The sequence below is a fragment of the Schistocerca serialis genome, chromosome 8 (genome assembly GCF_023864345.2).
Source record: "Schistocerca serialis cubense isolate TAMUIC-IGC-003099 chromosome 8, iqSchSeri2.2, whole genome shotgun sequence".
Lineage (NCBI taxonomy): Eukaryota > Metazoa > Arthropoda > Insecta > Orthoptera > Acrididae > Schistocerca > Schistocerca serialis.
The window spans coordinates 499,471,364-499,615,542 of NC_064645.1; positions in this window are offsets into that span (position 1 = coordinate 499,471,364).

Below are 144,179 nucleotides of genomic sequence, written 5' to 3' on the forward strand. Positions count from 1 at the left end.
ACATCTGCCTGACAGATGTGCTATTTACAGAGTTATGGTGGCATGGCGTGTAATTTCACATGTCAGACGCTGCTACTATGTGTTTATCTGTTCCCTTGTAAGAGATATTCTCTGTTACTAACGATCATTACATATAGGACTGATGAGGGCATAGTACAATTTCTGAAACGTGATCGGGTGTGAACAGTGGACGCTATGCATATCTGAAAGCTATATTTTGCAAGTATCACACAGAGCCGATGTTTTAAGGAAGTAGGTTTTTCATTTTACAGTTTGTTACCATAGTTTATCTTTGAGAAACCTGCAAGAAGGATCTTTATCATGTGCTGGTAGGTCGGAAACTCAAGAGATCTTAACTTTATAGCCTGTTTTTAGGTGCAGAACCACGTAGCCTTACGAGTGCGTGTGTTTATGTTCTCTCTTACCAATACTCCCCTGGTACTGATACCAGATACTACAACAATACATTGAAATTGATAGCGTAGTTGATTTACATAAAATGCTTTGAACTCCATCCGTCTGGAGCTCCATCATGCATAAATATCACCCATTTCTTGTTCTTCTTAACCTGTCTGGTATTACATCACAACACTTTCAAATCTGTTACTATACATGAATAAGGAGTGAGAACCTCCTCGACTTGGGCGCATCTGAAGGAATCTCCTGCACTTGGATGGGCGAAGACTCGGCAAGCTCCATTCATTCACAAGACACGGAATGTAGCGGTCTACTTCTGGTCAGGTGCAGATTAAATCAGTAATGGTGCTGCAGAGTACGTTGGTAAGGACAGTGCGAAGGGGTCTTTCAGTCTCAAACTGGATGCTTACGTATGTGTCATCTGTCAGAGTCACATCTAGATGTGTCTCTCCAACTGCACACTAGACACACCATTACAGAGCCTTCACCACCTCGAACAGTCCCCTGCTGACATGCAGGGTCTGTGGATTCATGAAATTGTCTGCATACCCGTACATGTCTGTCCATCCGATACAATTTGAAACGAGACTCGTCTGATCAGACAACATGTTTCCAGTCATCAACAGTCCAGTGTCGGTGTTGCCGGTCCCAGGCGAGGTATAAAGCTCTTTTTGTCATGCAGTCATCAAGGGTACACGAGTGGGCCTTCAACTCTGAAAGCCCATATCGATGTTTTTTCGTTGAATGGTTCGCACGCTGACAGTTGTTGATGGCCCAGCATTGAAACCTGCAGCAGTTTAGGGAAGGGTTACACTTGCGTCACGCTGAACGATTCCCTTCAGTCGTCGTTGGTCCTGTTATTGCAGGATCTTTTTCTGGCCGCTACGAATTCGGAGATTTGATTTTTTACAGGATTCCTAATATTCACAGTGTTCTCGTGAAATGGTCGTACGGGAAAATCCCAACTTCATAGCTGCCTCGGAGATGCCATATCCCATCGCTCGTGTGCCGATTACAACACCACGTTCGAACTTACTTAAACTTGATAATCTGCCATTGTAGCAGCAGTAACCGAACTAACAACTGCACCAGACACTTGCTGTCTTATACAGGCGTTGCCGACAGCAGCACTGTATTTGCCTGTTTAGTTATCTCTGTACTTGAATACGCATGCCTATACCAGTTTCTTTGGCGCTTCAGTGTACATAAAAGTCTGAAAAAAGTTTTGTGCCATGAAATGGAAATTTCTCGGTACTTTTGTCCTCCTGCCTGCTCACCCGAAGCACCTGCACACATTAGGCACCCATTCTCTCTAGAGGATTCTTGTGGTAACGATAGGGACGAGGCAGCACCACACCGAGCTTCGCTGTGGCAGCACGATTCAGCGTTTACCAGTTGGAAGCACGGAACTCAAATGGGCAGGAAGCCCAGCACAAGGGCTGCAGTGTGAAAGGGCTGACGATTCAGCAGTGTGTTGCCAGTGGCCATTCTTAGGCTGATGGCCAAGGTTGTTTGAAATTAGCAGGCTGGCCCAGGATGGATGAAAGCGAGCTCACAGCATGGAGCAGAAGTGTAGAGTTCTAACTGATGCAGCGCCGGAGGCCACTGAGGGCAGTGGCCGACAAGTCGTGGGACGGTGACTAATAGGCCTTGTATGGAGCGCTGGCCGCACTTCAGTAACCTTAGTGCCGCTGGCACGCCAAGCTGAAGTAGTTCACTGTAGTGAGGAGCGGCCTGAGGGTGGCTGATGACCTCCAAGGAAAACACCACTTGTGAAGTCAGTGTTCCACGGAACCGACAAGGCGCTGAAGTATCAGCAACGGCCCGTGCTGGGCATGGCCGGCTGGAACGCGGACATCTTTCAGCTCTGGTACGGACGGTGTCTTCTTTCAAGTGTCCACAAGAATATTGTATTTCATAGAGAGGGAGGAAGGATTGTGGAGAGTTCCAATTCCGACGATATAGAGCACAAAGTCCCGAGTACGTTTTTGTGTGCCGTAATTGCTGTTGGAGGCCAGTGGTAGTTGCCAGAGTTTTGAGCAACCAAACTACAGTACGTCAGCGTATGGCGAGATTTGTAAAGCCGGCCTAGTATTATTTGTTATTATGAAGGAGTGTGACGAGACTATGGGGAATTAGACTGTGTCTTGTTGTTATTTTCTTTTGATGCCTTCTTGAAAAGCCATCCGCAGACCGACGCAATATTATTTTATATGTATGATTATAGCCGCGCGGGATTAGCCCAGCGGTCTTAGGAGCTGCAGTCATGGACTGTGCGGCTGGTTCCGGCGGAGGTTCGAGTCCTCCCTCAGGCATGGGTGTGTGTGCTTGTCCTTAGGATAATTTAGGTTAAGTAGGATGTAAAGCTTAGGGACTGATGACCTTAGCAGATAAGTCCCATAAGATTTCACACACTTTTTTTTACCTGATTATAAGTTGTTTTAATGTATATTATTGTTGCCCACTTCGGAGATAAGATTATTTTATTATTATGGGGCGAATAGGTGTTTTTTTTTTCCTTATCGCAATTGTTATCTGATTTTAATGATAGAAAAAGACTTATCGCAAGGATTCACTCTAATCGTATGCGCCCTTGTACTGTAAATTATTGTTTAACGAAACTAAGACTGACTAGAAGTCCACCCTTGACAATCACAAGCCAAACTGCACTCCCATAGAAGTTCTGCACCACCAATAGAACTAAAATATGAAACAGTAAACAGAAACGTCAGGCAAAAAGTGAGAATATGTGCAAACATTAAACTTTATAAACTTGTTGGTATACGGTCAGTGCCGGCCGGAGTGGCCGAGTAGTTCTAGGCGCTACAGTCTGGAACCGCGCCACCGCTACGGTAGCAGGTTCGGATCCTGCCTCGGGCATGGATGTGTGTGATGTCGTCAGGTTAGTCAGGTTTACGTAGTTCTAAGTTCTATGGGACTGATGACCTCAGAAGTTAAGTCCCATAGTGTTCAGAGCCATTTGAACAACTATACGGTCAGTGTCGGAATAGATGGGAGAAATAAGAGAAATTATAGGCCCAGACTTAAAATAGTAGGCACTTATCTCAACAGAATGCAGAAAGTATCATGTGTTACCCCAGTATATCACAGTATACAGAGTGAGCTAGCTGCCCCTACCGACATCGTTTTATGCACCCCGCAATGTTGCACCTGGCCTTCAAAAAACACACGCGAAGTTTTCGTATTCTCTCACTCGCTACATGCAGACTAGTATTCCTACAGAAAGGATTAACCGGGACTTTTTGTAGCAAATTAAATATAGTTGATTTTTGAACTGAGATACTTTTGCTAGAGGCCGTGGTTTTCATGTTATTCACGAAAAACGTATTAAAGTGGCCTTACCCACAACAACACACTCAGCTCCGACCGAGCTGAATTTCCAGTGTACTGCTTATGGCACTCCCTCCTACCACTGTTCAAATATTTGCGACTGCAGGAATTATTTCCCAAATTTGATCATTTTTGGTACACATTGACTGGACTTATTACGCCACCGGCTTAGCCAAGCACTTAATAATTGCTAAAATAACGTTTGTGTAAATTTTACCAAACAGTTTCGTAAATTTTAGTAGCATAAAATAAACTGTTACACTGTTGCATTCGTCAGACCTTCCGACTACGGAACTATTGTGTTAGCAACGGTTAAGTTTGGATTGAATTGTCAACGTATTTACTTTTAGCATAACATTTACAAAAGACGATTTTCTTTCGTTACCATCACAGGCATGTTGAAATTAATAATTTTAATGAAATAGCTAACTACTCTGATGAAATAATAGCCCAATCAATACGACCTGAAATAGGTCAAATATGGGGAATAGTTCATGTAGTCGGAAATTTTTGTGCAATGGTGGGAGGGAGTGCCACGAACAACATACTGGAAATCCTGACTGGTGAGGGATGAGTGTGTGGATGGAGGAGCGTTTGAAAGTCACTTTTTTACCTTCTTTTTTAATAACTCTGTAACTGTGATCTCCTGCGGAAACGTATCTCACGTGGAGAACACGTCAAATGCCATAACTCGATTTCCTGAAAACTTTACTCAGCTGAAGAGGGGCCAAAATAAAGCGAACACGTGCCTCAGCTTATCCGTAGATAGCCAGCCGTTTCACTAAAAACGACGGTCAAAGTTTTCGTATAATATATGGGCCTTTTAGCAGACGGTAAGTTCTACTGAAGCGGTGGCACTGTTACTAGCGTCACGGCCTAAGAGTTTTGCAAGCTGTGCTCGAAACCCGACTATTGTTTCTATTTTATGTGTTTTTACCTAGAAATCTTCTTAGAAGAGTACTACATGAATGTTTTCCAATTTACGCTGAAAGAACATTGTCCTTATTCGTCTACAAATTGTGTCTCTGGTGAAGGAATTTAAAAAATAAAAGAATGAGAAAATTATTTGAAATTCCTTAAATGTATCTTGTATGTATTGTATGTTAACCGGGGACCTAGAAACGATGGAGAGGCTCCGTCCCCGCCGCAGCCGCAGTGGTCCACAACTCCACGACGACTACCGCAGACCACTTCACCCCTCCGCCGCCCCACACCGAACCCAGGGTTATTGTGCGGTTCGGCCCCCGGTGGACCCCCCAGGAAACGTCTCACACCAGATAAGTGTAACCCCTATGTTTGCGTGGTAGAGTAATGGTGGTGTGCGCGTATGTGGAGAAATTGTTTGCGCAGCAATCGCCGACATAGTGTAACTGAGGCGGAATAAGTGGAACCAGCCCGCATTCACCGATCGGATAGAAAACCGCCTAAAATCCATCAACAGACTCGCCGGTTCACAGGACCTCGACAGAAACCCGCCGGGCGGATTCGTGCCGGGGACCAGGCGCTCCTTCCCGCCCGGAAAGCCGTGCGTTAGACCGCACGGCCAACCGGGTGCGCTTAGTGTATCTTATTCGTAATCAATTTCAAGCGCCAGTCTTCAGAAAAAAATTATGCGTTTTGCGTGATTTTCCGTGAAATCATTGTCAGTCTTATGCAGTGTTAACGACGTTTCTTTGCCAAGTGATATTTATACGAATAAATGTCACTGTGGAAAACCTGTCTTCGCATAACGCTCGTGGTGTTCGGCATTTCTATGTTTTGAATGTTTCTGCGATCATCCAGATGAATGTACCCAATATTCCTGAAGAATAAATATTTGAGTGAAATGTAAGAATTAATATAAGAACTGGTATAAGATTGAATCATAAGAGTACGAGAATTAAAAACGATTGTGATCCCTGAAAATACCATACACACATATGTTATATAAAAACTGTATGATGCTTATTGTGAACCACAATAGTAACTTTACAGTTAATATAACGCCGAACCTTATACGAACACAGTTATATAAATGAAATAAAATTAAATTAAAAAATGTCGAGTTACGAATATGGGGCTCAAATCTGTAAAGCTGCGGCCCTATCCACTGTGCCACCACTTTTGGGATCAACTTTCAGCCTAATAAAAGGCGCATAAATTATAGCGAAGACTTCAACCGCCGTTTTCTCACAAACGGTCAAGTATCTACTGAGAAGCCGAGACACGTTTTCGCTTATCTTGATTACCGTTCCAGTGCGCGAAGACACTGGGAAAACGGGCGATGGCACTTGCTGTGTGCTCCTCGTCAGTACCAAACTTAAGTACATTAAATTTCTTACAAAAAGGTCTTGTTGATTTTTTTCTGTAGGACTAATAGTTTGCGCGTAGCGAGAGAGAGAAAATGGAAATCTCGCGCGTGCTTCTAGAGGTCCAGACGTAACATTGCGCGCTGCATAAAACAACATTGGTAGGGTAGCTGAATCACGCTATTTACAAGCGCAATGCTAGACTCTTTATAGGTCTTAAAGGAACAGTCAAAATAAATAATTTAGTGAAGAAGAATAAATTTTTAATAAACGCTGAAGCTACGAGTTGTAATAGAGCAAAGTTCTTTGAATTTGTCTCTCCTTCAACATCTACAGGGCGTTACAAAAAGGTACGGCCAAAGTTTCAGGAAACATTCCTCAAACGCAAATAAAGAAAAGATGTTATCTGGACATGTGTCAGGAACCGCTTAATTTCCATGTTAGAGCTCATTTTAGTTTCGTCAGTATGTACTGCACTTCCTCGATTCACCGCCAGTTGGCCCAATTGAAGGAAGGTAATGTTGACTTCGGTGCTTGTGTTGACATGCGGCTCATTGCTCTACAGTAGTAGCATCAAGCACGTCAGTACGTAGCATCAACAGGTTAGCGTTCATCACGAACGTGGTTTTGCAGTCAGTGCAATGTTTAAAAATGCGGAGTTGGCAGATGCCCATTTGATGTATGGATTAGCACGGGGCAACAGCCGTGGCGCGGTACGTTTGTATCGAGACAGATTCCCTGAACGAAGGTGTCCCAACAGGAAGACGTTCGAAGCAACTGATCGGCGTCTTAGGGAGCACGGAACATTCCAGCCTATGACTCGCGACTGGGGAAGACCTAGAACGACGAGGACACCTGCAATGGACGAGGCAATTCTTCGTGCAGTTGACGATAACGCTAATGTCAGCGTCAGAGAGGTTGCTGCTGTACAAGGTAACGTTGACCACGTCACTGTATGGAGAGTGCTACGGGAGAACCAGTTGTTTCCGTACCATGTACAGCGTGTGCAGGCACTATCAGCAGCTGATTGGCCTCCACGGGTACACTTCTGCGAATGGTTCAACCAACAATGTGTCAATCCTCATTTCAGTGCAAATGTTCTCTTTACGGATGAGGCTTCATTCCAACGTGATCAAATTGTAAATTTTCACAATCAACACGTGTGGGCTGACGAGAATCCGCACGCAATTGTGCAATCACGTCATCAACACAGATTTTCTGTGAACGTTTGGGCAGGCATTGTTGGTGATGTCTTGATTGGGCCCCATGTTCTTCCACCCACGCTCAATGGAGCACGTTATCATGATTTCATACGGGATACTCTACCTGTGCTGCTAGAACATGTGCCTTTACAAGTACAACACAACATGTGGTTCATGCACGATGGAGCTCCTGCACATTTCAGTCGAAGTGTTCGTACGCTTCTCAACAACAGATTCGGTGACCGATGGATTGGTAGAGGCGGATCAATTCCATGGCCTCCACGCTCTCCTGACCTCAACCCTCTTGACTTTCATTTATGGGGGCATTTGAAAGCTCTTGTCTACGCAACCCCGGTACCAAATGTAGAGACTCTTCGTGCTCGTATTGTGGACGGCTGTGACACAATACGCCATTTTCCAGGGCTGCATCAGCGCTTCACGGATTCCATGCGACGGAGGGTGGATGCATGTATCCTCGCTAACGGAGGACATTTTGAACAGTTCCTGTAACAAAGTGTTTGAAGTCACGCTGGTACGTTCTGTTGCTGTGTGTTTCCATTCCATGGTTAATGTGATTTGAAGAGAAGTAATAAAATGAGCTATAACATGGAAAGTAAGCGTTTCCGGACACATGTCCACATAATATATTTTCTTTCTTTGTGTGTGAGGAATGTTTCTCGAAAGTTTGGCGGTACCTTTTTGTAACACCCTGTATATCTGTTGCATATTAGATTCCGATGTATACATATGTCATGTTAAAAACTTGCTAATTTAGAAATTTGTATCACGCTTTCGTCGTATGTCTATCACACGTATGTAAATGTAAGAGATAACAGTAAAAAAGCCAACGCGATACTTATCGATAACGGTTCTGTTATGCGTTCGTAGTGAAAGCAATTGGAACACACAAAGTGCAGAAAGGCCAAGTACTGACTGTGCCATTCTGGGTTAGCCGCGTTTTTGCTAATCCGGCGCCACATACCGGAGAGGCAGCCGATGTGGGAGTGTCCGGTGATGGATGCGACAGCGGAGCTGGTACGGTACTGCGCGCGGTGAACGCTCGCCCAATATGTTTTCCCCGGCGCTGTAATTCAAGCGCTTTTCGCGCGCTCGGTTACTCTGCTCCTCTCGCCGATGTGGGATTAGACCGAAGGTGATGGATGTACAACATACGCCGCTGCTGCATATGGATGAGTCCCACTCTGCGCACGTACTTCGTATGATTTATGGACTTACCCATACATGGTCCACGATTCGTAATTTCTTCCTCATTTCCATCTCAACGGTCTTGGCATGTGTCGCTTAGACCACCAATAGAGCCACTGCGGCACAGAATAAATGGAAACGGTCCAGAACGAGTTATGCTCCAGGAGGGGCTACAAAAACTGGAAGTTAGAACTGACACCTGTGCAGATCCCTGTGCAGTTTACTTCGCGATGGAAGTCACACCCGAAAAGTGAGAAGTAAAATATTTTTAGCTAAGGAATATAGTAGATTACCTGTCTGAAGTCATTAAATATCTGCTGTCGTCCTCAGTTGTGTGTAGTATTATTTTAATAGTTATTACTTTAGATCCGGCTATCACAACTGAATAAAACAATTTTTTTTTGCTATGCGTGTTTCGTCTTTATTATCTACAGGGAGTCTTCAGTGGCCTGGAATACATTCACATTTTTAATTAAACTATTTAGCACTACATTTTGGAAATAATGTCTTGTGGAATTTTAAAACGTGGGACAAAGAACACAGTAAGCGTTGGAAATATGAAGCAATCGTTCCACTTCTGGACAACACTTAAAACACCATAACAATCGTCCTACAAGCATAGCACAAGACATGAAACCGGGTTCCCGGGTTCGATTCCCGGCGGGGTCAGGGATTTTCTCTGCCTCGTGATGACTGGGTGTTGTGTGATGTCCTTAGGTTAGTTAGGTTTAAGTAGTTCTAAGTTCTAGGGGACTGATGACCATAGATGTTAAGTCCCACAGTGCTCAGAGCCATTTTTTTAGACATGAAAATGAGTAGGACAAACAACTACGACAATGCCTTATGCCAGTGCAGGAGAACTATCACATCCAGAAAGCGATAGCAGAGAACAAACGGACCCAACTCTCAGCTAAACCTAACAAAATAAATGAAAGAGTACCATCCAGAACAGTGCTTTATGTAAACAAAAGTTCATTTCCTAGTGCTGTCGAAACGACATGTGGTCTGACAGAAAGAAGAAGAATGGTACAGCAGGAAATGAACGCATGTAGATCAACGTCTACGAAATTTGTAAGCACAAATTTACACCATCACTACATCGTAGATAAGCAGAAAGTGCCACAGCTGTTTGCAACCTGAGCACAGCATGTCCAAAATGTAAAGGAAAATAGTTTAATCATAAATACGAATATATTCCAACCCAGTGAATATGCATTGCAAATAATAAAGGCGAACGCATATGGCAAGAAAAAAAATTATTCACTTGAGACACGTAGGTCTAACATATTAATTACAGGGTGTTAAAAGACTCGCACTCGTTCAACACGTTTTTCGGTCACTCTGTGTCATTACATACACTTCCCCTTGCGCAAAGGTATGCAAAAAGTACTATTTGAGTTGATCTTTCATTTGGATTCTCTCGATAGAGAGAAAATCTCGCTTACCAAGTACAGAACATTTTAGACCTTAAGGCTTGCACTGATCGTACTCAGTTGTGTTCAATGACTCCTGACCCAACGTGAAAATTATGTTGATACAGTCACGTGTTTTGTAACATATATTCTGACATCTGAAAAAGCGCGTGCAGTTCCGCGTGAAGACCTTTCAGGTGAAAGAATACTTTTTCAGCAGTGGCTCTAAAGACATTATTGGATCAATTGAAGCTTGCACTGAGGCAAGTAATCAATCATTTATAGCTCTGTCTGAGAATTACGCAGTAAACAAACAGAGTACATAGCAAAATCTATAGTATAATACACGACGTAGCAGTGAGTGTATGATATTCCTAAAACTATTAATTTCCTGTCCCACTTGTTCACTTAGCCCTTATTTACTTGTAACCTCATATTTCGAGCTGCATCTGCTAAATGAATATCATTACCTTATTTCAGAGACCCTTAGTTCGTCCTAGGACACATGGAGCAAACCTGAGGTAAAAACAGTTTATCAGTACTCAACCCTAGAGCACTTACAGGCAGCTTCGTAGACCACCTCGGAAACTAGGCCAGATAGATCAACCAATGAAAGAAGACATTCAGCATTAGTTAACAATGCACACGGTGAAAGTTGCATTGGCACTAGAATGAATGTGGGCACTAGAATGAATGTGGGCACTAGAATGAATGTGGGCCCTAGGTTCAGGATGACCAGCATTACGCACCGTCGGACCCAAGTTACAGCAGTTCCTCTACCATGTCGCACGATCCTCAGAACACTTACACTAGAGTACGGGTGTTGCCGAGATTGCTGCCACAATGTTTGATGAATCACCGAGGACAATTGCACCTCGTCTTTTCAGTGCATTTACACTGACATTTTCACCCATTACTCTCTTATGGGGAAGGGGCGGGGGGAAATGTGTAGTTTAGAGACATCTCAAGGGATAAACCTCATGCAGTCATTCCACAAGCTTTTTCGTGTCTCAGGAGGTCTCTAATATACCAGTGACTTAGACAGACCTTGGCTCGACACCTCTAATGACAGCTCCAGCGTGCACCCTAAATTACATCTACATCTACATCTACATGACTAATCTGCAATTCACACTTAAATATCTGGCAGAGGGTTCATCGAACCATTTTCATACTACTTCTCTACCATTCCACTCTCGAATGGCGCGTGGGAAAAAGTAACACCTAAATCTTTCCGTTCGAGCTCTGATTTCTCTTATTTTATTATGATGATCATTTCTCTCTACGTAGGTGGATGTCAACAAAATACTTTCGCATTCGGAAGAGAAAGTTGGTGATTGAAATTTCGTGAGCAGATCTCGACGAAAGAAAACCGCCTTTGTTTCAGTGACTGCCACCGCAACTCGCGTATCATATCAGTGACACTCTCGCCCCTGTTCGGTGATAACACGAAACGAGATGCCCTTCTTTGCACTTTTTCGATGTCCTCCGTCAATCCTACCTGGTAAGGATCCCACTCTGCGCAGCAACATTGCAGCAGAGGACTGACAAGTGTAATGTAGGCTGTCTCTTTAGTGGGTTTGTCGCAGATTCTAAGTGCCCTCCCAACAAAGCGCAGCCTTTGTTTCGCCTTCCCCACAGTATTATCTATGTGGTCTTTCAAATTTAAGTTGCTCGTAATTGTAATTCCCAGGTATTTAGTCGAATTGACAGCCCTTAGATTTGTGCGATTTATCGTATACCCAAAATTTATCGAATTTCTTTTAGTCGCCATGTGGATGACCTCGCACTTTTTTTTGTTTAGTGCCAATTGCCACTTTTCACACCACACAGAAATTCACTCAAGATCATTTTGTAATTGGAATTGATCGTCTGATGATTTTATTACACGGTAAATTACAGCGTCATGTGCAAACGATCTAAGGGGGGTGCTCAGATTATCACCTAGATCATTGATGTAAATCAGGAACAGCAGAGGACCTATGACACTACCTTGCGGAACGCCAGATATCGCTTCTGTTCTACTCGTTCATTTACCGTCTATCACTACGAACTGTGACATCTCTGAGAGGAAATCACGAATCCAGTCACACAACTAAGACGATACTCCATATGCACGCAATTTAATAGTCGCTTGTGAGGAATGGTATCAAAAGCCTTCTGGAAATTTGGGAATGTAGAATCGATCTAAGATCCCTTGTCGACGGCACTCATGGGAATAAAGAGCTAGCTATGTTGCACAAGAACGATATTTTCTGAATCCGTGTTGGTTATGTATCAATAAGTCATTTTCTTCAAGGTGATTCATAGTGTTGGAGCGCAGAATATGCTCCAAAATCCTACTGCAAATTGAGGTCGGTGATATGGGTCTGTAATTCAATGGGCTACTCCTATTTCCTTTCTTGAATATTGGTGTAACCTGTGCTACTTTCCAGTCTTTAGGAACAGACCTTCCGTCAAGTGAGCGGTTGTATATGACTGCTAAGGAAGGCACTATTGTGTCTGCATACTCTGAAAGGAACCTGATTTGTATATCATCTGGACCGAAAGGCTTGCCATTCTTGAGTGATTTGAGTTGTTTCGCAACACCTAAGATATCTACTTTTATGTCATTCATGCTAACAGCTATTCTGGTTTCGAATTCTGGAATATTTACTTACACGGAAATGGAAATCTCAGATAGAAGTACATGCCACGTCCCGCGGGTCTTGGCCTCGAAGAAACTGCATCGAAGTTTCTTCGTGCCTTGTGCAAAGAGAAGTGCAGCGCACCCAGACGATAGGCAGAGGAACACCGACAGTTTATTGCAGCTCAGAACGGAATGACGCGTGACGTGACTGCAAGTATTCGTCATACGGCTGTCCGCTTATGGCGAACATCTGCAGGCGGCTTCCTGTGTTGCACATGGACTTCGGATGGCATCATTGCGGGCCTGCCGGCAAATTACAGTGACTACAAGAATAGTGGAACTCTAGTCCTGGATGGATTCCTAAACTGTGGTCTCCGGGAACATCAAAGAATTTTGTGGTATGCATCACACTTTTTGAAAGACAACGTAAATTGTACGGCACATCGTAACTTTCATTTCATCTGTTGTCAAACATACTTCCAGCACCACTGCTCTGCTGAGCCTCTGGCGTTGCGATTTGCTTAAATTTCTGTTTCGATGCGTGCAAGAGAGACGTGTTATTGATTTTCTACAAAATGAGACACCCAAAATTAGGTAAATAATATTACGTTCATATGTCCCAGTATCCGTCAGTCACGTAACTTCAATAACAATAAACCTTTCGTGAGGTTGGATTGTCGTAAAATTTTTGTTACTGTTCAGGTGCCCTCGCACAGCAATCATCGCACCTCAGTGCTCAGATAGTAAATAAAGAGAGATGACGCTTGATAATGGGGCGTGTATAGTGGGCACAATTAAAACGAGATAGATTAAAAAATATAAATACACTGTTTATTATTTCAAAAGTAATCACCATAACTGTTAATACATTTATCTAACTTCATGTTTTAACGGTACAGGTCTTAAAGAATAACTGTTGATTCTGTTGGTAATCTTTGTTGCACTTTTCAGTTTTTTAAGGTGATCGCTCTTATTAAATATTGGATAAAATACTATTATGAAAAAAAATATTATGTGTAAATTTCTTGCTGCCTTGCACTAGTGAAGTGAGTGTACTATCCTCGGCAATTTTGAGGTTGCTCACATGTTGTCTGAGTGAGTTTGAGCTCATCAAACTAGAGCATAATTTCTGTATATTATGTTGTTCTGGATATACCAAGCATATAATATCATATTAAAGGAAACATCGTTATACTGTGTCGCGTCATAATACAAAAAATTAGGAGTGTATCGTTTTAAGTTAGAAAAAGTGTGTACTGTGCATTGTTCTTGCCTTCTGTGGCATAGGTTTGAGGACGCTTGGGCAACGGCAGCTAACTTGTTGCTACAAGGTACGGCGTCTTTGATAGCTTGACAGCACATGCTCGAAGCAGTCGACCGTGCAAAGCTGAAACACGTCGTCGTTGGCACAGTGGCCTTTATTATTAAAAAAGATTTCTTGTATTGTACTGTAGAAAGAAAAAAAAGATGAAAAGGTTTTTATGATGTTAATTCGTGTATCAGTTGTTGCGTGGATGTATTCACAACATTAAGTCACAGTCATACACGTGAGCGAGAAGTGTTTCTGTTAGTACATTGACGATACAAATATATTATAAAGAATGAATAAAAACAGAAGAAGTTAGTAACGGAAATTTAAAACTTGTAATGAGAAGATATTTGTTGCAAGAGGGTTTATGCTAGACGCTGATAGTGCTAAATCTCATCCAGATTATGTTATTGAACAGAAGCCGAACCATTAATTGAATGAGGTGAAGAAAAAGGCAAGTGGACTACTTTCGATACTGATGATTTTCGGTGAAGTGACTTGAGGTGCTGGAGGCACTATTAACATCCACGCTCAATTTTGAAAGATTTTACATGCTCTTTAAGTGATCTAGAGCTTTAAGAAGTGAAAAGGTGTCATAATGTTTGACACAGACGTAACGTTAGCTCATAGATGCCGCTGATTGTCCCAGTCGCTACGGTCGCATGTTCGAATCATGCCTCGGGCTTGGGTGTGTGTGATGTACTTAGGTTAGTTAGGTTTAAGTAGTTCTAAGTTCTAGGGGACTGATGACCTCAGGAGTTAAGTCCCGTAGTGCTCAGATCCATTTGAACCATTTTTTGATTGTCTCAGTAACATACGACAACTATATGTTGAGAGGCGAAAAATACGTAATTGCTTTAGATTATGAAGAGATTTATTCATTACATTTACGCAGTTAATGCCCGCAAGTCTTATTAAACAAGAACCTCCTAGAATAAAATTCTTTTTCGGAGTAGCTGATAACGACTCAGTTAGTATTGGTGGAATAGTTAGATGTTAAGAGCACTGAAACACCGAACCAGTCAATATATAGCATCAGAGTTGCTAATATCGTTGGAAAAGTGTTATCAATTAATTACACGGTCAGGGTGATTGACGGACACGGTGAAGAGATAGTACACTACAGGCCATTAAAATTGCTACACCAAGAAGAAATGCAGATGATAACGGGGTTTTCATTGGACAAATATATTATACTAGAACTGACATGTGATTACATTTTCACGCAATTTGGGTGCATAGACCCTGAGAAATCAGTACCCAGAACAACCAACTCTGGCCGTATTATTGGCCTTGATACGCCTGGGCATTGAGTCAAACCGAGCTTGGATGGAGTGTACAGTTACAGCTGCCCAAGCAGCTTCAACACGATACCACAGTTCATCAAGAGTAGTGACTGGCGTATTGTGACGAGCCAGTTGCTCGGCCACCATTGACCAGATGTTTTGAATTGGTGAGAGATCTTATGTGTTTGCCAGGGCAGCAGTCGAACATTTTCTGTATCCAGAAAGGCCCGTACGGGACCTGCAACATGCGGTCGTGCATTATCCTACTGAAATGTAGGGTTTCGCAGGGATAGAATGAAGGACAGTGCCACGGATCGTAACACATCTGAAATGTAGCATCCACTGTTCAAAGTGCCGTCATTGCGAACAAGAGGTGACCGAGACGAGTAACCAATTGCACCCCATAACATCACGCCAGGTGACACGCCAGTATGGCGATGACGAATACACGCTTCCAATGTGCGTTCACCGCGATGTCACCAAACACGGATGCAACCATCATGATGCTGTAAACAAAACCTGGATTCATCCGAAAAAATTACGTTTTGCCATTCGTGCATCCAGGTTCGTCCTTGAGTACACCATCGCAGACTCTCCTGTCTGTGATGCAGCGTCAAGGGTAACCGCAGCCATGGTCTCCGAGCTGATAGTCCATGCTGCTGCAAACGTCGTCGAACTGTTGGTGCAGATGGTTGTTGTCTTGCAAACGTCCCCATCTGTTGACTCAGGGATCGAGACGTGGCTGCACGGTCCGTTACAGCCATGCGGGTCATCTCGACTGCTAGTGATACGAGGCCGTTGGGATCCAGCACGGCGTTCCGTATTACCCTCCTGAACCCACCGATTCCATATTCTGCTAACAGTCTTTGGATCGCGACCAATGCGAGCAGCAATGTCGCGATACGATAAACCGCAATTGCGATAGGTTACAATCCGACCTTTATAAAAGTTGGAACATGATGGTACGTATTTCTCCTCCTTAGACGAGGCATCACAACAACGTTTCATCAGGCAACGCCGTTCAACTGCTGTTTGTGTGTGAGAGATCGGTTGGAAACGTTCCTCATGTCGGCACGTTGTAGGTGTCGCCAACGGAGCCAACCTTGTGTGAATGCTCTGAAATGCTAATCATTTGCATATCACAGCATCTTCTTCCTGTCGGTTAAATTTCGCGTTTGTAGCACATCATGCTCGTGGTGTAGCACGTCGACCCGCCGCACCTTTCAGACGTCAAATTTGGTTCTATTCATTGTGTATTTTAATTACTTTTGTGTTATGATAGACACTGACGTTCCTTAACCATAAAATTTGTTATAGTTATTCTGGATTTATTTGGCAAAGAATTTACACTGATACGACAAATAATGAGGTTTTCACTATGCAGCGGAGTGAGCGTTGATACGTCCGGCACAAAGTTGTAATCTGCCAAGAAGTTTCAATACAAAGCATTATGACCACTGCCGACGGCGACGTCGAATGCCGCTTGGTGGTGTTCTGGGCGCGTGATCCGGTAGCAAAAGTGTGTAAGCAGAACCGACATGGACGGGTGATCACCCTAGCGAAGATATCGGCTGCAAACGGGGAATTACATTGAGGTAAGCGTCTTTATTACGCACAGCCTGTGAACGAGTATCTCGAAGACGGCGAAGCTCGGCGAATGTTCACTTGCTGCTGTCGTGAGCATCTACGGAAAGAGGTAGGAGGATAGTGGAACTACCACTAGGAGCTAAATGATTGGACGTAAACGACTCTTTACAGAAGATGTGCTTCGGAGGCTTGCCTGCTCTTTAAAGCAGATGGTGGTCTGTGGCACCACTGTCGAAAGAGCGCAATGCTGGTGCACGCACAAGCGTTTCAGGGCACACTGTTCGTCATACCCTTTTGAACATGGAACTCCATAGACGATTGCAGTGTGCACGGGATCATCGGAATTCGACCGTCACGACCGTCAATCAATGGAAACCCGTCCGCACTTCGGGTGAATCACATTTTAGCTGCACTAGGTCGACGGTCGTCGCACACGATCCCCGTCAACGAAGTGAACGGCGGCTCGAAACGTGCAGCGCGCCATGGACGCAGGCTGGCGGGAGCAGTATTATGCTATGAGAGTTAGTCTCCTGCGCTTGCGTGGTGTCTGTGGTAGTAATCGAACCATCTGCATCCATTCATGCTTGATGTCGCCAATCCCAATGGTGATATCATCTTTCAGCAGTATAATTGACCGTGTTTCGTATATCCGTGCTACTGTGTTTTAAATAGCACAATGGAGAAATCGCTTTGATGTCTCGGCGAAAAAATTCGCCTGATGTAAATCCCGGGTAACCCATCTTTTCGCTACCGGGCGCCATAGCCACATGCGCAAATCAGCGGCCCATCATTTACGCGGATTACATGAGCTGTGCGTAGACATCTAATGGCACATGCCTCCACAAACCTGCCAACAAATTGTCGGATCCTTGATACGCAGAATCACTGATGTATTTCGTTCCAAACACGGACAAACAAACCAGTAAACTTGTTGTTATAATGTTTTGTCTCATCATGTAAGTGGTGTTCTTCAATATTAGCCGTAACCTTTTCTTTAATTATGAACTCTTCTATATTCATTGTATATTATTATCTAGTTCAGTTATATCATTTCTGTACATTTTTAATAGAAGATTTTTCTTTCATGCATGGAATTTCTTCTTTGATAAAATACCGACAGTTTTGAATTGCCAATAGCTACGAGAATAGTAACACGTAAGAAGCGTTTTTGCCGACAACTGGTAATCATGCATCTACATATTTGTCGCAGAGCGTGGAACCAAACTGCTGAGGACATCGACCCCTACACTTATACACTAATTAGTCTAACTTAAACTAACTTACGCTAAGGACAACACACACACCCATGCCCGAGGGAGGACTCGAACCTCCGACGGGAGGAGTCGTGCAGAGCGTATGTTTTGCCTGTGACGTTATCGTACCAATGTAGACGTATGCGAGTGATGGTTGTGAAATAGTCATTTGTAAAACTGTAACATAGTGTAGCGTGTAACTGTATTTAGTAGGGCATTACTTTGGGTGTCATTGTGAAGATCTTGCGGAGCACTACTAAGACCCAAATGGAGACAATAAAAGTATTGGGCGGTGTATAAGTTAAAATAAATATTAAAATTACAAAATAATGAAGGAGGTCTTACATGACTCGTAAATATGCTGGTACTTATATATAAAAAAAAACAAGTTATAATAAAACTCGTGTCATAAGGAATCCAAAAAGCCTAAAACGGTTAGGTCCAAGTAAATGCAAGAACCATGGGAGCATTGTCGAAAAGGAAATAACGAAACGGCGCTATGCGATTACGTAGCTGCCCCATTGGGCATACAGCGGTCAGTGATAATCAGACTTGTGACTCATCTATTCTATAATCATTATACATTGAGGAGACAAAAATCTGTAATCATTATATACTGAGGCGAAAAAAGTCATTGGATAGCTTCTAATAACCGTATCGGACCTCCTTTTGCAGGATGAATTGCAGCAACTAGACGTGCATGGACTTGTTGTTGTTGTTGTTGTTGTTTTTGTACAAACAATTAAGGCTCGATGACATGGCGCATCGTCTTACATAAAAATTCCATCGCTGAATAGCTGCAAGTGGTGTACAAGCAGCCGAAAATAACCATTTCCAGTGAATGGTCGGTTCATTTGGACCAGAGGACCCAGTGCAGTACACGTAAACGCAGCCCACACCATTCTTGAGTGCTGTGTCTTGTTGACAAGTTGGATTCATGGCTTCGTGGAGGTTGCATCGTACTCGAACCCTACTATCAGTTCTTACAAGCCGAAATAGAGACTCATCCGATCTGGCCACAGTTTCCAGTGGTCTAGGGTCCAATTAATTTGAGGAAGAAATTTTTTGGGAATGTACGTTTGGAGCACAGCACTGTATGGCAGTGAAATATGGACTGTGGGAAAACCGGAACGGAAGAGAATCGAAGCATTTGAAATGTGGTGTTACTGACTAATGTTGAATATTAGGTGGACTGATAAGGTAAGGAAATGGCTCTGAGCACTATGGGACTTAACATCAGTCCCCTAGAAGTTAGAACTACTTAAACCTAACTAACCTAAGGACACCACACACATCCATGCCCGAGGTACGATTCGAACATGCGAACGTAGCGGTCGCGCGGTTCCAGACTGAAGCGCCTAGAACCGCTCGGCCACACTGGCTGGCAAGGAAAGGAACGAGGAGGTTCTGCGCAGAATCAGAGAGGAAAGGAACCTGTGCAAAACACTCACGAGGAGAAGGGACAGGATGATGTGACATCGAGTAAGAGATCAAGGAATGACTTCCATGGTACTAGAGGGTGCTGCAGAGGGAAAAAACCTGTGGAGGAAGACAGAGATTGGAATACATCCAGCAAGTAACTAAGGACGTAGGTTGCAAGTGCTACCCTAAGATGAAAATTTCACCGCGCTGTCCAAACGGGTACTTACGTTGATTTCTGCTGTTATTCCACACAGTGTTCGTGTCTTTCATCACTGGCAACAATACGCAAATGCAGAGGCTCTCGATCGTTAAGGCCGTCGGCCACTGCATTTTTCGTGGTGGGAGGTGATGCCTAAAATGTGGTATTCTGTGTACACTCTTGGCACTTTGGATTTCAGAATATTGAATTCCCTGAAGTTTTTCGAAATGGAATGTCCCATGCCTCTAACACCAGCTTCGATTCCTCGTTCAAAATCTGTTAATTCCTTCGCGCGACTGCAATCACGTTGGTCGGAAATCTTTTCAAATGAATGTTCGCCAGAGTACGAATGACGGCCTCGCCATTCCACTGCCGTTTTATATCTTGTATACGCGATACTACGTCCATCTGCATTTGTGCATATAGCTGTCCCAAGACTTACGTCACTTCACTGTACTAGTCTGTCCAACCATTGTATAAAAGAGGTTGATTATTAAGTTACATACTAATACGAAACACTGTTTTATACCGTAGTTTTCACGAAGAAACTACAGCGCGGACACGTTTTGCGCACACATAAATTTTTTTGATGGTTACGTTATCAGTAAACTTGTGTTAGTAGTAAACTGAGTGTTCTTATAGGAAATATATACGCACCCACAAACTGAAGTCACCTCCACTCCTCAGAATCCTCTGCTGATGAAGCTAACGTACTAGGATGATGTGCTGAAAAGTAATCGCTCACAACTTTTTATGCAAAGACAAATAAAACAAATGTTTTAGTCTTCATGTCAACATACTTATTTCACAATAGAGTAGCCCTGGCGACGAACATATCCCCCCCCCCCCCCCCCCAGCGAGAATTAATTTGTCGGTACAGTCATCGTACAATGTTTGACGTTGTTGATGGAGCCTCTACCTCACCTCTGCTTACACCGCTTCGTATCGAATAGTCAGAAAAGTTCTTCGAGTTTTGGAAACAAATCAAAATCGAATGGAGCCAAGTCGGGACTATACAGAGGACCAGCGGAGAAATTCGGCGTCGCCCAGGCATTTATTTATAGCTGTGCGTACACGCCCTTACGAAGCAACGTTTGGCACTTTGCTTAATCTTTACGACGTCATATCTTCTGAAGTATGAGTTGTACAATGACACCATTTTTTAGGTACATTCAGCGGCATATGTGGATACTAACTGCAAAATGTGTTGCGACACGATTTAGTAACAAAGAAGTAATAAATTTGAACGTCATGCACGATGCAGCAGTTTTTCACGCATCTCACTTTTTATGACGTCATATCTTCTGAACTACTTGTCGTACTATGATATAACATTGTAGGTATATCCAGCGACATAGTGGATACGTCTGAGAAATTTATTGTGAATAGAGTTAGTAGCAAAGAAGTAATAAATTTAAACGTCATGCATGATGCAGCAGTTTTTCACGCATCTCATTGTTTATGACGTCATATCTGCTGCTCTATGTGTCGTACAATGATATAATTTTGTACTTACATTTGGTTGTATATTTTCACACTGCTGTAAAATGTAGCCGGCCGCTGTGACCGAGCGGTTCTAGGCGCTTCAGTCCAGAAGCGCGCGACTGCTACGGTCGCTGATTCGAATCCTGCCTCGGGCATGGGTGTGTAGTTCTATGTTCTAGGCGACTGATGACCTCAGATGTTAAGTCCCATAGTGCTCAGAGCCATTTGAACAATTTGTAAAATGTATTGTGAATTTAGTTACTGATAAAGAAGTAGTAAATTGTAACGTCATGCGGTAATTTTATGAATAACAGCGGAAAAGTAATAAGCGATAAATATTTTTCCTTTTATTATTTTTTAGCATTTGTCAGCGAGAAAAATTTCGTAAAAGTTTTAAAATAAGCTTGTTGCAATTCGCTAGTGGTAACATTCTCAAATAGTGGATGAATGAAGTCTGGGATTTCACGAGTCTTTGATACTTTTCCACCCTCAGCCCCCATCCCTTTGACAGAGAGTTGATTCTTACCCCAACAGTGACTGTCACCTGGAAATAAGATATAAGTGTACCAAGTTTGATTAAAATCGGTCGAGTGGTTTAAGAGAAGATATAGAACAAGGGCTGTTGATAAAATACCGATATGTCTACAAATCGATACCTTCTAAGAACAATATCGATTTACACGAGACGATTGTCTCACGATATATCAATATATCGACAAGAAATAGCACTACCTGGTGTCGATAGTTTTATTTTTATATTGTATTTTTCTCACAGTTCTTCAGTAAATATTTGTAGTTGTTCTTTTGAAATTCTCGTGAAACATAATTTTACATTCACTGAATGAAGGAGTGTTACTACTTTTTGAGCTTTCATCACGTCCAATCTTTTTCTTTGACTATGTGGAACGAGTATATGTGGCACAAAAGTAGTAGTTCGATTGCATTGGGAGCTGATGGTGTGAATGGAATAACAAGATTTTCGATGTGAAGAAATAGTACACCAGTTGCGTTAAAAAACTATTTTTGACGCAACTACTGTACTATTTCATCACATCAGCATGCTTCAAAAACCGTTGCCGAAAGTGAATAACAAAAATCTAAATGACAAGATTGGTCTTTATGGTAGACGGAGACTTGTGAGGGGAAATACTGACGTAACGCTTATCGTTACCAACAGGAACTGCAACGGTTATCTTCACCTCGCAATTTTGACACTACAACTTCTAGGTCGCTGGCGTTGAAGCAAAGAAAAAAAGGGAATGGAACGATGGGCCCAAAGGACACCTTTTATTGTACCAGTTACATGCATTTACCATTGTTATCAAAGTGGTTATCGCCAAGCGTAAACGTGCATCGTTTTCCTTTTTATTGAACGGTAAATCGATTATTTTTCTTCGATATATCAAAATCTTCGATATATCGGGAACTGGCAATGACTTCTTTTTTTTAAAAAAATCAATATGTCGGATGCCTGATGGTTTTAAAAATATCAACAGTCCTATGTAAAACACACACGCGTGTGCACGCGCGCGCTGGCATTCGTTTTTGTAGTATGTATGGATGATCGATAACACTGAAGCCAAGACGCCGACTATTGCAGACGTCGCAGCATTCGAGTGTGGTTGCCATTGCCGTGCTGAAGAAGAGGATGCTCCATTGCTGTTGACAGTTAGGAACTGGATTCTTTCTCAAGCAACGACATAATTGTTTTACATATCGTCATGTTGGACGCTGCAATTCGGAGCCCTCTTTTTGCGGACGTGAAAATTAAGAATAAAGATGTATGATGTTAATAATATTTGTCTTATTTGCAAAGCTTTAAGAGTTTTGACATCTCCAAAGGCATTACTTTTCAGCGTGCCCTTGTTCATGGTACAATGGTCCAAATCATACAACTTGACGCTGTGCGATGTAAACATTACATGTCAATAAACCAAAGTTCAGATTTTGTTCATAGATATCATCAAACTGCTCGCTATATTTAAAGTCTTAAACTTCAGATAATGCTAATCCATACTACTTGGGGCATAGACGCCCGTGTAGCTATCAAAGCCTAGATACATAAAAAAGCGTAGTGAGGAATCCTGCTCATGTTCCGAAATGGTCAATAGTTTAAACGAAGTGCGTCAGAAATGTCGGTAAAACATAGTGGTTCTAGCATTCAGTTACCTCATCTGTCAAATTTTCTGGGTGTAATAATCGGTGTAAAAGAGTTTCAGGCTTTCTTTATAATTGACGTGGTTGCTCTTTACTTTAGTATGGAGTATACCGAGTTTCTTATCTATTTTATGCATTGTGTGACATATGTCACTGAAGCAGCGTAGTATAAAAATATCAAGATGTTCTTTGAAACCGTTTCTGGAAATATCATATCAGTGCATGGTTCTCGGATCTGCAGTCGTCTCACGTTTTGTATATCCAACAATATTGCTTCGAGGTTACTCCTCGACATCGTCTGGTGATCGTTGCTGGCTAGCGCCGCGGGATGCACCGCTGCTGCCCTGCTTACTTCAGGGCGAGGCTTCAGACACGGCCAACCCATTCGGCCCATTTTTGGCAGGTCGCTTTTGTACAACCGAGAATGAAAGATTTCAAGATATTTTGGCTCAAAACCTTCCCGTTTCTCAGCAAACCACTCCTAGGATTCAATACACGAAATTGACTCAAAATTACTGGACCGACAGATCTGAAAACTGAGCATTTTTCATTTGTATATATTGGATCTGCAATGCATATTTTCCTGAAAATCAAGAAAAGAAACTGCTACTACGATTGCCTCTTACGTATCCATAAGGTAGACGCTGGCGTAGCGACCAATGCATGAATTATATCACAAATAATAATCGCATCCACGCAGTAGGGAAATTCCCGCTGGGTCCCTGAAAAACATTGCAGTTTTGAAGCCTCAGAATAAAATTCGCTCTACGATGAAATGAAATAAATTCTGGCATCCGTCTCACTTGGCCATTGAAATGAATTCAGTCGCGACAAGTGAAAATTTGTTCTGGATCGGGACTCGAAGCCGATTTGCCCTTTACAGGAGCGGTCGCCATAGCGCCTTTATTTTTTTCTTCTTACCACAATTCGAATCCCGAATCTCCTGCTTACTGTTTTTTTTTTTTTTTGCCCCACCACTTTTTTTTTCGCCCCTGGACAGGAAAGGGAAAGGACAAAAAAATCTACTTGCCACCTTCATTTGTGTCCTAACAAAAAAAAAAAAATACACCCCTTCAGGCGTTGGTGCCTGTCTACGCCTATCCCAAAACAACTAACCTATTACTAAAAGGGTGTAGGAGAGGAAGAAAGTAGGGGGGAAGAACATATAGAGTAGCGCTGACAAGGAAAGTAGTTGTGTACAGGCATTTGTTTTCTTAGTTTATTTTATTGCACTTTTGTTTTTGCTTTTTTGTATGTATATTTTATTCTTTGGTCTATTTATTTTTTGTTTTTTATATTTTTTATGAAATTAGTCTAAGTGCCACAATTCCAGGAGTTGCTAGTGCCTTCCGATTGGCGGAACATGCAAACATGTGTTCTCGGATCAGCATCTCATGGCCTGGACGTTCCTGCTGGAAGGCGGATCAAGAAAGGCGCTCCGTAGAAAATTGGAAAAGAGCTGCTTGTATCTGGGCTTCCGAACAATTGCACTGTGTCGATCGTTAAGGTACGTCCAATAACCTAGTTCCGATTTCTCATCGGGGCCAAAAAGGAAGCGGACCGTATGACCGCGTATCCAATTCACAGCGTTAGTTTTTGCTGCAGGGTGATGAATCACACCTGGGAATAAAAGCGTCAGGTAAGGAAAGCCTAAGGAAAGCCAAGATACGCTGAGCAAGCCTCCAGACGTCAGAAGACGGATCGCATGAGAATCGATGAGCGTCCGTGTCCCCTACAGCACAGTGAACACAGAGGGGCGTGTCAGCGAGGCGGATGCGGTGCAAACAAAACTGGTTCGCCTGTTTCCCACTGACGGTGGTAGACCAGGGGGACTGATCGCTGGTATCGACATAACCGGAATGCACCCCTTTCCACACACGATGCCAAATGATCCGAGGAAACTTGTGTTCAATGGGGCTGGGGGTTCGACGCATATGTAATGTGCCGTGTACAATCTTTGCCTGGAGTGTACGTGGAAGGGGTAAGGAGCGCAGGATGTAACCTATTTCAAGTAAGGAATACCGAAAATGATAAAAGGGGAGGGGGTGGAATGTTTGATAACATGGCTGGGGCTGACACGGAGAATGGCGCGTATTCATGCAAAAGCAGTCCGGTCAGGCTCGGCGGGCAGCGACGCCAGACTTTCAGTTGGGTGCTAACAAGAAGTGCCGTAACTCTGTCTGGCACATGGAATAAGCCCACTCCACCACGCTCCCGCAGGAGGGCAAGGGAGGAATATTGAACTGTAAATAACATTCTGGTACAGGCAAAGGATCCCATCGCCTTCAACATCCGACTTGCGAGGGTAATCGGAACCGGGAACACTTGTGCCACATGGGGGATGCGTTAGGCATGGTAAACATTCACGTATTGTGCACGCTATACAATATCGAGGATCTAAGCCAGTGGTCCACAAGGCCAGTCCTGGTCGTCTGGAGGAGATGTCTGCTGTTGGTAGCCACTGAACGACGGAGGTCATTCACAAAATCAATGCCCATACAGCGGAAGCTGGTGGCCACAAAGGAGCGACATATGTCTGAGGTAGACCCTCACTAAAGAGCAGAACCTTCGATTTGGAAATGTTAAGAGAACAGCCCGATGCCTTCCCATATGTCGCCACCCAAGTCAGAGCGGGGTCTTCATCGTGGAGGTAGAGAAATCGTCAGCACAGGCTGTACAATAGAAGCGGTGCCCATGCAATGTCAGGCCCACCAGGTGTTGGCGAAGCCCCTGAAGTAGGGACTCTAATGCCAAAGCACACAGTATCGTGGAAAGTGGGAAACTCTGTCGGACAGAGCGCTCGATCACTACAGGCGCGGTGAGGCGACTATTACAGAGTATTCTTGAAGTCGCGTCGCTCAAGAGCATTACCACTGTTAACTATACCTGCCGGAAAACCCATGTGTTGGAGTACCAGTTTAAGAAAGGTATGGTCGACACGGAAGAATGCCTGACTGAAGTCAACCGATGCTAATGGGCCAGGTGAATGTTGCGACCGCACGAGCGCGATTGTCTCCTTGTAACGGCAAAGGGCCGGATTAATGTTGTTGTCACCGCCCAGCAAAGTCTGATCAAGAGAGGTGACGTATCTTGCTGCCTTCTTGAATCGTGAGGTCAACAAATGGGTAAAAATTTTCATGTCACTGTGGTAAGTGATGGGCCAGTAATCACAGATCCATGATCGCCCATGTTACTTAGGGATCAGGATGAACTCATCAAGGATGGCGGCTGGAATCGTCGTTGTGGGTGACATCAGTTCACGATACATAGACGTCCAAGTAGGACCAAAAGATAGCTAAACTACTTGTAAAATTCGAGGTGGAGGCCGTCAAGTCTAGGGGACTTGTTGGTAGCTCCCACCTTGATAGCATCAAAGACCATATCAGAGGTCACTTATTCCAGAAGTTCTTGAGCCACATCTTCTGGCATGGCGTTGGCAGTGTGCTGCTTCCTCGTCAATTCAAGTCGGGGAATGCAGGACGGCAGCGTTCAGCCGGCCGAAATGAGAATATAAAGCGTGACCAATGGCGCATTGCGTAGTGTATCGTCGTCCTTCTGTATCAGTGAGGTCGTGGATGAGAGCTCGACAACCACGTTGGCGTTCTGTGAGGAGGTTGTACATAGATGGCGATATGTGGGGCATATGGTCAGGGATGCAAGATCTGACAAGGGTCCCTTCCAAGCATCGTCGGATGAATGAAGTGATCTGCCCTTTAGCACAATGCACTATCGAAAGAACTTGCCCCCCTTCTAACAGCCGTGTACCGCAAGTCTCTAGAGGAACGGAAGCTTCCAAATGATTGGAAAAGAGCACAGGTAATCCCAGTCTTCAAGAAGGGTCGTCGAGCAGATGCGCAAAACTATAGACCTATATCTCTGACGTCGATCAGTTGTAGAATTTTAGAACATGTTTTTTGCTCGCGTATCACGTCGTTTTTGGAAACCCAGAATCTACTCTGTAAGAATCAACATGGATGCCGGAAACAGCGATCGTGTGGGACCCAACTCGCTTTATTTGTTCATGAGACCCAGAAAATATTAGATACAGGCTCCCAGGTAGATGCTATTTTCCTTGACTTCCGGAAGGCGTTCGATACAGTTCCGCACTGTAGCCTGATAAACAAAGTAAGAGCCTACGGAATATCAGACCAGCTGTGTGGCTGGATTGAAGAGTTTTTAGCAAACAGAACACAGCATGTTGTTATCAATGGAGAGACGTCTACAGACGTTAAAGTAACCTCTGGTGTGCCACAGGGGAGTGTTATGGGACCATTGCTTTTCACAATATATATATATAAATGACCTATTAGATAGTGTTGGAAGTTCGATGCGGCTTTACACGGATGATGCTGTAGTATACAGAGAAGTTGCAGCATTAGAAAATTGTAGCGAAATGCAGGAAGATCTGCAGCGGATAGGCACTTGGTGCAGGGAGTGGCAACTGACGCTTAACATAGAAAAATGTAATGTATTGCGAATACAAAGAAAGAAGGATCCTTTATTGTATGATTATATGGAAGCGGAACAAACACTGGTAGCAGTTACTTCTGTAAAATATCTGGGAGTATGCGTGCGGAACGATTTGAAGTGGAGTGGTCACATAAAATTAATTGTTGGTAAGGCGGGTACCAGGTTGAGATTCATTGGGAGAGTCCTTAGAAAATGTAGTCCATCAACAAAGGAGGTGGCTTACAAAACACTTGTTCGACCTATACTTGAGTATTGCTCATCAGTGTGGGATCCGTACCAGATCGGGTTGACGGAGGAGATAGAGAAGATCCAAAGAAGAGCGGCGCGTTTCGTCACAGGGTTATTTGGTAACCGTGATAGCGTTACGGAGATGTTTAGCAAACTCAAGTGGCAGACTCTGCAACAGAGGCGCTCTGCATCGCGGTGTAGTTTGCTCGCCAGGTTTCGAGAGGGTGCGTTTCTGGATGAGGTATCGAATATATTGCTTCCCTCCCGAGGAGATAAGAAATGTAAAATTAGAGAGATTCGAGCGCGCACGGAGGCTTTCAGACAGTCGTTCTTCCCGCGAACCATACGCGACTGGAACAGAAAAGGGAGGTAATGACAGTAGCACGTAAAGTGCCCTCCGCCACACACCGTTGGGTGGCTTGCGGAGTATAAATGTAGATGTAGATGTATCGTCTGACGGACAGGAGAGAATGCCATCGAAGTGCAGTCACGAAGCACCGCATAATAAAAGTCCATGGTGCTCGCTTGCCAAGCATTGAAGTCTTATCCATATCCCATCAGTGCCCTGCGTAGAGCTGGTTTCGCTCAGGATAACCTCCAGGATAAGGTGGATGCGTATACGGGGCGACGTCGATGACAGAGGGCCCACGCATCCTCAACGATCCGTCGACAATCAGGAACAGTCAGGTTCAAAATGGTTCAAATGGCTCTGAGCACTATGGGACTTAACATCTGAGGTCATCAGTCCTATAGAATTAGAACTACTTAATCCTAACTAACCTTAGGACATCACACACATTCATACCCGAGGCAGGATTCGAACCTGCGATCGTACCAGATGCACGGTTCCGGACTGAAGCACTAGAACAGTCAGGTGGGAAACTTTTAATTTCCACAGGCCGCAGCAGTGCCACAAATGTTGGCAGGCGAGGACGACATTCGAGATTTAGGTGTCGTGGTCAGAGGAAGCCTGAGGCCATACTTCGGCATAACGAATTTCGGTAGCAAGGGAACGTGTGAGGTATATACGGTCCAGGCGACTGGATGAATGCGCCATATAGTATGTGAAACCTGCACGGGTGCCATGCAACATTGTCCATGTGTCAACAAGCTGAAGTCTGTTGATGATGACGGAGAGGGCCGCACACGGGGAATGACGAGGAAGTTTATCATCAGGCCCTTGTGTGGGGTTAAAATCGCCACCGAGGCTCATTTCATCCAGGGGGCCCTCAAAAAGCGGGGTTATCTAGTCAGCAATGTATGTGTGTCGATCACGACGTCGACTGGAACCGGACGGCACACAATTCATTGAGGATGCGGATGCCGAAGTACGTGAGTGCCATACCTCTAGCATTAGGAAGGTTACTACATCTTCAGCAGGGAGTCAAAAACGGAGGTTGATGGCGACTGCACTACCGTTGTCAGAAACATGGGAGATGTGTGCCGTGTAGCCAGTGTGGGTCCAGAAATCTACATCTTCATCTATATGAGCCGGCTGCTGTAGCCGAGCGGTTCTAGGCGCTTCAGTCCGGAACCACGCTGCTGCCACGGTCCCATGTTCGAATCCTTCCTGGGGCATGGATGTGTGTGATGTCCTTAGGTTAGTTACTTTTAAGTAGTTCTAAGTTCTAGGGGACAGATGACATCAGATGTTAAGTCCCATGTTCTTAGAGCCATTTGAACCATTTTACATCTATATAGTTACTCTGCAATTCACACTTAAGTGCCTGGCAGAGGGTTCATCGAACCTTTTTCATATTACTTCTCTACCATTCCACTCTCGAATGGCGCATGGGAAAAAGTAACACCTAAATCTTTCCGTTCAAGCTCTGATTTCTCTCATTTTATTATGATTTCTTCCTACGTAGGTGGGTGTGAATAGAATATTTTCACATGCGGAAGAAAAAGTTGGTGATTGAAATTTCGTAAATAGATCTCGCCGCTAAGAAAACCGCCGTTGTTTCAGTGACTGCCACCGCAACTCGCGTATCGTATCAGTGACACGCTCACCCCTATTGCGCAATAACACGAAACGAGCTGCCCTTCTTTGCAATTTTTTCGATTTCCTCAGTCAATCCTACCTGGTAAAGATCCCACACCGCGCACCAATATTCCAACAGAGGACGGACAAGTGTAATGTAGGCTGTCTCTTTAGTGGGTTTGTCGCATCTTCTAAGTGTTCTGCCAACAAAGCGCAGTCTTTGTTTCGCCTTCCCCAGAATATTATCTATGTGGTCTTTCCAATTTAAGTTGCTCGTTGTTCTAATTCCTAGGTATTTTGTCGAATTGACAGCTCTTAGATTTGGGCGATTTATCGTATACCTAAAATTTATCGGATTTCTTTTAGTACCCATGTGGACGACCTCGCACTTTTCTTTGTTTAGTGCCAATTTCCACTTTTCGCACTATACAGAAATTGTCTCTAGATCATTTTGTAATTGGAATTGATCGTCTGGTGATTTTACTACACGGTAAATTACAGCGTCATGTGCAAACGATCTAAGGGGGCTACTCAGATTATCACCTAGATCTTTTATGTAAATCAGGAACAGCAGAGGGTCTATGACACTACCTTGCGGAAAGCCAGATATCACTTCTGTTCTACTCGATGATTTACCGTCTATCAATACGAACTGTGACCTTTCTGAGAGGAAATCACGAATCCAGTCACATAACTGAGACGATACTCCATATGCACGCAATTTGATTAATAGTCGCTTGTGAGGAACGGTATCAAAAGCCTTCTGGAAATCTAGGAATATGGAATCGATCTGAGATCCCTTTTCGACAGCACTCATTACTTCATGGGAATAAAGAGCTAGCTGTGTTGCACAAGAACGATATTTTCTGAATCGGTGTTGGTTATGTATCAATAAGTTATTTTCTGCGAGGTGATTCGTAATGTTCGAGTACAGTATATGCTCCAAAATCCTACTGCAAATTGAGGTCAGTGATATGGGTCTGTAATTTAATGGGTTACTCCTATTTCCTTTCTTGAATACTGGTGTGACCTGTGCTACTTTCCAGTCTGTAGGAACAGACCTTTCGTGAAGTGAGCGGTTGTATATGATTGCTAAGAAAAGCGCTATTGTGTCTGTATACTCTGAAAGGAACCTGATTGGTATGCCGTCTGTACCGCCTTGCCTTTCTTAAGTGATTTGAGTTGTTTCGCAACACCTAAGATATCTACTTTTACGTCATTCATGCTAACAGCCGTTCTGGTTTCTAATTCTGGAATATTTACTTCGTCTTCTTTCGTGAAGGAATTACGGAAAACTGTACTTAGTAACTCCGCTTTAGTGGCATCATCATCGATAACATTTCCATTGCTATGGCGCAGTGACGGTATTGACTGTTTTTTTGCCACTGGTGTACTTTACATTCGACCAGAATCTCTTTGGGTTTTCTACAATATTTTGCCACAATATTTCGTGGTGGAAACTTTTAAAGCATCTCGCATTGACGTCCGCACTAAATTTCGTGCTTCCGTGAAACTTAGCCAGTATTGGGGATTTTACGTTCTTCTGAATTTGGAATGCTTTTTTCGTTGCTTCTGCAACAGTCTTCTGACGTGTTTTGTGTACCATGGTGGATCAGTCCTGTCTCTTATTATCTTATGCGGTATGAATCTGTCTATTGCTGTCGATATTGTAGCTTTGAATCTGAGCCATATCTGGTCTACACTTACATAATTAGCTTGGAAGGAATGGAGGCTCTCTCTTAGGAAGGCATCAAGTGAATTTCTATGTGCTGTTCTAAATAGATATATGTTGTGTTTATTTTTAGTGGTTTTAGTTGGTAATTCTCAGAGAAAGCATTTAATACAATTTCGGAAGATGTTTTCTGTCTACCACCGGCTTTTAACATGTCTTTTCGCCAGCAAATCGAGGGTAGATTATACCTGTATGAGTGGGGTACCTTTTCTTATGAGATTCAAGTTTTCTTTGGACCGTTCAGCTATTATATCATCGGAGTCGGGGGGGGGGGGGGGGGGTCGGTAGAAGGAGCCAATTATTTTTTGGTACGGCTGTGGAGTATAACCTCTACCCGTAGTCATTCGCAGCAACTATCTATTTCAAATTCACTACAAGATAAACTACTAGCAACAGACACAAACACACCACCACCTACGTTATTTGATCTATCCTTTGTGAACACTGTTTGCGCCTCTGTAAAAATTTCGGCAGAATTTATCTCCAGCTTTAGCCAGCTTTGTGTTCGTATTACGATTTCAGCTTCAGTGCTTTCTATCAGCACTTGAAGCTCTGTACTTTTCCAACACAGCTACGACAATTTACAAGTACAATACCGACTGTTGCTTGGTCGATTCTTGTCGTTTCTTTGCCCTGTACCCTTTGAGCCTGGAGCCCTTATTGATCTGTCCCGAGACTGACTAACCTAAAAACCGCCCAGCCCACGCCACACAGCTCCTGCTACCCGTGTAGCCGCCTCCTGTGTGTAGTGGGCACCTGACCTGTTTAGCGGAACCCGAAACCCCACAAGCCTATGGCACAAGTCGAGGAAATTAGCGACAATCACTTTTTGGAGGAGTGCAATGTCGACATCAGCAGCATGAATGGTCTCTCGGAACATTGCCAGTTTGTGGGAAGCTCGAATGGTGGCCAGATTCACCGTCGCGATGCGGCAGTGTTGTGGGTGTGCCCCCACCATTGACACAGATGTTCAGAAGAGACGTCCGCCTGGCGTGTAACATCCGATGTTGTCACTGTAGCCTCAAACACTGGGTGGAAGATGGGTCAGGCACCTCTAAGGGGCACTGCCTGACGGGAGGGCCACCATCTCGATCTGCTCCATAGTCGGCATGATCAGCCCAGGAGACTAGGACAGACGGCAAGTGTCTGTCGCACTCATCGAGGGCGAGTTGTGGTGACGCTGCTGTAGTGGGGTCCAGGGACTCTTCCTCCATGGAATCCATCGTTGTCGGGTGGGATCATTCCTCAGACGGGACCTCAGGAGCGGCCACTCCTGTCGTCAGGGCGCTCGAAGTGAGATCTCTGTGTTGTATCCGCTCCACTGCCTGTGATACCACATGAAAAAGTGTGTCGTCGGATAGTGTCTGACTTCTCCCGTTTTGGGGACGACCGCTGCTTTCACAGGTGGTGTTCTGTATCAGAATGTGGACTTTAGTGTCCGAGGTCGAGCCCGTCCGAAGAAAAGCCGAAGTAGGCACCACACTCACATCGATGTCCACGCAGCGGGCGGGCTGGTCATCGGGCTCTGGAGAGTTGGTGGTGTCGTAGCCGTCGGAAGAAATGGTGCACCGTGGGGAGTGCCGGGGGGAGAACAGGCGCTTCCTGAAGTGACGCATCGGGGATGCGTACGGTTGTGGCGTAGCTGTCTGTTAAAGGAGCGGCCGTCGCTTTGGGAGCTGAATCACTGGTTCAAATGGCTCTGAGCACTATGCGACTTAACTTCTGAGGTCATCAGTCGTCTAGAACTAACTAACCTAAGGACATCACACACATCCATTCCCGAGTCAGCATTCGAACCTGCGACCGTAGTGGTCGCTCGGTTCCAGACTGTAGCGCCCAGAACCGCACGGCCACTCCGGCCGGCCTGAATCACTGGTCGGGACCTAGAGGGAACGGCGGCGGAGACAGTCTGACCGAACATGGCCCTATTGTCCGCAACCGGAACACTTCTGCTGCTGGCCATCATACATATCGATGGCCCGCACGCCACGTATCAGCAGATAGGATGCTACGTGTATGGAGAGTTCCATTTTGATTTGTCGGACACCATTCACCACGTGGTATGTCGTGTCATTTTTCCGCTATGTGCCCCACAACATTGCCGCAGGTTCGTAAAGCTTCGACGACCACTCTTGTGGCACTTGGAAAGGAAGCTCAATAACAAGAATTGTTCGAAGACCGAAACCAGCGTGATCTACCGTTACCTCTCTAATATTCCCCTGAGAATGCATGAACTTGAGTCCGTGTGCGTGTTGTCGAACTACCTCAGCACATGCTTTCTCCGTCGTCATCTTAATATAGACGATACCGCCAGTGATAGAGAAGTGAATATCTATCACTTCCTGGGGATCCAGACGAAGCTCTTCACGAATGAATTGTTCAGTTTGATAAGTGCGTGGTCGTGCATGTTCGGCTTGGAATGTTGCTTTAAGTGTCGCGCCATGAGATGTAGTAGTAATGGACGCTGCCCAACACGCGGGAAAAACAACTACGGTGCGGTGTCCGGCGCGCTGAGCCGGCCCGCACGCGGCCACGGCCGAAAGCCGACTGCTTCGGCTATTCGAGCACGCTTTCCGACCGACCGAAATTCCTGTCGCACACTACTTACGTAACGCCCCCTGTCCGCCATACTCACTGCTCGCCGCGTTATGCTGGGTTCCCGCAAGAGTTCAGGAGAAATAGTGCATTAGCACCGAAATCGGTATACATGCGTGCGTACCTAATATGATCCTAAACGCTGCGCATAAAAACAGGGGTTCCTGTTGCTCATACTTCGGCTTCTGTTGGTGATAAAAATGTAGGGTTGAGTGTTTTGGGTAACCCTTGGGCTAGGGACGATGTGTATACTCAACAGAAGGCCGTATTAGTGTCACTAGGGTCAAAGAGTGACTATTACACATTTGGTCCTCCTTAGGCAAAAGGGAGCAAATCAGTTTTTTGCGTTTCTTGCGGTCAACGGTGGCCTTCATGTGATTTTTGGAGCACAATCAGTTCATGGGCGATTTCTCGGAAAACCTCAATTTTGGTTTTCTTACCATATTTGACCAGGGGACCAAAACCCAGCCGAGGATTCCCAGACGGCTACACACAGCAAATAGCTGAAATGTTTGCGACTTATTCCTAAGATCCGGACTTCGAAAACTTTGCAAATATTCTTCATATTTTGATCCGATTCCGAGACGGAGAGGTTCAAAGATACCCCACTTGTACATGTAAAATACTTACGTTAAATCCAGTGGGAGGCGCAAACGTAGTTTATAAAGTGACGTAACGCGGAGAAATGTGCTACAAAGTGTCTCCGTTATCATCTGAGGACTCCATAATGTAATACTGAAGCTTATGCAAATTCTTTTGCATCTAAAATCTGGTGTGACGTAGATTTGCGTTATGTCAATTTCACTTACTGACCAACAAATTTCTTTTCATATTAGTTACATGTCCAGTTAAAGCTGGGAAAAGAAGCGAACCAGCGGAAAAATGCTTCGATCGGAGCACAAAAACAAATGACTTAACTTTTAATTTGAAATCTGTATGTCGAAATGTTCGGGGTTAAGATGCGCACCTGTGCTTAAAGGTTAAACAGATTAGCAAACAATATAACAATGATAAGGCTTACTTCAAAGCAACCAACCTCTTAATTTCAATCGGCAACCAAGGTTCGACTGGATACCAACCCGTCCCTTCTGACAATTTTATTTTCACTAAAGCCCTGGTGACAGTTGGCTGTTAATATTTTCAAAGTTAAAATGATTGTCAGTTATTAAGACCGCTCTAAAGGAACGTCTTAAAACATTACTTGTGAACACCTATTACAAGAGAACCCACTCGGCTGAACCACAAGATCCAGCTAAAATACACCAATAATGACCCGGACTTTCAAACACAGAAACGAACAGCTTAGTACAACAGGTTGTTCATATTATAACAAATGACTGAAAAATGCAATTACAATCAAAGAATTGAACCGGTTAACAGCTAAATCTAACCTCTTTTGTTTAACGGAAATCTGTGCCCAGCACAATTTTTCCGGCTGTATTTACGACCACGAGCTGATTAATAGAACATGAATGATCGGGTACAAACCAAAACGGAAAGGTAATACACTCCTGGAAATTGAAATAAGAACACCGTGAATTCATTGTCCCAGGAAGGGGAAACTTTATTGAAACATTCCTGGGGTCAGATACATCACATGATCACACTGACAAAACCACAGGCACATAGACACAGGCAACAGAGCATGCACAATGTCGGCACTAGTACAGTGTATATCCACCTTTCGCAGCAATGCAGGCTGCTATTCTTCCATGGAGACGATCGTAGAGATGCTGGATGTAGTCCTGTGGAACGGCTTGCCATGCCATTTCCACCTGGCGCCTCAGTTGGACCAGCGTTCGTGCTGGACGTGCAGACCGCGTGAGACGACGCTTCATCCAGTCCCAAACATGCTCAATGGGGGACAGATCCGGAGATCTTGCTGGCCAGGGTAGTTGACTTACACCTTCTAGAGCACGTTGGGTGGCACGGGATACATGCGGACGTGCATTGTCCTGTTGGAACAGCAAGTTCCCTTGCCGGTCTTGGAATGGTAGAACGATGGGTTCGATGACGGTTTGGATGTACCGTGCACTATTCAGTGTCCCCTCGACGATCACCAGTGGTGTACGGCCAGTGTAGGAGATCGCTCCCCACACCATGATGCCGGGTGTTGGCCCTGTGTGCCTCGGCCGTATGCAGTCCTGATTGTGGCGCTCACCTGCACGGCGCCAAACACGCATACGACCATCATTGGCACCAAGGCAGAAGCGACTCTCATCGCTGAAGACGACACGTCTCCATTTGTCCCTCCATTCACGCCTGTCGCGACACCACTGGAGGCGGGCTGCACGATGTTGGGGCGTGAGCGGAAGACGGCCTAACGGTGTGCGGGACCGTAGCCCAGCTTCATGGAGACGGTTGCGAATGGTCCTCGCCGATACCCCATGAGCAACAGTGTCCCTAATTTGCTGGGAAGTGGCGGTGCGGTCCCCTACGGCACTGCGTAGGATCCTACGGTCTTGGCGTGCATCCGTGCGTCGCTGCGGTCCGGTCCCAGGTCGACGGGCACGTGCACCTTCCGCCGACCACTGGCGACAACATCGATGTATTGTGGAGACCTCACGCCCCACGTGTTGAGCAATTCGGCGGTACGTCCACCCGGCCTCCCGCATGCCCACTATATGCCCTGGCTCAAAGTCCGTCAACTGCACATACGGTTCACGTCCACGCTGTCGCGGCATGCTACCAGTGTTAAAGACTGCGATGGAGCTCCGTATGCCACGGCAAACTGGCTGACACTGACGGCGGCGGTGCACAAATGCTGCGCAGCTAGCGCCATTCGACAGCCAACACCGCGGTTCCTGGTGTGTCCGCTGTGCCTTGCGTGTGATCATTGCTTGTACAGCCCTCTCGTAGTGTCCGGAGCAAGTATGGTGGGTGTGACACACCGGTGTCAATGTGTTCTTTTTTCCATTTCCAGGAGTGTATAATAGCGGGACAAATTTTCAAACGAGAACTAGTGTGACAAACTGCCTATTGGCTTCTGTCTCGGGTTTTTTGGCCGACGTTCATCTAATGATTTTTCTGACGTTTCGCCAGCACGAGTGGCTGGCATTGTCAAAGTTTCACCCTCCATTGCCGCTGGTGAACTGGAGCCGAGCTCGCGGCCGCAGACTATATGTACCTAGCGCGCCAACGTCCGAGGGCTTCTCCGCGGTCATTTCCGGTGCGGTTCTCCTCTTCCTACCTGCGACGGTCGTTCGCTGCAGTACCGGAAGCCAGGATCCGTTTACCTTAAGGCTTTCCTTTTTCTTATTGAAACTGTTCACGTGTTTTTGTATTTCTACAGCTTCTCTGAACAAGCGCGTGTGATAGTGCTTCTCTACAGCCAGAACTTCCGTGTCGGAGAATTTTATTACGTGGTCGGTTTCATTCAGTGCGTGCTCTGCCACGGCCGATTTCTCCACCTGCCCCAACCTGCAATGTCGCTTATGCTCTTTGATCCTGGTGTTAATTGACCGTCCAGTCATTCCGACATAAACTTTTCCGCATGTGCATGGTATACGGTATTGCAAGTGGGTCTCTTTTCTCCTTCGCCGATCTAAGACACTCTTTGATCTTCCTTGTCGGTTTGAAAATCGTCCTTACGCCATGTTTGCGCAATATACGGCCGATTCTGTCCGTCACTCTGGGAATGTATGGCAGAAAGGGCGTACCCGACATTTCTTTTTCTGGTTCCTTACTACGCCGGACAGAATCGGCCGTATATTGCGCAAACATGGCGTAAAGACGTGCTGGCGAAACGTCAGAAAAATCATTAGATGAACGTCGGCCGAAGAACCCGAGACAGAAGGCAATAGACAGTTTGTCATCAAATGGCCACGAAAGCCTTAACAATTTGGAGAACCAGTGTCTTAGTACAATACTACTGCCTACATTTACGATCAAAGAGCCGACCGAGTAAAACTCTGAGGGTCGACCTCAAACCAGAAAATAATGATGAGGGCAGATAGACAAAGAAACAAATCACCACGAGGATTACAGAATGTTACTCCCCTTTATCAGGAAGCAGTTCCATGGAACCACGGTGCGTTGCAGCGGTTACTGTGTGGTGCCGATGAAAGCCAGGTAGAAGAGGACAGCCAGCTCACGAGCGGTCGTCCGACACGTATGTTGCCAACCAACCGACGGAATGTCAGCCTGCTGCTTGTAGTCGACGCTGACCCCGGTGAAGTACTCCGGTACCTTCGCTCTGCACTGGCCCTCCTTGCGCAGCTCGTGACCATCTGTTGTCCCGACGCTACCGCCAATACCCAAACTTCGTGCTTCCCTGTCAGGCTTTTTTTTTTTCCTTTATTGATTTTCAATTCCCCCCGAAGGGGTTGGGCTGGCAGCAGCTTAGTTCGCTGCTCTACAGCCTACAGACTTTTATTTTAAAAACGGAAGAAGAAAGAAACAATAAAAACAGGCGATAAAACGGTGACGTAAAGTGTAAAATGGCGGAAAAATGCGGAAAGTTAAAACAGAAAGCAAAAGGGGTTGGCAATGTTAATAAAAGACACAGGAATCAGACGAGTAACATGGTACACACACAATTAAAAAACACGGCGACAGTCTGGTTTCTGTTCGCAAGAGATAAAAAGAGCACACCCAGCGACAGTATGATGGCCGTTTGCAACACTACCCAAAAAGCACAACACAGAACACTCACTGTAAAACACTCACTATAAAACACTGCACGAAAAGGGCGACACAAAGATGACACTCCCGAGACAAAGGCAGATGGGGGGGGGGGATCTGGAGGAGGGGGAAGAACAAGGAGGGAGGAAGGAAGAAAAAACGAAAAGGGGGGAAACCAAGGAGGGAGAGGGGCAGAGCAGACGCGAGAGGGAATGAGAGGACGCAGAGGAGAGAAATGCAAAAGGACTCGGGGAAGAGAAGGGGGCAGAGAGGGGGGAGGTGGGGAAAAAAGAGGATGGAAGGGGGGGAGAGGGAGCCCGGGAAAAGGACAGAGGAAAGGAGGGGGAGTGAGATCAGAGTTGACAGGAGGGATAAATGGAGGGAGAGAGGGCATCATCCGGGAGGGGGAGTTGATGGAAGCCACCTTGGGAAAGGAGATGAAGGGTGTAGAGATGGAGGGTAAGGGGGACACAACAGTGAAGATGTGGCAGGGGGATCAAGGCAGCGGGAGGTGTAGAGGATGCGGATATGTTCGAAGAATAGGAGCAGATGAGGGAAAGGAATGAGATCATAGAGGATCCGCGTGGGGGACAGGAGGCGTATACGGAAGGTGAGGTGCAGTGCATGACACTCAAGGATCTCGAGGGACTTATAGAATTTGGGGGGGGGGGGCAGATATCCAGGCAGGACTGGCATAACAGAGGATGGGATGGATTAAGGATTTGTAGGTGTGGAGGATGGTAGAGGGGTGCAACCCCTATGTCCGGTCAGAGAGGAGTTTGAGGAGTCGGAGGCAGTTGTGGGCTTTGGATTGGATGGAGTGGAGATGAGGGATCCAGGTGAGGTGACAGTCAATGGTGAGGCCAAGGTAGGTGAGGGTGGGGGTGAGGCAGACAGGACGGGCGCAGACAGTAAGGGAGAAATCCAGGAGCTGGAAGGAGTGAGTGGTACGACCTACGATGATTGCCTGGGTCTTGGAAGGATTGAATTTCAGGAGCCACTGGTTACACCATGCAGCAAAAAGGTCAAGGTGATTCTGGAGAAGGCGTTGGGACCGTTGGAGGGTAGGAGCGAGGACGAGGAATGCGGTGTCATCAGCATATTGCAAGAGGTGTACTGGAGGGGGGTGGGGGGGGGGGTTGGGGCATATCTGCCGTGTACAGGAGGTAGAGGAGAGGGGAGAGGACAGAGCCTTGGGGCACACCTGCAGAGGGGTAGAAGGTGTGGGAAGTGGCATTACGGATGGTAACATAGGAGGGGCGGTGGGAGAGGAAGGAGGCCATCAGTTGATAGGAAGTGAGTAGGTTTGGACTTTAAACAGGAGACCGGGATGCCAGACACGGTCGTAGGCCTTTTCAAGGTCAAGGGAGACGGGAGTTAAGCTGGAGGGAGAGGAGATGAGTGAGGCAGAGGAGTTGGTCATCAGCAGAGAAGGAAGGTCGAAAGCCAGATTGGGTGTTGGGGAGGAGGTGGTTTTGGCGGAGGTGGTGATGGATGCGCTGGGAAAGGATGGATTCCAAGAGCTTGCTGAATACCGATGTGAGACAGATAGGACGATAGGAAGAGGCATCAGATGGAGGCTTGTTGGGTTTGGAGAACATCAGGATATGGGAGGTTTTCCACAGGTCGGGATAGAAGCCAGTGGCAAGGATGACATTGTAGAGGCCGTCTCAGGCCAGCGAACCCCGTATATATATCGGCAATCAAAGACCTTCTAAGGACACAACCACAGAGACCAACTCTTCCTCATAGCTATTGGCAATGGGGCCACAAGAGGTATAGTCGATAGTACACCTGAGCCAGTGGCGCCAAACCGAACAATCTACTAACTCAATGGCGCCACGGCTCAAGAGATACACAAAGAGATGATGACAATGAGTTGGTCTGAATGAATGAATCAGAAAGGGCAAATGGGAGTAGATGGGTACGACTGATATGCAACTATGGACTAGTGGTTATGAATGGGTTACAGTTAAAGGAGCTTGTGGGAGATGTGAGTCACAATTAAAGATAAGCGCGAATATATTGGCACGTGAGAATTCTAAGAAAATTTTTGAAGGTGCTGAGGACTGTTGAATGAGGCAGCTGGTACTGCACTTTTTAGTTTGTCTTTTAAATAAACAGGAACACACTCGCATATTTTGTGCTCCAATAGTAGCATTTCTCCGCTGGTGATCATGTGCCCTTTAAGTTCTGTGTATTTATATATGCGTGGTGTGTTTTGTTGCTGGGATAGCCGATGCCGCTGACGCAAAGCGGGAAATCCGGGCCCGGCACAAATTTACATTTGTCGCCATTGAATTCATATCAATTTCCAATTGTGGCCAATGTCAGAATTTATTTCATTTCATTATGTATGAGGACGGCTGTGGCATCAGTAATGGTGTTTGTTCTTTCAGATATGTCCTCAAGAGCAGATACCACATAGATATAAAAAAATTGTAGTTTCCTTACTCGGAATATTGTTTTCATACAACTGATCTAAAGATTATAATTCCTTAATAGTAAAATTCGTTTGAGACATTTGCCTATCTTGCTTTACGTTATTGGTTATTTACACTACTAATCCTACAACGTGCGATATACAAAAAAGTACAAACAAAAAAAATGGACAATCCGTTTAGGAATCGAACACATCTTCTCCGCCCCCCACCCAAGAATGTGCAGCTTGTAATGGGCAGTCGTAACAGTTCCTTTCCTTGATTTCTAGAACAATATGTGTTTGCAGATCCCATATATGATGGTGAAAGATGCTCAGTTTTGAATTATCTATCGATCGTATCAGTTCTGAGTCCGTTGCACATCATGAAATTTAGGGATGGTTTTCTCAAAAACGGAGGGGTGCTTAGCAGCCAAAATATCTAAAGAGCCTCTCACTGTAGGTGGTACACAGTCGACCTGCCAGATACGAGCCGAATCGGTTGGCCGTGTCTGAGGCCTTTCCTTTGTAAGTATAATCATGTGTCGTATACTACTGTACTTTGTTTCCGATGTAGAGTACTTTGTTATTGCTGTATTTCTTTTTAATAAAATCTTTCTTTCCAGGCACTCCTCCAAATGTACGTTAACTTGTCATTTTTTGTGATGTTGTTGTTCCCTTAGTATTTTCTGTTGCGCTTGGACGACTGAACATCTGTAAATAGTTGGTTCATAAGTGTATCAAAGAATCGATATAGTTGTGTTCGATAAGATGCAGATTTTTCTGTAGATTTTATATTATTTAACATCTGTACATTGTGGACTGTCTTCTCTCGCTTCGAACTTAAGACACTTGTCTGAACAACACAACAGAAACACTCGTTCTACCAGAGCAAATTCCTTACTGTCCCACGCAATCTCTAAATCTCCTTTGGTAATATTAATAGGTACCCGGCTTCGAACTGTTCTCCCTTATATCAGACAACTGAATCAAATCTCTATCTTTAAAAAACAGCCAATGACTTATCTTCTGAAGTAAATAATGATGCCTGCTCTTGTTTATTTTCTGAAGTCCCTAACGTGGGCAATCTACCTACAGTTGTTTCTCTTAGAACTCACCGTGTCATAATACCTCACTTTTGTTTAGTCATGAATACATATACATCCTCTACTGTCATTGTTGTTACTATTGTTTTATTAATTACATTAATATTACTAAAATTAGTATCATTATCAGCATTACCTGTAGTGTTGCTATCATTACTAGTTCCTCTACAGTACTGTTTCTAAATTATGCAAATGTCATTTCTTTTTTTTCAATTCCGTTATTACAGTTACTACGAGGCTGATCCAAAGGTAAACCTTAAACGTTCCATAAAATTTCGAGAAGTTGTGTGACGGAGTCGGTAGGTAGCAGAAGTGTTCCTTGAAGTTCAGAAAGTTACCGAAAGGTGGCAGAGTGTTGTTACGACGTAGGAGAAGGGAGCAACTTCCGTAAGAAGGTGGTTGCCCCGCCCTCAACACACATCGCGATTGAGCAGCAATCTGTGATACGTTTTTTGTCTAGTGAAGGTGTCAAACCAACCGAGATTCATCGCAGAATGACAGGGAAGTATGGCGATTCATGTTGTAGCATTCGTAAAAGTGGTGTAGGAAGTTTGAAAGCGGTGTAACGTCTGTGGAGACACCCAAGAGAGGGCCAGGCTCACTACTTAATGACAGACGAGAACATTGCAGTAGTGGAGGAACTTGTAACGAAAAAAAAAAAACACCAGAAGTTTGAGGAAAAAGCTACAATTTTGAGGATTAGTAGGCCTATTGGTTCAGTGGAGAACACTGTTTTCAACGTGCTGCACTTCAGTAAGGTGTATGCAAGGTGGGTGCCACGTCAGTCGACAGTCGAATTGAAAGACCGTGGCGTCGGTACCTGTGAAGAACTTGTGCATCGTTTCCACGTCGATGGTGATTCACTTCTTGTAAAAAATTGTTGCAGAAAAAGAGACTTGGGTCAGCTGTTACCAACCAGAAACGAAAAGGTCGAGCAAGGATTGGCGCCATCACCGAAACAAGAAAGGAAAAAAAATTTCGCGCGTAACAGTCTTCTGGAAAAGTCATATTCATTCACGTAAGGGATAGAATGGCTCTGAGCACTATGGGACTTACCATCTATGGTCATCAGTCCCCTAGAACTTAGAACTACTTAAACCTAACTAACCTAAGGACAGCACACAACACCCAGTCATCACGAGGCAGAGAAAAATCCCTGATCCCGCCGGGAATCGAACCCGGGAACCCGGGCGTGGGAAGCGAGAACGCTACCGCACGACCGCTATGGGATAGAAATAGAGTAATTTGGGAGCATTACATGGATAGGGGAGTGACAGTAACCAGTGCTTCTTATTAAGACATGATGGAAATTGAACTTCACCCTGCAGTCAGGAGTAAATGATGAGGACTTCTGACTTCAGGACTATTGCTACAGCATGACAAAGCCCGACTGCATACAGCCCTAAGACAATTGACATTATTAAGGAAATTAAATTTTAATTCATTCACCAGGCCTCACTTTTAGTGACTTTCATCTGTTCGCTGCACTCAAAGAAGCAATGATAGGCAGGCATTTCAGTAGTGACGAAGAGGTGAAAAATGCAGTGCAGGAATGGCTACACAAGCGAGCAAAATAATTCTGTCATCGTGGTATTTATGCACTTCTGAAACCGTGTAATACGTGCCTTCAACGTCAGTGAGACTACGTCAAAAAATGGTATCCAAGTCTTCTGTTCATTGTTAAAATTAAAAATATTATAGCACTTTTAAGATTTTCATTTGAACCAACCTCGCATTATTGTTCGTAGCATTATAATTTATTCTTATTTAAGTCATGAGCAAACTGTTTGTTTGTAAAAGCGTGGTCGAATGTGAGAGGGTGTCTGACGGCACTAACCTGATCATGTAAAACAAGAAAAATAAAGGAAATAAATTAATAGCTGAGCAACATTTTGTGCGGAGACATCGGGTGTAATCACGGTGGCATCTAAATGTGTTTCACAGAAAGGCGTTTATTTTCACACCTGATATCATCGCACGTCGAGCAAGTGTTGATGAACAGCGATGTAGATCTCTTAAGCTGTATTGGAACGCACACGCTAGGCCTCAGTGTAAGTCCGAGCCGTCCCATTGGTAACAGCCTTGCAGTTATGACGCATTAGCTGCACAGTCCTGCGCGATAAATTCTTGATGCCCAGTAATTAGAGCGAGTACATCAGCGCCAGCAGTCTCTCCTGGGCAGGAACGGTTTCCAGTGAGGCGAGGTCGGCGGATCAGATAAAACACTTTACAGCCTTCAATACATGTTCCGTTGTCGTAGGACGGACTCCCTGCAAAGCTCTATATCTTACCGTGTACAAGCTCTTAGGCAAAGCGCTAAGACAGAGGAAACCTATTACAGAATTTTTAAGTATTCCAGAGTCAAGTTCTATACACGTTTTATCGTTCTACATGTGCATTTGGGTAATGCGGATACAATTCTGATACACAAATGAGTGCCAAATATACGTACCTAAAAAGTGATTTTTTTTTCATTGCTGCGTTTGTGATTACCCTTACCTAGAATTTCAGTACAATAATAATACACAAACAACTATTGTGTGGAATTCCTTTATTTCTGTAAAAATTATACGTTTCATTTACTGCTATGCGTTTTAAAAAGTGTTTACATATGCACAGGACGCAGAACAAAAACCCGGTAACACGGTCATTTTATTGAAGGGGGCCACAGGTAGGGAATGCATTACTGTTCAGATACGGCCACAAAGTTGCGGCCAATGAGAGATGAGCGAGAGATAACGCATGGATATAACCCAACTTCTTCAGCGCAGTTACTCGTTAAAATATCTCAAGATAAGTTGAGCACTAAATGTTAGGCAGACATAAATTTCCTAACTGTACCTTGTTTCGTCAGACGCGATTTTTCTGTGGTGCTCCCTGCTCCAAATATATTATGTCAATTACTATAGATCTTCCGTAATAGTATTAATATTTTAAGATAATAAGTTTTATTACAGAAACAGTTGCGCAGTAGATTGGTCAATAACTGGACTGTTGGGTGCTTCGTTATCAATAAATAAGTGTAAAGGCCATATATTCAATTGTTGCTAATGTACTGACAGCCTGAATGAACTTCTGTTCTAACAGCCTCAAGTAATTTTAACCCGTTAAGCGCCGTTGGTAAATATATGTACCAGGGCCTTAAATGCTATTTATTGCTTTATTTACTATAGGTAATCGATTTTATTGGTATTAATACATTCACAATAGTATCTCACACGCGTATGAATACCGTTGGTATTTTTATAAGTCGTTAGGCTTGAGATGTTAGCGATCACGTGAGTAATGGAATGAATAGTCTTTGAGGTGCCCGTCTTCAGAACTGGTATTACACTACAGCCCAAAAGAAACTGGTATAGGCATGCGTATTCAAATACAGAGATGTGTAAACAGACAGAATACGGAGCTGCGGTCAGCAACGCCTATATAAGACAACAAGCGTCTGGCGCACTTGTTAAATCGGTTACTGCTGCGGTAATGGCAGGTTCTCAAGGTTTAAGTCAGTTTGAAAGTGCTGTTACAATCGACGCACGAGCGATGGGACACATCATGCCCGAGGTAGCGATGAAATTGGTTGGTTGGTTGGTTTGTGGGATTGAAGGGACCAGACTGCTAGGGCCATAGGTCCCGATGAAGTGTGGATTTTCACCTTACTACCGTTCCACGAGTGTGCTGTGAATATCAGAAATCCGGTAAAATAGCAAATCTCCGACATCGCTCCGGCCGGAAAAAGATCCTGCAAGGACTCGACGAACAGCTACTGAAGAGAATCGTTCAACTTGACAGATGCGTAACCCTTCCCTAAACTGCTGCAGGTTTCAATGCTGGGCCATCAACAAGTGTCAGCCTGCGAACCATTCAGTGAAACATCATCGATATGGGCTTTCTCAGCCAAAGGTCCTTGATAACTGCACGGCACAAAGATTTGTGCCTCACCTGGGCCCGTCAACACCGATATAGGGCTGTTGATGACTGAAAACATGTTGCCTGGTCGAACGAGTCTCGTTTCAAATTGTATCCAGCGGATGGACGTGTACAGGTATGAAACAAACTCATGAATCCATGGACGCTGCATGTCAGCAGGGGACTTTTCAAGCAGGCGAAGGCTCTGTGATGGTGTGGAGAGTTTACAATTGGAGTGATATGGGACCGTTGATACTTCTAGATACGACTCTGACAGGTGACACGTACGTAAGCATCCTGTCTGATCACCTGCATCCATGTCCATTGTGCATTCCGACGAACTTGGGTAATTCGAGCAGGACAACGCGACACCCCACACGCCCAGAATTGCTACAGAGTGGTTCTAGCAACTCTCTTCTCAGTTGAAATGCCTCCGCTGGCGACCAGACTCCCTAGACGTGAACATTATTGAGCATATCTGGGATGCCTTGCAACGTGCTGTTCAGAAGAGATCTCCACGCCCTCGTCCTCTTACGGATTTGTGGACAGTCCTGCACGATTCATGTTGTCAGGTCCCTCCAGCACCACTTCAGACATTAGTTGAGTACATGCCACATTGCGTTGAGGCACTTCAACGTGCTCGCGGGGGCCCTACACGATATTAGGCAGGTGTACCAGTTTCTTTAGCTCTTCGGTGTACATTCAGCTGCCGGCCGCGGTGGTCTAGTGGTTCTAGGCGCGCAGTCCGCAACCGCGGGGCTGCTACGGTCGCAGGTTCGAATCCTGCCTCGTGCATGGATGTGTGTGATGTCCTTAGGTTAGTTAGGTTTAAGTAATTCTAAGTTCTAGGGGACTGATGACCACAGAAGTTAAGTCCCATAGTGCTCAGAGCCATTTGAACCATTTTGTACATTCAGCTAGTGCTTGTAGCCTGTGGACTCACTCTTCTAACATCTTCTGATATAGACGACGGTAAGTGTAATTCACAGCAACATTTCCATCACTGTGAAGTACAAAATAAATACGGGAGTCTTATGTAAGCGTACTTACAGCTAGTTTTCTTCCTCGCTGTACGTGGAAGCAAATAGACTGTCATGAATTCAATTTCTAGTTACATTATTGATTAGATACTGAGGAATGCTGTCTCCTTGACTAATAAACATTTCACATAATATTGTTCCACAGATTATCCCGAAACTGTTAGCCGTGTAGGTATTGTAAATTATTCCCGCTATCAGTGCACATGCAGAACATTTAATGACAACATGTAAGAGGGCAAAAACAATTTATGTACATAATCTAATGTAGTAGGCACACTATCAACTCATTTTTGGTTGCTATTTAAAGTTACAGGAAGCATACTGATATTCGTGACTGTTTTTTTTAGGTCTATATGAACGACGTCTTGAAGGTGCTGTAGGTCCATGGTAGATGAAGTTCTGCCTGATCGTGTCCTGAACCACTGGGAAGAGATTCAGAATTTGAGTGCAGTTGATGAAGCTATTGTCTCTACCGTTTCAAAGACTACTTCAGCAGGTGTTGGTAGTCCGGCTAACACTGTATCAGGTGGAGAATTGCGCGAAACACCTAGTGCACATTCAACAGGTATCGCACATTGTTTGGTTGTGCTAGAGGAAGCATTTTGTGAAAATAGTGAAACTGACTCTGAGACTGCAGCGGCCTCAAGTGGTGATTTATAAGCATGGTTTAAAGTTGTTTGTGAACTCCTTTCCTTTGGGATATATTTTCCTTCTGGGTGCGTATGTTGAATTCATGATTCCCTGAACTTGTTTTCAGACTTACCAGTGAAACTAGCAAGTATGATTTTGTGTTTCTGATTCTTTGGTATGAATATTTACCACCGCATAACGAATGACGGATTTGGAAATGCGTAATAAATTGAGCAATTTTACCGACTGCTATCCTCAAACTGTGCATACTGACATGTATTTCATTGTTCTGTTGGCTAGGTCATTTTGACCTAGGCTTCTAACACACTGATGAAAATCGAAAGAGAAGCTAAATTTTAGACGCTCGTATCCTGGACTATAATTTTTACTCAAGAACTCACGCTAAGTTCTCTTTCTGCCACGTTTTTCCTCCGTTAATGAGTCTCCGCTAGACCGTTGTATAGGACGCGTGGAAGAAAAAGGTTAATTTCCATAAAAGCAGAGTTTGTGAAGCGGTTTCTCACAACATCACGTGCAACTGGCATGCGAAACTGTCTCAGGAGATTCAAACCACTCTCTCTCTCTCTCTCTCTCTCTCTCTCTCTCTCTCTCTCTCACACACACACACACATACACATACACACTTCTCGTTGGTGGTATCAACTAACTGAACATCGTTGAAGTCGGCAAGGATTAGTGAGTAGTAGTAAAGAAAACCACTATCAATTTAAGCTTACCCATAACTTTACTGTACAACATAATTAACGAAAATGTGAGCTGCCACACTTAATTACGTTACAAATAGCGTGAAACTGTTTTAGATGTGACACAGTTTAACAACGGATTCACAAAATCCGCTTTGTACATCTCAGGCACTAACAAGGGAACATTCCCAAGTATTAATGAACAATCTTGATAAAAACTTGGCTGGTGTGTAGAGGGGCAAAATAATGCAATAAGTATTTTTTGGTTTGTGCACAGTTTCGCTTTTAAGAGGTATAACACTACCCAGAAGGTAAATTGGCAAATAGGTTTGGAGAGATTTCTTAGAAACGAATAAACATGAAAAATGTTTCTTATATTAAAGCCGATATGTAATTAACTCTCTTGAAAATTGTGTAATCGAATTTTGTATAATCAGAAATTTTGCAAAGTACGCCACTGCCACTAATTAATTTTGAAAAATGACGACTATTACAACATAAATTAAGGAAACTTTCAAGTTACGTACATTCGTGTATAACAAAGCTGATTTCTGAAATGCCAGTTTTGGGAAATGAGCTACACACCATGCTCTGTCAGAGTATTTTCACTATACCCAATTAAAATGTCTAAACATTCATTATTAGTCTAGTTATTTATTTTATTTATATTTGTTTTATTTTTAATTTTTTATTTTACGTTTTACATTTTTTAGTTTACCGTTTCACATATATGTCTTTCGTTAATCGAAAATAATGATCAATACATGATTATGATACAAAATCAAAACAATAATGAAAATCTGTAAATAAATGCTTGAAACATAACGTTTCCCTACACAACGCTCATAAGATGCCCACAATTTCTTCACAGCATATATACGACAGCGAACACAATATAAAACAAAATTCAGCAGAATTTCAAATTGTCAAAGATGATCATCTAAACATCCTAATTTGCATCAGGTATACTTCGGTATATTGGTAAGCCGAGGAGAAAATAATTGATTATGTACTAGTGACTGCAGCTTAATTGTATCTTTTTGTAAGTGGAGATTATCAATATCATTCAGCAACACTAGGTCTGATTATCTTCTCTCAAGGTTCTTCCAACGTCGAAAGCAGGATATGTACCACGTCTCCACAGGTGCCGTCGAGTTCTTTGTGATCACCAGCTGTACCATGAGATCAATTGCCACTGCACTATATTTGAGTGAACTAAGGCAGATTTAAAACGTGACTTACCCAATGACAGTTACCAGATAATACTGAAGCAGGTGAGCATGGCAGTCATAACGCGATCAACAGTTATGTCATATGCTATTTTTTACCCGTTTTGCTTTTTCTCTGTGTTGTTTTTTAACTTATACAGATGTATGGCTACATTGTACTTAATTCGCATCCCAGTTATAGGGAACTCACCAGGCAACTGTAGCACCTGTGAGAAACAGCGAACACAGACTCGTATCCGTTTGGTGGCGAGCGAGGTATACGTCGCGCCGAGCTTTGATGTCTTCAGCAGTTTCGTCTAGAAACGCTAATGACGGCATGCTCATTGCGCAGAATATCGCTTTTCCCTCTTTTTCTTGACACGGTGGAAAAATTTAACGAGGCGGCTCCATCCACGCAAAGAAACGTTGCCGTCCTGGTGTCTCAAGATTATGCAGGTCTGAAGCAGCTCTTTGAACCGTAGATTTCTCTGTGCGAAACGTAAAAAATCGTGTACCCACAGAAATATGCAAATGCCGTCAATTTCACCATTTTCTATCTTCCATTCTCTCTTACAAGGCGACAACGCCTGAGCATATTCCGTACGTTACCGCTTCGCGAGAACGCTGTCTCAGTAGCTGACGATGTCAGTACAAAATTTGGGTTTCTAAATAAATTATGCATCAACAAGTCAAAGCAAAGAAATATCCAATCTCGAATTATTATCCTTGAAACTAAACTGTACTACAGTACAAGCAGCCATCATCAACGAGGAACTATGATGATGTTTGGTTTGTAGGGGGCTCAACTGCGCGGTCATCAGTGCCCGTACGAACTCCCAATTTTTACACAGTCCAATTTTTAATTCACAGTACAATCTAGCCACTGTCACGAATGATGATGATGATGAAATAATAAGGACAACAAAAACACCCAGTCCCCAGGCACAGAAAATCCCCAACCCGGCCGGGAATCGAACCCGGGACCACGTGATCCAGAACGAAGAACTGAAAATTAGGATACTTCGACTCCTGTCTACTTTCAGTGAAGGACATTAGGCTATCACGATTACAACCCCCTTGGATTCTTCTAGACGGTCGTCATTGGAGAAGCAAAAGAAGCACAGGCTAATGTCATGGCTATGTATACAACGAATGATGGTATGTTAATCCTGAGGACGTTACTACCAAACCAATGCACACAAGTAGTTAAAAGTTTACTGTTGCACGTAGTAGATCCATTTCGCCAAACAATTTTCCCATTTTCAGCGTGATTATTTCCGTGATTTTTTCTAAGTTGCATTTATATTGTACTTGACTGTAAGGTCTTCACTATACTGCAGGGTTCTTAAACCCTTCGCAAGATATCGTCATTTCAACAGTGGTTACCCCCTGATATTTGGTGTATTATTGTTGATTCAAGTTCAGTGATCTACTTCTAATCGGAAGGTAGAGCAGAGAGTGTGTTACAGTGAATAGGTCAGTGATAGGGTTGTTCTTATCAGAATCGACAGCAAACAATCACTGACAACCATAGTTCAGGTATACATGCCGACGTGGCAAGCTGCGGATGAAGAGGTAGAGAAAGTATATAATGATACTGAAAGGGTAATACAACACGTAACGAGAGATGAAAATCTAATAGTCATGGGGGACTGGAATGCGGCTTTAGGGGAACGAGCAAAAGAAAAGTGACAAGAGAATATCAGCTTGGGACAAGGAATGAGAGAGGAGAAAGGCCAATTGAATTCTGTAATAAATTACAGATAGTAACAGTGAATACTCTGTTCAAGAACCACAAGAGGAGGAGGTATACTTGGAAAAGGTCGCTTCCCATGGGAAGATTTCAGTTAGATTACATCATGGTCAGACAGAGATTCCGAAATCAGATGCTAGATTGTAAGGCATACCCTGGAGCAGATATAGGTTCAGATCAGAATGTAGTAGTGATGAAGAGGAAGCTGAAGTTTAAGAGATTAGTCAGGAAGAATCAATAGGCAAAGAAGTGGAATACAGAAGTACTAAGGAGTGACAAGAAACGCTTGAAGTTCTTTAAGGCTGTAGATACATTAATAAGGAATAGCTCAGTATTCAGTACAGTTGAAGAGGAATGGACATCTCTGAAAAAGGCAATCACAGAGGTTGGGAAGAAAGACATAGGTACAAAGAAGGTAACTCAGAAGAAACTATGGGTAAAAAAAGAAATATTTGAGTTGATAGATGAAAGAAGGAAATACAAAAATGTTCAGGGAAATTCAGGAATACAGAAATACAAGTCGCTGAGGAATGAAATAAACTGGAAGTGCAGGGAAGCTAAGACAAAATGGCTGCATGAAAAATGTGAGGAAATGGAAACAGAAATGATTGTCGGAAGGACTGACTCAGCATTTAGGCAAGTCAAAATAACCTTCGGTGAAATTAAAAGCAAGGGTGATAACATTAAGAATGCAACGGAAATTCCACTGTTTAATACAGAGGACGGAGCAGTTAGGTGGAAAGAGTACACTGAAGGCCTCTATGAGGGTTTTCGTTGATAACTTTAGATTCGCTCGTTTCCGGTATAGGGATCTTTACTTCAAATTAATACATTTATCGTTTTCCATCATCCTAGAATGTCTGTAACATCATCACGGAATCACCCCGTGTATACGTACATTTACAGACGCCCGCGCCTATAACTTTGACGCTCTGTAGTTTCGTTGGATGACGTTTCCGGACATGGCTTCCTATTCAAAATACGATGTACTCACTCCCCTCTACAAGTCCTAGAATTCTGTAACGGGAATTTTCGACCACCCTGTATACAAAAGAATGGAAAAGAAAAGCGATGATGCGCTAGATGGCGATCAGTTTGGCTTTAGGAAAGGTAAAGGCATCAGAGAGGCGATTCTGACGTTTCGGCTTTGCGGCTGATAATGGAAGCAAGACTAAAGAAAAATCAAGACTGATTCGTAGTATTTGTCGACCTGGAAAAAGTGTTCGACGATGTAAAATTGTGCTAGATGTTCGAAATTGTGAGAAAAACTGGAGTAATCTTTGGGAGTAACGGGTAATGTACAATATGTGCAAGAGCCAAGAGGGAATAACAAGAGTTTACGACCAAGAACGAAGTGCTCAGATTAAAAAGGGAGTAAGACAAGGACGTAGTCTTTCGCCCCTAATGTACAATCTATACGTCAAAGGAGCAATTATGGAAAAAGGAAGGTTCAGAAGTGGAATTACAATTCAGGGTGAAAGAATGTCTATGCTACGATTCGCTGATGCCATTGCTATCCTGAGCGAAAGCGAAGAATAGTTACATTATCTGCTGACTGGAATGAATAGTCTAATGAGTACAGAATATGTACTTATAGTGAAGCGAAGGAAGACGAAAGTAATGAGAATAGCAGAAATGGGAACAGCGATAAACTTAACATCAGGATTGAAGATCCCAAAGAAGATGAGGTTAAGGAATTCTGTTGTCTAGGCGGCAAAATAACCAATGACGGACGGAGCAAGGACATCAAAAGCAGACTAGCACTGTAAAAAAGAGAATTCCTGTCCAAGGGAAGTCTACTAGTATCAAACATAGACCTAAATTAGAGGAAGAAATTTCTGGGAATGTTCGTTTGGAGCACAGCATTCCACGGTAGTGACACGTGGACTGTGGGGAAACCGGAACAGAAGAGAATCGAAGCATTTGAGAGAATGAGAAGTTTCATCGCAGAATCGGAGAGGGAAAGAATATGTGGGAAACACTGACAAGGTGAAGGGACAGGATGGTAGGACATCTGTTAAGACACCAGGGAATCACTTCCATGGTACTAGAGGGAGCTTTAGAGGGCAAAATCTGGAGAGGAAGAGAGAGATTGTAATATATCCAGCAAATAGATGAGGACGTAGGTTGCAAGTGCTACTGTGAGATGAAGATGTTAGCACAGGAAGGGAAATTGTGGCGGGCCGCATCAAACCAGTCAGAAGATTGATGGATCAAAAGAAAAAAAAGTTGAAGTCGTATGACACTGATGGCTGGAAGACCCCGGAGTGCAGGTTCAGTTGCCTAATTGGAAAGGTTTTCCCTATACGCAGACGCACGCACCTTTCCGTCTGGAAATATGAGAGCTGTGTATGTAAATGTATATCCGTTAAGCGTTGCTGACTGTAAATGGTGTGTGTCTGTCCTGTGGTGTTATATTCGTGTTGGATGATGATGATGAAAGAAGGGAGAGGGAGTGACCCGGTGGCATCCCATAGCCTACTGCTCTCGAATAGCACCAATGGGGCCGGCGACGTCAGCTTCCCCACCCCACAGGTCACTCATCCGACGGATCGCCATCAACATGTCGTAAGCCCTCACTTGATGAGAGACTGCGCAGAGGTTTGGAATTTAAGTCAGAACATTGGTGCAAAGTCCGGTGATCACAAAACTTACGCAAGCACCTCTCCTCCCCTTGCCGGCCAAATACTGGTAGCGAAAATTTCACCCACCACGCGGATTCGTACCGGCTTACACCGTAGCCGAGCGCCACCTTACAGGCGTGCGTTAGCGATCTCGGCTACGCAGGAAGGTTTAAAAAATAATTAAGAAGTTCCCACTCCAGCAAAATAATACGGCTTATAGTCCAACATTCTTTCGAGTTGCTTCACTTGCTCGTTCTATTGAACATGCGTTTGTTTGCAGTGTTTATTAGAAACTTTAATTTCTTTATAGACCGATAAGTATCTATAGCGCATAATCATTCAGTTCCATATCTGGGGAGAGTTAACTAGAGTCTTACAACAACTTAATACTTTCGGAAGCACCAAAGCGCTTGTAATGCATATTTAGTTCTGGACAATCAGTTTCGGCCAAGCCATTCTTTAAATACATTGAAACTGTAAGTAGGTTGTTTAGGTTTTTATGTTGGCAACGTCACGTAGCGCTCTGTATGAAAATCACTGGCTGTGTTGTGTGCAGTCTGTGGCTGGTTGGCATTGTTGGAATATTCGCTATTGTAGTGTTGGGCAGTTGGATGTGAACAGCGCGTAGCGTTGCGCAGTTGGTGGTGAGCCGCCAGCAGTGGTGGATGTGGCGAGAGAGATGGCGGCGTTTTTGAGAGCGGATGATCTGGTCGTGTGTCCATCAGAGAGAGTAAATTTGTAACACTGGATGTCATATATATAATGACTTTTGGACACTATTAAGGTAAATACATTGTTTGTTCTCTATCAAAATCTTTCATTTGCTAACTATGCCTATCAGTAGTTAGTGCCTTCAGTAGTTTGAATCCTTTATTTATTTGGCAGTCTTGGCCCTCGCTGTATTGCAGTAGTCCGAGTAACGAAGATTTTTGTGAGGTAAGTGATTCATGAAAGATCTAGGTTATTGTTAGTTAGGGCCATTCTTTTGTAGGGATTATTGAAAGTCAGATTGCGTTGCGCTAAAAAATATATTGTGTGTCAGTTTACTGTTGATCAGAATAAGTAAAGAGAGAAATGTCTCAGTACGTTCAGTTCTGCCCAGCTGTTTGAAAATCAAATAACGTAAGAGGTTTACCAGCACAGTAATTCATTAGTTTTTCTAAGGGGATGTTTCAAGGCTGCACATCATTATTTACAGTAAATATTTTGAAAACCCCTGACAGAAGCGACTGTGACAAAGGGCGCATTTCTATGGCCCGACGCCTGGGAACGAATATCTCGGAGATGGAGACGCATATCCGTTGTTCGCGTGCTGCTGCTATGAGCATCAATTGGAAATGGTTAAAGGATGGTGAAACCACGAGTAGTCGACATGGTGATGGACTTTCACGTCTCATAACAGAATGTGGAGATCGGAGGCTTGCCCGCTCTGTAAGGCAGAACTGGCGTCGATCTGAGGCAGATCCGGCGGTAGAACACAATTCCGTTGTAGGTACAAGCACTCTGGAGCACAGCGTTCAACGCACATCGGTGGACATGCAGCTCGGTGCTCTTGTCCGGATACGTTGATTATCGTGAAGAACGACTGCTCGAAACACGCAACAAGCCACGGACACATGCCAGTGGTGATTTGGGAACATTCACCTGGGCACCAAGATAGCTGTGGACTCGGTAAACGTTATTGCTGACAACCTACATCCTTTCCTGCTTAACATCTTCCCTGTTGATAAGATTGTCTGCCCCCTTATGAACAGGACGTGAAATTTCAGTTAAACACTACCAAGAATCTAGCAATGCATGCCAATAAAATGTGAGAAACAAGAAACTCTGATGTCTTACGCGACACAGCACATTACAGAAAATTAATTCAGCTGTAAACGACAACGGCGTCTGGCAGCACAGACATTGCCTACAGTGCACAGGTGGAAGGTATCGCTTAGGTTTCTGGCAGGGGCACTGAGAGTGCTGCTAGTGACGGCCTCTCCGCACATGCGTAATTCTTGTTCCTACCCCTGACAAATTTCGACGCCGCCGCGCGAGTATCAACCGTCGGGTATTTCTGCAGTGAATACAGCAACATCCACCAGCTGAAGACATTGAACAATTGTTTCGATGAAATATTTTTGGAGGAGCACAGTGTTATTCGGCGGAAAACCCGGAAAGTTCATTCGCATTTTCTCGGGAAATGGCGTAAAACACGAGAAGTTTTGGGGAGTCTCTCCGTCGTGCTCAAATGTAAGATATGGGTACTGTGTCTAGCACATTCTTACACCGTGGCGGTTCACTTTTCTGCGTCAATGGAACGTAAGCTCATCACTGAACACTGAGCGTGAAAGGAAACCCAACTCCCTGCCCAGAATAAATTTACAAAACTCTACCCATTGGGCTTTCTCATACAACCGAAGACAAAAACTAAGAACGACGCATCACGAAGGAATTATCCAGGTCAGACGGAAATCAGTAGATGTGATGTACATGCATAGACAAAAAAATGATCACAATTTCAGAAAAATTGGGTGATTTACTCAAGAGAAAAAGCTTCAGAAATTGAACAAGTCAATAACGCGTTCGTCCACCTCCGGTCCTTATGCAAGAAGTTATTCGGCTTGGCATCGATAGACAGTGTTGCAGGATCTTCTCTTGAGGGATATCGTGCAAAATTCAGTCCAGTCGGCACAGTAGATCGTCAGAATAATGAGATTGTTGGAGGGCCTTGTCCATTACGTTCCATGCGTTCTCAGATTGGGAGAGAAGTGCTGACCTTGCAGGCCAAGGTAGGGGTTGGAAGCACGCAGATAAGTAGTAGAAACTCTCGCCATGCAGAAGGGTATTATTTTGCTGAAATGTAAGCTCAAGATGCCTTTCCATACAGGCCAACAAAACGGAGCGTAGAATGTCATCGACATGCCGTTGACCGCTGTGCTGTAAGAGTGCCGTGCATAATAAGCGAAGGTGTCCTGCTATGAGTAGGATAGGCACCCAAAACAACCACTTCTGATTGTCACGACATATGCTGGGCGAAAATCAGCCTGGTATCCCACAGCTGTCCGGGGCCTCTCCACACGAGGTTTAGGCCTGGAAACTTATTGATCTGAGTAAAATTACCTTCAGTGATGATCACCGCTTCAAACTGAGCCACGATGACCGGCGAAGACCTGTCTGGAGGCGCCCCACACAGTAGTCCTTGTGACTCGGATATAGTCCCGTGACATGGATGAATTTTTTGAAACACCTCGCAGATCCCTAAATGACACCATGTCTCAGGAAGCGAAATCTCTGTCGTTATAATGAATGAACAAACACCGTCACCCCGATCACTATTTCTTCTATTAATCGTTACCGTTTTCGATCTGTCCAACACGTCATCTTCACATCCAAGTTGAGAAAAGGGAAGGAAAGAGGTGACAATATAAAAATTACATTTATATTTTTTTATACACTGACAGAAGTACGCGACACCAAAACGTTCATGTAGAGTAATGAAATTTCGGGAATACATTTGTTTAGGTAATATATTTAAGTGATTAACACTGCAAACTACTGGTTAATGCAAGCGCGAGATAAGTCATTGAAATGTGAAATGCTGGTAAATTAATAACCGGTGTAGCAGCCAGAATGTTGAATGCAGGCATGTAAACTTGCATGCACTTTGTTGTACACGTGCCGGATATCAGTTTGTGGGATGGAGTTCCATGCCTGTTGAACTTCGTTGGCCAGTACAATGACGGTTAATGCTGGTTGTGTCCGATGACAAAAAGTGGTTCAAATGGCTTTCAGCACTCTGGGACTTAACATCTGAGGTCATCAGTCCCCTAGAACTTAGAACTACTTGTACCTAACTAACCTAAGGACATCACACACATCCATTCCCGAGGCAGGATTCGAAGCTGCGACTGTAGCAGTGCCGCGGTTCCGGACTGAAGCGCCTAGAACCGCTCGGCCACCACGGCCGGCACGTCCGATGACGTCGCACATGTTCTCGATTACAGACAAATCTGGTGATCGAGCACGCCAAGACAGCATGTCGACACTCTGTAGTGCATGTTGGGTTACAGCAGTGGTATGTGGGCGACCGTTATCCTGTTGGAAAACACCCCCTGGAATGTTGTTCATGAATGGCCGCACAGCGCTTCAAATTACCGGATTGACGCACATATTTGCAGTCAGGGTGCGTGGGATAAACACAAGAGAGCCCCTGGTGTCATGCGAAATCGCACACCAGACCATAACTCCAGGTGTAGGTCCAATATGGCTAGCACACAGGTTGATTGCAGGCTAATTGGCATCCCCCTAAGCAAAACAAGGCCATCCCTGGCACCGAGGCAGAACTAGCTTTCATCAGAAAACACAACAGACCTCCACTTTACCATCCAATAAGCTCTCGTTTGACACCACTAAAGTCACAAATGGCGGTGGTTTGGGGTCGGTGGAATGCACAGTATAGGGGGTTTGGCTTGGAGCTGTCATTGAAGTAACCGACTTGTAACAGTTTTTTGTGTCACTGTGGTTCCAACAACTGCTCAAAATTCTGCTGCAGATGCAGTACGATGCGCTAAAGCCATACGCCGAACACAATGGTCCTCCGTCTCTGCAGTGCCATGTGGCGTTCCAGAACCAGGTCTTCTCGTGACCGAACATTCATTTGACCACCGCTGCCAGCAGCCATGTACAATGGCTACATTTCCACGCCTAATACTTTTCGTTTACGTTGCACAACTCCTTCTTGTTGTTGCGATATTTTTTTCCGTCAATGTGTGTTAAATAGTGAAGTTTACTAACTTCCACCAGGTATCAGCCACAAGCACCTACAAGACCGTCTGTATTCTGTCTCTCATCCTACATCTAGCTGTTAGCAGGGACACATCGTCTGACGCTGTATTAGGTGAAATGTATTTTTCTGCCTGCTTATTTTATAATTTTGACGTACGTACTACATTACGAAATGCTATGGAGCGTAACATAATAATGCCTTTATTGTCAGGTACGTTACTTAAGAATATATATTTTACATACGTTTATTTTTTTACTGTGGATACCTTTCCATATCCTCACTTTTACTTTATCTTGTAAAGAAATTGTAAAAAACGGTTATGACAAAGTGTCTTACTTCAAAGTGCGACGTAGCCACTACTACTTTGTACTAAGTGGCTGTAACTTCACTGCTATGCAGCCTATTTTCTTATATGGATATTCCAGATGTATATTGATCTGTAGCCTAAGTCTGGAATATTTTTCATATCTTAAGAAGTCAAATTTTGTTTGCTGAAACTAGTTAGGAATGTACATTTTTTTTCGATATTGGCTAATAGTGTTGCCACAAGAAGACTACGGCTTAAAAATGACGTTACAAGCAACACAGTGAAATGTCTCACAAGAAAAACGTCAAAAGATCGTCACACCCCACTTACCTGGCGCCTCAGGATCCACTTTGGCAACGATGGAATGAATGATATAAAACTGACGTAAAAATACAAATGATGTAGTGAGGCAAAAAACTGTATAGTCAGATCATCTGACTTCGCCACAACTCAATGTCTAGTACACTTATAACACTATACGCCAACAGAAAAAATAGTGCTGCTAATGGAAAAGCCACGTATAACACTATGTAACCTCCCCCTCACTTATCGACCTTAATGACAGTGAAATATTAAACCGCGTGTACCTAATGGAAATTTGGGAAAAGCAATCCTCACCGAAGTTAATCTGTCGGTAAAGAGGGAGGAAAGGGTTACATCTAAATGAAAGGAAAAATGCAAATGAAACTGGTGGAAATTAATTTTGGAAAGGGGTAAAGTTAATAAAGAAAGTAAATGTGCGGCCGTTACGTTAAAATTAACTAGCGGTAATTAGGTATTTGAGATTTGGGGGAAATTACGGTCGCCAGTCCTATGGACATTTACTATAGTAACTGAAAAAGAAAGGTTATTGCACATATAATTAGCAATAGAAGCGTGGCAACTGAAGGTTGACAGTAGTGTGAAAACTGAAAGTTTGTCAGAAGTAATAAATTTCGCTACACTCTGACTTAATTTAGCAAAAGAATTTATAAAACCGGAAAATTGAAAGTTAATTTAGTGACTGAAATTAATAGTGAGCTTTGTTTCTGAAGCACTACGAAATTCAATAAAATAAGGTTAGTCTTGGGCTACCTCAACAATCATTTCAAAAGCTACTTGAATCTACGCAATTTAGAAATAAGAGATTTAACTTTGAACTTGAATTTAATGATTCTGAACAATTAACAATAGTAAAATTTAGTATGTACCAAGCTGAGCTGTAGTCACAGGTAAGCTAAAATATGGTAACAAAACTCGCACTCATAATTTGTGGTTGTGTAATCTAAATATTGTAGCCAGCTATGAATACTTTAACTGAACTTTGAAATTAAAGCAGTGAAATGGAATAATATTACTTTAATGCTGGCGTTTGAATTTCAACAACATTCAGGTTCATTCCGGGAAAGGAATGCAATTGGGACAATGAGCAACAAAGGTTCATGCTAAGTTGCTGTAATTTTGTGATGCAACAATTTTAAAAGCTGAGGTCTGCCGTACAGTTCTGAAACTTTACGTGCTTCCAGTCTTCCTTGTTGGTTGATCGAAGGTTTGCAGTCGTCGGTCGAGCAGGTGACGACAGTCACTCATTGTCGGCCGTCGCTGTTGCAGAAGCTGGATGTTGGCGCGCGTTCTTCTCGACACGGTCACCAGGCGAAACGGGCTCTTGATGTACGCCAGCTAATGCTTCCCGTCCGCGACACTGTGTCAGAAACTATCATAGCAATTCGAGCGCAATTACATGCTGCCAAACCCCGAAAGCGCGGCAACTCGCGGGAGCGTTACACAACACACCTGCTCCACTGCACTACTCCAGCCAGACTCCTTCTGCCCGCGCTCCACGCGGCAGAGTTCACACTACCAAAGATCCTAAACACTTTGGTTCTCCACACGACCTATCGATTTATTCGTTCGATAGCATAGTTTTCCCTAGGCCAGACCCAGCGTAAAAATACAAATGATATTTGCAAAACAAACCAATCATACATTGACATAAATGCATATATATACAATTAGTAAAACAATCACAATACACAAAGACACAGAAACGTCATATCTTCAGGTAACAAAATAAGGAAAAAAATTTATAGTACAATAGATGGAAATAGGAGGATATGCATTTCCGGCGTTACAACTATTATACGGGAATTGTGTATATAGTATAATGTTAACCCTTTTACAGGATTTGGCCGTGATGTATGACTAATAGATAAGGAAATCAGACTATTAGTTCCTTTTCTAGCTGTCAGAAAGGAATGCAGTAACAATGGAAGTCGAGATGGCTGGGTGTCTGTGCTGTCCTCATCATTTCATCATCATTCATGAAAGTGGCGAGATTGAACTGAACACAGGTTGGGAAATTGTACGGGCGCTGATAACCGCGCAGTTGAGTGCCCCAAAAACCAAACATCATCACAATGGAATAATACTGAATCTATAACCTTTCTGTACCAAGTTCATTAAGTGGTTTGTGTAATGGATTTACGGCCGCCAGCCTCTATAGACGAAGAAATTGTTGAGGTTCAGAAAAGCAGAAAAAGTAAATTTGGCCGATTTTTCTGCTCTTCTGTAACTTAATTCCACAAATAAATGTAACTTCCCAGGATACGATTATGACGAACACGCAGGAATGTTTTAGCTACTACGCCCACATACATGTACAGTTTTGGTCTAGTAAGGCCACGAGTTTTTTAATCATTACTATGTGCTAAAAAAATTTGGCCAGGGGTGGGGGATTCTATATTTGCATTTTGTGTAATCAACAAATTAAATACTTAAATATTCTAACAGTATAATACACACGTTTAAATTTATCAAGACACTTTATTTATTTCCTTCACTTAACAAATGATCTGTCAAAAGCCAAAGGTAGGGATGTGGTCACTCTATATTGTCATTCAGTATTTATATGGAACCCTACTTCAGTGTTACTGAGCCACATAAGTATTTTTCTTTCCATGACTCTTTGTACTTTACTGAATTTCGTTTATAACTGAAAGAATTTTATCTGTACGTCACTCAAAACTCAATCACTTTCACTTTACTTGTTGTCAGAAAGAGAGTAAGAATATTAAAATCCTTAAATTTGTCCGAAAACATTTACTTCAGCACTTAAGCAAACTTTCACTTCAGCACATCTAATTACGTAAATCATACAGTACATTTACCTTCACTTTAAAATTTAGTTCACAACAATTATTTTCAAACATTTATTCAAGGATGAAAAAAATGTGCTATTAGATACTGAATAAAGCACTTAAAATGTTTTTATAATAGGTTTACTCGGAATAATCAAACACCAGGGGAGGAACTTTTTAGGTGAATGACTAGGAATAGAATAACATGATGAACCAAATTTTATTGTTAACACAATAATTATTCCAAAACGTTAATTCTGAATTAATAGTTCACGCTTCTACAATTCTAATTCTACAGTTCGTAACCTTTAAGCTATAGGCATTGGGTGTACAGTGTACAAGTTTCTTGAAGTATGAACTGATTAATTCTTCTTGGTGTCATTCTAACGTCCAGAACATAGCCTAATAACTTGTGCCAAAGCCGTAATAACTCAGCAGTCGTCATCAGAGGCTATTGCACAACAATTTCCTGGCAAGGCATCGCTTGCACCGTCCTAGTGTTGACTCTTCCACTGCTGCCTACATACTGTCTTCTTGTTCCCCCTCGCGCTACAGGTAGCGTGCCAAAAATCCACTTCCCACTTCACGCTTCCCACAGTAGCCGTACAGTACAAAAGCACTCAATCTTTTACATAACATATATCCTATACATTGTCCCTAAGCGTGTACTATTTTATTCAAATGATAACTTGCACAAATATATAAAATTACACACACAAAGATTTTCATTTCATTAATGTATGACAAAATATTATTTAGTACATTATAAATGTGTAGTATTTCTTTACGTAAGTTGTAAACATCATTAGCAAAGCATTCTAACATCACATCTACCATACCTTTTAAATAGTCTTTGCGTATCAGTTTTATCACTACCAATTCTAAATGCAATTTTTTTTATAATTTTATATGACTGAATAATAGTGTTATACACTGATGCAGCCAAAATGAGGTTCTTTCACCATAAAACAAAATAATTAATAACATTAAAAAAATTATGGTGTGTGATACCGGATGTTCTTCCTCCTTCGGCTAACATGGATGTGTTCACGTCATTTGTCCGCATATGGAAAGAGGTCGGCACATGCTGCGGCTTGCAACACACCGTTATTACAAAATGCCTTTCTTAATATTTAGCAATATTGTTTTCAGAATCTTATAGTCTTTTTGTAACCAAAAACCATTTGCCTACTTTTATCTTAAATTAAGTATCCTCAGTAGTTTTAATTATAAAACTGAAGCAAGTTCTTACCGCTGTGTTTTAACAGATGAAAGACTAAAATAATACAAATTAGATGTGTTTGTTAATTCCACACATTTTAGGAAATGTATAAACGGGAACGAAAATGTATAATCTACAGTTCACCGTGAGAGTGTTTGCTACATTTGTATTTTATTCTTTTATCTTGTAACACGGTATACATACCGAAATGCAATGCGTTAACATGTTTTTAAAATCTGTTGTATTTAAAACAAATAAATTATCTTTTATGGTACAAGAATCTCCTTTATACTGTATCTATGTACTACTCAAAGACATGGACTCAAGCCATGTGACTGACTGTACAATTTTTCCACCACCGCATCCCTTGTATCTTGATCTCACTTTTATATCATTCATACCACTGTCATTAAACTGCATCTTGCGGTTCCAGGTATGTGTGGCATAATGATGTGTTGATTTTCTTTGCGCTACCTTTGATGGTAATGTTTCTAATGGCACACTTGCGTAATTTCTGTGCTGTCGCCCGATTTCTTCCATGAAGATGATTTCCTGGGCGTATCGGAGACGGCAATCATTAACAAAAGAAACAGTGATCCAAACTGTATTTGTTCGTTCATTGTGCCCCGTTAATTGTTCAAAAATCGGAATAGCGAAGGTTTGTTCATAATGAGCCAAAAATTCATCACGCTCCGTCATCTTCACAACCATTCGGCGGTGTACGAGAGGAACAGAGAAGGACACCCAGCGAAATCCCTCACACAGATGTGCGAACCTAATACACAGAGTTGGGCGTTGCTATCGTAAAGCGGACCGCGTGGATCAGAAAGACGACTCGCCAGGCAGAAGTTAGTGGTCCTGTTCACCGGCATAAATTCGCCATCAGCATTGTGTGTTAGCGCCCTGTCGGCCGTACGTGAATAAATTCTGCTACAGGCGTGCAAATCCAGTCACGCCTGCAGCAAACACCGTTGGCCTGGTGATTACATGTACTGGTTCTCCGCGGGACGTGCGGCTTGAGTGTACGCGTTGGTAAGGCTGGCTTCTTGCCACAACAGCTCTGTAAGGGCTGTCAAATGAAAATAAGACAAACGAAAAAAGTAATTACGCTGTTTATTATTTCAAATGTGACTGCCATAACTGTTAACATAGTTGTACCAAGGAGTGTATCTCTTAGGCCGAAGAGAATTGACGGCCACGGAGGTCTTCCTTCACAACTCAAATAATATTGAAATAACATTGGCAGAGATTGGGGCTGCACGGAGGTTGTGTATAGTCTTCCCATCAAAGTTCCGCAGTGTCGTCTTATCAACCTTGGCAACATGTGAACCTGCTATTTCCATATGTTTATGGAAAGAACGTACAGATGCACATCTGGGTACAATCATCGTTCCATAAGCAGCCGCAAACATTCCCCTATGAAGGCACTGACCGTCTCATCTGACAGTGGGATAAAAGCACGTATGCTCGCTACATGTTGCCAAGGTTGTTTCGAGTCCTCGTTAATTGTACTTAAAGTGAGTGTTGCCGATGGCTCTCCAGCCCCAGTGAAACCCATACAACTAAGCGTCACCATAGCCTTCAACGCGAAACAGGGTGATATGCGCCTGAAATTCAACTACTGGATGATCAAAAAGTCAGTATAAATTTGAAAACTGAATAAATCACGGAATAATGTAGATAGAGAGGTACAAATTGACACAAATGCTTGGAATGACATGGGGTTTTATTAGAACCAAAAAAATACAAACGTTCAAAAAATGTCCTACAGATGGCGCTTCATCTGATCAGAATGGCAATAATTAGCATAACAAAGTAAGAAAAAGCAAAGATGATGTTCTTTACAGGAAATGCTCAATATGTGCACCATCATTCCTCAACAATAGCTGTAGTCGATGAATAATGTTGTGAACAGCACTGTAAAGCATGTCCGGAGTTATGGTGAGGCATTGGCGTCGGATGTTGTCTTTCAGCATCCCTAAAGATTTCGGTCGATCACGATGCACTTGCGACTTCAGGTAACCCCAAAGCCAATAATCGCATGGACTGAGGTCTGGGGACCTGGGAGGCCAAGCATGACGAAAGTGGCGGCTGAGCACACGATCATTACCAAACAACGCGCGCAAGGCATCTTTCACGCGTCTAGCAATAATTTGTCTTTTTTCGTTTTTTTTGTTCTAATAAAAACCCATGTCATTCCAAGCATGTGTGTCAATTTTTACCTCTCTATCTACATTATTCTGTGGTTTATTAAATTTTCAAATTTATACTGACTTTTTGATCATCCGGTATTTGTGCGTATCTACCCGCTTACACTTATGATCAAAAGTATTTGGACGCGCCTAACATAATTCGCAATTCACCACGATGTCACAAGAAGTGGATGCGACAGTATAAAAAGAGGCGAGGAGTAAGAGTATTGTCAGTATAGAAGCAGTAACATCAGAACAGTCGTCCAGGACACCTCAGTGACTTCGAAAGTGGGCTAGTCATTGGGTGTCAACTGAATAACAAATTTATTAGGGACATCTCAACCCTTTTAAATCCAAGTCGACTCCTAGTGATGCGATTGTGAAGTGGAGAGGCTGAGGACCGACCAAAGACAAACCGAGACCAGGCAGACTTCATGTACTGACGGGCAGCGACCGCCGATTATTGCGAAGTATGGCTGTAACAATCGCATTAAATCAAAGGAAGGAATCACCGGTTAATTCCGAAGCACTACCTGCACTCCAGTTACCACAACGACTGTGAGTCGGGAGTTAAAAATATTGGGGTACAATGGTCGAAGAGCTGCTCATAAGCCACGTATTTCTGTAGTCAATGCTGAGCGATCGCAGCGATGGTGTAAAGAGAAACGACACTGGGCGGTGGACGACTGGAAACGAGTGATGCATCTCGCTCTATTTTGTGGCTCTCCGATGGAAGGGTTTGGGTTTAGCGAATGCCCGGGGGATGTTACCTGCCACCGCGTGTAGTGTCAACAGTGAAATACGGAGGAGGTGGTGTTACGTTAGGGGGTACTTTAATAGTTAGGGTGTGGTCCCCTACTGCGCTTAAGAAAACTTTAAATGCAGAAGGGTGTGAACCAATTTTACAACAATGTGTACTGCATATACTAGAAGAGCAGTTCGGAGACTACGGGTGTTTGAATAATCATGAAGTAATGATTTGCGATCAGTAACGTTCTTGAAATGGACTGGCCTGCACTTAGTCACGCCCTGAATCAAATGGAACACCTTTGGGATGAGTCAACATTGACTTTGCTCCTGAACCCCATCGTCCATCATGACTACCTTCTCTGGTTTCGGCTATTGAGGAACAAAGAGCTGCCATTCCTCCATGGACATTCGGACACCTCGTGGAAAGTGTTCCCACAAGAATTCAAGCCACCATAAAGGCGAAAGGTAGCCACACTCGATTTTATTTCCACTAACAGATGCCCTAATACTTCTGATTAGGTAGCGTATAATGATAAAAAAATTGCTATAAACCTGAAATGTTTGAATGATCAAGGATTTACCAGCTAACCTGCACCAACAAATATTCCGGAATCACCACAACATCATTGGTGCTGTGGTCACTTATAAAAGCTACGAGACCTTCTACAAAGCTTTCATGCGTTCTCTTGGGGCTAGTCTGCATATGAGAATGGGAACAGATTCCCATGTGAAGAGACGACATCGAAAATCCTCCACGTCTGGAGGCCGAAACCAGCGCGATCAACCACGACAGCCCCTATACGGCCGTCAGAGTAATGGAACTTGAGATAGCATGGTTCCGCTCAGCATCGGCTCACAGCTCCTTATTCGCCAACTTTATGTACACAGTGGAACTAAGCATCTAAAAATAAATTCCGAGAACATCTTGCTGTGGGAGATGCATTTCGTCCCGCGTAAACCGTTCAACTCCATATGCTTTTGGTCGTTAATGATCCAAAGGAAACGTCAATTTAATCGTGGCTTGGCGATATGAAAACGCCGTGATGGTCGGTGAATCCGGACACGAAGACGAGACGCTACGCTGAAATAAACCAACGCCCGCTTGCTCGCATGGGATGACGACCCTGTTACTGATGATGCGCTGTGTTCTGACGCCCTGGTACTGGACGACGTGTTGTCTTTCCCTGCCTCCGTCTCCAGTCAGCATCCACCTAGGGACTCCGACCTTCCACCATCTGTGTCAGATGCAGTTGCCTCCCTTTTTCTGTCTCTGATGCTACGTGAGGGCTCACCTCTTATAGTGTTGCACTGAACCAACCCCGTGAGACTTCTGTCTCCTGGGCGGAAGACGTCGATGCTGAAGATGGACATTCTGTAGGTGTACATAGTTATGGAACCCCCGTGGTGAGATGAGCTCCCTCCTCATCACAGTGATGTGCCCTTCGATGGGGGCTGAAGAGGGAGCTCCCCGTACTTCCCCAGTGTTTGAATCGCCCACCGTCCTTGTGATGGAAGCCTTATCACACAGCCACGGTCAGAATCAATACCATTCTCGCACGCCATAAGCTGGCTTTGTTTCATGAAATGTTGTATGCTGCGGAAATTGACGCTGCTCTCCTTCAGGAAGCGCATGTTTCTACCTTCTGTGCTCCCCACGGCTTTATGGCACATCTTTCCCATGTTGATCCTCTTATAGGACGGTATTCTCGCTGATACAGTTGTCTCTCCCCCTATTTGCCAGAGGTATGACTCTCGTGTTTATTGGAGTCAGGATCATCACCATCGATCCCCCATCTGGTTTGGGTCATCGCTGCAAACCTTCCATCTTTTCTAAGGTTATCACTCCTGTCTTCCTGGGTCTGCGGGAAGCATGGACGATGGCAGGCGATTTCAACTCCACTCCTCAGGCACTGAAAGACCAACTACGGCGTCACTTCCCACGCTCGGCGCTAGTGGCAACTCTCCAGCACCTCAATCTTTTGGACTCGTGGAAGCATTTTCATTATCATCAGTATGCATTTCGCTAGCCATTCTTCCAGTCGCTTCGATTGTGTTTATATCTCTCGTGATATTTTTTGTAACTGCGGCCGGGACGGTCGCGGGGTTGAAATGACGGAAAGCGCAGGGGGACCCTCGGAGAGGCCCGCGAACAACAACACAACGGGAGAGGACGGACACGACCAAAGAAGGACAGAACGAATACAACAAGACCGAACAACGGAGTCGTAAGGAAACCTAACAAACACATCCACTCGTACACAGAACAAGGAAGTAAGTAAGCTGTCTAACGCGAGGCGATGTGTCCACAGACGAACGTGAGATTGGACTGTCTGACTGAGCGAGAGGCAGGCGCTTAAGTACTCTTTCGGGGGCGCCGCTATTGGCCGCTGGAACCACGTGTTCCGCTGTGGCGCCCTCACACTAAAAGCGGGCAAGGAGGCTTACGCCGCCACAGCTTACGGAGCGATGGTGCAGAGTCCTCTAGGAGTCTTCGACGTCCAAGACGTCTGGCGCGGATTCAAATTCCGCGGCACGTGGTACCAGAATATTGTCGACAGGGTACAGGCTGCTGAAGTCTGACCCCTCTGGCCACGACGCACGTATCTTTGCCATCAACCTCTGACCCCAAAGGGTGTAGCGAGGCCAGGACCACAATAACTGTACACAATCTACCTTACTTCACCCGATCGCCGGCAGCTCATCGAGATCATGTGGACAGCTTGTCGTCGAAGCTGTGATGCATATCAGTCTGCCCAGTCATGGTGGGTCCTCTGTGCAAAGCCTGTCCTGCACAAGGTCTTGATTGATTACAGAAGGGGGCTAGTGGAGTGGCGGCGACGGATCTAGGATTTCTACTTCACCATTCTCTGGGAATGTACTATGATGCTCTATTCGCTTGAGCGGCAGGCGACGGTGAATCACGCAAAGGTGCTGCTCACATCCTTCTCTCGACATCACATTGAAGGAGCTATGGTCAGGGAGTGCACACACGATGGGTTAGCACAAGAGCATCCATCTATCGAGGAATGGTGCCACAGTCAGAAGAATTCGATTAATGTTCTTATTACTGACGATGGGCAGCACTTAGATACCCAACGCGATACAGGGTCTGCCATCCATGCACATTATGTTTTGCTGTACTCTGCACAACTTCACAACCCTGCTAACAATACGCCAATCTTTCAACTCTCATTTCGCTTAGTTACTGGGATGCAAAGAGGGATCTGCTTGCGGACATCGAGTAGGATGAAGTCCATGATACTGTACAGGCGGGTTCTACGAACAATTCGCCTGGTCCTGATGGCCTAATGGCGCTAGTGTGGACGGAAGTGTGCCGGGACCTAATGTCATATCTCGTGCTGATCCAAGATGGATTCCCATCCACAAGCCTCGGGGCACTTCACGATATGCGATTACTGCCCCTTGACATTGCTCAACAGCAACACAAAGATCTTAACCCAGCTGTTGCAGCCCAGTATATGGTTTCTTTGGTAAGAAGTTTGCACTCTGGCACTATCCGGACATTGGTCAGGCATTCGATCGTATCGATCACGACTACGTGGAAGTGGTCCTCCTCATTATGGGATATCCTGATTCTACTGTCGACGCCGTAATGCGTCTCGTTTATGGAGATACGTCCTGTGTACTCTTCAATGGCCATGTGAATACTCCCACACTGATCCGTTGTTCGGTGCTTTCGCCGTGGAACTATTGCTCTACGGCCTCCGTCAGCCCTGTCTGGAATGTCTCTCTGTGGTCACGTATCCAGCTGCATTGCTCATGTGGACGATGTAGTCGTCGTTCCTTGCAGCGGTGTTGAGATTAGAGAGTCACTGGCATGGGTTGCCACTCACAGCGAAGCTTCTGGTAGCTACATTAACGTCAGCAAATCGAGCGCCATAGCCTCCTGCTGACAGCGATGCCCCATTGCGTGTGGCTGCTATTATCCGACGCTTAGCACTCGATTTCGCAAGTGATGTGTGGTGCTCGACTGCCCTCAACCGCTAGCGCTTAATGTCCCAATATGAGCTGGGCTCTTAGATCATTGTTTACGAGCAGTCGATCTTCTGCAACGCACACAATATGTAAATGTATATTTGGCGTCACTTATCCCCCACGTGACACAGATACTTCCCATTCCTCCGTCCATTGCTCGCCCTATGTTAGAGGCATTAGGTTCATCTGTTTCCCACAGACTGCTGTTCAAAATAAGGAACGAGACCCTCACCATCTCGCTGGGCAAGGACAGTTTATACCTGTATCGTTATCCCTCAAATGGTACTGTGACGCCATTGTTCTACGTGCCTTACAAGCCTGTTGCTGGAGGCCCTTTCGCCACGCTCTCAATCAGCCCCTATCCACCTTTCGGACGTCTAGCCACCCTTCTTTTACTTCCGCCATTTTTTTCCTCGAATTGAGCTACGTCCATTCTGCAATACTGCCAATGCAGCTGACATCTACGAAGGCTCTCTATGGCTTTCTTCAGCAGTACAGGTCACCGAATTTAGTTGAGGCAACACATTTCAACGTCGATTGTCGTGCCGTTTGGCGATCGGTGTGCGCTACTTACCTTGCCACTGACGTTCAGTCTGCATGGTACCTTTACAGTCAATGGAAAGCAAGTATATCAGTCACGCCTTCACGGCCATCTCCTTGTAGACAGCACGATCGGCGATAGATGCCTGATTCCTGATCCGAATGATTCTGACCCTAATTACCCGTAGGACTCATCATCAGGTATCTCCTCATCTGCTCCTCTTTCGGACTCGGGATGATTCCCACAAACGAAGACTAACTCCGTAAAGTGGATTTGTGGACATGCAAGTTCACTACTTGTTTGCCGACGACGAGAAAAATATCCTGAATTTTTGGCACTTCCTTAATGAACGCCAAGTTCAGTTGCCCGCAGTCCCAAATACAGGCAATTTTTCTCCAGTTTCCTTTGTAGTGTTTTTCTTAACCCAACCGAAGTTGAGGTGTTACTGCAACGCCTTTTCCACTCTTAGAACCGGTTATTTACTGGTCTTCGGAATGTTTTTCTCTGAAAAACTATGCATAGATAGTCTCACCGAGCCTGGTGACTGGCTGCTCCCTCCTCCTCGCGATGGCGGTTTCCTAGAATTCTCTCTGGCATTAAAAAAGGAAAATTAATAAATAAATCATTGTTTTTCTGTGTATCTCTACTCCACGTTACCCATAATGTTCTTGGTTCCTGGAGGGGGGGGGGGATGGGAAATGGTGACCATGCCTCGGGTTGCGACCTCTGCCCACTTTGCCCCCGTCCCTCCCTTTGGGCGTCAAGGCGCTTCCTTTGGGAAAAAAGTGAATTTAGGCAATGCGGCAGCGAACGAAATGCAGACTCGTTCATGTTCAAGTCAAGGAGTGTTATCACGAAACTTTTTTAGTTAATACATAAAGCTGTATCCAATTTACTTTTCCACAATGCGGTATCCTGTGTACTTCTTTCTGTTACTATTACCTTTATTTAAGCATGAAGACACAGCATGAATTTCTTAAAGACATAAGCGACCACTTGCTTTCATCCATGACACAAATAAAGTCAACAGAAAATAAGAAGGTTGGCCAGATTTTCATGTTTTAAACTAACGTTCTTTTACATTTGTTTGAGATGGGTTTAAATCTTGGGGTCTGCAACCTCAATTTTATCTGCAAATGTTAAGCCTGAGTCCGTGCCAGGTGGGTAAGCTTGTATCTATTATTCTGTAGTTTCAAAAGAGCAGTCGATGTCTGTTGGTAAATCTACTATTGGTTATCACAAGTGTCTTATTCTTTTATATTAGTAGTTTTAATACAGTAATTGAAATTTCTACTTATAATTAAAATGTTTAAGCTTATTCACTTAGACTAAGTAACTGCTCAGCGAACGCTACGTTAAAGGCTTTCTTAACTCTTGAAAGAAAAGAAGATCTTATTGTCGGAGCTCTTGGCTTTAGTGTCATAACGTGTAAGCTATTTCTTGAGAGCCTTGGCTACTGAGCCTTGACTTCGTAATTGACGCGGCGGTTGCCCGCGTGTACGTACTTCCGTATTTCGGCCTCTGCATGTACGCGCGCGACAACTCCAGTGGCCGTTAGCTGTCGGTGGAGTCTTGATTCCAACTGCAACTGCTAAGCAAGTTGAGTTTCCCGGATATTCTATTTGACGGGTTGTGCAAGAGAAGATTGTGATCATTCTGGTTGTTGGCATATTTTGAAATAAACTTGTAATTTCTTAATAAAAATTGTGTACTCAGCCTGGGTTCGCCAATCCACGTCTCCTATCCTTTGTCCATCTTATTTTCGGACATTTCAACGTTATGTATGAAATTTTCGTTATCTTATACATGCTGCAAAAGCCATTCACAAAACTGTCCTCGCCGAATGCCGTTTTCTGGCCTCTGGTGTCGAGTTAACGTGTAATGATATGGATGCAGTTCTTCGACCTAGAACACTTCAACAACCAGTATTTGAGATATCTGGAACTGCTTTGCAATATCAGCGGTACTTCGTCGAGACGACTGGTGAACGGTTTCTAGATTTCCGTCGTCTGTGGAGTACATCTCGTCCGCGAACGGTCTCTGTCCGTTACTTGTGGACAAAGTGTCCCGGATTCCCGAAGCCGTTGCTCCACGCTGCAAAAAATATTATCATCTGGCTGGCAACTTTGAGGCTACCACGCAGCATACACAAGAGCAACAGCAGCAGTAGCTTGATTACATGATGCACCCAGAACGAAACGCATACAGACTCTCATCGTCTGTGTACTCCATCGGAAATCCGCCAGACCAGTTATAGTTGTGCAATGCGCGGTTAGTAGACACATGCGTCCAGTGTAATGGGTCCCCTGTCATGTGATAAGCTACTCCCCTGTGACAAAATTATGTCCCGGATGTAAATGACCCGCCGTACGCTGATCAACCAGAACATTATGACATACTAGGCAATGAAACGGATAACAGCGATGACCCGTCGTGGCATGGAAGCGGTGAGGGTAGGTCGGTGGAGGGAGTTGGCATCACATCTGCACACACGAGCCACCTGATTCCCGTAAATTCCGGGAAGGGGCGATGAGCTCTGGCTCCACATTCAATCACATGCCAGATGTGTACGATCGGGTCCAGATCTGGTGAGTTGGCAGCTGCGGAGGGGGGCAGCGCATGAAATGGAACTCTCAACTGTATTAATCGAACCACTCCATAACTCTTCTGGCCTTGAAACAAGGTTCATTATCTGTATGAAAAATTAGGGAAACATGATCGTCATGAAGGGGTGTACGCGATCTGTAGCCAGTGTAAGATACTCCTTGGCCGTCACGGTGCCTTTCACGACTCCACTGGACACGTGGATATCAATGCGAATGTTCGCCATAACATAATGAAGCCGGCGGCAGCTTATCTCTGTCCCACAGTACAGATGTCAAGGAGCTGTTTTTTCCGGAAGACGACGGATTTGCGCCCTCCCATCGGCTTGATGAAGGCATAATGAAGCCGCCGGCAGCCTTTCTCCGTTCCACAGTACAGGTGTCAAGGAACTGTTTTCCTGGAAGAAGAAGGACTCGCGCCCTCCCATCGGCTTGATGAAGGTATCGCGATTTATGAGAACATCCAACGCTCTGCCACTGCTCCAACGTCCAGTGCCGATGGTCACGTGCACATTTCAGTCGCATTGCCGATGTTATGAGCACTCTGTCCGGTGTAAAAGCCTCGTGTTTTTTTTTCCGCCACAGTTCGCCGAATGCCCTGTTTTACCAGTCTGCCCCGCCTACGACGTCCGACATCTGGAAGTGGTTTCATCTTGGTTTCGCCGTGCGTTGAAACCACTCACCGCGGCACTCCTCGAACACCCGAAGTGCTCATACCGAGTCTCTCGGCCATCACAAACTGCCATCAGTCAGACTCAGATAGGTCGCGCACCTTCCCCATTCTACTCACGGACATCATGCTCACTGATACCATGCGCGCGGTGCGTGTATCTGACTGGCGGTCATTCCTCGTCAGGTGACGCTGCTATCGCCTGGACGGGTTTATATCGATACTAGGTCGACGGTCATAGTGTTCTGGGTCATCAATGTATAGTTCTCGTACATTTATCCCTGACAGCTCGCAGCGCTTTAGTCAATTTTCAATTGCGAAGCTTTAACAGGTGCAGGTGAAAACCGATGCCGCCTGTAGAGATATGACAACAATTACGCGCTGCCATAGAGATGTTTTCAAAATCGCATTACGTTACTGGTAGAATTGGTCCGCGAAGCTGCAATGCCGAACCCATTGCAACCGTCAGGGATCAACTTATGCCGATTCAACTAGGATTAACGGAAGTGTAGTAAATAAAAAAGAGACCTGAAGAGGAATCGAACCTTAGCTCCATGGTGGATGTGAGTTTGATGTCCCAGCAGTCTACTCAGTGAGCTACGACGCCTGGTACGGTAGTGAATGGAGATACACGCTCCTCTGTATCTTCCGATGCGCTGTCCAGTGTGACAGTGTTGCCAACCCCTTGTTTAGATACCCGTGGGATCAAAATCCACCCGATCTGACTTTGCTAGATTAACTTTTGTCTTCAATTTGTATGAGCAATCACGTGCCGACTTCCAAGTGCGGCGTTTCTTCTTCTGCCTACATAGTTCATCCACCCGGGGGTAATTTCCAAGAATGTTTGCTTATCGAAGCCACGGGCCCCAAACAGTAGATATCGAACGTGCGATTCTAAATGGATCAAGTGACTGTGGTAACTGGAGTTAATGATAAATTATATGTGAGTTGCTATGGAAACCTATCCCATGTATGTCGTTAATGAGTTTGGATGTCCGGTGTTGTAGACGGCTTTTTGGCCGATTGCATGACGTGGAAGAATCTAATTCCAAGCTTATGTAATGTAGCAAATTGAGTTTTTGTCGGACGTATGTGCTAATACCAAATGAATAAAGGAGAGATTGTGTAGACTGCGGTGGGACGAAGTCTGTAAAAGTTCGTAATAAAAGTTCTTATAGTGAAATAACTTTACAATTTCAATGTGGGAACTGTGGTAAACGGACGACTATTAGGAAAAATACACGGTTCGACTATTCAGAATATCGATCCAGACCAGCATAATTTTTGTATCTTGCTGAATTAGAGGCTACACCCTCCAAGCAACAGCATCAAAAACTGATTTATCTACCAATGCTACTATTTTGCAGAGAATTCTGTTATGTGATAGTGGCGAACGACAATGTACCAGTCGGTGGACCAAAGACAGTTACTGAAGTGGACGAGTCGCACATAGCAAGAAGGGAAAGCCAGAGAGGACGACCGTTACAGAATGAAATCTAACATATTTGGGTATTCGATGGCACAAAACGAGAGTCCCGGATGTGCTTTTGTGGTAAGAGTTTTCTCCAGAGACAAGGTGTCTTTAGTCGGTTTGACAACGGACAGCTTGCAATCCTACAAGATATTATAAGCAGATGAATTCCACCACGAGTTCATGAACCATTGTGTAGAGTTTGTGTCTTTCGGTAATCGCAGTGCGCACATGCAGAACATCGAGCGACTGTGGAAATCAGTGAAGTCTTCCAATAAAAGAGAAAGGCGTCCAGGAGAAACCGTATTTCCGTAACTTGTGGTTGCAAGGAAAATTTGACTCACGTGACACTCTACTTGAATATTTGTGTGACATAGGTAGAGGCTACCCAGGTTATGGCAACAAGGGAATGCTCCCCGTAGCATTCACATCAAATGGACTTTCTCATGAGGAGAACGTCGATGACGAGTGAGAAAAGTCATTTCCTTTGTAATTACAACTATTTTAGTCAACGTTCTTCTTTTGTTGTTGCTGCAGTGGCACTGCAAACACTCCTCATAACTCCCACCACCACAGTCGTGTGTGAGATTTGGAATCGCACGTTCGATATCTATCGTTGGGACCCGCTGCTTCGATGGGGAAACATTCTTGGAAATTACCCATCCCTGGAATCGACTATGTCAATGATTTTTGTCTGTTATCGATATCGATATGGCAAGAAATTCATCCCGGGAATTCCAGGATCATACTAAAATCTTTACAGCAATGCCTTAGACTAGCCCGGAGGCACAGAAATAAGTGTGCAGGGGACTTTAGTTTATATATGTAGAGAGAGAACACTCAATAAAACATTTTTATTTACTTACATATATATGAATACAAGTTACATTTTATGTTTGCATGTAGTTATTCTATTATACTTTTGACGGATTATGAATGTAATGTATACTTAAAACACAAAAAATATTTTTATGTGACATACCTACAATTTAACAAGTTTCAGATTGTTTAATTTACTCGTATTGTGAAATCTTGCTTCATGCTGAATTTAGTGATTTTATGTCAACGGGAAGGCCCATAGGTTTTGATGAGTTAGTTTGCGAGTACCAAAATATTTGACATCAACGCGCGAATCTTTTGATTGCATTGACTTAGTAGTTTAAACTTTTTACATCAGCAAGAGACTGTAAACTATAGTATGTGACATAAATTTGAACTTGATACGCCAATCCGTATCAGAGAAAAAGTCTTAAAAGACGGACAGACGAATAGTCGGATAAAAAAATGACAATAATGTATTTTTTCGTGCGATATAAATTAACAGTTTTCGTATTATTTTCTTTACTTGTACTGTGAAGCCTTGCTTCTTGCTAAATTTCACTATTCTAGGTCGACAATGAGGTTCTGATGAGCGAGTTTTCGAGTATCAAAACATGACGTAAATAGCAATATCTTTGATTGCACTTACTTCGAAGATTACAATTTTTTGACAGCCAGGGGGCCACATACCTTAGTATATGATATAATGTTGAACTTGATACTCCAAACAGTTCCAGAGAAAAATGTCTTAACTGACGGACAAACAGACGGATCAAACATGATAAAATAGTATTTTTCGTGATATATAATTATAAATTAACAGTTTTCAAATTTTTGCCTTTACATGCACTGCGAAATCCTGCTTCTTGCTACTTTCATGTTTCTAGGTCAATAGGAAGCACCTCTGTAGATTTTGATGAGTGAATTTTTTAGTATCAATGTTGTTGTTGTTGTCTTCAGTCCTGAGACTGGTTTGATTCAGCTCTCCATGCTACTCTATCCTTTGCAAGCTTCTTCATCTCCCAGTACCTACTGCAGCCTACATCCTTCTGAAACTGCTTAGTGTATTCACCTCTTGGTCTCCCTCTACAATTTTTAACCTCCACGCTGCCCTCCAGTACTAAATTGGTGATCCCTCGATGCCTCAGAACATGTCCTACCATCCGATCCCTTCTTCTAGTCAAGTTGCGCCACAAACTCCTCTTCTCCGCAATTCCATTCAATACCTCCTCATTAGTTACGTGATCTACCCATCTAATCTTCAACATTCTTCTGTAGCACCACATTTCGAAAGCTTCTATTCTCTTCTTGTCCAAACTAGTTGTCGTCCATATTTCACTTCCATAAAAATACTTTCAGAAACGACTTCCTGACACTTAAATCAATACTCGATGTTAATAAATTTTTCTTCTTCAGAAACGCTTTCCTTGCCATTGCCAGTGTACATTTTATATCATCTCTACTTCGACCATCATCAGTTATTTTGCTCCCCAAATAGCAAAACTCCTTCACTACTTTAAGTGTCTCATTTCCTAATTTAATTCCCTCAGCATCACCCGACTGAATTCGACTACATTCCATTATCCTCGTTTTTCTTTTGTTGATGTTCATCTTATACCCTCCTTTCAAGACACGGTCCATTCCGTTGAACTGCTCTTCCAAGTCCTTTGCCGTCTCTGACAGAATTACAATGTCATCGGCGAACCTCAAAGTTTTTATTTCTTCTCCATGGATTTTAATGCCTACTCCGAACTTTTCTTTTGTTTCCTTTACTGCTTGCTCAGTATACAGATTGAATAGCATCGGGGAGAGGCTACAACCCTGTCTCATTCCCTTCCCAACCACTGCTTCCCTTTCATGTCCTTCTGCTCTTATAACTGCCATCTGCTTTCTATACAAATTGTAAATAGCCTTTCGCTCCCTGTATTTTACCCCTGCCACCTTCAGAATTTGAAAGAGAGTATTCGAGTCAACATTGTCAAACGCTTTCTCTAAGTCTACAAAAGCTAGAAACGTAGGTTTGCCTTTCCTTAATCTTTCTTCTAAGATGAGTCGTAGCGTCAGTATTGTCTCACATGTTCCAACATTTCTGCGGAATCCAAACTGATCTTTTACGAGGTCGGCTTCTACCAGTTTTTCCATTCGTCTGTAAAGACACAAATGTCCGTATCTTTTGACTGAAGTAACTTAGAAGTTTGTAATTCTCCGCCAAAGTACCATAGACCTTAATAAGCGAGACCAATATGAACGTGATATGTCGACCGGTTCCTGAGAAAAAATGCTCTTAACAGTCAGACAGACGGACAGCAATGCCATCATATAAGGGTTCCGTTTTTACTGAACGTTGGAAACCAGGAAAACTCACATTCCGCGGCATGCCGTTTTAATGGACGAACGGAAAGTCCGGGAAGAGTCAGGATTCGCAGAAAGGTATTTTACTGGACATCTCTGGAGCTCAAACCGAGAGGAAAGGAGTGTAGATCGGAAGGTTGTTATGGTTACTTCTAAGGGGAAAAGACTTCTATGATCTACTGTGAACATTCGAAAATACGCAGTCCATGCATCCATATCACGCAGACAAAGAAATTGGGACCTGATAATAGAAAAGTAAGAGGTTGCTGATCTCAAGTGAAAAATAAGACAAAACGTCCCACTGTTTTCTTCTCCCTAGCATCGGTGTGTGTTTAATGCATGATACAGAGAGCGTCAGTTAATAAAAAAACGAAATTATGAAATGAGGCGAAAGAAACCTTTAAACCCTAGCCACTGTCCCACATTGCTATCTTTACACAGAGCACTGCTATTAGTAGAATGGCATAACACCAATACGCGCTCGAAGCAAGTAAAAATGTTACCTGTACTGGTCGGTCGCAATGCAAATAGGCAGATGCAGATGAAAGGGTAGGAACACAACCAAAACCCAATAAGGTGATGCTTGTTAACTGACCATCGGGTTCGAGTCTCGGTCCGAGACTAATTTTCATTGCCGTCATTACATTATGCAGCTGACGGTTGCCCACATTCGCAGCTGCGAACGTATTTCATGTACAGTGTGGGCCAAATAAAAGTGTCCCGGACGAGCGTATACGATTGAACGTGAATGGCAGCATTAACGGAGGTGAAAAGACCTACAGTTATTACCAACAGGATGGAACAACTGTCCATACGGCCGGCCAAACCTTGCAGCACATTTACACAATCTTTACGTCTGACAGATTTGATAGCAGAGGTACTTATGGTCGCGGCTCTAGCTGGCCTCCCACGTCGCTTGATCTATTAGTATGCGTCCATTGTCCGCAGCTCGTGGTCGTGCGGTAGCGGTCTCGCTTCCCGCGCCCGGGTTCCCAGGTTCGATTCCCGGCGGGGTCACGGATTTTCTCTGCCTCGTGATGACTGGGTGTTGAGTGCTGTGTAGTTCTAAGTTCTAAGTTCTAGGAGACTGATGACCGTAGATGTTAAGTCCCATAGCGCTCAGAGCCATTTTTTTTTTTTTTTGCGTTCATTTGTGTGAGGAGTCCCTATAGTCTTCAAGAAAATTTCGGATGAGACTGCAGCAATTCCAGCAGTCCAGTTTCGATCTGCCTTCAGCAGCTTTCTGACCAGGGCCTAAAAGTGCCAAGAGATGAATGGTGGTCACTTTCAACATCTTCTATAGTCAGATTAGTACTGTATTTCCTTTTTCTGCTGCGTTTCTTTGTGCTCTGGAACTCTGTTTCCCGGGCCATTTTTATTTGCCCCACCCTGTATTTCATAACGGCTGTAGTTGTTCTTCTGAACGAAGAATACAGGAAACAACTCTCCAATATTCTTCTATCGTTTGAGACGGCCTCTACTATCAGGAAAAGAGTGTTCGGTTCAATCGCATTTGAACTGGATCGCTGTACTTTGACGAACACTTGAAGCATGTGAGGATGGCCCTACACTGACCAATCCCATTAAATGTGCGTCGTGCTTCCCTATGCTCTGTAGTACCCCGGTGTGCTATCACCGCTACAAATGCGTGGAAGAGATCTACTTCTAGTAGTCAGGATGGCATCCGTCTCTCCACCTAGGAGTTGTAGGTTCCATTGGTTGGCGAGGGCTAGGGAGTCCGTCAGTTGCTTAAAGACAAAAGGCGTGCACGTAAACTATTGCTTCAATAAGTATAGTGCAGCTAGAAGTGCGCGCTGCTGCCATGTGACTCAGTCTGGTGTCCGTTTCTGCAGCAGGGTGAGGCGTCTATCTCACGACCCTTGGCAAGAAGCGTTGTGAAGTGTCAACAGGTGTAGCGCTGAACGCGGCTCAAGCGCAGAGAGACCTTGCGCTATAAACGTTCCCCAGCGGCGGTGTGTCAGATGCTGACGTGTCCGACTGGGACGGCCGGCTGCATCCCGGACGTGCTGGCTGCGGGTGCGGACGTTGGCGGGCGTCCTGCGACGCGGTGGCTAGCAGGGCCTTGTATTGTATTGTATTGTATGTTAACCGGGGCCCTAGAAACCGCGGAGAGGCTCCGTCCCCGCCGCAGCCGCAGTGGTCCACAACGCCACGACGATTACCGCAGTCCACTTTACCCTGTAAGTAGGCTGTTTTTGTTTTCTTATTGGTAACGCCACGTAGCGCTCTGTATGAAAATCACTGGCTGTGCTGTGTGCAGTCTGTGGCTAGTTTGCATTGTTGTCTGCCATTGTAGTGTTGGGCAGCTGGATGTTAACAGCGCGTAGCGTTGCGCAGTTGGAGGTGAGCCGCCAGCAGTGGTGGATGTGGGGAGAGAAATGGCGGAGTTTTGAAATTTGTAAGACTGGATAAGAAAATGGTTGGCCAAAAAAAGTATTTAAAAGAGGATATGAACAAAAAAGTAGGGTTTAGGGGCAAAAGGTTTAGGTAGGATTTTCTTAGAAATAAATGATGAGGTAAGATAATGGAAAATAAATAATGAGGTAAGAAATATGTGAACCTATAAATACAGAAAGCATGCTTGGATAGGATTTTTTTGGTGGAAACAAATGTTGAAATAAGACGTAAGATCTATGGAATGAAGTTTTGGGTTGGACTGCAGTACCAAATGTTACCCTGAAAAGGAACCCTGTCTTTCCTTTCGTATTATTCCGCTATGTGTTTATGTATCCTTGTGTATTTGTCTTTTTCCTGTCTTTATGTGTTTAGCTAATAAGATTTATGTTGTAGAATTTTTCAAATACTATGTTATTTTCTTTGTAAAGATGTTTAGACATTATTTATTCTGTTCTGTTTTAATGCTCATGTTGATGTTTCGAAAGTTATTCTGATCTTTTATGTGTGTACTCATGTCATAATTCCTGTAACACTGATGTACATGTTTATTTCTATTCTTTTGTAAAGCTTCTTTTACTACAAATATAATGATGTATTTTGTACCTTTGTAATTGTATTCTTATGTTATAAAATTGTAATTGACACCAGTTCATCAAATTAAGTATGTTGTAATTTCCATTTCACTGCACATGTTTCTGTTGGTCATAGCATATGGACAATATGTGAGAAGTGGGGACTGTTAGTGTTTGCACTTGTGTTAATAATTCAGCAAGGGACTGGATAAAAGCATTGCTGGTTCTGAGGACAATTCCAAAAACTTTGTGAGTGCACAAGTGGTGGTTTATGGACTTGCTATATTCTCTGCAAGACTCTTCGATGGAGATTGTGCACCTGCACAGTCGCAACAGATGGCTGCTGGCCATCTCTACAAGGACTACAGTGGGTCTGCACCTTTCATGACTCACCAATACCATTATCTCTACAAGGACTACAGTGGGTCTACATCTTTGATGACTCACCAATACCATTATTTCTACAAGGACTGCAGTGGGTCTGCACCTCTGGTGGCCCACCAATACCGTAATCTCTACCAGGACTACAGTGGGTCTGCTCTGTGATGACCTACCTACCAATATTCTTCAAAACGTCGAATGACTCTGCTGTGGGTTTGCTCTGTTGTGGCCCATTACCTGTCAGCATGTCAAGAGTCAGCACTGTCTTTCCGTTGGAAGGACAACACTACTTCTTCAAGACTGCATGGAAATCCACTACTTCCTTGTGCATTGTCTTTTACTGCTCAGACTTTGAGGAAAGAAACGGCAGTTTTACTGTGATGAATGATCAGGACTGTCTTTATGGACTGCGAGAAAATTTTAGCATTTGACCAACATTGTATCAATAAGTGTGTGCATTTGATTTCTTTGTTACTGTAATTGTGAAATTTTTTTAACAAATATGTATTGGCCAGTGACCAAAACAATTTGTAAAATTTTTTGTGGGGAGCATGGGGGCTATGTAAGTAGGCCGTTTTTGTTTTCTTATTGGTAACGCCACGTAGCGCTCTGTATGAAAATCAGTGGCTGTGCTGTGTGCAGACTGTGGCTAGTTTGCATTGTTGTCTGGCATTGTAGTGTTGGGCAGCTGGATGTTAACAGCGCGTAGCGTTGCGCAGTTGGAGGTGAGCCTCCAGCACTGGTGGATGTGGGGAGAGAAATGGCGGAGTTTGGAAATTTGTAGACTGGATGTCATGAACTGCTATGTATATTATGATTTTTCAACACTATTAAGGTAAATACATTGTTTGTTCTCTGTTAAAATCTTTCATTTGCTAACTATGCCTATCAGTAGTTAGTGGCTTCCGTAGTTTGAATCTTTTATTTAACTGGCAGTAGTCGCGCTCGCTGTATTGCATTATTTCGAGTAACGAAGACTTTTGTGAGGTAAGTGTTTTGTGAAACGTATAGGTTAATGTTAGTCAGGGCCATTCTTTTGTAGGGATTTTTGAAAGTCAGATTGCGTTGCGCTAAAAATATTGTGTGTTAGTTTAAACACAGTCATGTATAATTGTTCTAAGTACGGGGACGTTTCAACCACTCCGCCGGCCCACACCCAACCATTCTTTCAGGGCCATTGCGCGGTTCGGCCCCCGGTGGATCTCCCCCAGGGAACGTCTCACACCAGTCGTGTGTAACCCCTATGTTTGAGTGGTAGAGTAATGGTGGTGTACGCGTACGTGGAGAACTTGTTTGCGCTGCAATCGCCGACATAGTGTAGCTGAGGTGGAATAATGGGAACCAGCCCGCATTCGCCGAGGCAGACGGAAAACCGCCTAAAAGCCATCCACACAATGCCCGGCTCACCGGACCTCGACACAAGTCTGCCAGGTGGATTCGTGCCAGAGACCAAGGGCACCTTCCCAGTCCTGAAAGCCGGGCGTTAGACTGCGCGGCTAACCGGGCGGGCTTTAGCAGGGCCTTAATTCGATCCTTGGTCCTGCGGTCCACGTTAGGCAGAGGAGCCTCACGGTTCAATCGACACTGTGAAGGACGCGGACTCGATGGCTTGCCGATTCAACCGATCACCAGCCTTGCCAGACGATCTGTATTTAAACGCGCCAAAGCGTGCCTGTTGTGGTGTTGCGGCTGCTAAAGTCAAGTGAGCGGCATGCCTCATGGTTTCGGGAATCGTCAGGACACAGACAGGTAGCACAGTGACACTCGGTAAATGCAGCTGCGCAGCGCCAGGTCAGTATACAGGGTGTATCACAATTAATGGAGTAAACGCTATAATTGAATGTACACGGTACTAGAAGCAAAAAAGCCTGAGTAAACATAGGGTGGAAAATGCATACCTTAAGAGCTACGAGCGATTTTTCGTCTTAGGTACTGTGAAACAAATCTCTTCTACTGCAAGTTCTTTGCTTTCCGTATTTTGGGAAGCGGTAGTACGGACCAAAACAAGAAAAACAGTCCAGTAAACATGTGCTTTAAAATTCATTCCTTAAGAGCTATGAGCACTTGTTCATCTTTGCTACTTTGAAACACAACACTTCTAATGATCAAGTGCTCGTAACTTTTAAGGTATGCGTTTTAGAGCACATGTTTGCTCGACATTTTTTTCCTATTTTGGTTCATACTACCACTTCCCAAAATATGGAAAGCAAAGAACTTGCAGTAGAAGAGATTTGTTTCAAAGTAGCGAAGATGAAAAATCGCTCGTAGCTCTTAAGGTATGAATTTTCGACCCTACGTTTACTGAGACTTTTTTGCTTATATTATCGTGTACTTTCAACTGAATGCGTTTAAGTCATTAATTACGGGACACCCTGTATTGACACAAGTGTGGCCCCCTTGCAGTGTCGAGCGCATCTGCCTAGGCTTGTGTCTTTACAGTTTCCTGTGTCTCTTGGAATCCGTACAACTACGCGTCACCGTCGCCTGTTGAGTGAAAGAAGGTGCTACATGGCTCATGGTAGCCGTCTGCTATTCAGCTACTCATACGTGTGCATCACAACCAACATTACACTTGTCCGTCCTCTGCTGGAATATTGCTGCGCGATTTGGGATCCTTACCATGTAGAATTGACGGAGGACATCGAAAAAGTGCAAAGAAGGGCAGCTCGTTTCCTGTCATCGCGCAATAGGGGTAAGAGTGTCACTGATATGAGTTGGGGTGGCAGTCACTGAAACAAAGGCGATTTTCTTTGCGGCGAGATCTGTTTACGAAATTGCAATTACCAACTTTCTCTTCCGACTGCGAAAATATTTCGTTGATACCCACCTACGTAGGGAGAAATGATCACCATAGTAAAATAAGAGAAATAAAAGCTCGAACGGAAAGATTTAGGTGTTTCTTTTTCCCACGCACCATTCAAGAGTGGAATGGTAGTGAAGTAGTATGAAAATTGTTCGATGAACCCTCTGCCAGGCACTTAAGTGTGAATTACAGAGTAACCATGTAGATGTAGATGTAGCCGCTAACATCACGTGTGGTTACATACTTATGTGGGGATGAGAAAAAAGGAGCAGTGAATGCTTGTCGTTTCTTTTCTTTTTTTTTTATTATTATTCTATTTGATGCCGTCCGCTACGAATTCCTCTCTGCACCAACCTATTTTAGACTAACTGTTATATCCAACACCAGTTATTTGTTGGATGTGTTCCACTCTCGGTCATCCTCTACAGTTTTTGCCCTCTAAAATTAATCAAGTGCCATGGATGTTATCCTTGGTGTCTCATCTCTTCTCTTATCAGACTATCTCTTTTTCTTGTCAGTCTTTCTCAAATGTAACTCACCTAGCTGATTCTGCAGAGAACGGCATTCCTCACCTTATCAGTCCATCTACACTCCTGGAAATGGAAAAATGAACACATTGACACCGGTGTATCAGACCCACCATTCTTGCTCCGGACACTGCGAGAGGGCTGTACAAGCAATGATCACACGCACGGCACAGCGGACACACCAGGAACCGCGGTGTTGGCCGTCGAATGGCGCTAGCTGCGCAGCATTTGTGCACCGCCGCCGTCAGTGTCAGCCAGTTTGCCGTGGCATACGGAGCTCCATCGCAGTCTTTAACACTGGTAGCATGCCGCGGCAGCGTGGACGTGAACCGTATGTGCAGTTGACGGACTTTGAGCGAGGGCGTATAGTGGGCATGCGGGAGGCCGGGTGGACGTACCGCCGAATTGCTCAACACGTGGGGCGTGAGGTCTCCACAGTACATCGATGTTGTCGCCAGTGGTCGGCGGAAGGTGCACGTGCCCGTCGACCTGGGACCGGACCGCAGCGACGCACAGATGCACGCCAAGACCGTAGGATCCTACGCAGTGCCGTAGGGGACCGCACCGCCACTTCCCAGCAAATTAGGGACACTGTTGCTCTTGGGGTATCGGCGAGGACCATTCGCAACCGTCTCCATGAAGCTGGGCTACGGTCCCGCACACCGTTAGGCCGTCTTCCGCTCACGCCCCAACATCGTGCAGCCCGCCTCCAGTGGTGTCGCGACAGGCGTGAATGGAGGGACGAATGGAGACGTGTCGTCTTCAGCGATGAGAGTCGCTTCTGCCTTGGTGCCAATGATGGTCGTATGCGTGTTTGGCGCCGTGCAGGTGAGCGCCACAATCAGGACTGCATACGACCGAGGCACACAGGGCCAACACCCGGCATCATGGTGTGGGGAGCGATCTCCTACACTGGCCGTACACCACTGGTGATCGTCGAGGGGACACTGAATAGTGCACGGTACATCCAAACCGTCATCGAACCCATCGTTCTACCATTCCTAGACCGGCAAGGGAACTTGCTGTTCCAACAGGACAATGCACGTCCGCATGTATCCCGTGCCACCCAACGTGCTCTAGAAGGTGTAAGTCAACTACCCTGGCCAGCAAGATCTCCGGATCTGTCCCCCATTGAGCATGTTTGGGACTGGATGAAGCGTCGTCTCACGCGGTCTGCACGTCCAGCTCGAACGCTGGTCCAACTGAGGCGCCAGGTGGAAATGGCATGGCAAGCCGTTCCACAGAACTACATCCAGCATCTCTACGATCGTCTCCATGGGAGAATAGCAGCCTGCATTGCTGCGAAAGGTGGATATACACTGTACTAGTGCCGACATTGTGCATGCTCTGTTGCCTGTGTCTATGTGCCTGTGGTTCTGTCAGTGTGATCATGTGATGTATCTGACCCCAGGAATGTGTCAATAAAGTTTCCCCTTCCTGGGACAATGAATTCACGGTGTTCTTATTTCAATTTCCAGGAGTGTAATTTTCAGCCTCTTTCTACAGCGCGCTTCGATTCCCTTTTCCGATCTTCACAGCCCACTATTCACTTCTATATAATGTTGTTCTCCAAACATACCGTCTCAAAAATGACTTCCTCAAATTGAGGCCTGTGTTTCATATCAGTAGACTTTGCTAAATGGCTTTTTATGCTCTCCTCGTTTCTTCCGTCGTGTGTTACCTTGCTTTCAAGGTAGCAGATTTCCTTCACCTCGCCTGCTCCGTTGTCCACAATTTCGATGTTAAGACTATCGCTAATCTCATTTTGCTACTCATTACTTTAGTCTTGCCCCGATTTTCTTCGAATTCACTGCATGTTATCATTAGACAGCTCATTCCATTCAACAGCTCCTGCAGTTCTTTCTCACTTTCACACAGAGTCATCAGCGACTCTTGCTCATTGTTATCTTTTCATACTGAATTTTAATCCCGCTCCTGAACCTATCATTCCTGTCATTGCTTTGTTATATATGGAGTGAATAGTAGGAATAAAGACTGCATCCCTGTCTTAAACCATTTCTTATCCGACGAATTCGTTCCTGGTTCTCCGTACTTGCTTTTCTCCCTTAGTTATTGTGCAACTCTATATTACTCGTCCTCCCTTCTAACTTACACCTAATTTCCTGATAAACTCAAACATCTTGCTCTATTTTACAGGGACGCTTTTTCTAGATCAACAAATCCTACGCTAGTGTCTTGATTTTTCGTAAGTCTTCATATCATTATCAAGTGCAACGACAGATCTGCGCCTCTGATACCGACCTTTCGTAGAATCAACTGATTATCGCCTCAGCTTTGCTTCAGTTCTCTTTCACAATTTTTTGGTTTGTTTTGTTGACTTACGATAATTCTCGCACTTACTAGATCGTTGTGTCACAGCAATTTTTGCTGCTTGTAGATATATTCTGTTGATCTTTCAGTTTTAGTATAACACATCGAAATTCATTTCCGTATTACTACATTAATCAGCAGTAACAACGTTATGTTTACTTTGCACTTGCGTAATGAAAGAGTTCAGTTTTTTTGTATAAGAACGTGAAAAGTGACAAATATCTCTTTCACTCATAAACTACCAGTTTTTAATGATGTACGTGATAATCAACATTGTGTTTCATATCTCCTTAATATCTTGGAGGTACTACATCAGAAGAGAATTGTGGTGGTGTACATATATATAATAAAGACCGTAAGACAGTCCCTTTATATTATTATTCTCAACAACCAAACGGAATACTTATTGGCCAATTCTGACTAACTGAATTTTTGAAGTAAGAGATCTCTGCATTTAACTAACTGGTTAGCTTATCAGTTTTTGCATGTTAATATCCAAGTTTACTCCCACTGCCGGTTCACTTGTAGGTCATCTGATCCATTTTATGTGTAACAATTTTAATGTTATAGAAATAAGTAGCAATTAAAAATTTTTTTCATCTTAGTAACATTATTGTGTCAGTACCAAACACATTCTGTTCTTATGTAACACTGATAGCCGGGTCTAATAGTTCAAGTGGCAACCGCAATTCCCCAGCAAAGCATCAGCAGCGCCCTTCTCTTATCTTCCGCGTTGCCCGCGTTCAGATTTACTAAGAGGTTTCAGTACCGGACGATAGCCACCGCATATGCTTCGGCAACACACTCGACACCTCGTAGCTTGTATAGTCAGCTGATACGGTTACTTTTATTTTGGTGACAAACACACATAAGTTTCAGCATAGGAATCACACAGAGAACCGGTTACAAATAACTGTTTGGTACATTGATCTCGGTTTCGACACCTCTAAGGGTGTCTTCGTCAGAATGAAATTTTCAGAAACCGTAAAATTATATTTCGGGTAAGCAATAGTCACAGTTTCGAGCAGATATGCTCAAGACAAAAATTAAAATTAAACACATTCAGGCCTTTGGCACTTATGTCTTGCAAGGAACAGCATTTGATGCAATTGTTGGATGTAACTTTGCTGTTGATTAGCTTTGCGTGACTTTGTGTGTTTCCAGCTGCGAGAAAAACCAGATACATCGGCCTGCGAGAACACAACATGAACCTCATCGCTGTTTTATAATTTTCCTAGCTAAATGTGTAGACTGATTAAATTCTGAACTTTACTATAAATCTCTTTAATTAAACAAAGTGGTCGCTGTGCGTTAATGGTCTGTCTAATAACGCTGTTCATGAAATGCTCCCTTTGCGTTGATAATTTCAATAGCAAACTGGTCCTGAAATGAAAATATCTTACCTCCTGATGTAGTTGCTTGGAAACGTGGTGCTTGCTGGTCACTGCGCTCCAGCTGATAATTGCTAACTACAGTTGCTGTGAGCTTAGTGCAGTGCTCTAGAGAACAAATAAACTACCTTTTACACATCACTGAGACACTTTTTTAAACAAAAATGACTTGGATCGAGGATGTGGACAATGGTCTTAGGTCAAATATTCCTTTAAGAAACTGTTTTTAAACTATCTGATATATTATTTCTTGTATGCAATTCATGTTACTACACTCATTAACACTGACAAATTCTTACTCTCAATAACATTAGACAAATCATTAATTAACATGAAAAATACTTCATATTGAAAATTGCACAGTCTTTAATGAAACATGTAAACATCCCTGGTGTTGATTTCTCATTCAACAATGAATTATACCTAGGTGCTACTACATTACCAATAAATAAAAAATATTACCTTCATTCCTCTTCATATTTGAAATATCTCTTTATATTCGATGAATTATTCTGCTACAATTCTACCCTTGAATGTTTACTAATTTTCTATCTTCATACTCGCAGAATCCATGCGCAAAATAGTTTCATACAATAGCTATGCCATGAGCGCAAAATTATTCTTTGTAGTACTCTCTCGGTGGTTGTTAGTAGAAAAAAGCTTCCGAGATTGTCTTCGTGCCGATTAGCCTGAGCTTGGTTTGAAGAATTGTAATCTGAATACTGATATTTATGACAAAAGATAACTGAGACGAACTGTACGATTAAAAGGGAAATATATATATATTGCTCCTTCATACAAAAGGTGTGTATTTGACATTTGAGAATTAATGATATTCATCGATATATTGCGTAGTTGTTAATCAGAAGGGAACTTCCGAAAGACTGGATACGAACCTGCATTTACTAATCCAAGAGCCCCATTATTTCTTCGGAAGGTTAAACTTCATCAAAGCCAAATATCCGCTTGATCTGAGGTTTCCCGACTGATTATACAACGCTCCCAAAATTACGAGGCATTTTATTTGTACAGATTGGCAGACTGCCGCAAAGCACGAGCCTGCAGAGAAGAAGAATCATCGCATGATTTCATTCTAACAAGTAAAATTTCTGAATCATATGAGTGAATGAGCTATGAGTGTGTTTCATATTATGAATGGCTGATTGCTCGAACGAATTGAGAGCTACATAATCACGTAGATAGGAGGAAAAATTACAGTGGCGCCAGTGTGACAGGACTCTCTTCGATTGTTATATAATATATGTACTTTTTGTCTCATGAAAACCAACGAGAACGAGAGATAACTAATCTGAAGAGAGATTCGGTGCCCATAGTAAAAGATTGCTGATACCAAGAAACGATTTCAACTATTGGACAACACCGAGACTACAGAACAAGCCCAGAGAAATCTAATTTTTTTATCCTGTAGCTAAAATAGTTCGAAATCAATTTAGAAAGAACTTTTTCCAGATAGTAGTTATATTGTAGAACTGTATATTGTGTGATTTTCGTATCTGGACATTGAACTTTATACCATTTGTGAAGTAATTTGAAACTTAAGTGTGTCTACGACAGTAAATTTGAAACTGTATTTAGTGACTAGAACCTGATATTGACAGTTATTTAATGGTATTGACTAGAGCGCCATTTAAAATGTCACTGAATCAGCAACGAGACGTGCAACAGCCTTCAGCTGTTTGCGCAGAAGCAGAGGCCACGGATAGCAATTCTAAGACTGTTGTGGCTAGTGGTAGCAATATAAATAAACCCGCTGGTTCCCAAAACATTCATACAACAGCTGATCAGAGGGTTGTTGACACATTAGTTGTTATTATGCAACAATTGTCTCTATTAGCCGAAGGCCAAGCGCAGGTAAAACGAGACTTATCCGTTATACAAAATGAACTCCAAAATCAATTAGCCGAAAATCAACAGAATTACAAAATCGATTAAGAGCAATCTTTACCGAATTAGATCAGAGATTAAATACCCAGACACAGGAAATAAAAGAACAGAGTCTTATTGCTCAAATTGAGCAGGTCCGCCAACAATGCCAAGAAAACAATAGTAAATTAAAAGCGGAACTAACCGAATATGTATCCGTCAAAATTGACAAGATACAAAAACAAGTAGAATTGTTTCCTCAAGTAATACAAGCTCAAGAGGACGTACAGTGTTTCGTAGCTATGATACCAGAAGTTATAGAATCCCAAGATAATCTAAAGAAGCAATTTGACGAAGTGAAGGAAAAACAGACGACAGTGGAACATAGAATGAATGTACTTGCGGGAAAGTTTTCAGAAATAACATTAGAGCGGCAAAATTTTCCATTGGAAACGATAGAAGAAACTGTGAAAGTAGCTTTACAGTCAATTTCGGAGAGTTCCGAGGAGAAATTTTTCAACAAAGGGTTAAAGGAAGTTCGTGAACAACTTGGCGAAGAATTCTCGCGTTGGAGAGAAAATATAGAAAGATCACTAAATCTCTCGCAGGAGGATTTAGAAACAGCGAGAAGTAGGAAACAAAATTCTCAATCTGCGCGTGACATTCCGTCCACGTCAAGATCCGATGTAGACAGAACTGGAACGTCACAAGTTAGATTCGATATAACGGATAGCCACAGGGAAGAGTACGAACAGGATGATTTTTGGAATCGTAGTACCGTTGAGGAAAAGATGATTAAACAGAGACAATTTCAAATCCTTAACCCTGACAGAAAGAATGTTCATCCTGTAGTCTTTATTCGAAGTTTCAGAGGTCTATTTCCACGATCTTGGACAGAATGGCAAAAGATTAGTTTTGTATCTGGATATTTACAAGGATCAGGAGCATTGTGGGCATCCAAACAAACATCTTCTTGTAAATGTTACAAAGAATTTGAGCAGGCTTTTCTAGCAAAATATTGGTCTGCTGGAATACAAGAAAGCCTTAGGCGAGAAGTATTATATCCTGAGCCTTTCTCATTTTCTAGAGGATATCTAAAGAGATATTTTGAGAAATACATTAAAAAAATCTTTGTATTGGGATGTACCGATTCCTTTGCCGGATATACTTAGGATACTCGAGTCCAGACTACCCACCAGTATAAGGAATCAGCTGATATATGTAAATGATACGGATATAGACTCATTTATCACTACGCTTGATCATATTGATATAATTGAGGAGGACAATAAAAGGGCAAGAGAAATGTCATATCAAAGAAGAGTAATAGAAGCGAATCCGAGCTGCAACTCGAATGGGAATGGCAGTAATGGTAGCAGTAACAATAATCTTAACCAACTACACTCTCCGAGGAGACTAAGAAATGGACAAAATGCAAACAATAATTATTATCATAATGGAAACTTTGGTGCAGCGAGGGGCTGTTTTAGGAACAATAGGAATTTTAATCGATATAATCCAATGTATGAGAACAGAAGACAGTTCTACCAACACCAGCAGAACAACAACAATAATTACTCGAATCAAGCAAGACAATATAGACCGAATTCACCACAACAACCGATAATCACTGAAGTAGCTGAAGAGACAAATACCAATCGCACCAACAATCAGTAAACTAAATATGACCGCATCGTGCCCCGGAGGAGCGGTCAGGGGAACTGTTAGGGGCGAAACAGTGAAATTACAATTGTTAAGATATAATGATGGTGAGCTGTTGACTGAAGAGTTAACAAAGGATTTAATAACGTGTCATAATGACAGATCGAGTGTTCCGGTATCGGAAGTATTTGTTGAAATAGAGGAAGTTCCAACGAATGTGATATTAGACACCGCCGCTTCCGCCAATGTCATCTCAGGCGCTCTTTTTAGGAGAATTATTAGGGAGAAGAAGGTACCAATTTTGCCGGTACAGAACTGCAAAATCATCGGAGCTGTTGGAGCACGCTCTCCCAATGTCAAAATACAAACACAAGTAGAGATGAAAATGGGAAATGTAGCAATAAAATGCACGTTCCTTGTAGTGGAGAAGTTATTAGTGGACTGTATTCTTGGTATTGGGAGTATGCAGGAGTACGATGTCAGATTGATTTTTTGGAAGGAATAGTTAAATTTAGATTAAATGGAGAAGAGATAGCACTGGATTTAAATAGAAAGGAAACGGTGCATGAGAAATATTGTCGCGGTGCCATAGTTCAATTAAACGGTCGTTGGAAGGAGCTTTCAAAGGATTTGATACAATAGGAGGACTTTAACCAAACAACAATGATAAAAGCTGGTGAATCAAATCATCTTACCGGAGAACAAAGGCAGCAGCTTCATTATTTGTTAGAGGCATATGAAGAAATTTTTTTATGAGAAACCAGGAATTATTAAAGGGTATATTTGTCACCTGCAAGTGAAGCCACATCAGACTTACTGTTACACGCACTATCTGATCCCCTGGCGTTTAAAACAATCTGTTCAAAGAGAGATAAATAGAACGTTAGAATGGAACTTGATTGAGCCATCAACTTGTCCATATTGTTCTCCACTCTTAGTCGTTCCAAAGCCTGGAGGCAACGCAAGATTAGTTTTGGATGCGAGAGAGATTAACAAAATAATATGGAGAAAAGGGTTTATTGAGGCGACACATCCATTCCTCGAAGCTGATGAACATAAAGAAATGGAATCTTATTTATACTGGACCATATGTTATTTTAAATATACCAAATCCTGGATCATACTTGTTGGCATATCCCGAATCGAAAAGAATAAAGGGATTATTCCCCCATAATGATATTAAGAAATTTTTTGAAGGATCGTAGATCTGTGATGGAGAAGAATTTGGAGTTGTATTTGACTACGAGTCGAATGTGTATATAAATATCAAAATGTTTATGTTGTTTAGAGGGTGAGAGACAGTGACATTACTCCTGTGATAGTTTAGCACAAAATTTTAAGATAGGTAGAAGAATTTGTTAATTACTAGTGTTTGTAAGTGTGGACTATAAGCAGAAGCCATAGTGATATACAATGAAAGTGCATCTACATTTCCTCAAGACATGGCATTTATGTGAGAATTGCGTGTGAAACTTGAACGGTGCGGGATATGTAGGTAAATACGCTGTGTGTATGATGTGCGCTGTTCGTGGGAGAAAACAAATGAACTGTGAAATGAAGCAACAGTCGATAATGTCACTGCTGCAAACAATTGAAGAAACTCTCTGGTTGCGCGAGAGAAAATTATTATAATTTTTAGATTTTTCATTATGCCTTCTCTACCAGGAGAATTAATTTAAGAATTTTAATTAACATTTTAAGAATAGCAGTTTGTGTGTTTCATATTATGGACATAATTGTTGAAATATATTTCCATAAATGTTCATGAGAGGATAAAGAAGATTCTGCGAGTGGATGATTTGTTAAATGGACATACGTCATCATTAATGATATTTATTTGCAGGTGGATATGTAAATCAATTAATTATAAGAATAATGAAAATTTTTCAGAGAATTTTTTTCTAAAAATTATTCCTTTTGTGGAGTCAGTGTCATATGCCTATGTTTAAAATTTTTCATCAGATGTAAACTCAAATTTTATCCATAATTTCGTAATTGAAAGCAAACCTCGGACAGGTTCAATGCTCTACTTCCACCTGTACTATAACAAAACGAAGATTAGATTTAAAAAAATGAGGGGAATACATTCGATATGAGCTAGAACAAAATTTAAATGTCCACAGTCTATTTGGCAATGTTTTGGACAATCAACAGTTGTAATGCAAAACAACTTTGGTATTGAGGACTACAAAAAAATTCGCGATGGTCAGGACTGATGGATGTTCCAGTCTAGTACAGATGGAAGAATATAAGAATCCACTCCGATTTTGAGTTCAACTGTGAAATATGGACTTCGTTGCCTTAATCCACTCTCTTACAGGGATTTATCCAGTCAGAACCTTTTCTTATTCCACTTTAAACCTGTTCCATGTTCACATCCCTGACCATCTGTTCCTGAGATCATCTTGTTGTTTCTACGGCACATTACCAGCTTCTGTCCTGTACCATAAGCCATCGCCTGTCCTCCGTGCCGCCTCCACCCAACGCAGTACGTCGCCTACCCGCTGTCCGTACCCAGTGTTCCTGTTCCATCGATTCACAACGAGATCGCTGGCTACATCGTCCAAAGAAGAATTTTGAAAATTTTTTTTGAGCAATATTGTAAAATTTTTTTGGCTGTGAGGCACTTTTCCTTCGATCTAATCTATCGAGCTTCTATATATTTCAAAATTACTGGATTTAGGCTTTCCTATCTTCTTTAATACCTGAGCTGGGGTCTATTCTTCCGAGTTTTCCAGGGTTTTCCTGTGAAGGCCAGATCCCAAATGGGTAGACCTTTTTCGTAATTACACCAATCTACATATTCCCTGGTTATGTACTCGAGATGCGGGTATACCCCGGTACATGTAAAAGCTGCAGCTTAGCTATTCTCGTAATTTACTATCTTAACATGATACCCATACTCTCTATAGTAAAATTCTATTAATTCAAAATATTCCTCTTTTGAATAAACAACCCAACAAATTTTTCCTGTTAGCTCGCAAAGTGTATTATCATTAACTTTGCTCGCTGCGAGGGGCAATTGTAATATCTCTTTATATTCGATGAATTATTCTGATACAACTCTACCGTTGAATGAAGTTTACTAATTTTCTACCTTCGTACTCGCAGTATCCATGCGCAAAATAGTTTCATACAATAGCTATGCCATGAGCGCATAATTATTCTTTGTAGTACTCTCTCGGTGGTTGTTAGTAGAAAATAAGCTTCCGAGATTGTCTCCGTGCCGATTAGCCTGAGCTTGGTTTGAAGAATTGTAATCTGAATATTGAGATTTATGACAAAAGATAACTGAGACGAACTGTACGATTAAAAGGGAAATATATATATATATATTGCTCCTTCATACAAAAGGTGTGTATTTGACATTTGAGAATTAATGATATTCATCGATATATTGCATAGTTGTTAATCAGAAGGGAACTTCCGAAAGACTGGATACGAACCTGCATTTAATAATCCAAGAGCTCCATTACTTCTTCGGAAGGTTAAACTTCATCAAAGCCAAATATGCGCATGATCTGACGCTTCCCGACTGATTATACAATGCTGCCAAAATTACGAGGCATTTTATTTGTACAGATTGGCAGACTGCCGCAAAGCATGAGCCTGCAGAGAAGAAGAATCATCGCATGATTTCATTCCAGCAAGTAAAATTTCTGAATCATTTGAGTGAATGAGCTATGACTGTGTTTCATATTATGAATGACTGATTGCTCGAACGAATTGAGAGCCACATAATCACGTAGATAGGAGGAAAAATTACATATTCTTTCCATTCTAAATCACTAATCAAATCCTTCTCCTCTGTTTCACAATATTCAAACACGAATCATTTTACTTAAACACAGATGCGCTTAATTTTACGTCTACGTAGCCACTAGACCTCTGCTCGGCGTCTATCTCACTATTATTTTAAAGATAGAACTCCCGCGCTCCTCGCTGCGCAGCAGGGATGACAAAAAAAAAACAAGCACATCTTCCAACGACACACTTACGCTGACCATAGAGTAAATATCTTTGGAGTGAGTACTTTCATGCGCAGAACAGATTTTGTGTTGTCAAGACACTGCCGGCCTGGTCACGTGTTCTCGGGATGTCGTGTGTTTGTCCGTATAGCGCCCTGTATATTTAGAATGTCACTACGTCCCTAGTACAGACGGATTCTTTTCGAATGTGTCGTGGATTATTTATATATGTTGTGCAGACATTTTAACAGTTTCCATTTGATACCGGGAATAAACCAGCTACGTAACTTTTAAGGGCAAGTGATATTACATTCTGCTTCTTTGCGATAGGTGTCACAGTTCAGATGCTCTCGATTTTTGGTTGTTTTCGGTATGATACGGCACTTTATACTATTACAGAGCCTGAGGTACATTTTTGCAGTGATACTCTTGCAAAACGACTTGACAGTACGCTAGTATTTTTGCAAGTGTCCGAAAAACACCGAATTTGCCACACATTAGCGATTATATCCCTGCTAATTCGTCCTTTTTTTCTGCTGTTTCTGCGTATTTATTTTCTCGTTTTTGCGACCTAATGCACAATTTTTCTTACTGGTGACACTTTGAAGTATTTACTAGACTGAGTAATCTATATATATAATCGACAAGTCACTGATAACTGCATGGAGGATAGTATTTGCTGAAACAACTAACCATTCCCTTTCCTGTTCCACTAGCAAATTTACGAGAGGAAGCGATTGTTTGTAAGCTTTTGTACAAGCCTTAATATCTATTATGTAGTAATAAAATCGTAGAAAAATAGGTCTACAGAATCAAGCTTTAATTATAATGCGTCTCGAAATTTTTAAACATATATTGTGTCTCTTACTAATGTGATAACTATAATTCGAGCTACATAGTATGTACCCATGAAAATTTTCCATCCCTCCTTTCACATATTTTTCTTTGCATCCGTAGCAACAACAGTAATTCACCATCGCTATTACACTATCAACAAACAGTGAAACACAACAAAAACTCTTTATATTTTAAACTTCAAACGCTGCAGAAAGCACACACGCACAGCGAAGTCCCGAAAATACGTGACAATCCTGGTTTAATGTTGACAACATGCGCAGAACGCAATACTCACTCCAGAGATATTTACTCTACTACTCTGACCAAAAATTGCGCGCGAATAGTAAGAGATTCAAGATTGTCGATTAGTGTCGGAGACATCCATTGTGCGTACAAATTCCAGAAAGCAAATAAGAAACTCCCATTAGACCTGTTTCAATAGCAACGGCAAGTAAGGGCAAGAACTACCGCACAATCTGCTCAACAACTCATGCAACAAAGTTACTAACAATAATAATGAACTGAATAACGGAAAAGGTAACTGAGGATTGGTTAGATGACAATCTGTTTGCCTTTAGGGAAGGTAAATGATCAAGAGAGGCAGTCCTGATGTCACAGCTGATAATGGAAGCAAGACTTAACAAAACTCAAGAAGCGTTAATAGTATTTGTCGACCTGTAAAAAGCGTCCGACAACGTCAAACAACGAAAGGAGCTCGAAATTCAGAGAAAATTAGGAGTAAACTGCAGGGAATGACGGCTAATATAGATTATGTACAAGAACCAAGAGGGTTCAAGAAGACTGGCAGACCTAGAACCAAGTGCTTGTATTACAAAGGGTGTAAGATCGGCATGCAGTATGTGCCCCCCCCCCCCTTCCCCGCTGTTCAGTCTGGCTATAAAATCGAAGTAACTATGATGGAAACAAAGGAAAGTTTCAAGAATTGGACTAATATTCAGGGTGAAAGGATATCAATGATAACGTTTGTTGATTACATTGCTATCTTCATTGAAAGAGAAGAAGAATTACAGGACCTGTTGAATGGAATGAACAGTCTAATGAGTACAGAATATAGACTAATAGTAAATTGAAGAAAGACGAATCGAAAATAATGAGAACAAACACAAATCTGAACAGCGAGAAACTTAGCATCAAAATTGGCGATCATGAAGTAGATAAAGTTAAGTTATTCTACTACCTTGGAAGCCAAATAACCCAAGACAGACGAAGAGTTTAGGACACAAAAAGCAGACTACATCAAACAAAGAAGGCATTCCTGGTCAAAAGAAATCTACTAGTATTATTGGCATCAATTAAAAGAAAACATTTCTCAGAATAAATGTTTCGACCATCATTGTATGGTAGTGAATCACGGAGTGTGGAATGTCAGAACATAAGACAATTGAAGCGTTTGAGATGTGATGCTACAGATAAATGTCGAAAATTAGGTGAACTGACATATTAATGAATAAGTAGGTTCTCTGCAAAATCAGGGAGAAAGCAACATACGGAAAACACTGACAAGAGGAAGGAACAAGATGACAGGGCTTCTGTTAAGACATCAGGGGGAAAAGTGAAAGAAGAGACTGTATGAAGCGCCGATTGTCTTTGATATAATCATAAATCTTGTGGCAGAAGTATTCAGTTTTCCGCAATGTGACACCTGAAACTTGCTAAATGTTCACATTGAATGAAGAAATTCTACAAAGATAAATCACCGAAAACCCGTTTAAAAATATTATCAAAGTACCTATTGCAAACTGTACAGTCTGTTGTATTTTTTGGTTGTTCAGCACTTAAACTACAGAATACTTTATCGTTTCTCACAAAAAAATTCACGGTTGCTTTCTCTGTGACCGATTCAAATGCAGTTCAAGAAGGGTAAGCCGGTTGTTTAAACGATCTGCAGCGTGATTCGGTCTAATGGTGGGAGTCATAAACTGCAGACGTAATGTGTGAGGGGTATAAAGTAAATATTTTCTCGTACTTCAAGAGACGATCATTGTGATCAGTTATCACTATCAGTGAAAAATAAATACCACTTTATAAAACAAACGTGGCAGCTATTACGACATAATTTTCTACGTAGTGTCTATAGAACTGCAGCGTTTGCTATATATAAATTGTTAAAGAGAGTTTCAGTCGTGTTTATTGAATGCTATTTTCGCTTTCAATGGGCATACCGTCGTCAGACAAATTTGAGGCAACGAGGTAGTATCGAATGGTATCTTTCAAGTACTGAGCAGATGTCTGATCGAAAAGAGATCTTCGTTTCCTGGTTGTAGAAAGTAGCATACAAACTCAAGTCGCGGTGGGTAATCATCTAGTCTCAGGACGGCAAGGAAGTAACTGTTCACGTAACACATTCCATACTTAGCTTTGGTGAACACCTAACACAGCGGCAATTGCTTTCCCACTTGCCTCATACCTATTCTGAAGGCGTAATAGCACGTCGTCCTCAAAGTTAGGTGTGTACTGTCCGTGGTCTGCCTACATTGTGCATGCGTGCTACTGACCAATCGGTATCTCCCACTCAATGGTGGATTGCAGTAAATGTGCAATAATGCGGATATCTTCGTGCAGGAAAACGCTAGCATTACATTCACTGAGCTCTTCGACCATTGCCTTCAGTACCACCATACACAAAGTGCATGTTCCAAATTTTTGTGCGTTTTCAACACCTCTATGCCTAATGATGTATTTTTATTCTAGGCTCCCTCTTAATATCTGTCAGTCTGTATGCTGCTTCTTGAACACATTGCATATATTTTAGAAATTCGAAAATGTTGTTTATTATCCTTGTCATGTAATTAATTAGCGGACATGTGTTTACAACGTCAAGTATTCCTCGTCATTATGGGGCAACGAAAAATATTTCGAAATACTTCATTTTTAGCGCTTCATACGTAACGTTCTATGCTAGTCAATAATTTGTCTATAAGAACACTGGACATAAAAGTCCCAAACATTAAACATAATTTATTGACCAATTTATACAGTATAACAGGTGATAAATTTATTAAATTATAAAACTGAATGAAAAGTCCAACTGTCTGCTATAGTTGTATTCTATTAAGACGGTTAGAGACTCAAACAGCCGGTTTCGCAACTTTCAAGTTATATTTTATGGTGTGTATTTCCACAGAAAACTTTTATAAATTAAAACTTTGATAATGAGGTAAATAAAATTATCTGTGATATCTCGAAGTATTGAGTGAACAGACTTAAACAAGAAAATATTATTCATCTAGTTGAGAAACTAGGTGTGGATCACATATGCCCTACAAAGAATGACTTTATACGTATTTAGTATATAGGATTTCTAATTTCCCACCAAAAGATGGTTACTTAAAATGCTATGTCACGTCGTACAGGGAGCTCTTGCAGAATGCCGCGGAGTAATGGCTTGGGCGGGAAAAGTTCTCAGCTTTCTTCAATTATTGAAAACAATCATCAAAGATGAATGTCCGGTCTATTAAAGCGAAGGAATGGATTTAGGAATTAGTAGCTGCTCTTCGACTAAAAAACAGTGAAGCAGTAACTAAAATCAATGAAATGATGACAGTCCCCACGTAACGTGGGACAACTGCCAAAGACCTCTGTTAAAATCACTAGCTGTCATTACTTTACCGAGTAAAATATGTTCTCGTCGGCCTATGTCAAGCAACGGACGATGCATCGATAAAAATATTGGGCCCTGGAGTGATGGAAGAATAAAAATAAAGTTAGTAACGGAAAGTAATAAAATTAATATGTAGAAATATACTGAAAATTATTTTTGATGTGTTACGGTGGCCATCAATGATCGAATGGAAGAAGATTATGTTGAAGGTTAAACTTATCGTAAGCCGACACGCTTATGTGTTACAGTTTTAAACACTGGCTCTCAACAACTGTATATAGGTTTCAACCTAGGAATCGCACAGCAAACCGGTTAGAAATAACTGTTTAGTACATTGACCTAGGTTTCGATACTTCTAAGGATGTCTTCATCAGAACGAAATTTTCGGAAACCGTAAAATTACATTGCGATAAAGAAATGGTCATAGTTTCGAGCAGATATCCCCAAGTCAAAACTTAAAATTAAACGCGTTCAAGCCTTTGGGACATATATATGCCAAGCCAATAAGAGCTCACAAATAAATCAAATGGCACGAATTTTGAAAGAAAACTTCCACTAAATTCGGAATTGTGTGGATGATATTTTTGCGCCAGTCTCACAGATTCTACACACCAACTTGAATAATTATTTGGTTGCTATTCCCCCCAACGATTTTAGACTTTCCAATAGGGTATTATCTATCCCTTATGGCATATTGCATCTCAGTCTCCAAAGACATTTTAATATCTGACTCTAATACTGGTTCCTCTATATCTTCCATATCGACTCCAGTTTCCTCTTCTATCACGTCATTAGTCAGTTTCTCCGTCTCACAGAACACTACATTGTGCGGAATTCCTATTGCACTCTCAACGTAGTCACGTTTCTGTTTCAATATCATCACATTTTTCCTGCAACCACTTCGCCTTGGCTTCCCTGCATTTCTTTCTTTCTTAAGTGATTTATATTTCTGCGTTCCTGTCTTTCTCTGAACATTCTTGTTCTTCCTTCTTTTGTCGATCAAATAAAATATTTCTTCTGTTAACAATATTTCTTCGCTCCTACCATCCCTGTGCCTACGTTTGACTGTAGGTGGAGGGATGGTAGGTAGCATCAGACTGACAAGGGGAAGGCCTCAGACACGGCCAACCGATTCGGCTCAAATTTGGCAGGTCGCTTGTGTACCACATAAAACGAAGGAATCTAAGATATTTTGGCTCAACAACCCCGCGTTTTTGAGAAAACCGCTCCTGAAAGTTATGAAGAGCAATCGACTCAAAATTGGCGGGATCGATAGATAATTGTAAATAGAGCATTTTTCATCATCAGGTATGGGATCCAAAAACGCCTACTATTCCAGAAATCGAGGAAAGAAGCTTTTACAACTGTCGCTTCTGTACCCACATGGTAAACGCTTTTTGTCGACAGCACTGATAGCAACGGCTAAGGTAACTGGCTGGGAAACGGAGAACCCGGGTTCGAATCTCGAAGAAACCTAGCGGATGTCATTCTTTTCGTTTGAATTTTTCCATATCTCAATTGATAGGGATAGGAGGGTTAATAAGGTAAGTAAATCAATAAGGAATGATAATAATAAGGTAGGCAAATAAATTTCTCAAACCTCTTGGGGTAGTAAACAACTAAAATGTTACTCCAGGTCACTTTACAATGGCTCTTCCAGTCACTGTTACGTGTCCTCAGTTTTCGTCGAACAACTAGATGGATGGTACTTGTCACATACAACTTTGAAACAAATATACTCACGGCACCAAGAACATCTAATGAATGCAATCTTTCGAAAGCTACACTGTTCCTTCCCAAGAGTCGGCGGGAAACAAACTTGGTTTACATTTAAAAATATGTCTTTTTCGGGAATTAATTTTGATGCGTACCACGCATACGATTGCATTGCCTGACAAATCGGTGCTGAAAGTTGGTTATGAATTATGCTGTAAATAGTTATTGAATCCGTGCGGTTGTGCAATTCCCGCTGGGTTTCCAGAAGCACACTGCGGTTCTGAAGCCTGGAAATAAAGCTTTTAACCTGGCGATATGAATAAACATCACGCGGCTGGCGCACAGGTGTGCAGTTTGGCGGTATTACTTTTACTGTGCATGTCGGCTTACTCTCACCATCTATAAACATTGTGTCATATATTGTAGTATTACTTTGTCCACTCCAGGAATCCAATACTAGACAAAACTTGTTATCAGAAACGTATGGTTTTAAAACATTCTCAAGAAATGTTCTGTAAATCGCATTCGTCAGTTTGGAGCAGGTAATGTAAACAGTTTTCAACGAGTCGGATAAACGATTAACCTCTTCTACATCCCGTGAACCAAATGTAACATTCGTTTCTTGTAAACACAGGAAAACCTTAGGCAACACTTTTCCAGAGGCTGTAATGGCATATTGCGCCGTGTACGAATGAGTTAGTATGTTTTATTACTAACTGCGACAAGGGTTCGTTTTTCTCCCTTATGTGATAACGTGCGTCGAGTGTTCAGCCGATACTCGCATCATGTTTGATCGGCGTTGATCACGTAATCACGATTAAAACCGGTCGTAAATGACGCCGTTTGCTTGTTGAAAAGAGCCGCCACTTTCTGTATATCTTCTATATTTTGTACCTCCTTATTAGAGACGTATTTAGTGACGCGCCGTTGACGAATTTTATGGTCCGATTTGAAATTTCTTGCCCAAGATAATGATACAGCAAACGTAAAATCCTTGTTGGCCGTATACTGAAGAGCTGCACCTGCAGCCCACTCCTGAAGTATTCTCGTTGTTACATTCTCGTGACATCAACGAGATTCGACAAATCGGTCGTATGCCCACTTACTTATCGCCTGGTATTTGTCGTATCTTGTCCCTCCTTTAACGATATCACTTTCCCACAATTTCAAGTCCTTCTTCCTTTTCAGGGCTGTTGTTGCTCCATTCTTTTGCAGTGTTTGTAAGTTTCAATTTGGATGATTCCTGGCTAGCGCTACCGCCTTTACTTTTACTTCAAGGGGTATAGCGCTGTAGTTAAATCGTTTAGTAACCGGATCGTAATACTCATCGGGAACAGATGAAGCACATATTCCCAGTGACGTGGAGATTTCCAAAATGTTATGACCATTTTCCGATTCACTAGTCGGGATATCTTCCACTGAATCACCTTCTGCTTCGTCTTCATGGTATAGTACTACAGTATCAAGAAAAGTCATTTCGTTCTTTAGCTCCAAACATCTCTCGACGATAGCCACTCCTATCTGTCTGGAACGCCGAGAAACAGACCTGGCTGCTTCCAGTGGTGCATTGATAATTCATCTGTGTTGCAACACTTTTATAAACCAAAACACAGCGACAGCAACTTCCCGCCTGCCATAGCCTGTGACAGGCTCCCAACTATATATCACAGCGCTAGTCGAAGGGTGTACATCCTCCATTACTCAGATTATGCACCTGAAAGATATGACAACAAATAATAACTAGTTACTACGGCATAAAAGACGAGCCAATTACTACAAACTACATACAGTACTCGTCATATGCTACTTACGGAATAACACTGTATTCATTCACAAAACGTATTTCATTCGGTACGTTAACGATGGAAAAATCACTACATGTATCCGCGAGGTTCGCGCCAGCCTAATGTCGGAAAACAACTCTTTCCGATTGACTTCTATAAGACTGGTGCTGGACACCTCCTCTCTTCCAGATTTACAACTATGATATGACGAAGAAGCAACCGAGACAACATAGCTCTCCCCGCGTGCATTCTGTCCCGTGCCTCGCTGTAAACAAGCGTCGCGCGGTTGGCTATCTGTGATACCTCGTGAGGATTTCGAAGCACTCTTACTCGTAGTTGTTTTCATGTGACAAGGCTTAAAAGTTTAATACTTTACTAACTCACGGAGTTTGCGAAATTAGTTTCCCTACCTTATTATTATCAATCCTTATTGTTTTACTTACCTTATTAACCCTCCTATCCCTATCAATTGAGATATGGAAAAATACAAACGAAAAGAATAACATCCGCTAGGTTTCTTCGAGATTCGAACCCGGGTTCTCCGATTCCCAGCCAGTTACCTTGGCCGTTTTTTTTTTCCTTTTTTTTTTTTTTTTTTTTTTAAATCCCCAACCCAGCCGGGAATCGAACCCGGGCCGGTAGGACGGCAATCCGTCACTCTGAACACTTTTCTTTAATTGCGGGCAATTGCTCTGCCAACTTTTTTTTCCCCAGGAGTGAAGGTTTTTGTTTTATTTTTTTTATTGTGGAAGGTAGGAGAAACAGAAACCTTTATAATTCACAAAATAAACATAGTACGTCCTGACACATGATAACTATCCTGGAAGGAACCTCGCTGCCGTCCTACCATGCAGCATGAAATAACAACAATATCAAAGTGGGGCCACCTCCGGCACCCTAAAGAAAAGTATTTATAGATATGGAAACAAAATTTGAAGTACATCCATTTGCTAACTGTGCAAGCGTTAGTTTTTCCTAGGTCGCATACTCGCATAGTGTTCTTAGTCGATCACTTTACTTGGTCGGCTTCACAACGAAAGCACCGCCGCTCGTCTTTGCGCACCCGGCACACCCCAAGTATATGGCGGGTCCGCAAAACCCGTTACTAGGAAATTGGCATAGCAATCCTTGTACTTTTGTAACCGTAATAGTTTTATGTGTCCATCTTGCAAGTACTGCCAGTAATCCATGACGTTCAGTACGTTCGTACGTGTGTCCCTATAGATGTAATGGACCGTCATACCCGTGATCCACACCACTGCGTTCGTCTTATGACGCGGAAAATACGTTTCCTCTGGAAAAAATATTATGTCAGAACAGACTGCTGTATAGATAGTGCGCCGCATGAACGCTATTATCTTTCTTGCGAGAGTCCAGACAGCCAATGCCTCGCCGCACACCAGCCGATGGTCGTCCGTATCCAGCACGCCGCATTGCTGACACAAGGACAAGGTCAAATGTATTGCGCACTTTTATCTTTTGTAGGGTATTTTCTGTTCACGACAATGTACCATGTTGATCTGACTGTTGTAGGTAGGTGGGGGTGGTGGACCGTGCGCCACATCACGTGCCAATTAACAGCTGGATGTTTCCGTTCCACCCTATTCCGGGCGATCTGTCGAAGAAGCAGATGGTACACGTCCTTCGATGTCGACTGTCGGGTCGTCGGTTAACTCTCTCAAACGTAACTGTGTTCCACGATGAATGTGCGCACATACGTTAAAGGGGGCGATACATGGCCGACACTGACTGGAGGAAGATGCGATGTTGGTACTAGTTCTTCGATGATCGTTCCCGTAAGCGAGTGATTCCTGTTGCGCCACCGTTTGAGCATAGTATTAATATACATGGACGCGCTTTCCTGTGCACGTTCACTAAACCAACGCCCCCCCTCTCGCGCTGGGAGGGTACGCGTGTTGTACTGTACCTTAAAGAGTTGTCCCAGGCATACATAGTACCCAAAAGCCGCCTGAATCCTCATAGCCATAGTGCGCGTCAAGAGGAGAAGGTGTGTCAGGTGGCACATCATGGGCGCGAGATAAAGGTTGACGAGTAACACTCGCTGCAGCGTATCCATCGACCGTAGGGCGTTTAGTCGTACTGCCGTGCGGACTCTGAGTAACAGCCTTCGGTAGTTGTCCGCAGCCGTTCCCGCTGTCTCTTTATGAAAGGTGTTACCCAAACAGCGGAGGGTTTGCACCGCAGGTAAGGGTCCTTCCGTTCCTGGTTCTAGTCCACGCCCCACATGCATGAATTGTGATTTTCGGTAGTTGACCACACTTCCAGCTGCCATCCCATACGTCTGTAGCCAATCCAGTGCTGTTTGAGTCTCCCCCTCATTCCGTACTAGGAACACAATGTCATACGCGTATGCTCTGCATTTGAGTGATAAATGCCGTAGGGAGATCCCGGTAAGACGGAGGCGAAGGCCTGCGAGGCACGGTTCTAAGGCGATCGCATAAAAGGAGGGAACCCTGTCTCACTTATCTTAAGATCTTAAAATACTCGGTTCTCCCTCCGTTGACCACCATCGCTGATCTGGCGCCGTACAACAGCCGCATTACAGCATTGGTCAATAATGGCGAGACACCCATCCTGTTCATCACCGCCGCGAGGTACACATAATCCACGCGATCAAAAGCATGATCGAAATCTACTGCAACCATCGCCCCCCGGAGGCGGCATGCAGCCGCGAGGGCGACGACGTCACGATAGTCTCCCAAGGCTGTGTGGATATTACTGATGCCGCCAAGACAAGTCTGATCGGCATGTATTCGATTCTCTAGCGACTTTTTGATACGACTGCCCAGGATGCGCATGAAGCTCTTGTAGGCACTATTAAGGAGGGTCAAGGGGCGATAATCACAAGGCCGTTTGCCACCACGGGGCTTCGTTATCGGTATCATGAGCCCTTCCGTGAATTGAATGTGATCCGGTACTTCTTGCCGCAGAAGCTCATTAAACATGCATAGCCACATCGGTGTCATAATGATCACAAAGGCACGGTAAAATTCCAACGGGAATCCGTCTGGACCTGGGGACTTGTTGCAGGCACCTCGTGTAATCGCTTCCTCCAGCTCTTCACACGTAGTTTCAGATAACCCGTCCGCTTCCCCGTTCACACTCGTCGCGTCTGGTATCTCTTCCAGGACGTTCCCCAGCTCCCTCTGACCCTCCCTGTTGCTCGCATAGAATCTGCTAAAACGATCCGTGAACGCCTGTGGTATGCCCCTTTGTGTTGTAAAACGACGGCCGTCGCCGAGATCGATCTCATGTATTAAATTTCTGCGTCTTCTTCGTCTTTCCTTGATCACATAATGCATCGAGGGAACCTCGTTGGGCAGGTAATCCTGCGACCTCGCGCGTATCATTGTACCTGCCATCCTCAGCGTCGCAAGTTGTACCAGCTTCGCCTTAACTCGGTGGACGGCCGTCTGGCGTTCTGGTGTAGGTGGTTGAGCTAACAGTTCCCGGGGAGCCGTAAAGTAAAACTCGGTGGTCGTGCGCTGCCATCGAGAAACCTCCTTCCCGTAACCTATTAACGTCCACCGTAAAGCTGGCTTCGCTCACTCGATCCACCATTGCAGGACAGAACCGAAAGAATTTCGTCGACGGAGGCAGCCATGCCACGCGTCCTCCACCATGCGTCGGCATTCTGTATCTCGCAGGTGGGAGACGTTCATCTTCCAATTACCCCTCCGTCTCCATACCTGCTGTCTATCAAGGTTAACCGTACAAATACATGCCTCGTGGTCTGTAAACGATGTCGGCCATATTTCTGCGTCCACCGTCGACATTGCTAACGTCGACATTGAAACGTAGATCCGATCCAAACGGCTCGCGGAGTGGCTAGTAAAAAATGTATATCCTGGTTGGTTGCGAAACTTCAGGTCCCATGTATCGACTAATTCCATCCCGTTGACCAGCTCCCTAAGTTCTTGGCTAGTAGTATAGTTAGGTTGGTGGTCCTTTCTGTCGAGCACACAATTAAAATCTCCGCCGAGTATGCAACCATCGCATCGTCCCTGGAACAACGGTGTAACCTCATGGGCGTAAAAATCTGCTCTGTCCCTTCTCTTAACCGAGCCTGACAGTGCGTATATGTTGATCAAACGTATTCCACCTATGGTCACGGCCGTACCACAGGCAGAAGGCTACTCTACTTCGTCTGCACGTATCCCTTCCTTTAATAGTATAGCTGTGCCAACGCCTCTCTCGTCACACGGGGAACAGTAAATGTCGTAACCGTAAAAGTCCGAGGGGGGAAGTACCCGAACTTCCTGTAATAGTGCTATGTCTAAATCCGCAGCCTTTATCATGTCACTGAGCATCTTGATTTTTATCGGAGTCCCAATGCTATTGATGTTAACAGATCCTATCCGATAAGCTTGTTGCATGGCTGTCAACGTAGATAGGGTACCATAAGGTCGCTAATTTTTTCCGTACATAGGCTGTTGTCGTACTAACGTCCCCCGACGTCCCCTCATATGGTCTGCCGTTATTCCGTGCACCCTTCCGGTCTTACACCGGGAGAGTGCGTGGGAGCAATTCCTCCGGCGTCATCTGTTCCCCACGGGAGTGGGTCTTCTGACCAGTCCCCAAGTGTCCCATCGTTGTAGTGCGGTGCAGGTGCCGTAGCCTCCTCAGTAGCCTGTTGCCGTCGTTCGAACTCCTTCGCTGTGTCTGGAGCGTCAGCGGTAGGTCGTGTCGCCGTCCCGCTGGCCACCGTTGCATCCACGCTAGGCAGTTCTTCTGTATCCATGATCGTCTGCTCTGTACCCGTAAACGTCTCAGAACTGTCTGCTAGATCAGAATGGTCGTTCTCCATCGTGAGGCGTCGCTTCTTCCGGCGTTTTGGTGATCGCTGTTTACGTTGCCTGGCCTCGGAATCAGAGGTCAGCATAGTCTCCAGTTGTTCGTGGGGGACGTCGGAATCGTGCGCCGTCGTATTATCGACGTCTACAAGTGCCTTATCTGAAGGGGCCGCAAGCGGCACCGAAGAGAGGGCGTCCTGTGACTGCTGCAGGCGGTCCAGCGCAACGTCGTCCTTCCTTGGCTCGCCACGATCTGCCGCTGTCTGTGTGTTCTGGTACGCGTCTGTCTCGCGGCCCACGTCATCGCGTAATGCGGCGACGTAAGTCATGGGGAGCACAGTCGGATGCGGCGTGAGGGGTGGATCATCCCGTGGCAGCTGTAATAACCTTCGTTGAGCACACTCAGAACGCACGTGTCCCTTCTTCCCACACCCAGAGCACGTCCTTGGTTGTCCGTCGTAGATGACAATCGCCCTAAAACCAGCGATGTACAAGTATTACGGAACGTGTTTTCGGAGTTTGATCCTTATTTGTCTGACGCCATTGAGGACAGGATACGTCTTGAAACTCGCCTACTTTTCAGCCACGTGGGATAGGACCGTTCCGTAAGGACGCAGGGGGTCTGTCACCAATTCTTCTGGCACTTCGAATGGAAGCTCAAAGACGCGGATCGTTCGGAGTCCCACGCCGGCGTGTTCAACTGTTACCGCTCCAACATTCCCTTCCGAATTACAGAAACGAAGTCCTTGTCGGTGTCGGAGTAGTAGTTCGTCACATGCCGCTTCATTTATGAGCTTGACATAGACCACGCAGCTGACTATAGATAAGTGCATTCCAACTAGAACGTCAGGTTCGATTTTCACCTCGTCCCTTAAATAACGTTCGATCTCGTAAGCCTTCGGTCGAGCATATTCGTTAACAAAACTGAATTTCAGTGTCGATTTGCGGAACGACAAGGCCATGATTCGTTCTATGTATACCGCGGCACACCGCTGCACACTTAACGTAAACACCTCTCGCGCAGACGTGCGGCAGAGACGTAAACACCGTCCGAACCGCTGCGCCACTGAAGGCTGACTGGGCGTTTGGGAAAGTAGTTTCTCTATCTTATTATTATCATTCCTTATTGATTTACTTACCTTATTAACCCTCCTGTCCCTATCAAGTGAGATATGGAAAAATACAAACGGATAGAATAACATCCGCTAGGTTTCTTCGAGATTCGAACCCGGGTTCTCCGATTCCCAGCCAGTTACCTTGGCAGTCGCGCGATCGGCGCTGTTGGCGAGCATAGTTTACCGTATGGGTACAGAAGCGACAGTTGCAAAAGTTTCTTTCCTCGATTTCTGGAAAAGTATGCGTTTGCGGACCCCATACCTGATGATGAAAAATGCTCTGTTTACAATTATCTACAGATCCCTCCAATTTTGAGTTCATTGCTCGTCATAACCTTTAGGGGTGATTTTCTAAAAATTGCGGGCGTGTTGACCCAAAATATCTTAGAGTCCTTCGTTGTAGGTTGAACACAACTGACCTGCTAAATCTGAGCCGAATCGGTTGGCCGTGTCTGAGGCCTTCCCCTTGTAAGGCACCCGCGTTAACAACTGCAGGCAGGTGAACATTGCACCGAGAGTGCCATCTAGTAGCCGCAAGCACAACCTGGCTACTTAACATTCAAATAGACAGACGAATATTATGAGGAACATTAATTCAGTATATTATGTAAAGGGCAATATTTTGTTTAACAACACCAGATAAAACATTTTGTCTACACAGAGCTTAGCCGGCCGCGGTGGTCTCGCGGTTCGAGGCGCGCAGTCCGGAACCGCGCGACTGCTACGGTCGCAGGTTCGAATCCTGCCTCGGGCATGGATGTGTGTGATGTCCTTAGCTTAGTTAGGTTTAAGTAGTTCTAAGTTCTAGGGGACTGATGACCGCAGCTGTTAAGTCCCACAGTGCTCAGAGCCATTTGAGCCACACAGAGCTTAGAAGTACAGCTTAAAGTATGAAAACATTATTATAGAAAATAAAAGAAGGGCTGAATGACACAGCCTGTAGAAAACCATACAACATTAAATACAGCCAATATAAACCATTTAATAAACGAAAAATTATGAGTTGACTTAGATGGAAAAAACATTTCGGTAACTACACGAGGAAACCCGAAATTAAAAATCGAGTAACGGCTTTATACAGCTGAAGAAATTTTTATTACGCAACTGCAGCTGCTCATTGGGACTGAGGCTATCATTTCGAGAAAAATGTTTAAAAATTTCTAATTCTTCAAGAATGTTTAATCTACAACCTTTCTTCTCGGTGTGCAAAATGTTGATATCCTGAATAGCTTTAGGCGTGTGACCTGTAATCAGAAGGTGGTCGGCCAAAGACGAATTATTGGTGGTAGTGCCATTTTTTCCTCAAAATATGTTCTTTATATCTGGTTGTAAGGGCACGCCCTGTTTGTCCCATGTAGTAAGAAGGGCAGGTGTCACAGAAAATCTTATAGACGCCAAAACTTTCTAAAGGGGAACGAGTCGATCTTAAATTATGAATGAAGCTTTTCTTTTCAAATTATTATTGCTAGAAAAGGAAACGTTACAGTTGTATTTATTACGAAGAAGGCGCTGTATCTGATAGGAGATGGGCCCCAAGAAAGGAACAGAAAGATATTTTTTTGGGTTAGATTCAATGACAGAGTTGTCGAGCGTAGTAACTCTTTTAACAGTTTTCTTTTTAAGGATGTCATCTACTATGCCAGGTTCATATTCGTTATTAACTGCTATCGTTTTGAGTAAATTAATTTCATCATTGAATATTTCTTTCGAGGGTGGAGTGGAAGTAGCTCGGTAAACAGCAGAGTGAAAGAAAGCGTTTTCATGAGATTGTGGATGCATGGGAGACGCAGGTACGATCTGATCAGTGTATGTTTCTTTACGAAAACTATTGACTTAGACTTAATTTTTTCTACTGTAAGCGTCAAGTCGAGAAAGTTCAACTGTCGGAATTCGTTTTCGAGTTCGATGGTGAAAGATATTTTCTCATGAAGTTCATTGAAAAGTTGAAAATACGGTCAATGCCATGAGCAGGTCACTTGCAGATGGCTAAAACATCATCAACGTATCTGAAATAGGAGTGAATGCCTAATGCTGTAGCTGAAAAACAGTTGAAAAACTTTAAAAAATGGCTCAAAATGGTTCAAATGGCTCTGAGAACTATGAGACTTAACGTATGAGTTCATCAGTCCCCTAGAACTTAGAACTAATTAAACCTAACTACCCTAAGGACATCACACACATCCATGTCCGAGGCAGGATTCTAACCTGCGACGGTAGCAGTCGCGCGGTTCTGGAGTGAAGCGCCTAGAACCGCTCGGTCACCACGGCCGGCGAAAAACTGTTCTTATTTTATACGTGACGTGTAAGTACCGTTTCTTTTTGTACTGTTAGTCAGTTTTCAGTCTTCAAACTGTATTTCTATGCTTTTACATAAGCAAAAAGTTACTATGTCTGCTGTTGTCAAATAAAATTTTGCCTGTTAGTTCATGTACTAAATACTGTTCATTTTAACATTTATCTGTCTATATTTTAAATGTTAAGTAGCCTACTTGTGTTTACGGCTACTAGATGGCACTCTTGGTGTAATGTCCACCTGCCCGCACTTGGTTTTATAGGTATGAGCAGCCCATAGTGGCTCGCCTTTCATGTATTCTTTTTTAAAAAAAATTTGTGACTAAAGCCTTTCTGGCTTGATACTTATCTTATACGTGACAAGTAAGTACTGTTTCTTTATTGTACTGTTAGTACTTAAACTTTTATATAAAAAAAATTTCCCATAAATTTGTACTTAAGTTATAGGCCAATCTGAATACTAAATTTCTGATGAAGGCACTCAGAGAATGTTGGAATCTGGTCAAAAGACTAAAAATTGTGACCTAGGGCTTATTTAGTTTAACTTTACTCTTCATTGCTTGTTATCGTATTGCCGTGTTATCGTATTAATTGGCGTGCTGGTGTTTCCAGGCATCGTCTGGCCGCATGACGCTTATTTTTCAAGCGCCCTGCAGTTGCCTGATGGGTCAGCTACTGTTTCTGCAGTCTATGCGTGCAATTGGCCCGGCCTGATTAGGGTGAGCCTACCGGCGGCACGATGCTACTGGACACCATTTGGGATTCACCGCTGCCGTTACCCTGTGTGAAGCAGCTCTGTGGCACGGTGACTGCTGTTTGAGTTAAGTTTTTTCTTCTCTGGTTCGCGTGGGCCTAAATCTTTTCAGAGTTCGCGCATTTTGTCTTTCGACTTAGATCCCTTTTATGTCGTGCCCATCCTGTATCAAGTTTTCCCTACGCAGCCGGACCATTTGCTGGTTCTTGTGTCGCTTAAATTTGTCAACTCTCTCGAAGACCGTTTTGATTTGTAATTTAAAACCATTCTGTAAACTAGGGAAATTTAAATTTGTTTAAACATTTCACTGTTACTAAATTTCTGCTAGTCGCTGTTTCATTTGAATTTTAAGTTTCCTTTAAATTGTTCAGCACCGCTTCCTGCATCTGCATCTACATCTACATATATACTCCGCTAGCCACCAAGCGGTGTGTGGTGGAGGGCACAGTTCGTGCCAAAGTCATATTTCCCTCTCTCTGTTCCACTCGCGGATCGTGCGAGGGAAAAACGACTGTCTGAACGCCTCAGTACGTGCTCTAATTTTCCTTATCTTTAAATGGAGATCATTGCGAGATTTGAAAGTTGTTGTTGTTGTTGTTGTTGTGGTGGTGGTCTTCAGTCCTGAGACTGATTTGATGCAGCTCTCCATGCTACTCTATCCTGTGCAAGTTTCTTCATCTCTCAGTAGTTACTGCAACCTACATCCTTCTGAATCTGTTTAGTGTATTCATCTCTTGGTCTCCCTCTACGATTGTTACCCTCCACGCTGCCCTCCAATGCTAAATTTTTGATCCCTCAGAACGTGTCCTACCAACCGGTCCCTTCTTCTTGTGAAGTTGTGCCACAAACTCCTCTTCTCACCTATTCTATTCAATACCTCCTCATTAGTTACGTAGTCTACCCACCTAATCTTCAGCATTCTTCTGTAGCACCACATTTCGAAAGCTTCTATTCTCTTCTTGTCCAAACTATTTATCGTCCATGTTTCACTTCCATACACGGCTACACTCCATACAAATACTTTCAGAAACATCTTCCTGACACGTAAATCTGTACTCCATGTTAACAACTTCCTCTTCTTCAGAAACGCTTTCTTTGCCATTGCCAGTCTACATTTTATATCCTCTCTACTTCGACCATCATCAGGTATTTTGCTCCCCAAATAGCAAAACTCCTTTACTACTTTAAGTGTCTCATTTCCTAATCTAATTCCTTCAGCATCACCCGACCTAATTCGACTACATTCCATTATCCTCGTTTTGCTTATGTTGATGTTCATCTTATATCCTCCTTTGAAGACACTGTCCATTCCGTTGAACTGCTCTTCCAAGTCCTTTGCTGTCTCTGACAGAATTACAATGCCATCCGCGATCCTCAAAGTTTTTATCTCTTCTCCATGGATTTTAATACCTACCCCAAATTTTTCTTTTGTTTCCTTTACTGCTTGCTCAATATACAGATTGAATAACATCGGGGAGAGGCTACAACCCTGTCTCACTCCCTTCCCAACCACTGCCTTCTTTTCATGCCCCTCAACTCTTATAACTGCCATCTGGTTTCTGTACAAATTGTAAATAACCTTTCGCTCCCTGTATTTTATCCCTGCCACCTTTAGAATTTGAAAGGGAGTATTCCAGTCAACATTGCCAAAAGCTTTCTCTAAGTCCACAAGTGCTAGAAACGTAGGTTTGCCTTTCCTTAATCTTACTTCTAAGGTAAGACGTAAGGTCAGTATTGCCTCACGTGTTCCAACATTTCTACGGAATCCAAACTGATCTTCCCCGAGGTCGGCTTCTACTAGTTTTTCCATTCGTCTGTAAAGAATTCGCGTTAGTGTTTGGGAGCTGTGATTTATTAAACTTATAGTTCGGTAATTTTCTCATCTGTCAACACCTGCTTTCTTTGAGATTGGAATTATTATATTCTTCTTGAAGTCTGAGGGTATTTCGCCTGTCTCATACATCTTGCTCACCAGATGGTAGAGTTTTGTCAGGACTGGCTCTCCCAAGGCCGTCATTAGTTCTAATGGAATGTTGTCTACTCCCGGGGCCTTCTTCCGACTCAGGTCTTTCAGTGCTCTGTCAAACTCTTAACGCAGTATCGTATCTCCCATTTCATCTTCATTTACATCCTCTTCCATTTCCATAATATTGTCCTCAAGAACATCGCCCTTGTATAGACCCTCTATATACTCCTTCCACCTCTCTGCTTTCCCTTCTTTGCTTAGAACTGGGTTTCCATCTGAGCTCTTGATATTCATACAAGTGGTTCTCTTTTCTCCAAAGGTCTCTTTAATTTTCCTGTAGGCAGTATCTATCTTACCCCTAGTGAGACAAGCCTCTACATCCTTACATTTGTCCTCTAGCCATCCCTGCTTAGCAGTTTTGCACTTCCTATCGATCTCATTTTTGAGACGTTTGTATTCCTTTTTGCCTGTTTCATTTACTGCATTTTTTTTATTTTCTCCTTTCATCAATTAAATTCAATATTTCTTCTGTTACCCAAGGATTTCTACTAGCCCTCGTCTTTTTACCTACTTGATCGTCTTCTGCATTCACTACTTCATCCCTCAGAGCTACCCATTCTTCTTCTACTGTATTTCTTTCCCCCATTCCTGTCAATTGTTCCCTTATGCTCTCCATGAAACTCTCTACACCCTCTGGTTTAGTCAGTTTATCGAGGTACCATCTCTTTAAATTCCCACCCTTTTGCAGTATCTTCAGTTGAAACTTGGTGGCAGCAATATATGCTTTGCATCCTCGCTGGAGATCGGATTTCGGCTGAAATGGCTCTGAGCACTATGGGACTTAACATCTGAGGTTATCAGTTCCCTAGTACTTAGAACTACTTAAACCTAACTAACCTAAGGACATCACACACATCCATGCCCGAGGCAGGATTCGAACCTGCGACCGTAGCGGTCGGCAGTTCCAGACTGTATCGCCTAGAACCGCTCGGACACTCCTGGCCGGCTCGTATTTCGGAATTTAGTGAGCAGCCCCTTGCGTTTAGCGCGCCGTCTATCTGCAAGTGTGTCCCACTTTAAACTATCTTTGAGATCTGTAACGCTCTCGCCATGGCTAAATGTACCAGTCACGCTCTTCTTTGGGCCTTCTCAATCTCTTAAATCAGACCCTGCTGGTAAGGGTCCCATACAAACGAACAATACTCCAAGACTGGACGATCTAACGTATTGTAAGCAATTTCCTCTGCTGAAGGGCTGCAATGCTTGAGAATTCTACCAACAAATCGCAATCTAGAGTTCGCTTTACCCGTTACTTGTGTAATCTGATCATTCCATTTGAGATCATTTGGAATAGTCACACCCACATACTTGACGGATGTTACCTCTTCCAAAGACTGGCGATTTATTTTGTGGCTTACAAAACACTCGTGGGACCTATAAAAACTTGAATTGCTCATCAGTGTGGGATCCGTATCAGGTCGGGTTGACGGAGGAGATAGAGAAGATGCAAAGAAAAGCGGCGCGTTTCGTCACAGGGTTATTTGGTAAACGTGATAGCGTTACGGAGATGTTTAGCAAACTCAAGTGGCAGACTCTGCAAGAGAGGCGCTCTCCATCGCGGTGTAGCTTTCTGTCCAGGTTTCGAGAGTGTGAATTTCTGGATGAGGTATCGAATGTATTGCTTCCCCCTACTTATACCTCCCGAGGAAATCACGTATGTAAAATTAGAGAGATTCGAGCGCGCACGGAGGCTTTCCGGCAGTCGTTCTTCCCGCGAACCATACGCGACTGGGACAGGAAAGGGAGGTAATGACAGTGGCACGTAAAGCACCCTCCGCCACACACCGTTGGGTGGCTTGCGGAGTACAAATGTAGATGTAGATAGATGTACTCCTACATTAATGGGGATTTTCACCTTGTTATATGCAGTAGGTTACACTTACTAATATTGAAAGATAACTGCCAGTCATTACACCACGCATTAATTTTCTGCAAATCCTCATTGATTTGTTCACAACTTTCGTGTGATACTACTTTCCTATAGACTACAGCATCATTGGCAAACAGTCTAAGGCCGCTGTCACTACCATCAACCATATCGTTTATGTAAATCGTAAAAAGCAGAGGACCTGTTACGCTGCCCTGGGGCACACCTGAAGTTACTCTTGTTTCTGTTGAAGTGACCCCGTTCAGGACTACATATTGCTCCCTGTCTGTTAGAAAACTTTCTATCCAACCGCATATGTCATCTGATAGACGGTAAGCGCGCAGTTTTTGGAACAAACGACAGTGCGGAACTGAGTCGAACGCCTTTCGAAAGTTGAGAAATATGGCATCAACCTGGGAGCCGGTATCTAGAGCCTTTCGTATATCATGCACAAAGAGGGCCAGCTGTGTCTCGCATGACCGCTGTTTCCTAAAACCGCGCTGGTTTCTGCAGATGACCTTCTCAGAATCTAGAAAGGTCATTATATCTGAACACAAAATATGTTCCATGATTCTTCAACAGATCGATGTCAGTGAAATTGGCCGGTAATTTTGTGCATCCGATTTTCTACCCTTTTTATAGATTGCTTTATATCTAATGCCTGTAATTTAAAACCATTGTGTTGGGCTGATATCATATTGCTATTTCTGAAAGATTATTTTATTGCGCTTTACTTTTATTATTACAAATGTGGATCACTTAGTAAGTAGTGAACTATGTCATAATCTGCGCCCTAGATCTTCCTTGAACTCGTGTTAACTGCCTCACCTGTGCACAATAAAATTTTTTTTACAAAAATCCGATTGTCGTGTTATCCACTTCTTATAGATAAACAGGCAGTGTGGTCACATGTTTGGTAAGTTTGATTCGTAAATTAATAAACTTTTTGGGTCTATCTTATGTATAGGGTACGATATGCGATGCCTTGACTCTGCCTCAGTACGTCGAAACTGTTTTTATATCCCGCTGGTCACCTCGCGAAAATCCAGGTCATATTGAATCATGTTCATATCCCTCGTTTAGCTTTTATTGGGGTCAGTGCACCAGAAATTTGCGGTGTACAAGGTTAAATGTCAATATTAATTTTTAACCAAGATTGGTGCACTCGGCCATCAGTACGTGTTCCGCGCTTAGTGGCTTTAAATCTAACTAGCCACCCTCAGAGCTGTTAGCAGCTGTGATTCAAGTGCTTCGGTGGAGACACAGCAATGTTTTCCTTAGTGTTGTATGTGATGCCTAGTACCCTTGTCTGCCTTGTGTCAACTTTAGGCAAGCCGCGCGGGTTTAGCCGAGCGGTCTTGGGCGCTGCAGTCATGGACTGTGCGGCTGGTCCCAGCGGAGGTTCGAGTCCTCCCTCGGCCATGGGTGTGTGTGTTAGTCCTTAGGATAATTGGATAATTTAGGTCAAGTAGTGTATAATCTTAGGGACTGATGACCTTAGCAGTTAAGTCGCATAAGTAAAAAAAAAAAAAAAACTTGAGGCACACAGCTTCGATGCTTCCACCTTTCGGCATTCGGCTTTTTGAACACGCTGCATTCACTATACTGCATCTGATGAGACCTTGGACTGAAAATTCCATGATATGAAGGCTCGAGCTCCTGGCAAAACCATAGCAGCTGCACGTTAAACTCTAAGAGTTGTCTACTTCGATCACTGCACATCGAGCGAAGCACCGAAGAAAATTTAATATTTTGCCATGTATGGACAGCTTAAGGCTGGGAGACAGTTTTATGTAGGGTTGTTATTACTGTTAACTATTGGCCACACAAAACATTCTTCCTTGTGTGCTTCAGGTTGGGTCTTAATATGGGGGCTTTAAGGTTCATACCGGTGATGTACTGCTCTTCCGTCAGTAAGAAATATCTTTCTTTTAGAGGACCTGGACATCATGAAATTGTTAAAATGCGTCATCTCACCAGGTGGTGTGCACGTTAAGACTGTCGCTGACACAGGCTAGCTAGTTGTTGACAAATAGTTGCCTGATTCCTAAATACTTGTGTTAGTCCTGACGGTAATAAACCAGTGTAAATTTTATTTTTTTCTGTAAATAGCAATACTGACCTCGAATCAAATGAAATAATTTCGGTTTTTCTGGATAAATGCATTTTTACTTCTCTTCGCTCTCTATCTTTCCGCTAACTATGCTATTGGTCTATTCCTGAATCTAGTGAATGAAGACAGACTAAACTCGTAGTACGTCCATTTCGGCCCTGCTGGCGGTGACAATGCACAAATCCTGGCACTGCCTGTTGATGAGCGCACGGCGGCGACACGAGGTAGAAACTGCGATACTGTAAGAATCTGGCGACAGTGAGTGTGAGTAACTGGCTGAGTGCTGCTGTCCGCCTGTGGATGGTGGATGAATGATCGTTTGCGAAATAGCTACATGACGTCAGGAAGCAGGATATAGTTCGTGTTCTTTGCATCCTGTGTGGCGTCAGATATAACTGTAGCGGATGGAGATGACTGTTTGAATGACGTATGGCGGAAGCTTAATACAGCCTATTACGTGCGCTCTCTATGGCGCCACACTGGAGACTGGCATCCCCTGTGTATGCGTCTTTTCACCGTATCTGCTGGTGGACACAGCAGCTTTTTTTTTGTATTTGTTGCTGAACTCGCGGTAATGCCCGCTAGAGCAACAAATTCAATAGCAATGCTTTCAATACATACGTGACACACAGTCAGTATTATACGCAGTTCCATTGGTGTGTCGGTATTCTCAGAGTAACACGAAAAATGTAAATGGTGTAACAAACAATGGATTACTCTGTATGAAGCAACTGGATAAAATTCATTATGCCGAAGCAGGCAACAAACAGTAGTGAACAGTCTCTCAAAGTTTGTCAGAGGAGCTCGAGCTTATAATGCACATATACTTCTACATATATATAGATACTCCGCAAGCTACGGTCACGGTGCGTGGCGGAGGCACAGTACACACAGTATTTGTTGTTCGCGTTGTCCGTCCTAAGGGTGGTTTGATGCTTTTGTCTATTCCTGGCGCTCGCCAGCTACCCTCTCCACTTCAGCTTGCTGTTGCCTAAGACATGATCAACAATCATCCCTGTACACAATGTCTGACAAAAAATGAAAAGCATTCAGAAGGGAGGAAGAAGTGAAAAGAAATGTCACAGTTTAAGATACTATCTTATATTATTTCATTGATCATAAATTCGAGTCAAATTTACAGAGGTCTTGGCTGTCTGAGCCTATGTATCCGTACTACGTTGCACGCACTCTGGCCTGGATGCATGTACCCATTCTGTTCAGGAGGCTGCCATAAATGTCACGCAGAGAAAGTGGAAGATATATACTGTACGTATAAAATTCTGTGGATTGTCTACATTTCAGTTTTTAGAGTTTTATTTCCGAAACGGATTTCGAAGAGAAGGGCCCAATATCAGAGTTTTCACTATTCACATCGAGGTATTTTATTTTAAACTGAGGAAGCAGTGCACCAGAGACGCGTTATGTAAAAACACAAGAGTTGTAGTTTAATTTTACTACTACGCATGTCTTCTTAGATTTACGTAATAACACAGAATCTCTTAGAAGCGCCTACTTCGCCAGTCAAAGACGAAAAGGCCTCATGTGAATGTTGCAAACGATAATGATGAGAATATGCACGGTGTTTAAAAATGAACATACCGGTTTTAAGGCTGTGTAGCATTTATTACGTGCAACTTGCAATTATAAATAATACACCAAATGAAAGAGCAACTCAACAGTTTTGTTTGTATACCTGTGCGCAACGAGAAGAGTGTGGAATGACAAAGAGTGACTGAAAATCGTGTTGAACGAGCTCTTAGCCCAAAGAAATATCCCCGCTGACAGTTTATGGGCCTTTCTTTTTCGGTGAGTCAACTGTAACTGGTGTTTCGTATCTCGATGTGCTACAGCTATGGCCCGTGCCTCAATGGGAAGAAGCTGAACAACACATTTTTAATTTTGGTAGCGAGATAGTGCGCCGCCTCGCTGGCGTAACTTAGTACGCGGCTGGTTAAACGACGCTGTATCCGACCGGTGGACTGGGCGCAAGGGGCCGGTTGACACAGCATTTTATGCATGACCTCCACGTTCACACACGATCTGACGTGATCATGTGTATGTGCCTCCGATGCCAGCTGACATATCCGACTTTAGAAACAGTGTTATTACAACAGTTCCTCCTAATACATTGATCAAGGTTTCGGAACAACTCGCCAATCGACTCGATCTGTGATCGGTATTCACGCTGAATAATTGTAAGAAAGGCTGTTCGTGTTTCTCTTTCATATGGTGTATTATTTATAATTGTAATGTGAATGTAATATGTGCTATAAAACCTTAAAACTGGTATGTTCATTTTCAAACACCCTATATCGAAACTAACGATCTAACAGCTTAAATACGACAATTCAGAAAATCCATTAAATTTTATTTGTAAAATATGTTGCTTCAAAAGAAAAAAGTGAATCACCCAGGAGGCGAGGAGGAATCTAAATGAGAAGGCATGTTATGTTATTTCAGTGATTACAAAATCGAGTCAAATTTGTATAGATCTTGGCAGTCTAACTTAACAGTATGACGTTGGACCTCTTGTGATCTGGATGCATGCACTCATGCCGTTGGGAAAGGGTGTCATATGACTGTTGCATCCTCTTCCGAGGCAATCTGGTCCATAACTGTTGTAGCTGGTCCCAGATATCCTTGAAGCTAGCACTGGGACGGGGACAGATCTGAGGATCTTAATGACCACGTGATTACCTCAACAGCCCGTAGGCACTTGCTATAAGTGGAAGAGCATTGTCCTGTTGAGAAATTGCACCAGTATACTGTTGCATGGAAGGTCACACATGATGATGCTGGATGTCTGTGACGTAACGCTGGGCCACTTGAGTTCCATTAATGATGATAGTGATCATGGTGATCTTTGGTTCGTGGGGCGCTCAACTGCGCGGTTATCAGCACCCGTACAAATTCCCAACCTTTGCTCAGTCCAGTCTCGCCACTTCCACGAATGACGATGAAATGATGAGGACAACTCAAACATCCAGTCATCTCGAGGCAGGTGAAAATCCCTGACCCCACCGAGAGTCGAACCCGGCACCCCGTGCTCGGGAAGCGAGAACGCGACCTCGAAACCACGAGTTGCGGACAGTTCCATTATAGTCTCTCCCCAGTTTGCCGCCGTATTCGTCCAAGATGGTCATCGTGGCTAGTGATTCTTTGCTTAACACTACAACAACCGTCCGTGAGTCCCGTCATGACACCACCCAAAAGGCTGCCTTTTGTAGTGTTAATAGCAGCATTAGTCCGGTTGCTGTTAGTCTCCGACAGATGGTGCCGGATGACACAGAATATTGCATTGAATCCTTTATTTGTCCTCAATCGGAAGGCGAAATTGTGAAGGGGTTACGATGCGCTCTTGTGCATAATCGGCGATCCTTCCATGTGGTGGTCAGAGTGATCAACAGGAGCCTTGAAGACTAGCACGCCTACCCTCACGTTCGCATGCAGTCCAACATCACGCCATTGCCACATCCGAATGCCACACAAATCCGGAAATTGCACGTTTCGACCATCCTGCCAAGTGGGGACCCAGAAGGTGGCAGTGTCAGGTGCAGATAACGCTGGCTGACACAGGTACACGGCATGTTCATGTAGACCATAGTGACAAATCCATTTGGGACATTTCAACGCTTCTAAATCTGTCCAAGTTATTGTGAAGTGAAAACGAAAAGGAAGAATTACAGCACGTTACGGAGTAAAGTCAAGCGCCGACACGGCAGTCGGGGACGACAGAGCACAGAGGGTTGTAAAAAGACGTCAACCGATTGCTAGCTGACCGACTCCTTTCCGGGATGAGAACGCGACAGCAGTGGCCTTTATGAGAAGAGCGTCGCGCCCGACTGGTCGCGGCCATTTCTACAGCAGCGTCTAGACTAGCAACTTGGACAGAAGGGTCAAAGCTCATTACTTTGCTCGTACAGTCTACGTAGCTCAAACTTGGAATTATTATACTGAGGAGATTTATTATTTTGTCTGTAGCGCTTTGCTTATGACACATCTATTAAACAGACTGTGACTGCTTCTACATAGGCCAGACAGGCAGATCATTTGACATTAGATTCAAGGAAGACATGGCAGCACTAAAAAACAAAAAATACCATACATCAGCAATAGCCTCCCAACTGCATAAAACAAAACACTATGTTAACAACACAAGTATCAGCATCCTACACATCCAACCAAAAGGCAGAAAACTAGACATCCTTCAAATGCTCCAAATATACAAACACCAAACAAAACAACCTGAATCCATCATAAACGACAAAATGACAATATTTACAATAGTATCATCTCTGTTTTTAGCAACTGCTTACGTCATTAAAAAAACACACACACACACCTTAATATTTACCATAAATATTGACAGCCGCTTAGAGTACAAGAGATTGACCTCAGTTACAGATAATTCATCACACCAACAGCTTGTACCCTTGTCAGCTTGAAACTATATGTACATTAACTACTGGCACAAACTGTATATCTATCTGCACATTTTAAAGCATTTACCAGTGTATTACCCTAACCGCTAGGCAGATAATATATGCAACATGTATTCTTAAGACGCCTTGCCATGTAAAGTTTGCTCTCATACAATCACTCTTTCCACACACACTCTCTCTCTCGCTTTCTCTCTCTCTTCCTCTCCTTCTGTCTCCAGCCTCTCACATCTGCCTATTAATCCCAATCAAATATTGTTATTTATGTATCGTTTTACTTCTGTAGCCAGTATGATTATTGTACTTAAATTCTGTAACATTTCACCTGATTGTTATTAACAAGTATGAAGTTTAAGCCATTTTAACATTTCACCAGATTGTATAAACGAGTATGAAGTTTAAGCTGTTTTAACTTGTCAAAATCGGATTTATATGCCACCTGAAGTACACACACATGTACTCGACACCTCAAAACAACCTCCAACTCCTTTAAATAATTATTCTGTAATAATGTTGTTACGATGTATATTATTTGTACTTTGCGATAATGTCTTCTCTTCTGCTATACGAACCTTGCACCCAGCAGATTCCAGACGCCGTATTTGTTTACAAATATGACAGTATACATGTGATGTTTTACGACAGTGAAAGGAACCTGTGACCACTGGAGGCACTCTATTTGACTTATTTTACCGTTAGATATCAGTTTAATTTTTTGTCAGAAGAAATCCAAAACCATGTTGTGGAATAGTGTCTTGTTTCTCCACTAGACAGTGCCGCAAGTTCCTCCAAAAATTCGTAACACAACACATACACAAATGTCATACTAACTAATGTAAATCCACCCGATGATGGAGGGTTAAACCTTTGAAACGCTTCGTGGAAATAAATAAAACGGTGACTGGTAACAGTAAACTTGTTGTTTCATTCAATGTCAACAACAGTCACGGTAAAGCCTAAACTAAAATGTTCTCATTTAAAGTAGTAAAGTATTGTGTTTTTTCCTTTTTTAATGAAACTCATTAATACGATTTGTCTGAATGTGGTCTAGTGATCTGAGAAAGCTGGTTTCCAAGACACCCCGTATTAAACGACTACGCAGAGTTCAACATGGTAGACCTTATTAACTGATGTACAACGATCATTGAGCATTTGCAGAAGGTGGTGGCAAAAAATTGCATGAAATCTGCGGAAGGATTCACTCGTCAGTTCCAAAATGTTACCAGCAGTCCAACTAGGACAATGACTGCGCGTCGGGAGTTAAAAGGAGTCTTTTAAAATGATCGCGGAGCCCGGCATAAATCACACACTTTTGTAATTAATTCAAAGTGGCGCTTGAGGTGGTACAAAGAGCGACGCCAGTGGACAGAGGATGATTGGAACCGAGTGCTAAACCACTCTGTACCCGAGTCAATCCGATGAAGGGGTCCGAGTTTGGTGAACGCCTGAAGAACGCTACGTACCATCAAGCACAGAAGACGTACTGTTAGGAGTGATCTGTTTTTCGTGGTTAGAGTGTGGTACCCTTATCGCTCTTAACGGTAAATGTGGTAGGAAATACAAACGCTGGAGGCATGAATTAAAAAACGCCTTCAGTCACAACTTTTAGTGTTTAAGTACACGATGCATTTCGGACCCTGTGGGTCCATCATCAAATGTAATTTGTCTCAACATACGCTTAATTTTTTTCTCTTGAATGAAGTGAAATGCATGTTCCTGTCACGAAACGGTTTTATATTAGCTTATGAATTTCGTAAGTCAAACGCGGAAAATATTTGCGAAATAGTGTCAAAGAATAACAGTCTAAACTTACCACATAATCGAAGAAAAGTGTTTTTTACGTTTTATCACCAGCAAACATTCTTTTCTCCATTGTTCTCGTACATGTCACTTCATTCAAGGTGTACATTTATATACACATGTTTGTAAACACTTCACAGATGTTTTTGTACATGGTGTGGTCAATGATAAATTTATACGTAGAGCTAAATATTTAATTATTAAACAATTGACATAATCGGGAAATAGCTTTAGAACAGGTCCTAAAATTACTGAAACAACTGTGGCTTGCGAAATCACTTGGTTCATTTAAAATAGATTCTGGTTTTTGGATTTTGTGTACGTATATGCAGTATTACCAAATTGTTTTCTAAACTTTTGATGACATGTTTCGTTTCCAACATATGTAGTGCAATGACTGATTTTTCGAAGTAGTTGTGCCTGAAAGCATTTATGTGTTCTTGAAAACGGGTTTTGAAGTTTCTGCCTGTTTTCCTCACATAGTAGGCTGGGTCCAAAATACATCGTGTACTTAGTTAAATACGAAAAGCTGTGACTGAAGGCGTTTTTTAATTCATATCTCCAGTGTATCGAATACAGTCACGTTTGAAGCTGCGAAATACGGATAAAACTAAAAGGAAATAAAAACATAATTGTGTAGCACTTGTATCAGAGGAACAGTTTGGAGACGGTGATTGTATCGGCAGGACAATGGACCCTGGCATGAAGCAGCATCTGTGAGGCAACGGTTCCTGGTCAATAAAATTTCTGAAATGGACTGTCATTGCTGTAATCTCGGCCTGAACCCAGTGGAACACCTTTTGGATGATTTAGAACCCTGACATAGCTTCAGAGCCCAGCATACAACATCTCCACTTTCTCTGGTTCGGTTCTTGAGGAACACTGTGCTGCCATTCATCCACAGACATTCAGACGCCTCACTGTAAGCGTTCTCAGCAGAGTTAAGGCCGTCATGATAGATGGCTGGATACTTTGATCAGATAGTGTAAATGGGGAAACACAGAAACAGCAAGGCACAGGACCGACGTTGTTCAGGCTCCTAATATGCCCTACCAGGAGTGGTAACAACTCTAACACGAACGATACTAATGCACTCTGGTGGCCGTTATCTGTCACAGGCCGGCCGCTGTGGCCGAGCGGTTCTAGGGGCTTCAGTCCGGAACCGCGTTGCTGCGACGGTTGCAGGTTCGAATCCTGCCTCGGGCATGGATGTGTGTGATGTCCTTAGGTTGCTTAGGTTTAAATAGTTCTATTTCTAGGGGACTGATGACCTCACGTGTTAAGTCCCATAGTGCTTAGAGCCATTTGAACCATTTGAACCTGTCACAGAGAACTGAAACTCTACCCCTTTACATACCCGATAATGTGTACGTATACAGAATGACAATGATATCCGACCATGTCTTCTGTCTGCTGCATTTATTTTGTCAAGGAGTGTAGGTAACAACTCTGTAGTCCAATACGTAAGTTATAATTTTCTTCTCTCTCTTTTTTTTTAAAAAAAATTTACGTTCATGTAGACCACGGGTGACAACCGGCGGTCTGCCGGCCGGATCCGGTCAACGATTGGTATCAATTCGACCCGCAGAAGAAATTCGTGGGAGAGAGAGCGAGATGCTCGCATTATATACTCTCCCGTGATGCATTTTCGGATATTTCCGTCTACACTCGGCTCGGTATACGAGTACTGCTTTCTTACTGGCCGTGTGTTGTTGTGGTCTTCAGTCCCGAGACTGGTTTGATACAGCTCTCCATGCCTCTCTATCCTGTGCAAGTTTCTTCATCTCCAAGTACCTACTGCAACCTACATCCTTCTGAATCTGCTTAGTGTATTCATCTCTTGGTCTCCCTCTACGATCTTTACCCTCCACGCTGCCGTCCAATACTAAATTGGTGATCCCTTGATGCCTCAGAACATGTCCTACCAACCGATCCCTTCTTCCAGTCAAGTTGTACCACAAATTCCTCCTCAGTTCTATTCAGTACCTCCTGATTAGTTACGTGATGTACCCATCTAATCTTCGGCATTCTTCTGTAGCACTACTGGTCGTACACTATGTAAAGGTTTTAGTGAAGTCTGCTGTTGCGGCCTTTTCATACACTACTAACAACGTACGATTCGTGCATTTGCAATGGTAGAAATTTAAGGCAAAAGTTCAGGGCCCCTCATAAGTTAGAAATTATTGTCACTACGTCAGCATTGTCGTATTATGAACACTAGAAATGTTGATGAACAGTATTGACGCCAACCAAAATATTTTCAGTATTACCAATACGTACTGAACGTGTGAGGACCAAAATATGGTTCAAATGGCTCTGAGCACTTTGGGACTTAACTATTGAGGTCATCAGTCCCCTAGAACTTAGAACTACTTAAACCTAACTAACCTAAGGACATCACACACTTCCATGCCCGAGGCAGGATTCGAACCTGCAGCCGTAGCGGTCGCGCGGTTCCAGACTGTAGCGCCTAGAACCGCTCGGCCACTTCGGCCGGCTGTGAGGACCAATATCATCCGTTTGACAATTCACCAGTCTGTTCTTCCCATTTTTCCAGTTTGTCTTCGGTATCATACAGCCGACATATGCTAACTTCAAGTGATGTAGACTTTTAAAAATTTTAATATCAACAAAGAAGGCTCAATTTATTTAACGTTGCAGAAGCAACCCATGCCTACGCGACCGGTCATCAAAAATGTTTTTGGACAAATATTTAAAAAAATGCTTGCTGATGGTGTTTGCGGCCATTAACTGTTCTTTCTCGTGTTAACATTAGTAAACAGTTCTCTTACGTTATGGACACTATTGAAACTGAAGGAGATTTACAACGAATTAACTGCAAGCAACTGCCTCCATAGGCGTTTATTGTTACATGTTAACAATTCAAGATGCCTGGCGTCCTATCTCCTGATATTTACGTCTATTTACGTGTCGTGAATAATTTATTTCTTTACTAACGGCGTTGCAGAAATTTCCAATGAAACTTCTTAAGAGAGCTGATGTAAAACGTCGTAAGTAAACAATGTTTACGACGCGTAAATAAATGTAAACATCTGAAGATGGGGTGAACATAAAATGAATGTACTCGGGAAAACAGGTGTTTTGCGGAATAATTAGTTGGTGTGGCGCTTCGAGAAAGGGGTGTCATTCACATCATTCCGCTATCCCATAAACATAAACGTCACAGACATTATGTTTCGACTTTATGCGCTAGGAGCACTGCTGTCGCGTCAAGTGACGAGGCGGTCCGCGGGGTTAAGTAATTATGTTAATCAGGCCCGCCGGCCACTAACGGTTGTCCGTTCCAGATATGGAGGATACAGTCTTGTGAACCCGGACGAGTCCTTTTAAAACAATCTGTACTGTCAGTTTTCCAAACATTGTTCGATAAAGTTTTGACACTGACGCCAGCGTGGGCGACAGAAGCGCCGCCGTGGGCACCTGCGGCGCCGTTGTGTACTGTGCCGTTGCGCAAGTGGCTGGCGTGACGGATGGCCGTGTCTCCTGGAGCCTTCAGACGACTCTGCCGCTGCCGCTGCCGCGGCGACGGCCATTAACAGCCGGCAAGGGGGACGCCGCGGACCCTGCAGGCACACATCCCGAGCGTGGGCGCGACACCCACGTCGCGTCGCGTCGCGATGAGCCCATAGGCGCCGGCGCCTTTGAGGACCGCATGCCTGATGCCGGCTGTGGGTGTAGATGGAGCCGCAGCAGTTCCATCAGCGCACCTTTTTTACTGGACGAAGGTCGGTCCGGCGCCTAGGTATCCCTATGTCATCCCCATTTAAACTATCTGATCAAATGTATCCAGGTACATTAATGTGGATTGTGTTCACCCTTCGCCTTTCTGACGTCTTGAACTCCACTGTGGACACTATAAGTGAGGTGTCTGAATGTCTGCGGATAAATGACAGCCCATTATTCCTCAAGAATCGAGCCAGAAAAGTGGTGATGTTGTATGCTGGGCTCCGGAGCAAGACAGGGTTCTAACTCATGCCAAAGGGGTTCCATTGAATTCAGGCCAGGATTCTGGGGAGGTCAATCCATGTCAGGAATTTTATTGTCTAGAAATCATTGTCTCGTACATGCTGCTTGATGCCAGGCCCCATTGTCCTACATCTACATCTACATCTACATGGATACTCTGCAAATCACATTTAAGTGCCTGGCAGAGAGTTCATCGAACCACCTTCACAATTCTCTATTATTCAAATCTCGTATAGCGCACGGAAAGAATGAACACCTATATCTTTCCGTACGAGCTCTGGGTTCCCTTATTTTATCGCGGTGAACCCTCTGCCAGGCAGTTAAGTATAATTTGCGGAGTATCTATGTATATGCAGATGTAGTAATTATCTATTACTCCAGTCTAGAACAGAGCGAAAAAAACTAAAACTATATCTTTCCGTGCGAGCTTTGATTTTTCCTTATTTTATCATAATGATCGATTCTCACTATGTATGTCGGCGTTAACAAAATATTTTCCCATTGGGAGGAGAAAGGTGGTGATTGAAATTTTATGAGGAGATTTGCCTGCAGCGAAAAACGCCTTTCTTTCAATGATACCCACCCCAAATCCTGTACTATGGCAGTGACATACTGTCTCGTATTTCGTGGTAATAAAAACCCTACTGCTCTTCTTTGAACTTTCTCGATTTACTCCGTTAACCCTATCTGGTAAGGATCTCACAGCGCACAGCAGTCCCCCAAAAGAGGACGGACAAGCGAAGTGTAAGTAGTCTCTTTGGTAGATTTGTTACATTTTCTAAGTGCTCTGCCACTAAAACGCCGTCTTTGGTTTACCTTCCCCACAACATTTTCTATGTGTTCTTACATTTTATATGTGTTATTTCCAATTTAAATTGTTTGTAATTGTAATTCTTAGGTATTTAGCTGAATTTACGGCGATTAGATTAGACTGATTTATCGTGTAACCGAAGTTTAACGGATTCCTTTCGGTACTCATGTGGGTGACCTCACACCTTTTCATTATTTCGGATCAATTGCCAACTTTCGCACCATTCGGCTACCTTCTCCAAATCGTTTTGAAATTTCTTTTGATCTTGTGATGACTTTACTAGATTATAAACGACAGCATCATCTGCAAACAGCCTAAGACGGTTGCTCAGATTGCCTCCTATCACTTCCGTTTTACTCCATGAATTTCCGTCAGTTATTACGAACTGTGACCACCCTGGCAGCAAATCACGAATCCAGCCACATAACTGAGACGATACTCCATAAGCACGCAATTTCACTAAAAGCCGCTTGTGTGGTTCAGTGTCAAAAGCCTTCTGCAAATCTAGAAATACGGATCAATTTGAAATCTCTTGTCTATAGCACTCGATACTTCGTGTGAGCAAAGAGCTATTTTGTTCCACAAGAACGGTGTTTTCTACATTCATGTTGACTGTGGGTGAATAGACCATTCTCTTCGAGGTAATTCATAAATTTCGAACGCAATGTACGTTCAAGGCACAACTACTCATAAGCCACACATTATTGTAGTTAATTCAAAGGGGAGCTTGAGGCGCTATAAACAGCGGCGCCACTGGACGAAGGATGACTGGAAACTGATGAATCAGTATATACTCTGAGGCAATCCGATGTAGGAGTCTGAGTTTGGTGAACGCCTGGAGAACATGACGTACCATCATGCATAGAGCCAACTGTCAAGTGCTGAGGAGTGCTGCTAGGGATGCAGGTGTTTTCAGTGGTTAGAGTGTGGCATTCCTATTGCGCTTAAGAAAGCGCTAAATGTGATAGGAAATAAACACATTTTGATTTTTCGGATTTGTGTACCACGTATAGTAGAGGAAAAGTTCGCATACGAGGATTGTATTAGCAGGAGTATGCTGATGCCTTAGCTCTATACTTAACAATCACATACAACCGTTCGCTCGACTACAGATCCGTACCCAAAGACTGGAAAGCTGCGCAGGTCACACCAATAATCAAGAAAGGTAGTGGGAGTAATCCACTAAATTACAGGCTCACATCGTTAACATCTATATGCAGCAGGATTCTGGAACATATATTGTGTTCGAACATTATGAATTACCTTGAAGCAAACGGTCTATTGACACACAGTCAACATGGATTTAGAAAACATCGTTCCTGTGAAACACAACTAGCTCTTTATTCATATGAAGTGTTGAGGGCTATTGACAGGGGATTTCAGATCGATTCCGTATTTATGGGCGTCCGGAAGGCTTCTGACACGGTACCACACAAGCGGCTCGTAGTGAAATTGCGTGCTTACGGAATATCGTCTCAGTTGTGTGACTGGATTTGTGAGAGAGGTCACAGTTCGTAATAATTGACGGAAAGACATCGAGTAAAACAAAAGTGATTTCTTGTGTTCCCCAAGGTAGTGTTACAGGCCCTTTGCTGTTCGTTATCTATATAAACGATTTGGGAGACAATCTGAGCAGCCGTCTTCGGTTTTTTGCAGATGACGCTACCGTTTATCGACTAATAAAGTCATCAGAAGATCAAAACAACCTGCAAAACGATTTAGAACAGATATCTGAATGGTTCGAAAAGTGGCAGTTGATCCTAAATAATGAAAAGTGTGAGGTCATCCATCTGAGTGCTAAAAGGAATCAGTTAAACTTCGGTTAAACGATAAATCAATCTAATCTAAAAGCCGTAAATTCAGCTAAATACTTAGGTATTACAATTACGAACAACGTAAATTGGCAGGAACACATAGAAAATGTTGTGGGGAAGGTTAACCAAAGACTGCGTTTTATTGGCAGGACACTTAGAGAATGTAATAGACCTACAGTGTGATGTAGATTGTCAAACATTCTTTTCAACTCCCGACTCTCAGTTACTGTGCTACCTTCACTGTGTAAAGATATTGGTTCTCTATTCCTAAAAAATTAAAAAAAACTTTTTAAATAATAAAACATGACCTATACAAGGAATCTGATTACCCCTGTTAGTTATGAACAAAAAAAATAAATTAGGTAATTCAGTACAATTATTATATAGATGCGATAGATCACTTTAACGAGGGCCAAATGAACTATTAAAGTCAATATAATTCCAGTAAACCTGCAAAAGTAAAAACAAATTATTGTAGGTGTCTACATAGACAATGCGCATCTGCTAGATGCCCACGAAATACGTAATTTTGTTTTGAAGCTGACAGCCAATGAGAAAATAGGTGCCGTTTTCAAGCAGTAGTGGGTGGACAGCATCAGCTGGTAATATACGTAATTTTATGGTAGCTAATTTTACTACACAAAAAATAAAATATGTACTCCCTCCAAAAGAAGTTACAAACCAACATTAAAATAGAATTATAATGAGCAGCAAAATGTCTGAGAAGAATTTTGAAAGAAAATTATTAATTGAACTTTAATTTGGCGGGTTTTCAACACTGTCAACAAGACGAAATAACGGAAAGAATGTTTATTGGAACTGAACAAAATTGAGATTTTGTGACAGTATTTTTAAAAATAGTTAATTTAACTGCAATTGTCTTTAATTTTGAAATGAGAGAGAGCGTAATAATTTTCTTTTAATGTCTTAACTGTTGCTGCAGGCAGTGCGATGACGTCAGCGGAGGTCCGACGATGTGTGTAGTGAATCCTGGTTCGTGGCGTGAAGATAATGATGGATCCTCCTGTTTCATTAATATTCCAGTTACGGCGGTGGTCCACGTCTACGTTGTAGTCGAATCAGCTGGCACGATAATAATAGTTCCAGTATGTGCGTTGTCGTTACGCGCGCGACGTTTCATTATTAAAAGTTTATTAATCACGCGGTGCGGGTAGGTCGGAATTAATGTCTTTAGTATTTACGATATATATCCGGTTAGTGCCAATACTTCGCACAGTTCTTTCACAGTGTTGCCACAGGAAAACAGTCACATGTGTTCATCACTATAACAGTCCGTTAAACATCAGTTCAATTTACGTCGTCGTTTTAAGACAGTTTGGACGATATAATAAATGTTTCTTGATCAAATCACAGCACTGTTCTTTTACTTAACATTTCGGTTTGTTCCACTTTCACAGTTAGTGTCTCCACACGACAATGGTGTCTGATTCATGACTAATTGTCACAAGTTCACACAGTTTGTAAAATCGTCACCGCAAACACTCGATATACTTTTCAGGTTTTACTGTTCACTTAATAATGCACGATCTTATCAATACAGCGGACGCACTGTAATTAATTATTCCCCCGCGTATCACCGTCTTTCACGCCGAACTTTGTCACGTTTTTCCGCCCGCGAACCGACCGCGATACCACAACTCGCACGCTCTCTATCGATAGTCGTTCGCTCCCTCTCTGACACAGTACTTATCCTAGCCTAACCAAAGATTTACAAATCATATAAAACCAGAACATTCATATTCGTACAATATAAAATATAAAGCAGTAGCAAAATGAATGAAGAAACAATGTGACGTATTAACAAATAAAGAATAATTGAAATAAAGATACATACTTACTATGACAGGCAATGCACAAAAGAAAATAAAAATATTATCGACTTTCGGGGAAAGCAATGTCTTTACAACTGCCGGTACCAGATTTCATGCGATTTCTTACCACCACCTTCTGCAATGCTCAATACTCTTTGTCCATGATTTCATAAGATCTGCCAGACCTCGGTTCAGCCGTGGTTGCTCCTTCGCGTGACTCATTCTGCTTCTCTACAGACGACACTGTAGTCCCTTCCCCCCCCCCCCCCCCCCCCCCCACCTTTTATACTGGCGGGTCTCCTTCTCGTGCAATCTAGTGATTAGTTCCACATTTCATAAGGGTGTCCGAATACATTTGATCAAACAGACCATGGAGAACATCAACGTACCTTGTGGCTCGACGTCACGTGAATGACAAGTCACTTACTTGGCTCCAAATATCAGATGGTGGTGCAAGCACCAATTCAAGAGAATATTTTGGTGCAAGTATGTTTGTAGTGTTAGCTACCTTAAAGTCTGTTGACACGTTGTGGAAACTTTCGAAGTTGCAATGTTCCACCTTCAGACACGTGCCATCTCTGACGTGAGCAAACAGCACCTTAAACCGGTTTTTTTCTCCACATTATTATTTTATTCCCTCGCCCATGAAGTGAGGGCAGGCTGGATGAGGTACATTAATGCTCTTCACTAGAGAGCATTTACAAAATACACAAACTCAATTTTGGGAAATTTGAAAATATAAAATATACTTGTGCGCATGTTCATTATTAAAACAGGTATTATTTAGTGTCACTTTCCACTATTCAGTTGTACGACTGATCGCAAAGGAATGGAATGAGTCATTTTACATTCGCTTTAGACATTAATGCACATCACTACATAGTGACCACTTACAAGGTTCTTTTTTTTTACTGCAGGTGTGAGTTAGTAATTTCGGCCTACCACCATTAAAACACAAAAAAACAGAAATTCTACTTCGGAATAGAAGGAGTTGTCAAAGAGAAACTTTTCACTTTGTTTTCAAATTTAACTTTGATGTCTGTCAGGTACGTAATGTCATTAGGTAGGCGATCAAAATTGTTAGTAGCAGCACAGTGCATCCCTGTTTGTGGAAAGGGAACCTTAATGGGGGGTATATGTGTGTCTTTTTTCCTCTCTGGTACGTAATTACGTACATAATTGTTACATTCGAACTAAAGTTGATTATTTGCAATAGAGTTGACACAGCATGGAATGATCCACCTGTTCTGTCATCCAAATTCGTTTCGACTCGACGCCCAGCCTGGTTACAGCCGTTGTTGTTGCTAACGTTGGCAGTTCTGTGTGTTACGATTCACACAATTTATAACCCCGCAAAAAATTATATCTTCTTCCTGGGCAACAAGCAGTTGCCTATAAAGCACTAAAATATACAAAAGAACAAGGAGCATACACCTTTTTAACACAATTAACGAAAAACAGTGGAAAGAGCAACATAGAAATTTGTGGTATGAAAAGCACTTAAGGGAACATGTGTAAATATATGAAGCTGGGAACGGGGTGGATATCCTAATATTAGCAGAATTAGAAGACGCTTCAGAAGTACTGAAAAAAAGCAATTCAGCTGATACAGATGTCATAAAAAGAATGCGGACTTGTTCTTAAAGTAAAATTTTTTACATTTGCTAAATTTATGCTGGGAGAAAGAGATAACACCGGAAACCTGGTAAACAGCTGTTGTGCGCTCAATTTGTAAGTTCAAATGGCTCTAAGTACTATGGGCCATCAGTCCCCTAGACTTAGAACTACTTAAACATAACTAACCTAAGGACATCACACACATCCATACCCGAGGCAGGATTCGAACTTGCGACCGTAGCAGCAGCGCGGTTCCGGACTGATGCACCTAGAACCGCTCGATCACAGCAGCCGGCTGAGTTTCTAAGAAAGGATATCGAAAAGACTGTAATAATTATTGGGGTATAAGAGTTTTAACTGATGAGCATAAAGTATTCGCAAAAATTTTAACTCCAAGATTTAGATCAATAGCCGGAACAGTATTGCTAAAGACCAGAGTGAATTTAGAGTAGAACGAATGACAATGGATAATATATTCACTTCGATATTATTGATAAATAAAACAATAAAATTTCTTAACGAAACACACATAGCACTTATCAAGTACTAGCTGAACACGGCGTTGCCCGGGTAGGTGTTTATTATTTATACTTCTACAAGTCCGTCACCCCGTTTCCACCCTGTCCATCTAATTTCGCCCCCCCCCCTCACCATCCAACTCCTCCTCCCCATCTCTCTGCCCATCTCCTCCTCCTCCCTTTATTTGTCCATCTCCTACTCCCCACTCTCGCTGTTCGCTGTCCTGCTCCTTTCTCTGTCCATCTCCTCCTCTCTCCCTTTTCTATCTCCTTCCTTCCCGTCTCTCTGTCCACTCTTCCTCTTCCCGCTTACTGTCCATTTCCTCCCCAGCTCCCCACCATCTCCGTCTCCTCCTTTCCCCTCTCTGTCTATCCCCTCCTCTCCACGTATACCCGTATCTCAATAGGATGTTGCTTGTTCTTACCCAAATAGTATAGTAAGTAGTATACATACCAAATTTTATTGAAATCGATTAATGGGTTTAGAAGGACGTTTTTACCCGTGACTTACCACGCGTACGCGCATGTCACATGTATTTCACGTACGTTTAATATATTCCATTAATATTTGTACACACAATTCACCTGTATTTCGCGAATTTCGTCCTGTAGTTTCGGTTTCACACAGCTCAATGTTTATGGCCACATCTCATGAACTACGTATCATGCAATGATATAATTTTGGAGGTACATTCAGCGGCATATGTGGGTATCGTACGCGCAACGTGTTGTGAATAGAGCAGGTAGCAAAGAAGTAATAAATTTAATTTTTATGCACGATGCGGCAGTTTTTCACGCAGCTCACTGTTTATGGCGTCATATCTCCTGACCTGTGCCTCGTGCAACCATACAATTTTGTAGGTGCATTCAGCGGCATATGTGGGTATTGTCCACGAAATGTGTTGCGAATAGAGTAGGTAGCAAAGAAGTAACAAATTTAATTTTCATGCATGATACGGGAGTTTCTCCCGTAACTCTGTGTTTATAGCACCATTTCTCCTGAGCGATGTGTCGTACAATGATACACTTTTCTAGACACATTTAGTTGTTGTATGTGAATATTGTATTGTAAATGTGTCGGGTATACAGTAAATATTAAGCAAGTAAAAATTAAAACGTCATGCCGGATGCGGCAGTTTTACTTCATGAACAGCGAATATGTAATAAGCGATAATCTTTTCCATTTCATAGTTTTGTAGGAGTTTTAAATGAGGAAAAGTTTTGTAAAGGTTTAAAATTATGTGTAAAATTCGTTCCAGGTCAACAAGTGCTCTCATTCTTAAATAAAGAATGAATAAAGTGTGGCTTTCGTTGGTCTTGGGCTATATACCTTTCTCACCCCAACTCCTTCATAGGTGGGTGGTTCTTACGCCCACAGCGACTGTTTCCAGACAGTGACTGATATGAGTACCAAGTTTGGTTGAAAGAGCCCAGTGGTTTTGGAGGAGAAGTGGAACATACGTATGTACATACACACGTACATCCATACTGATTATACACAAATCAAAATAAGTTTTGCATCACCTCGCTTCCCATTATTCCTGAAAATAGATTTTGACTGTGGATACTGTATCACAGACACAGTCCCTTTGACTGTTCGCTAAATGCGCCCGAATATGTAAACAACCATGATGCATGAGCAACGCATTTTAGACCGGGGGGGCAGCCTATCAGTTCCAGTCATTGTACCATTCTACCAGGAAGGAATTAAGGAATTGCACGGCTCATGCTGTATGTAGTTCAACCATGCTTAGACAATCAATACTGCCGGTCGACCGCTTACGCATTGTTACTTTGTGTCAGGAAGGGCTCTCAACCAGGGAAGTGTCCAGGTGTCTCGGACTGAACCAAAGCAATGTTGTTCGGACATGGAGGAGATACAAAGAGACAGGAACTGTCGATGACATGCTTCGCTCAGGCCGCCCAAGAGCTACCACTGCAGTGGATGACCGCTACCTACGGCTAATGGCTTCGAGGAAGCCCTGACAGCAACGCCACCATGTTGAATAATGCTTTTCGTGCAGCCACAGGCCGACGTGTTACGACTCAAATTGTGCGCAATAGGCTGCATGATGCGCTTCTTCACTCCCGACGTCCATGCCGAGATCCATCTTTGCAACCACGACACCACGCAGTGCGGTACAATGGGCCCAACAATATGCCGATTTGACCGGTCAGGATTGGCATCACTTTGTCATCACCGATGGGCGTCGCATATGCCTTCAACCAGACAATCGTCGGAGACGTGTTTGGAGGCAACCCAGTCAGGCTAAACGCCTTAGACACACTGTCCAGCGAGTGCAGCAAAGTGGAGGTTCACTGCTGTTTTGGGTGGCATCATGTGGCGCCGACGTACGCCACTGGTGTTCATGGAATGCGCTGTAGCAGCTGTACGGTACGTGAATGCCATCCTCCGACCGATACTGCAACAATATAGTCAGTATATTTTCGAGGAATTCTGGCCCCCATCGCTCACATTGTGTGAATAACTTCCTTCGGGATAACGACATCGCTCGACTAGAGTGGCCAACATGTTCTCCAGACATGAATTCTACCGAACTTGCCTGGGATCGATTGAAAAGGGCTGTTTGTGGACCACGTGACCCACTAACCACTCTGAGGGATCTACGCCGAATCGCCTTTGAGGAGTGGGACAATCTGGACCAACAGTGGCTTGATGAACTTGTGGATAGTACGCCACGACGAATGCAGGCATGCAAGAGGGGGTGCTCCTAGGTATTAGAGGTACCGGTGTGTACAGCAATCTGGAGCACCACCTCTGAAGGTCTCGCTGTATGGTGATGCAACATGCAATGTGTGGTTTTCATTAGCAATAAAAAGGGAGGTTATGATGTTTATGTTGATCTCTCTCCCAATTTTCTCTACAGGTTCCGGAACTTAGATTAGATTAGATTAGATTAGTACTTGTTCCATAGATCATGAATACGACACTTCCTAATGATGTGGAACGTGTCAGGTTAATAAAAGGTGTCTACACAAGATATTACATTACACAAAATATTACATGACACTTTATATTTTTAATTTTTTTGTGGGCGTTGGGTAAATTACCCACTTACTATATCCAAAAATTCATTTAATGAGTAGAAGGAGTTGCCATTAAGAAATTCTTTTAATTTCCTTTTAAATGCTATATGGCTATCTGTCAGACTTTTGATGCTATTAGGTAAGTGACCAAAGACTTTTGTGGCAGCATAATTTACCCCCTTCTGAGCCAAAGTTAGATTTAACCTTGAGTAGTGAAGATCATCCTTTCTTCTAGTGTTGTAGCCATGTACGCTGCTATTACTTTTGAATTCGTTCGGATTGTTAATAACAAATTTCATAAGTGAATATATATATTGTGAGGCTACAGTTAAGACTTCTTGCTCTTTAAATAAATGTCTGGAGGATGATCTTGGATGAGCTCCAGCAATTAGTCTGATTACACGCTTTTGTGCAATGAACACTCTTTTACTCAATGATGAGTTACCCCAGAATATGATGCCATACGAAAGCAGAGAATGAAAATAGGCGTGGTAAGCTAATTTACTGAGATGTATATCGCCAAAATTTGCAATGACCCTAATAGCATAAGTAAAAGAACTCTAACGTTTCTGCAGATCCTCCAGTTCAACCCCACATCAATGCATACACCTAGAAATTTCGAATATTCTACCTTAGCTACCAATTTCTGATCGAAGTCTACGTTTATTAATGGTGTCGTTCCATTTACTGTGTGGAACTGTATATACTGCGTTTTGTCAAAGTTTAATGAGAGCCCAATTGCAGAGAACCACTTAATGATTTTCTGAAAAACATCGTTTACAATTTCACCAGTTAATTCTTGTCGGGTGTGATAAATGTACTTGTATCATCGGCAAAAAGTACCAGCTTTGCATCTGCATGAATGTAGAATGGCAAGTCATTAATATATTTTAAGAATAGCAGAGGACCCAAGACCAAACCTTGAGGCACCCCATTCTTGATTTTTCCCCAGTTTGAGAAATCACCAGTTTTTTGCGTATTATGTGAACTGTTTATTTCAACTTTCTGCACTCTTCCAGTAAGATATGATTTAAACCATTTGAGCACTGTCCGATTCATACCACAGTACTTGAGCTTAGCTAGAAGTATTCCATGATTTACACAGTCAAAAGCCTTTGATAGATCACAAAAAATCCCAATGGGTGACTTCCGGTTACTCAGAGCACTTAATATTTCATTAGTGAAAGTATATATAGCATTTTCCTCTGAAAAACCCTTCTGGAAACCAAACTGACATTTTGTTAAAACTTTGTTTTTACAACGGTGTGAAGCTACTCTACAATACATTACTTTTTTCAAGAATTTTGGATAAGGCAGTCAGAAGAGAGATTGGGCGGTAGTTGTTGACATCAGTCGTATCCCCTTTTTTATGCAGTGGTTTAACAATGGCATCCTTCAGTCTATCTCGGAAAATGCCCTGCTTCAGAGAGATATTACGTATGTGGCCAAGAATTCAACTTATTTCTTGGGAATAAGCTTTTATTATCCTGCTGGAAATGCCATCAATTCCATGTGAGCTTTTATTCTTGAGAGAGTTTATTATCTTCCTACTTTCAGAAGGAGAGGTAGGTGGAATTTCAATTGTATCAAATGTTGTGGGTAAGGCCTCTTCCATTAACTGCCTTGCTTCTTCTAATGAGCATTTAGATCCTATTTTCTCTACAACATTTAAAAAATGATTATTCAAAATGTTTTCGACTTCCAGCTGGTTGTTTATCAAGTTTCCATTCACTTTGATGGTGATACCGTCATCCTGTACTCTTGGTTGTCCTGTCTCCTTTGTAATAATATTCCAAATTGTTTTGATATTGTTATCAGAGGTATTAATCTCAGACATGATGCACATGCTTCTGGTCATTTTAATAACCTTTCTTAATGTAGCACAGTAGTTTTTATAATATTTGGCTGTTTCTGGGTCATTACTATTTCTTGTTGTTAGATAGAGTTCTCTTTTGTGGTTACAAGATTTTTTATTCCTTAAGTAAGCCAAGGTTTTTTGCATGTTTTCTTATAATTAGATTTAACTACTTTCTTGGGGAAACAGTTTTCAAATTCTCTTACAAGTGTATCATGAAATAAGTTATATTTTAAATTAGCATCGGGTTCCTTGTACACCTCATTCCAGTCTAACTGCTGAAGATTTTCCCTGAAATTCCTAATTGTTGAGTCATTAATTGAACGCACAACTGTGGAGGGTAGTTTTGAATTACTGAATGGAGCGATATCATATACAGTAACTAGCTGAGCACCATGATCAGAAAGGCCATTCTCAACAGGACAAGAATTTATGTTATTTAACTCATCTTGGTCTATAAAAGTGTTATCTATCAATGTGCTGCTGTCCTTTACTACCCGAGTAGGAAAATTAATGACAGATGTCAAATTGAAAGAACCGAGCAAGTCTTCTAGGTCATTCTTCCTATTACACTCTTTCAGTGAATCAACATTGAAGTCCCCACAAATAATAATTTGCTTTCCCCTATGTGAGAGATAGTACAACAAGGCATCCAAGTTTTCCAGGAATAAATGAAAGTTTCCTGAAGGGGACCTATATACTGTTACAATTATAAAAGAGCCCTCCTTCAGTTTAAGTTGAGAGGCACATGCTTCTATATGTTGCTCTAGACAAATCTTTTTTGTATCTAAGCTTTCTACACAGTGATAACTTTTGACATGTATGGCAACACCTCCTCCCACCTTATTCTCTCTACTTATATGTGCACCTAGTTTGTCACCACTGATATTTACCTTTTCCATATCAGACACAATGTGATGCTCAGACAGGCATAGTATGTTTATTACATTATCAGATTCAATGTCATCTAAACAAACCAGGAGCTCATCTACTTTATTCTTCAATCCCAGAATATTTTGGTGAAAATTGATAACATTATTTTTAATTTTTGTGAGAATCTGCTTTTTTCTTTAATCCACCAATATTTTGGGTAAATATGGTAACATTATTATTTACTTTCCTGTTGTGAGAATTTTGTGAGTTTTGGACCTCTTTAGCACCTCCCTGCCTGGACTTCTCATTGGACACCTCGGAACCGAGGTGATGCAAAACTTTTTTTGATGTGTCTATGAAAGGATGTCAAGGCGCATTACAAGACATTCTATATCAGCGACAAGTTCACTTGGGCCATAAAAGCTTACACAAGGAGACTAAATTTGTAATAAAGTACAGAAGAACGAAAGTAAGAATGATATCATTACTAACCAAGGCGTTAAAGAAGGTTGCTGTCTTTCCTCTATTATTCAACTTAGATTAAATAACATAATTAAAAGTGGAATGAGGAAACAAAAAGCAACAAATGACTAATGCTAGTAAAGGACCATTACACAAGGTATCCCAAGAGGAGTGGTCAGTATTTGGGAATGTTACAGGAACGATCACTCTAAGCAAAAAATTCCAGTAAACATGGTCTCTACAATGCATATCTTAAGAGCTATGAGCGCTTCTTCACCATCGATACTGAGAAACAAACCTCTTCTTAAAGGTCTTTTCTTTCCAAATTTTGGGAGGAGGTGGTATGGACCAAAACGAGAACAAATTGTCTAGTACGCATGTGCCCCAAAGCGTATATCTCAATAGCTATAGCAGTTGATTAGAAAAGATATATGATTCACAGTAGCGAAGAAGCGGAATTGTTCATAGCTATTAAGGTATACAGTTTGCCAATGTTTACTGGACATTTTCTTGTTGTTTTGGTCCATATTACCATTTCTCAAAATATGGAAAGCAAAGACTTTGAAGTAGAAGGGATTTACTTCATAGTATCGAAGATGAGAACTGTTTCTAACTCTCAGGTATGCATTTTGAAGCCCATGTTCATTAGATCTTTTTTCCTCGAATAATCGTTCCTCTAGCACCCGTGAATATTGATAGTTCCTCCTGGGACATCTGTGTATAAACATTAATAAATTCTGAGATCCAGACTGTAGCAATCCATTCAGAAGAAGAAGTACCCAGAAAGGTATTTAAATAAAACCAAAGTGGTCAACAGTACGATTTCAAAATATTTATAGAGGAGAATGGCTTTTCGGGAAAAACAAAAGGTGCAATCAGAAATAATGATAGACAACCAAATAATAGAGCAAGTCATTCTAGCTACATGGGCTGCGACATTTCTTTCCATTACGACAAAGGCATAAAAAATAAGACAGCAAAATTTCGTGCTCTCTGTAGAACAGTAAAAAGAACATTACACAATAGAGAACCGCAATCCTGTATAATATTAATTGTTCCATAGCTCCTTTACGGATGTGAGACTTGATAGCAAACAAGGAAGACATAAATCGAATAGTGATGTCAGAAATAAACTTCCTCATACCAGTGGAATAGACGTAAAACAGAAGACAGTTTAAGAAATGAAGAAATTATTTGCGATAACACAAAAATCAAGA